General features: G+C 46.9%; 1 protein-coding gene across 1 annotated transcript; it reads left to right on the top strand.

The window, feature by feature from the left end:
• Positions 1-19,863: 19,863 nt before the first annotated feature.
• UCK2 (uridine-cytidine kinase 2) lies at positions 19,864-90,422 on the top strand. Its single transcript, XM_041773909.1, has 7 exons — positions 19,864-20,113; positions 70,657-70,816; positions 72,029-72,125; positions 77,144-77,286; positions 83,244-83,341; positions 85,621-85,669; positions 86,475-90,422. The coding sequence occupies exons 1-7, from the start codon at positions 20,015-20,017 to the stop codon at positions 86,612-86,614; spliced, it is 786 nt and encodes a 261-aa protein (XP_041629843.1). The 5' UTR covers positions 19,864-20,014; the 3' UTR covers positions 86,615-90,422.
• Positions 90,423-143,339: the final 52,917 nt, after the last annotated feature.

The following is a 143,339-nucleotide window of genomic DNA, read 5'->3' on the forward strand; positions in this document are numbered from 1 at the left end:
ATTCTTGTATGCCAGGGATAAATCCTACTTAATCATGGTATATGATCCTTTTAGTGTATTCTTGAATTCAATTTGTTAATATTTTATAGAGGACTTTTGTATCTATGTTAATCAGTGATATTGCCTTGTAATTTTCTTTTCTTGTGGTGTCCTTGTCTGGTTTTGGTATCAGGGTAATGTTGGTCTCATAAAATGAGTTTGGAAGTATTTTCTTCTACTTTTTGGAAGAATTTGAAAAGGATTGGATTTATTTATCTTTAAGTGTTTGGTAGAATTCACCAGTGAATCCATCTGGCCCTGGACTTGTGTTTATTGGGAGGTTTTTGATTATTTTTTTTAAAAGATTTTTATTTATTTGTTTGTTTGTTTGTTTGTTTATTTATTTGTTTGTTTGTTTATGATAGACACAGAGAGAGAGAGGCAGAGAACAGGAGGAGGGAGAAGCAGGCTCCATGCCGGGAGCCTGACGTGGGACTCGATCCTGGGATTCCAGGATCGTGCCCTGGGCCAAAGGCAGGCACTAAACCGCTGAGCCACCCAGGGATCCCAGGTTTTTGATTATTAATTCAACCTCCTTACTCTAGTAATTGGTCTGTTCAGATTTTTCTATTTCATATAGATTCATTATTGGTAGGTTGTATGCTTTAGGGATTTATCCATTTCGTCTAGGTTGTCCACTTTGTTGGTGTGTATGTATAATTGTTATAGTGTCTCATATGATCCTTTGTATCTATATGATATCAGTTATAATGTCTCCTCTTTTTTAAAAATATTTTATTTACTTATTCATGAGAGACACAGGGAGAGAAAGGCAGAGAAAGAAGTAGGCTCCATGCAGGGAGCCAATATGGGACTCGATCCTGGGACCTGGGCTCAACCCCTGAGCCACCCAGGCATCCCTAATGTCTCCTGTTTCATTTCTAATATTACTTATGTGGGTCCTCTCTCATTTCTCTTGGTAAATCTAGCTGAAATTTTATCTATTTTACTTATCTTTTGGAAAAAACAGCTTTTAGTTTCATTGATCTTTTCTATTCTCATTTAGTCTTCATTTCATTTATTTCTGCTCTGATCTGTGGTTTTTCCTTCCATCTAGTAATTTGAGCAGAGCCTGTTCTTCTTTTCCTAGTTCTTTGAGGTGTAAAGTTAGGTTGTTTCCACCAGATCTTTCTTTTTTCTTAATGTAGGTGCTATCACTGTGAACTTAACCTCCTAGAACTGCTTTTCCTGCACACTGTAAGTTTTGTTATATTGTGTTTCCATTTTCATATGTGTCAAGATATTTTTTAATTTTTCTTTTTTTTACTTTGACCATTGGTTGTTCAGTAGCATGTTGTTTAATTGCTGCATATTTCTGAATTTTCCAGTTTCATACCCTGTGGTCAGAAGAGATGCTAGATGAGATATTAATCTTAAATTTATTAAGGCTTGTTTCATGACCTAACATGTGATCTCTCCTAGAGAATATTCCATGTGCACTTAAGAAGAATGTGCATTCTTCTGCTGTTGGATATAATGTTGCGTAAATGTCTATCTGGTAGAACATGTAGTATAAGTGCAATGCATCCTTATGGATTTTCTGTTCCTATTATCTACCCATTGTTGAAAGTAAGTTACTGAAGTCCCCTACTATTACTGGATTGTTCATTCTCCCTCTGTTAATATTTACTGTATATATTTAGATGCATATAAAATATCTATGCACGGGGTGCATAGATATTGCAAATGTTGTACCCTGTTTGGGGTACATTATATAATGACCTTTTTTGTTTCTTATCAAGTTTTTGCCGTAAAGTCTATTTGATTTCCATTTGCATGGAATACCTTTTTCCATCCTTTCAGTCCACAAGTATTCTTAAAGCTCAACTAAGTCTCTTGTACATAGCATATAGTTGGGGCTTCTTTTTAAATCCATTTAGATACTTTATGTCTGTTGCTTGAAGAATTTAGTTCATTTACATTTAAAGTAATTATTGATAGTTATGAACTTACTATTGTCATCTTGTTCATTATTTTCCAGCTATTTCCTAAAACTTTTATTTATTTCTTCTTGTTCTCTTTGTGATTTGATGATTTTCTGTAGTGATATACTTAAGAGTCTTCTGTTATTATCTTTTTTGTATCTGCTTATAGATTTTTGATTACCATGAGACTTATATAAAACAGATATTTTGCTTTTAAATCCTTTTGCATTCAAAGAATTTTCTTGTGAAGTATCTGTTTATACCATTCTCCTTGTTGGTTTTCTCTTTTCTAATGATTAATTCCTGTACTTCCACAACATTCTTATTTTTGTTGGTGGCTTTGCTTATAATTAGAGAGGTTCTCCACAGGACCTCTGGGTGGCTCAGCAGTTGAACATCTGCCTTTGGCAGCTGGGGTCTGGGGATCGAGTCCCTCATTGGGCTCCCTGCAGGGGGCCTGCTTCTCCCTCTGCCTATGTCTCTGCCTCTCTCTCTGTGTCTCTCATGGATAAATAAATAAAATCTTTAAAAAAGAGAGAGAGAGAGAGGTTCTCCAATATTATTTCCCATGACTTTATGGAAGTCCTACATCTTTTACAAGAGATTTGCAATTTCACTTTGCCAACACTTTGGACTGAATTTACAAGTAGACTAATGGAGCAGAAAGATTATGTTAAATGAGGACGAATGTTTGATGACTCGTTTTATAAATGATTAGTTCACTTGGTAAATATATGATAAGTAAACTTTTGCTTCCTAGTGCAAAATCTTAACTGTGGGGATCTATCTTAGTTAATGAAACCTTGACTAATAAGGATCCCCTGCAGGCATTTATTTAGTAGGGTTCCAGTGAGTTTCATATGAGATAATGGATGTGAAGTGCTTAGCATTTGTTCCTGGCGCAGGTAGGGTTGATTACTTAATTCTTTGTGTTGCCAAGGAATACAATAATACCACATGACATAGTATTATGATTGCTTAATTGTTTATATGAGTGTATTTCTTAATAATCTGGGAAGGTAGAAATGGTTTCTAATTCATCTTTATGCCTCTGATACTCAATAAGTGTCTCATACATGATGAACATTCAAAACATGTTGAGTGAGTAAGTAACGAATAAATGGATATCTTCCTTGTCTTTTTCTTGTTATGATAACACATCTCAGATTATCTATTAGTCTTCCACAAAAGTAATTTCTTTTAGGCCATGAAACTGTTGTGTTTTGTGCCTTTAATTAAAAAAAAATTTTTTTTAACAAGGCAAATACATTTGTACTGATATGGAATGTTCTCCAAGATAAAGTGATAAAAAACAAAATGCAGAATGGTTTGTAGCATATACTACTTTTTTAAAAATTGGAGGTAGAATACATACATGTGTGCACACGCTTGTGTGTATGTGTATTTGTTTTATGTATAGATTATCTTTTTTTTTTTAAGATTTTATTTATTTATTTGAGGTAGAGTGGACAAGCAGATGGAGGGGAAAAGGGAGAGAAGTAGGCTTCCCTGAGTAGGGAGCCTGACACGAGTCTCCATCTCAGGACACCAAGATCATGACCGGATCAAAGGCAGGTGATTAACCAACTAAGCCACCCCGGTGCCCCTATGCCTAGACTATCTTAAGGATATGTGAGAAACCAGCAAGAATGACTGCTTTTGGGTAGTAACACTGGGAATACACATGGTAAAGATTTACTTTTTTACCGTATACTCTTTCAAATTGCTTAGTTTTTTTATCTTGTGCCTATATTACCTATTCTACATAGATGTAGCAATATAGATATACATTTTATTTTGTGAAGTTTTTACCATTTCTGAAACCTAAAATAACTGGTGAACAGAAAGACTGGAATGACGTTGGGATATTACGAATTCAGGTTAGAAAAGTATGTGAAAATGAATATGTACAAGTCTGTAAGAGTTTAAAAATATTTTTTCTTTGTCTTCATCTATCGAAGGCTTACATATTGCATATTTCCAGTTAGACTAAAGGTCACGGATTCATAAAAATTGAATGGGATTTAATAATTCTGCTTAGTGTTTTTCTAAGTGATTTCCACACTCCTTGTCATATAATTTGTTTTTTCTGAGAGACCCTTTCATCTCTGGCCATTCTAAGTTTTGTTTCTGTGACTTTTCATTTATCATGGGGTATTTTTGGTATGTGTTTTTGAAGGTTTTATTTTTAAGTAATCTCTACATGCAACATGAGGCTCGAATTCACAGCCCTGAGATCAAGAGTCCCACACTCCACTGACTGAGCCAGCCAGGTGCCTCTCATTCATCATGAGTTTTATGGTTACTCTTGCACATACAACCTAAAATATGACCAAATATCCCAAATTAAATGATCTATATATATAGTTTCTTCCTAAAGCATAATAGACTCTCCCAATGCTCTGCTCACCCTTGGGTCTAACCATTTGTATTTACTCCATCGACTTCCAGCTGCCTGATGTTTTCTGGCATCAGAAGCCTTTGCCATTGGAGCCTTTGTGAGTTTAAACTTTATTTTTTAAAAGATTTTATTTATTTATTCATGAGAGACAGAGAGGGAGAGGCAGCGATATAGGCAGAGGAAGAAGAATGTGCCCTGCAGGGAGCCCCGTGTGGGACCCCATCCCAGAACCCTGGATCGTGACCTGAGCCAAAGGCAGACGCTCAACCACTGAGCCACCCAGGCATCCCGAGTTGTTTTTTTAAGATTTTATTTATTTATTCATGAGAGACAGAGAGAGGCAGAGACACAGGTAGAGGGAGAAGCAGGCTTCATGCAGAGAGCCTGATGTGGGACTCGATCCCAGGTCTCCAGGGTCACGCCCTGGGCCGAAGGCAGGCGCTAAACCACTGAGCCACCCAGGGATCCCGACATCCTGAGTTTAAACTTTAAAAGCAATTTATCATAATGTATCAAAGGCCTTAACGATGTGCATACTGTGTGATCCAACAATAGGAAATAATCAGAGGATGGGCCAAGAAGCATTTTTAAGGATGTTTTCATAGCCTTAAATTTAAAAATTTTTATTTATTTTTTTTTAATTTTTATTTATTTATGTATTATAGTCACAGAGAGAGAGAGAGAGAGAGAGGCAGAGACACAGGCAGAGGGAGAAGCAGGCTCCACGCACCGGGAGCCCGACACGGGACTTGATCCCGGGTCTCCAGGATCGCGCCCTGGGCCAAAGGCAGGCGCTAAACCACTGCGCCACCCAGGGATCCCAAATTTAAAAATTTTTAAAAAGCAACATATCTGGGATCCCTGGATGGCTCAGCGGTTTGGCGCCTGCCTTTGGTCCAGGGCGTGACCCTGGAGTCCCAGGATCGAGTCTCGTATTGGGCTCCTGGCATGGAGCCTGCTTCTCCCTCTGCCTGTGTCTCTGCCTCTCTCTCTCTGTCTCTCTGTCTCTCTCTCTATCATAAATAAATAAATCTTTAAAAAAAAAGCAACATATCTATATGCTAAAAAAGAGGACTGTTTGATACATTGTAACACATGTATGCAATGGAATACTGTTCAGTATTTAAAATTACATAAATGTATATTGATTTCACTGCAAGTTCATACTATATTATGTGACTACAGTGGTTCATTGGTATGTATGTATTAAGGCAAACGTTGCTTTTTTAGTGCAGCCTCTTAAGTATGGAGTCTTGACTAATAAGATCTTAGCTAAGGGGTGCCTGGGTGGCTCAGTTGGTTAAGTGTCTGCCTTTGGCTCAGGTCATTATCCTAGCATCCTGGGGTTGAGCCCAGAGCTCAGGCTCCCTGCCCAGTAAGGAGTCTGCTTCTCCCCTTCTCTCTGTACCCCCTCCACTTATGTGTTCATTCTTTCTCTCATACTCTCTCTCAAATAAATAAAATCTTAAAACAAAATCTTGGGGCACCTGGGTAGCTCAGTGATTGAGCCGTCTGCCTTCGTTTCAGGTTGTGATCCTAGGGTCTTGGGATCAAGTCCCACAATGGGCTCCCTGCAGGGAGCCTACTTCTCTCTCTATGTCTCTGCCTCTTTCTCTGTGTCTCTCATGAATAAATACAATCTTAAAAAAAAAAAAAAAAAAAAAACCTTGGCTAAAAAGGACTTTAAAAAAAAGTTATATAATGCATAGAAAAACACTTAGTCAATATCTACAACTTGTGAATTATAGTCCATATTCTAGATCTTGCATAGAGTGGCAGTTTAATTAGCCTATTAAATAAAAGCGATCAATGATGAGATTGTGTTATAAAATAAGGGTCATGATCATTTCAGATCTGTGCAGTTGAAGTCTGTTAAATAAAAGAAAGAGGTGCCTGGGTGGCTCAGTGGTTGAGCATCTGCCTTTGGCTCAGGGCGTGATCCCAGAGTCCTGGGATTGAATTCCACATCAGGCTCCCTGTCTCTGCCTGTGTCTGTTTCTCCCTGTGTCTTTCATGAATAAATAAATAAAATCTTTTTAAAAAAAAAAGGAAAGGAAAGGGGGGGAACATCCCAGAGGTTATATGCTAGATTGTTAATAGTAGTTATCTCTGACACAAACTTTAAGGGTGGTTGTTTTCTTTTTACTCACTTAAGGATTTATTTTATTTTTTTTTAAGATTTTATTTATTTATTTATGAGAGTCACAGATTGAGAGAGAGAGAGTCAGAGACACAGAGGGAGAAGCAGGCTCCATGCAGAGAGCCTGACATGGGATTCGATCCGAGGTCTCTGGGATCAGACCCTGGGCCAAAGGCAGGCGCTTAACTGCTAAGCCACCCAGGGATCCCCTACTCACTTAAGAATTTCTAATTCATCTATAATTCTATATTACCTGTATAATGGAGATATTAAAGGTTAAAACTATGAAGTTTAAGATTTAAAGGTATTTAACAAAAACAGCAACAGTGAAGCCTTACTCTTTTAAATACACAAAACACTATTGTCTGTATTGGCCAATTATGTTCCTTTGTAGCAAATGCAGTATGCTGGTTTGTGGGGTATTTAGAATACAGCTGAAACATTCCTGTGAATGATGGATACGTTATATTGGATTCGATTCATTTTGCCTATGTCATGCCACTTTTGCCCAACACTGGGAGAAAATGTTTTGTTGCTTACTACTTACCATATGAAAGGAAGGCAGCAGTTCCCAGCTATTAGGAGATATGAAGCCATTTGGAAAATCTCCTGGGTTATAAGGTATTATTGATACAGAGATGCCAGAGCATAGCTACTTTTCTGCAGAAAGGAGGATTTATAAATGTTATTACTTAAATTACTTTATCCTAAAGTAGAACTACAGATGTAACTTACTTAAATTTCCCCAGTTTCTAATAGTGAAGCCAAAGGTTATTTTAACAAATTGAAATTGCCCTGGGAGTGGGCTATAGATGTCTCTCCTATATATTCCTTAGTACTCTCCTTAGTATCCTATCTTTTGTCATGGCTTATTCAAGGACCTGTTTTTCTTTCCCGATTGTACTCAGTAAGAGTAGGAATGATGTCTGTCTTACTGGCACATCATAGGAACTCTGTGCTTCATGAAAGTATGTATAAATGAATGAATAGATACAGTTCCAATTTAGAGCTGGGACATAAAGAGCAGGGGCTTTAAAATGCACAATGGAGACTGTTCCTTACACATTGATAGAGAAGCATACGTTACATTTAAGGTTTGAAGTGCATGTTACATTTAAGGTGCATTTGCACTTAAGGTGAAATATTTATGTTTGTACTTGACACCAAGCAATTCTAGTAAGTGAAGTGCCAAGAGAGGAATATACTACTAAAAGTCCATGTGAGGAGTCAGAATGTAGAGAAAGTGGCAGATGGCTACAATGTCACAATTATATAAATTCCGACCTGAGAGGGAACAGAACGTTCAAAAGTCAATCTCTTCATTTAATAGATGAATAAATTGAAATCCATACAATTTAAATAACTTACAAGGTGGTATATTTCATTATTGATAATTCTAGACTGTGGGCCAGGTCTCCCAATTTGCTGGTCTAGTTTTCTTTCCATTAAATTTAAAGAAGGATTGACTATCACCTAAGTCTAGGAAAGGAAGAACAGAGATATCTTGTTCTTCAAACACACTGGTTCAAGATTCCTTTTTCAGCCACAAAGACCGAGAAAAATTGGGGAGGCATTAGGAATGGCATTGTTAATAAACCAAAACAGGATTTCACGTCTGAAATACTGTCTGTAGTTCTGTGTCCATACCACAGGAAAAATACACTGAAGCCAGAGGAAGGCCACAGGACGAAGTGAAATTGATCTAACAGAAAGATTGAGAACAGGATAAACACCCTATGATGTTTCAGATGGAATTGTTACAAGAAAATGTAACTGTTGGCACTGCACCTGAAACTTTTTTTTTTTAAAGATTTTATTTATTTTTTGACATAATGAGAGTGAGCACAAGCAGGGAGAGGGGCAGGCAAAGGAAGAAGGAGAAACAGATTCCCCGCTTAGCAGGGAACCTGATGCCAGGCTCGATCCCAGGACGCTGCGATCATGATGGGAGCAGAAAACAGATGCTTGACCAGCCAAGCCACCCAGGCCCCCCCGCTCCTGAAACTTTTAAGTTGTCGGCAGAGTGGATAATGAAATCCTTCCACAAAATACCCATGGACGCTAATGTCAGACACTCTGTCATGAATTCAATGATCCATGTGACTGATCCGATATGCTCATTTATATGGTCTTATTTACAAAACTCTTTTTCTTGTCATCGTAAAGCACACTTAATACCTACAAACACCACCAATGGAGGGGGAAATCATGCCTACTCCTTTTCTTCTCTGGTGACCGTGGTGCTTCAGGTAATAGGAAGACACACTTGGAGGCCGCTCCTCTGTTGATCTTCCTTTCATTCCAAGTCATGTGTCATTATGGATGAGAGATACCCCCTTCAGTTATAACTGTAAACTACCCATGTCTTTTATTCATTTTCTCTTGTGGGCCTCTGAATATTTTCCTCTGTAAGTGTGTCTTGATTTATAATAGCCATAGAGGAAACTGGTTTTTATGATACTGTCAGAGCATTGAAAAGGTAAGTATTTTGAGACACCTGAGTGGCTCAGCCGCCTTCAGCTTAGGTCATCATCCCGGGGTTCTGGGATTGAGTCCCCCATCAGGCTCCCTGCTTAGTGGGGAGTCTGCTTCTCCCTCTGCTTGTGCTCTCTCTTGTTCTCTCATTCTCTGACAAGTAAAATATTTTGAAAGTAAATACTTTGAGTATCTTAAAATAAATAAATAAATCCTTTGTTTCACATCTTTATTGTGTCCTGTTTCATGTTGGAAGTTATCAGATGTCACCTTATTTTCTTGAGGGTTTGTTTCTTCTTTAATCTCCCCTTTTGGGATGGCTGGGTGGCCTAAGTGGTTGAGCAGCTGCCTTCAGCTCAAGGCATGATCCCAGGATCCTGGGATTGAGTCCTGCATCAGGCTCCCTGTGGGGAGCCTGCTTCTCCTGCCTATGTCTCTGCCTCTTTCATGAATAAATAAATCTTAAAAAAAAAAAAACTCCCCTTTTTATTTAACTTTTAATATTCTCCTTTCTCACATATTTTTCAAAGCTCTAATATTTTCATATTTATTTGAAAGTTTAAGTGTTTTACAATATTAATATGTGCATTTTTTCAGTAGATAGTGAAAACTGACCAACTCTTCTGGTGAGCAGTTATTCTAAAATACTTTGCAATTATGAATATTCAAAGCCGAATAATAACACTAATACTGATTAGCTCTTAGGCAGGGAATTAAAGAGGATGTTCACATTCTATAAAAGCAATTCTGCATTGTTTTATATTTTTATACTAAATACAACTTTTTAATCCAGAAAACAATTATAACAAATTATTAATAACTGCATATTAAACATGAGATGTCTGGGATGCCTGGGTGGCTCAGTGGTTGTGCACCTGCCTTCGGCTCAAGATGTGATCCTCGAGTTCCACATTGGGCTTCCTACATGGAGCCTGTTTCTCCCTCTGCCTATGTCTCTGCCTCTCTCTGTATCTCTCATGAATAAATAAATAAAATCTTAAAAATAACCATGAGAGTCTATCTAATATAAAGCTAAAGTCATTAAGTATCCTTCTCCATGTAAATAGGTCTCTTAAGACCCCCTCCAAAGTAGCAAAATATTGCTTATTTCCTTGTAAGAGAGAATTTGTTCTTTTGACACTTGATTACTATCGAGACACATTTCTTAGGGTGAGTTCCACAGAACACTGGTTCTGCCCCTTGGCTGTAGGCAAACCAGAAAAAAAAGATTCTCTCTGGTTGGGTAACTTTGGTAAAACACTGGTTTAAACAAATATAGGTAAGTTTCTTAATGGTGGTATTTCCCAGGGTGCTAAATGTGCTGATGGACCTGGTGACTCTTTCCAAGAAGTGGAAACACAGTAGTGTGCAGGTTTTTCCAAATTTATTTGTTCCCAATATAATTTTTCCTCCCAGAGTCACTGTTTCAAGGCATATATTTTGGGAAACAGTGCTCTAGGGTGTTAAAGAAAGAGTTCTTTTTATAGTGAGGGGTAATGAAGGGCCCTACCCTTCTTATTTATTATGGGATTTATCCATATCTAAAGATACAATGATCTGCGAGCCTGGGTCACTCAGTTGGTTGAATGTCTGCCTTCAGGGCAGCCCTGGTGGCTCAGCGGTTTAGCGTTGCCTTTGGCTCAGGGCCTGATTCTGGAGACCCCGGATCGAGTTCCACGTTGGGCTCCCTGCATGGAGCCTGCTTCTCCCTCTGCCTGTGTCTCTGCCTCTCTCTCTCTCTGTATCTCTCATGAATAAATAAATAAAATCTTAAAAAAAAAAATGTCTGCCTTCGCCTCAGGTCGATCTCAGGGTCCTGGGGTCAAGCCCCGAGTCGGGCTCCCTGTTTAGTGGAGAGTCTGCTTCTCCCTCTACCTCTGCTCCTCCCTCCTCCCTCTCTCTCTCAAATGGATAAATAAAATATTTTTTTAAAAGATGCAATGATCATTGTACATTGTTTTTGATCCAGATCTAGATTATTTAAAGTACAGACTTTTGAAATATTTAACCTTATATTTTTAAAAAATAAACGACTAGGTTGTGATCAGATATTAGATTTGGTTTGTTAAAATTGTGTTCAGGATTTTTATATGTTCTCATGAGAGACTCTGGCCTTTAATTTTCCTGTTTTGTGATATGTTCTCAGACGTCGGTGTTAAAGCTATGCTGGTCTCATAAAATGAGTTGTGACGTGTTCCATCGTTTTCTTCTCTGGCGGAAGGCCATGTAATCTTGGTATTAACTCTCCTTAAATGTTTGGTAGAATCCGCTGGTGAAAGTGTCAGAGCCTAGAATCTTATTTTGTTGTGTTTTATTTCACTGGGAAGTTTTCAATTTTGCAAGAGGTGTCAGAGTCACTCGGTGTGGGGGGCAAAGCCCCACAGCCTTGCCAGCAATGCACTGTGGAGTTAGGCACAAATGGGGAAAATCCTTCAAGCAGCTTTGCCAGCCTGCAGGTGAGGTTCTGGTTCAGAACAAGTAGTGAAACAGCCAGCAATTTAGCAGGGGAATCCTGGAAGTAAGATAGGCACAGAATGGCTAAGATAAGCTTCTAGAATAACTACACATGGGTGGAGGGGACCTCAGAGACCTTGGAGAGGCCAGAGTAAAAAGACAGCCTTTCAGCCAGAACCACCATCTTCCAGCAATTCGCCAAAATGACCAATACAAAGGGAAAGGGGAGAGGTGCCTGCTGTATGTTCTCTAGGCCTTTTGGAAAATATGGAGTTGTTCCTTTGACCACACACAAGCGAATCTACAAGAAAGGTGATATTGGCTCCATCAAGGGAATGGGCACTGTTCAGAGAGGAATTCCTCACAAATGTTTCCATGTTACCCAGCGTGCTCTTGGCATGGTTGTTAACAAACAAGTGAAGGGCAAGATCCTGGCCCAGAGAATTAATGTATTGAGCATATTAAGCACCCAAACAGCCAAGATAGCTCCCTGAAGCGGGTAAAGGAAATGATCAGAAAAAGAAGGAACCTTAAAGACCAGCTTGCCCCACCCAGAGAAGTGCACTTTGTGAGAGCCAGTGGAAAGGAATCTGAGCTGTTGGAACCCAGTCCCTGTGAATTCATGGCATGGTAAATGTAAGGAAAAAAAAACCCCAAAAACCAAAATGGGCGCTTGAGTGGCTTGGTTGGGTAAGCATCTGACTCTTGATCTTAGCACAGGTCCTGATCTCAGGGTTGTGAGTTCAAGCCCTGAGTTGGACCCCACTCTAGGCATGGAGCCTACTTTAAAAAAACAAACAAAAAAAGCTAAAGAGAGAGGGGAGCCTTGAGAACTGGCTGAATCTTTGAGTGCATTCCCCAAAAGATAATGAACAATTTGGTTGGATATTTTGGTACTTTGCTGTCAGCATGTGATGGCCAGAAGTGCCTCAAAGACCTCTACCTACAAAGAACATAATGAACCCATTATGCTAATGCGCTCTGAAATACATGCTGCATTTGCTCCCTGGCCATGCTTCCCCTAGGCTCTCACAGCCAGTGCCATTGCGTCATTGGACTACTGAGGCACGTCCATTCCTACAGATGATGGGGTTCTTCTGGTCGCTAACAACCTGGACATAAGGACTCACAGCAGCTTGGCTGAACCTTCTCCGTCTGCATCATTGTCTAGGATGCTTCCGCCCACCCTTCATTGTCTCTGTGCCTCCCCCATAGATGGGGTGAAGTCTGAATTGCAGTCTGAAGGACCTCTCTCCCAGGCTTTTCCAGCTCCTTCCTGTTTCTTCTCACAGCCACTTCCCATTGTCCTTACTCCTATTGGCAGGTGCTTCCTAGGGGGCTCAGATTAGCACCAATGGTATCAAGAGTGGTCCAAGAAAATTGGTGGTCAGATGAGGATTTGGGACTGGCTTATCTGCTGCCCAGCAGGTGAGGAGAATGCTGCCCTGATTGGGAAATGGGACATGGCACAAGGTGGTGGCTCAGTGGGTAAAGATTTCCCTCATGGTGACCTGGGAAAATGTCCTGGTGGAGGAGAAAGGTTGTGGCAGTTGCAGTGTTTCAGGCCTTTCAAAGATATGGAGGACCCAAAGCCTACAGACACTGGAGTTGACTTGTTGCTGCTAAGTGGTAATGATACTCTGCTGTTAACAAGCAGTGGCTGGGTGTGAGAGAGCACCTCTGGTAGCTTCCAAAGAGGCCCCAGTGTCTTGCAGTTAGAAGGACAGGCACATTTGAGCAGCAGGCTGAAAAACAAATTGTTTGAGCCTTAGAGCTCTGCAGTTGTTTTCATTGGTCAGCCACGGCAGGAGGTGTAGGGGACTGTTAGGGCTTCCTATCAAAAACTGAGGATCCTGAAATATGAGTAGGGACATCTGGTTGGATGCCTTTGAGGATATTGCCTGTGCAACCACCATGCTCTGGTACCCTCTGTGCTCACAGAAGGGCCTATATTCCCTAAGAGGAGCTGACAGTTCTGAGATGCTCTGCTCTGAAGCTGCCCTTGCCCCTACTTCTGCATCTCCTGGCTACCAGACTAATAACTGGGGTTATGTAAGGTCTGGGTAAATTACAGTCAAAATTCTACTTGTGTGCATGTGTGGGCACATGTTTTCCTGGGGAAATCTGTTGCCTTTGTTTTTGTTTTTTTTTGTTTTTTTTTTTTTTAGTCTGTGACTAAAAATATTTCTGAAACACTAGTTTTCCTCCCTTTAAGCCTTAGGGCTCCTTCCCACCAGGAATAGTTGTAATTTCATTACAAAGCAGAATTGAAGTAATTTTCCCTCCTAATGACCTAGGGAGAATTCACTCTGGCATATCAAAATAACTATAGAAAAGTCCCACTTGAAAAAAAAAAAGGAAGAAGGAAAGGAAAATACCACTTGAACCCTAAGCAAAGATTAATCTGCTGGATCTGCTCATCTCCTTTGGCCTCCAACACCAATTGGCGCTTCAGCCCATCGTCTCAAGGACAGTCAAATCTGCCATCCTGGGCGCACCAACGTAAACACAAGCCACCAGACTAAATCTAAGTACTCCTCCGAGGCAGTTGTCATCATCTGCACCATCATTTGCCTCACTTCTGGATGGTCACCAGGCCTGGGCTTGGGATGATGCAAGAAGGCCCTTAGAGCCAACACTTAAGGAGAGGCTTGTTTTCAAGGCTCCCCCTACACTCGCACTTGCTCCATCTGAAAGTGAGAACCTTCTTACATTTTGCAGCCTGGGCTCTCCCTCATCAAATCCAAGTCACTGTACATCACCAACTACAGTGTATCACTGACAGTGTGATGGAAAGAGCGTTAGTGTCAGGGTAAGGGATGGGGGAGACGTTGTCATTTACAGGAAAGATGACCCGGAGCTAAATAAGGGAGATGAAGGAAGTCACTGCAGAAAAGTAGGAGAGCAAGGATTTAGTCTAGAGACAGGGAAAGAAGTGAGGGGTCAGAGGCAGGCCTGGGAAAAGCCCTGTGAACAGGATGAAGCTAAATGGCTTAGAACATAGACAGTGAATGAAATGCAGTTGCCAGGAGCTTGCTCTTACTGGGTTCCAGACTGGGTTCCAGTCTGGTATAACCTGGTATGGGGACAGGAGGCAAACTGGGAAAATCTCTACGGAATGGCAATCTGAATGTTAACCTTTTCTAAGTGTGGGAAAGCTGCTTAGGGCATATGGAATTTCTAAAGTTGGGCAAACTAAAACGTAAAGGCCTATGATGTTCCCAGGTGACTGTGTTGGTTAAGTGTCAGACTCTTGATTTTGGCTCAGGTCATGATGTCAGGGTCATGACATTGAGCCCCATGTTGGGCTCTACACTAGGCATGGAGCCTGCTTAAGAATCTCTCTCCCTCTGCCTCTCCCCCTCCCCCAATAAATAAAGGCTCTTGTATGACTATTATCTTTGCAGAGGAAAGCTGTATGTGCAAAAATCAGTATGTTGAATTTAACGAAATTAACCACTCATATATGTAACATTTTATAGGTTACAAAATCTCCTGACATTCTTTTTAATCCAGTCTTCTGTGCCTTTGCTCATTTCTGTTCCCACTTCCTAAAAATCTCTTTACTCTCCTAGCCTGCTGGTTGAAACTTTTTTTAAAACGGCTTTATTGAGATATAATTCACATACCATACAACTCACCAATATAAATTGTACAATCCAGTGGTTCTTAATGACAACCAAAGTTATGTAACCATCAAGACAGTTTTAGACCATTGATCTAAAAAGAGGGGCACCTCGGTAGTTCAGTGGGTTATATGCAGACTCTTGATTTTGGCTCAGGCTATGATCTCGGGGTTGTAAGATGGAGCTTGGGAGCCTGCTTGAGATTCTCCTCCCCTTCTCATCTGCTCTGACCCTCATTCTCTCTCTAAAATAATAATAAATAATAAATAAATAAATAAATAAATAATAAAAAGAAATCCTGGGAGTACCTGGTTGGCTTAGTGGGTAGAGCATTGACTGTTGATCACAGTGTCATGAGTTCAAGCCCTTCATTGGGTGTGGAGTCTCTTTTAAAAATAAGTAAATAGAAAGAAATCTTAACTCATCTAGCAGCCACTCCTTATTTCCTTCCCAACCACCCTTGCTGTTGACAACCACCAATCTACTTTCTATCTCTATAGATTTACCTGTTCTAGATATTACCTTTTAATTTTTACCTTTGAGTGACCTTGGGGATTAGGAATTCTTATCTTTGGAGCTCCTAAACCCTAAATGGTGGGATTTCTGTGATGAATAGAAGGGGAAGGAAGCTGCTACATATCAACATATAGTCTTTATTTTCACAATCATCCTACAAACCACTTATCATTTAACAGTTGACACTGAAGCCCATAGAAATTAAGTAACTTGCCAAAGGGTACAAAGTAGTGAAGCACCAGGTGTAAACCTGGCTTTCCCAACTAGAGCTCGTTGTCCTCTTTCCACGAGATCAGTGATTCTCAAACTTTGGTGGGCACTATAGGTACCTGGAGTATTTACCAAACACATTGCTGGGCTCCACCTACAGGGTTTTGGATTCTTTAGCTGTGGGATGGGGCCCAAGCTTTTGCATTCCCAGATGCTGCTACAGCTGGGGTTTGAGACTATGCTCTATCAGGCTGCCAACAGTATCTGAGAATGTGATTAGGATCACAGAGCCAAATGTAAGGAGCTTTAATGTCATCTGGCCATCTTTTCAGAACAGTAGTACTCATGATCTGTCCAGGCAATTTCTGATTGATGAAAGGCAATACAGAAAATGAAAATGTTTCATTGGCAAGCTAAAGTTTGATGACATTTTTTTTTTCCGGTTTAGAAATGTGATAAGCAATTAGAGAATTAGCCATGGTTTGTGAAGCGTCTAGTGGTAGAACTTTTCTGGTGGAGACAATATGTGTTCCTTGTCTAGTTTGGACCTACGGTTACTTAGAAGGCAGGCAGGCAGACAGAGGACCATGAGAGGCAGTGTCTCTTGCTGTTCTTTGGCTACAGCTGCAGCTGCACACTCATGCTGACTTCACCCCCATGTGTTAACTAGGCCAGAACTTGAACAGGCTGAAATCGGTTTATAAAAGAAAATGATCACAGATACCGAGAAAATGTATTTCCTTGACTCTGTTCTAACTCTGATTTTACTGAACACGTTTGATCTTTTTTGGCTTGGTGGGTGGGGAAGGAGGACAGTTGGAAATCACTTAATTCAGAATCTGCAGTGTAATTGCTACGGGAGACTCAAACGTGATTTGAACATCCCCAGCTATGGGATTTGGTGACCAGGCTCCTGAGAGAGGATGACACAGCACAGGGAATAGCACAGACAGCCTGCCTGGCTTTGTAGAGAGCCGAAATACAAAAGTCCTTGTCGAGGTCACCAGTGCTGAGAATACCCTTAATTTAAATGGACTTGGATAACTTCCTTATGTGTAGGTAAGGCAGCCCTAGGGACAATAGTGAAAACAGGGAGTGCAGAGTGCAGCTGGATGTCCTTGCTAATTAGGCCTTACCTTTATATAGACAGCTTTTGTTTTTTCCAGAGCACTTTTATGTCTATTAACTTATGCACAGAGGCCAAAATTATTAAACAAGGTACAGAAGGGGCACCTGGCTGGCTCAGTATAGTATGTGACTCTTGATCTTGGGATGGTGAGTTTGAGCCTGTTAGGGGGAGAGATTACATTAAAAAAATAAAAGATAAAAAAAAATCTTAGGGACACCTGCGTGGTTCAGCGGTTGAGTGTCTGTCTGCCTTTGGCTTAGGGTGTGATTCTGGGGTCCTGGGATGGAGTCCGGCATCGGGCTCCTTGCAGGGAGCCTGCTTCTCCCTCTATGTCTCTGCCTCTCTCTGTGTGTCTCTCACAAATAAATAATCTTAAAAAAAAAAAAAAACAATAAAAGTCTTTAAACAGGGTACAGATAAGTATAATGGGTTAGCTCAGTTAATGAGTTGGTTCAACTAGTTAATAGATGGACACAGAAGACTAGATATAGACAGTTATTTGGAATGCCAGGAAAAGAAAACATTTGGAAATAGTAGTAGCCATGTAAATACCATGTAGGGAATACCACCTTTCATTCTAAAATGGTGGCGGTGAAGTTTATATGTGGTCCTTTTTGACTTCTTCCATATTTTTCATTTGTTCATTCAATACAATGAACATGTACTGAATGCTTCCTCCTTGCTAATCCTTCTGCTCAGTGGGCCTTGGGAATGTAGAAGCAAGACCTGATGTTTCTTCATTTATTCAACAAATATTTGTTAAGGCCCTACGTGTAGGGCCTTACAAGAAACTAACAGAAACTATTTTAGGTGTTGGGGATATAGTAATAATAATAATAATAAAAAGGCAAGAAATGTATAAACCAGCTTGGAGTAAGCCACTGCAAACTAACAAGGTAAAGGCAGGTAAGTATAATTAAAATGTGCTGGAAAGAGTGATGGGTAGATGACCAGTGTGATAAAGCAAGTATAGCACAATGTTCATGGTAGACTCTAGATGGCAGTTATATCAGTGTTTACTGTAAAATATTTCAGACTCTGTTTGAAAAAAAATTTTTAAGGATTTTGAGAGAGAGAGAGAGAGAGAGAGAGAGAGGGAGAGAAAGAGGGAGGGAGAGGGAGCACAAGGGGCAGAGGGAGAAGCAGATTCCTCAATGAGCAGGGAGCCAGCTCCAAGGAACATAATAAAGCCAGATCCCAGGCCTCTGGGATCTTAACCAACTGAGCCATCCAGGCTCCCCTGAAAATTTTTATGATGAAATATCATGGAAAAAGAGCTATAGAAATAAAGAAGGTGGGGATTTGGAAAAAGTTCATAGAGGATGCGGCCTCCTTTTATCCCGCTCTCTTTTCTCAAGCTACCTGATATCCCCTTAGCTCTGGGTCCATCAAGTTTTCCAAATTCCAACAGGGTTTATCTTGGGCTATAAAGAGCTCTGCAAAAGTCTTTGAAGACTGTTATATCTCTTTAGTGGAGAAAAGATGTTGGCGAGGAGAGGCAGCCTCATGAATCATATAAAACTCACTCACCCCACAGCCATGTGGCAAGGCACCCTCCTTCTAGCTGACCTCTCCTAAATGCCTGCCTCTAGCACCAGGGAGCCACTCTCTCCATCTTTGCCTCCTGTAGAAGCTTCTGTGGAGTTTGGTTTTGGATGGGGACATGAAATATTTCAGAGGTGAAAGGAAGATTGTGCTAATACTCTTTAATTTTTCCTAGCAATTAAAAAAAATAATTCTGAATTTAAGGTAACTTACTAAGTTTGAAAAAAATGCTACTGACCTAAGCTCTCTTTTAGACTGTAGGTGCCCATCAGCTCATCAGTTGCAGGTTCACAGGGGCAGAGGCGGGAAGCTACTAATCTAGTCCTATCTCCACCTAGTGTAGCCCCACAAAAGTTCCCTTTGGGGTTCCAGCTTTGTAGGGGGCCTCTTCCAACTCTTACATAGGGCCTAGACTGTACCAGCAGCTATTCTAAGAACTTTGAATAGGACAATTCATTTAATACAACAATCCTTAGGATGGGGTTGCCATTGTTATTCCCATGTAACAGATGAGAACACTGAGGCACAGGGAGATTATGTAACTCGCTCATGGAGCTTGCTGCATGGGTGTGCATGCAGAAATCTGCCTTCAAAGGTGGGGGCTGCTCTGAGTCACCGGCAGATCCCGCCTTTCTAATCAAGTGACTAATTGCCCATCTCTGAAAAACCAGTTCACTTGAAGGTATTGATGGGTCAAAGTGGCATCAATCACTATTTTAATGTTCGCATAATCCTAACTCCACAGGAACCTCAGCCTTTGTGATCTCGAACTCTGGGTTGAAGGGGCCTTGCCTCGTGGAGGGAGTGCGCCCTTCAGAGAAGCCCCTCCCCCTCCCCCTCCCCCTCCCTGGGGACCAGGACTCCAGGGAGTCGCCCACTGAGGAGGACGGTGCTTCCGAGAGAGGAAATGTGGAAAGCCGGCGTCTGACATGTTCTGGCAAACGGGAGGGGGAAGAATCCTCATCTGGGGAAAACACAAGTTCCTAGCCTGAATAATGGGTCAATGACATGAACTCTCTGCCTCGTCTTGATCTCCCACGCGTGCTCGAATTTCGCTTCCCAAACCCGGGGCGTCGGCCTGCGGCCCCCGTGGCCCCGCATCCCCCGGGAAACGGGGCGGCGCAGCGGCGGAGGTCGCCGGGGAAAGGGTTAAGCCGGCGGGGGGCGGGGGGCGGGGGGGGCCGGGCTCGCACCTCTCCGGAGACCGCGGGCGGCGGCGCGGGGCCGAGAGGGGCGGGGGCTGGGCCCGGACGCCTGCCGCCTGCCGCCGCCGCCGCCGCCTCCGCCTCGGCGAATCGCAGCGCGCTGCCCGCCCGGATTGGAGCAGCAGCATCACGCTGACCTCGCCCGGGCTGGGAGCCGCGCCGGCCGCTGCGGGCAGAGCAGCCTCTCGGCGCCTCCGGGAAGCGCAGCCCCACGGCCGAGCTCCGGGCGGGGCGCGGGGCGCGGGGCGCGGGGAGCGGAGCGGAGCGGGGAGCGGAGCGGGGAGCCCGGCGCGGGCGGGCGGGGAGCGTGCGTCCGGCGGCGGCAGCGGGAGGAGGGGCGGCGCCAGCCATGGCCGGGGACAGCGAGCAGACCCTGCAGAGCCACCAGCAGCCCGGCGGCGGCGAGCCCTTCCTCATCGGCGTCAGCGGGGGCACGGCCAGCGGCAAGGTACGGCGGGCGGCGGCGGGGCTGCGGGCTGCGGGCTGCGGGGCTGCGGGGCTGCGGGCTGCGGCCCGGGCCGGTCGGGGCTGCGGCCGCCGCGTGGCCCCCCCCCCCCCCCGCTCCTGGCGGCGGCCGGCGGGCTCCGGGGGCGACCCGCGGGAAGCGGAGGCTTATTGTTTGGCGGGTCGGTCGGCGGGGTGGGCGCCGGGGGGCCCGATGCGCCGCCGACCCCGGGACCCCGGGACCCCGGGACCCCGGGGCGGGGCGGCGGGGCTGCGGGCGGCGTCCCGGGGACGGAGGGGGAGGGGGAGGGGCGCGGTGGGGAGTCCTGGCCCCGCTCGCTGCGGCGACGTGGGCGAGGGGCGGCCCGGGGGGGCGTCTGCGTTCCGCCTGCGAGGGGCCGCGGCCGGCCTCCAGGAGAAAGTTGCGCGGGCTCGGGCTCCCGCACGCGGGGAGGACGCGCCCCGGGCCCGGGGAGGGGGCGCCGCTGGGTGTCCGGCCGCCGCCCCCGCCGCCCCCGCCGCCCCCGCCGCCCCCGCGCCTCTTTGTTTTATCGGCGAGGCCTGGAGAAGCCGGGGGGGGGGTGCGCTCGTGGCGCGACCCGGCGTCCCTGCGGCCGCGGGTGGCCTGCTGCGGCGGCTCCGTGCGCCCGCGGCTGCCTCGGACGCGGCCCGTGGGGCGGCCTGGGCGGGGGCGGGGGGCGCGGGGCGCGGGGCGGGGGCGCGGCGCCGGGAGGGGATGCGCGGCGCGGGGAGGCGGGCGCCATGAGGAGCGCCACGAGGTCCGCCCGCCCCTCCCCCTCGCGCGGGCTCCCCCCCCGGCCGCCGCCAGCCTCCTGACCCGCGAGCGGCGGGCTCTCCGGGACCGGGGCTCCCGGGGTCGGGTCGGGTCGGGTCGGGTCGGGGTCGCGGCGCAGGAGCCGGTGTGGCGTTCGCCCCGGGCCGACCGCCTCTTTTTTTTTTTTTTTTCCCCTTTACCAAATTGTTAGGTGTTCCTGCTGGTGCCGCCCCTAGTAATTGAAAGCAAACCCACGACGCTTTCCCCGGCCCTTCGGGGTATCCCCGGCCCCCTCTCTCCGCAGCGTACGCCTGCTGCGCGGGACCTTTTTGTCCGCCGCCGTGTTCCCAGCGCTCCCAGCCCGACGCCTGGCACCCGGTCGGCCCCCGGTCGGTCCCCGGTCGGTCCCCGGTCGGTCCCCCGGTCGGTCCCCGGTCGGTCCCCCGGTCGGCCCCCCGGTCGGTCCCCGGTCGGTCCCCCGGTCGGTCCCCCGGTCGGTCCCCCGGTCGGTCCCCGGTCGGCCCCCCGGTACTTGCGAGGTCCAGGCCCCCTGCGGGAGGAGGCTCACAAGGGCAGAGGAGTGTGGCTTTCACGGACAGTGACCTTGGCAGTCGCCTACATGGTGTGGGCACTGCAGGAGTGAGAACTTGAGACCCTGATGGGGGAAGTAAATCTGTTCCCTGGTCATCACCTGGTCCCGGTTCATACTCACTGCAAGTCCCAAGTGTTACTTCTGTGATGTGTCAAGTGGGAGCTAGTCGTGAGCCATGATGGGAGTAGGAACCCTGTCTCTGGGATTCTTTTTTTTTTTTTTTTTTAAGATTTTATTTATTTATGAAAGAGAGAGAGGCAGAGACACAGGCAGAGGGAGAAGCAGGCTCCACGCAGGGAGCCCGACGTGGGACTCGATTCCCCGTCTCCAGGATCAGGCCCTGGGCTGAAGGCGGGTGCTAGACCGCTGAGCCACTGGGGCTGCCCACCTGGGATTCTCATCAAGGAGAAGATTAGAGAAACTCTCAAGAAAGGGTCTGTTTTTTTTTTTAAAAAAACAAACAGATTTTTGTATTTCTTCCAAAAGGACAGGTCTAGAGAGAGCCAGAAGTCACATTGGAAGAGAAAAAAGGAACAGCATTAAGCATGTTGGACACCTTGGGCTCTGAAAAATACTATGTCATTGTTTAAGATTGTTTTAATCATTTTTAAAAACTATTATTTATTTATTTATTCATGAGGGACACACAGAGAGAGAGAGAGAGAGGCAGAGACACCTTCCCTGCAGAGGGAAAATCAGGCTCCATGCAGGGAGCCCAACATGGGACTTGATCCTGGGTCTCAAGGATCAAGCCCTGGACTGAAGGCGGTGCTAAACCACTGAGCCACCCAGGCTGCCCTAATCATTTTTTTGTTTTAAAGTAACATTTATTCCCTTTTTTTAAAAAAAAAATTTACTATTTATTTATTCATGAGAGACACAGAGAGAGAGAGAGGCAGAGACACAGATAGAGGGAGCAGGCTCCATGCAGGGAGCCTGATGTGGGACTCGATCCTGGGTCTCCAGTATCACACCTGGGGCTAAAGGCGTCACGAAACCGCTGAGCCACCCGGGCTGCCCTGCCCTAATCATTTTTGTTGTTGTTGTTATTTAAAAAAGTCCAAAGGAGCATCGGACTTCTGTAATTCCGTATTGTAGTCCATCTGTTGTGATAACATCATGGTTCTTTTATCTAGTCTTAGTGCCTTTCCTGCAAGGAATTCAAAGTTTCAGGGTTTTGTTTTGTTTTGTTTTTTTAAAGAGGGTGATCAGTGTCAACAGGCTGGACCTCCTTTGGAAACCTGAACGTAGTAGTGCAAGAGGATCTAGAAATGAGATTGATCTGTGTTCCCTGGGTATTTATTATGTGCCTGTTAATATAATTTGGAAGAAACAAAAGGATCAAAAAGGACAATTTTAGAGCTCGAAGGAACCTCAGAGTCCCTGGAGTCCAACACTTAGTCTCATCAACTTATAGATGAGAAAAACATCGTCGTCGGGTCATATATTTCCCAGTGAAGCCCCAGGTTCTAGACTGGTGCTGTTCATTCCCTGCTATTCCTTGGTCAAGGAAGAATCGCCTTAGGAAAAGTTAAGACTAAGGTTGGGGGGTGGGGGGGACTGTTTTACAGCCTTTACCTTGGACATAGCTGTGGAATGGTTTCAGAAGTACTTGATCCAAAGGGAAATGGAAATGCAGATTGCCTTGTACCCTGGGCCCAGCCCTGTAGATCTTGATTATTCCCACCCTAACCCCTCCTTTATGAGAAAAAACCACTCCCTGTTCAGCTTCTCTTGAGGGCTCTAATTTGTCTCAATGCTGTAGCTGCCCTAGGTACAAGTATTGTACCTTAGGCTAAATTATTTTGGATGTAGAAGGCAAAAATAGTAATTGTGGCTCCATATATCACATATTTTTAGTCTTCGAAGTAAAGATGAATTAGAACTTTAGAGTCAGCTTTGCTAGTCCGGTATGGCAAGTCATTGTTCCAAAGTCATCTTGAAATTGCAGGGGGTTGAGAAAGTTGTTCTGATCTGTGTTAAAAACCAGGTTCTCAACCTTTCCTCTGAAAGGACAGGTCTAGAAAGCAGGAAGTCAAACTGGAAGAGGAAAAAACTAGTTTAAACTTCTCCACCTGCATGTATGTCCATGACAGTTGGCGCCAATCCCCTTTTCCTTTTTGCTGTGACTTCTTCCTCGTCCAATTAAAATAGCTTCTTAACCCTGTACCTTCGCGGCCATGAGAGTGGACCTCCGTGGCTGTAGCTCTCATTGTCTCACTCTCCATTCTGGAAACCTTGGGCCACTCTCCATTGCCCAGACTGCTGGTCATATACTTCAGCACAGCGCAAATCCCCTTGACCCCCAAATGTGGTCCCAGACTTTATTTTTCCCCTCTTCCTGTCTCTACCCAAATGCACCCAGACACATCTGTGGAACTGCTTTCACTTACACTTTTGCTCTTGGGGTCTTCTCTGGCATGACCTATAATCCTTTTAAGCCTTCAGTTCTGTAAATACTTCCTCCAGGGAACTCTGTTACTCATTTCCTTAGAATTACTTCTTGTCTCTAATGCTTCCATAGTTTTAACTGCATTCACCGCATTTTTGCCTTGTAGTTGACTACTTCCTCCACCGTAATAGAAGTTCTGTAAGAGCATCTCACATATTTGTGTCTTTGTGTCCTTTTTGGCGTCTGATTCAGCGTTAGTGTTTGGTGTTCGTTGAACTGAGTTAGGGCAGACCAAAATTTGTAATTACTCTTTGATTACTTATTTTTTTAAGAGATTTTATTTATTTAGTCATGAGAGACAGAGAGAGAGGCAGAGACACAGAGGGAGAAGCAGGCTCCCTGCAGGGAGCCCCATGTGGGCCTCGATCCTAGGACCCCGGGATCATGTCCTGAGCCACCCAGCTGCCCCTATTCTTTGATTATTTAATTCATAAGACTATTTGAATTAGGATTTGAAGCCACAATTGAAACCATATTTAACTGTTATTCATGTTGCAGTGCCCCAAATATAAAAAGCTCCCCCCACCCTCACCCCTGGGCCCTAATGCATTGGTATTGCTTATCCAAAGACTCACATTTTTGGGCAGCCCGGGTGGCTAGGCGGTTTGGCACTGCCTTGGGCTCGGGGCCTGATCCTGGGTTCCCGGGATCGAGTCCCGTGTCGGGCTCCCTGTGTGGGGCCTGCCTCTCCCTCTGCCTGTGTCTCTGCCTCTCTCTCTGTGTCTCTCATGAATAACTAAATTTTTTAAAAAAACAAAACAAAACAAAAAACCCAACAACCCAGAGCCGTGCATTTTTTTAGTGGGCGTAAAATAGGTACTTTTTCAGTGAATGTCGTTGTGTGAAGTACTGTATTAAGTGCTTTCGAGGAGAAGTCAGGATACGAGGATACTTGAGAGAAAGTCTCTGTTAGTATTTACTGTTAAAACTTTCTTGAACCACTTTCACCATCAAGCCAGTTTGCCATTTTCTTTTTTTTTTTTTTTTTTAAGAATTTTCTTTTCCTTTTGAGATAATCTCTGTACCCAACGTCAGGCTTGAACCTACAACCTGGAGATCAAGAGTCCCGAGCCAGCCAGGTGGCGCCAAGCCAGTTTATCTTTAAAGCGTTTGATTATCTCTTCCCTTTGAAGTCAGATGGCGTTCCCCCATTGATGGCTAACTTTGGAAGATGAGGTTGGGAGGATTTTTGACTTGCCTGACGTCACGTGGCTAGTAAGTGATACAACTTGGATTGAAATCCGGGTTTTTTGGGGTTTTTTTTTCCCTCCTTTCCTCAATCTGTGTCAGTTCTGAGCTGTCTTCACAGGCAGCAGGCGGTCCTCTGAAGTATTTTGGGAGAGGTTGGTCTGACTGTGTATGAGTAATACAGACCAAGAGAGGAAACTGCAGTCCCCTCAGAGGTGTGGGCTGTCACCTCAGCTTAGCTTGGCTGTGACTCAGCATCTGCTTTTGGAGCACTCTGGAATGTGCCGTGGGCCTGCGTCTCCTTGGCACCGTCCCCCTGTTCCTGGGACCTCAGCAGCCATCCCCATCTGGCCAGACTGCTCATTCCACACCTTCCTTCTGTTGGGTGCTCCCAGAACCGTGGGACCGCTTTGGTCCTTGCTGTTTTTCTCAAAGCCGGTGCTGAGTGCTTTCTCCCACCCCAGATGGTGGCCACGGCCATCAAGGCCTGGCATGGTCTGGCCCTGCTGGCCTCTTGCCCTCTACCCCTCGCTCTCTGTGTTGCCGGCACGCCTGGCTTTCCCCCTGCCCAAGGAAGACCGTTGGCTCTGCCGGAAACTCTCTCGTTGGCTGTGCCAGCGCCTAGTGCGGTGCCTGGTAGAAGAAAGAAGCAACAACCCGTCTTGAGCATCCAGTATGTTCCTCTCCTGCTCGTCTTCCTGGCTGTGCCTGTAGTCAGCTGCCTCCTCTTACATTCCTTGTTTCCAAGTCTTTGAAGTGTGGCTTCTGATGCTCACTCTCTGTGGTCACCGGACTCCAGCTCCCTCTGTGGCATTTGCTGAGATCTAATGCTTGGTGTCCTCATTTCTTTGTTGAGTCTTGCTTTAAGGGAGTTCCAGGCTGGGGACACATTGTATTGAGGAGTGTCACTGTTGAGGACCTTTCTGGCTGGTGGGCTCTGAGATAGTGCTATTAGATTATTCAAGATCTCTGAGGTCTTTGGGATGCGTGTCTCAATGTTTTAAACCAGTGAGAAAGCTCGGAGGATGTGCTCCATGTCTGTGTGCACGGGTGCAGTTTCTTGTCCATCAAACCATTTTTATCATTAAGCCAGCTTACTAGCCAGCTTACTAAAGCATTCCGACCATCTCTTTATCGTAATGTATCATGTATACGTACATATGAATTACATAAGTTTAATCTCCATAAAACACAAATAAAAATTATAAAACTGAGTAAAATGGAACACTTAAAATGGTGGTTTCTTTAATGTCATAAAACCTTTTGATTGTTGCTAAAATACTTTTTTTAAGACTTTATTTATTTGAGAGAGAGAGTGAAAGAGCACAAGCAAGGGGAGCACCTGTCAGAGGGAGAGGGAAAAGCAGGCTCCCCACTGAGCAGGGGAGCCCGATGCGATGTGGGGCTCAATCCCAAGATCCCGAGATCGTGACCTGAACTGAAGGGAGATGCCTAACCGACTGAGCCACTCAGGCGCCCAAGAGTGTTTTACTTTTAAAAATCTTGTTTCACACGTGGTGATTCATGGATCTCAGATGATCTTGGTGATGATAGTCTTGGTGACTATGAGGCTCAAGGTATGGTTCTAAGTTTAGTCTTTTGAATCCTGATTTAAAAACCATCATACTTGAAAAAGTCATCTCCTTAAGAGATCCAAGAGCAAGAAATTCTCCATTTGCAATGTTTACCCAAATCACAATAGTCCCATCCCCCCAAACCAGCTAGAAAATTTTCACCCTCTGTCATCCATCAGCTGTTTTTGCAAATCAGGGTGCTCCATTTAAAGATTTGTTAATTAGCGGATTCAAACTCTACTGAAAGTCATTATTTGGAATATTTTGCAAATTTTTACATGTTTCTGTCTACAGGTTTTATAGGTGCACACATAGGTTTTGGCAACAGAGTTGCTTAACCATGGAAACATTTTTAGATCTCTAACAGAAAATTTGATCATCTTCCTTTAATAAATGTAATTGTTTTCTTTCACTCTTCCATAAAACAGCAAGTCATAACTTTATTTACTTATTTTCTTTAAAGATTTTATTTATTTGAGAGAGAGAGAGCAGAAGCAGGTAGAGGGGCAGAGGGCGGGGGGAGAAGCAGACTCTGCTGAGCAGGGCTCTCAGTCCAGGACCCTGGGATGATGACCTGAGCTGAAGGCAGACACTTAATCCATTGAGCCACCCACCCCTCTATTTTTGATATAAGTGTTTTTCATCATGGCTAAAGAGTAGCAAAGGATATATGCTGATATATTGTACATACTGACATTCTGAAACAATAATTGTTTCATTCTTTTAAGTGTATCTAGTGGGTTCTAAATACTGTAATAATTTGGCGTATTGTCATCCATTAAAAAAATAAATGAATAAGCTCGTAATTTGAGCCAGAAAGCTTCATTTTTTTTCCTCCTTGAAATCACATTTCAATTCCACTTTCCCCACAACATAGTAACTTAAGCTCATCTATTTTTATGCTTGAAAATCTTTTATTGGGGATCCCTGGGTGGGTGGCTTAGCGGTTTAGCGCCTGCCTTCAGCCTAGGGCGTGATCCTGGAGTCCCGGGATCTAGTCCCATGTCGGGCTCCCTGCATGGAGTCTGCTTCTCCCTCTGCCTGTGTCTCTGCCTCTCTCTCTCTGTGTCTCTCTCATGAATGAATAAATAAAATCTTAAAAAAAAAAAAAAGAAAACCTTTTATTGATCATTCTATCATTCTTATGCAACAAAAACGTACCTGTACATAGGAATGATTTTATTTCCTATTGTCTCTTTGGTGTTAATTTTTTTTGGATTCTATTACTGTGGCTGTTGTCACAGGGTAATCAAAACAAGTAGATAAACATTTTGATAGATACTTAAACATAAAAAGTAGACTTTGGTTGGAAGGCAACTTGATGGGATAGATGGAGCTTCCCCCCTCACAAGTATGTCTTGAATTGGTGGATTATTACTACTTACTGCTAGAATAAGATTTTTCTCTTGTGTAGTTAGAAACTTTGAGAAGCCCTGTTGGCGTAAGCAGAAGGGCTTTTGTTATATCAAGGTCACTCAGTTTTTACTTTTCAAAATATGTGTCAGAACCCAGAATATTTTTATGAATCAACCAGCTTGCTGCTCACCTCCTGTAATTTTGTCAAAAGCAGAAAGCTGGAGACCTTCAGATTTGTAAGAGGATTTTGTGACGTCATTAGCCATTCACTTTTTCGTATCAGTGCTAGTATTTCACCTTGCCCCTTCATGTGGCCATTAATTTAGGGGACGTGGCTTCCAGCCTAGCTTTGCCAGTACTTACTAGCTATCTGTATGTGCATCCACAGGAGAGGCTCCTTTCATGCTTTAACATTTCTCAATTCTGTGGCTAGCCGCAAGTGTTCTAGAATTGTTTTCTCACCATGGCTCACACACACCATGTACTTCTCCCATCCGCACCTGCAGTTGGCATTTGTGATCTTTTGGTGGGGTCCTAAAAGGCTGTTAACCCTGTCCCATGCCAACGTTCACTTCAACTGGGTTTTTTTTTTTTTAATTTTTTTTATTTATTTATATTTATGATAGTCACAGACAGAGAGAGAGAGGCAGAGGCAGAGGGAACCAGGAACCATGCACCAGGAACCCGATGTGGGATTCGATCCCGGGTCTCCAGGATCGCGCCCTGGGCCAAAGGCAGGCGCCAAACCGTTGCGCCACCCAGGGATCCCTTCAACTGGGTATTAACCGGGTTTCTCATAGATCCTGGGACCCCGTATCTTACTCTCATAGATGTTGCTGCTTTTCCTAGAGTCCACCTACCTTCCTTTTCCTTACCTGGGTAACGCCTGCCCATCTTTCTGTGCGTGTTCTATCATGGCCTCTCTTGGGAGGTCCTTCAGGCATGCTTGGGTGTCCCTCTTCTATGTTGCTAAAGCATCCCAACAGACCGCAGTCATAGGACTTCCCCCACCCTGTGATGCCCTTGCTCCTTGAGTCTGCCCTCCTCTCCTGACTGAGTCACAGCAGGGGAGACATGGGAGGCTTTGTTTTTCCTCACTCTTTCTCAAGGCTAACATGTGAGCTGAAAAGTCTAGGTAGGTCCTCAACAAATATTTGTAAAATAGCCCAATATTAAGGACCTCTTTCTCAAAAACCCTTGCCATTTTCTCTTGAGATCTCAGCAGGAATCTCAGGATGACCAGTATTTAACTCCTGATCTTACCCTCATGTGTGTTCACCCTGCACCCTTTCCCATCTCGGCTGCTGATGACTCCATCCTTCTGGGTGCTCAGACCTCAACTTGGAGTCATTCTTGACTACTCTCTTCCATTTGTATCCAGTCCACAAAGAGGTCTTGTTGGTTCTGTCAACACTTTGGTATCATGGCACGTCCTCCATCGGCCCCTACTTACCTCCACTGCTTCAAGCCCCCATCCAAGCCACCAGCCTCTCAGAGTTGGGTCCTTGCTTTAGTATCCAGGCTCCTCTCCCTCTCCCGCCTCTGTCCTTGGTCATTCTACTCTCCTCACAGTGGCCAGAGGGATCCTGTTCAAGTGAAGGTTGGATAATAATTTCCCTGTTCTTCTTAAAACCTTGCAGTGACTTCCCTCCCATTTTACTCCCAGTAGAGAACCCAAAGTCCCTGCAAAGATCCGCAGGTTCCCCAAGATGGCTTTGCACTGGCTGTTTCTTCTGCTAGGATAGCACTTCCCTCAGATAGGTATCAGTATGGTTGGCTCTCTCACCTCCTTATGGTCACATTGTTTAAAATCGCAGGGGCACCTGGGTGGCTCAGGTGGTTGAGTGTCCAATTCTTGGTTTCGGCTCGGGTCCTGATCTCACGGTCATGGGTTCAAGCCCCATGTTGGGCTCTGTTCGGTGTGGAATCTGCATCAGATTCTCTCTCCCTTCTTCCCACCTGTGCTCTCTCTCGCACTCTCTCAAATAAGTAAATATATAAAATCTTTTAAAAAATAAAGATTGCACACTATAGGCCTTCAATTATTTGCTGGATAAGTGGTTGAAGAATGCGTTACTTCTTTGCTCAGTTTTCTCTTCTAATAACTAGTTTTCAGCATTTAAACCTGGTTCAGTTATTTGTTGAATAAGTGGTTGAAGAATGCGTTACTTCTTTGCTCAGTTTTCTCTTCTAATAATACTAGTTTTCAGCATTTAAACCTGGTTGCTTTGGCGGGTTGTGGGGAGTTGTGGACCGCAGTCCCATGGCTGTTTATATTTGTACTTTTTGGGGTCCCTTTACCTGGGTAGGATTACTGGCACAAGGTCAATCCCAGAGCTCAGTGTAGGCGTACATGCTAGGTGGCTTAGGTGGTGCCTGTTTAATGGTGCATTTTTAAAAATATGAAATCATCTGGAGGGTAACCATTATTATGTCTTATCAAATTCTTATTACAGATGTTGCCTATTTCATTTGATTAGGTGCTTGTTAATATGAATTGGGTCTTTACTTTAACTCAAGAAATGCTAGACGAGTAGATCTTTTAAGCCAACATGATTATCTTCCCTATCTTAGGGGAAGATCGATCTATCATCTTTGGAGAAAAGCTGTCTCTACTTGGGGGCAGCTTGCATTCGTCTGAATAGACTTTCTGTAGCTTGGATTGGAGCCGGGAAAGCACTGAGCAGAGCTACGGTCCGGGATGTTGTAGCTTTTTAGGTTCTTCTGAGTTTAGTGCATCTTGTGTGGAAGAGAGTATATCCTTGTTGAGTTGTAGAGATTTGACATGACAAAGACATTTTCCAAAGCTATTGGTCCATTAGGATTATTAATGTTCTTCCTTTCATTCACACAGATGATATATAATTACATGTACTATAACTTTAGTTTCTTTTGTAACACTGCAGTGTTAAGATGTGAGGTGCTGCTGTTGAAAATATTTTCCTTTTTTGACAAAAGAAATGCAAACACTGTAAACTGGAGTTGTTACGGTCTTTACTGTTGAAATGAACTCATGATAGGATTGGTAATAAGAAGTAGTTCTGAACAGGAATAGAACTCAGAGCCCAGGGCTATACCCAGGGGGCCAGGGATGGCCTGCCCCATCTGTGTGGCTCATGGGTTGGCATCTGTGCCGACAGGTGCCCTGGAATCAGTAGACATTTATTGAAGCAGGTGTGGCAGGACTGCCTTTTGTCTCTGTGGGGGCTTCTGAGGGTGTGTTTCTCTTGTGTGGCATATTTTGACTAGTCAGTGGTTTTATTTTTCACCACTTCCTTGGTAGAGAGTAAATATTTGAAAACAGAATAGAATAGTATTTGACACATAGTATTGAACTCAAGAGTATTTGAACGAGAGAGGCAGTGAATACTCACTCTCCTGGAGGGAAATGCAAGCAGTGGGGCTCTCCGTGGCTCACCATGAAGGACACAAGCCCGTGTGCACGCTGGATGGGCCCCTTGGCTTCTGGAAGCCATCATCAGGAGAGGTCATGCTTGATGTAGGAAAGCTTGTGTTGTGAATGTGTCCTCTAAGAAGAGCTAAATCCCAGGCCTGCCACGAGGCTGCTTCTGTGAGTCTTGGTGGGGTTTAACGTCTTCATGGTATGATAGAATCGAGGCTTTATGAGGTCTCTGCTTCAAGCAAGGATTGGAGTACAACTCCCTGGTTTCTTCTGGAAAGTGCTTTCTCGCTCTAAGTCCAGACAGCTTGATGGGGTGGAACAAACATGGGCTTTGGAGTCAGCCACACTTGTGTTCACATCCCACCTTGACCATTTTTTTTCCCTAAAGATTTTAATTATTTGACAGAGCACACAAACAGGGGGAGCAGCAGGCAGAGGGAGGGGGAGAAGCAGGCTCCTCACTGAGCAGGGAGGGAGTCCAGTGCAGGGCTCAATCCCAGGACCCCAGGATCATGACCTGAGCCGAAGGCAGGTGCTCAACCAACTGAGCCACCCAGGCATTCCCCACCCACCCCCTGACCCATCTCGACCACATTTATTTATTTATTTATTTTATTTATTTATTTATTTATGATAGTCACACAGAGAGAGAGAGAGAGGCAGAGACACAGGCAGAGGGAGAAGCAGGCTCCATGCACCGGGAGCCCGATGTGGGATTCGATCCCGGGTCTCCAGGATCGCGCCCTGGGCCAAAGGCGGGCGCTAAACCACTGCACCACCCAGGGATCCCCTCGACCACTTTTAATGGTTCTTCTGAACCCTTTCTACATCTGTGAAGAGCTGATAATGTCCAGTGTGGAGAGTTGCTGGTAGGACACAGTCACAAAAGGCACGCAGAAGTTTCTCCACCGTGACACTTCTGCTGTGGGCGGGACCAGGGTTTGTGCTCTGGGCAGGTGTGCCAGCCACCTGGCTGGCTGGTCCCCAGCAGCCCAGCCTCCGGGCCCTGTGCTGGCCAGGTGTGGTGCCACTGAGAGCGAGGACAACCTGTTAGGACAGTTTGATTCCCACTTACTCACGTGATGTTACTTGCTCAAGGCAGTGGCCCTTCTCTGCTGAGAAGGCCGCAGCTAGTCAGCCACTGCCCACTCCCTGCTGTGGGCTGCCCTTCCCGCGTCTCTTCTCTTATTGGTCCTTCTCTGAAGTTGTCAAGTTGGACCTTTTTCTTGAAAAGAGTGAAGTAGACTTGTTTTCTAATGGGTGGTGAGGGGAGAAAGGGCAGCTTACTAACATTCCTTTTTAAAAACCCTCCTGGGCACCTGGGTGCCTCAGTCGGGTAAGTGTCTACCCCTCAGGTCATGATCTCAGGGTCCTGGGATGGAGCCTCTGGCTCCCTGCTCAGTGGGGAATCTGCTCCCCCTCTGCTCTTCCCCCGATGCTTGTGAACTCTCTCTCAAATAAAATAGTTTTTTAGAAAGAAAGAAAAAAAAAAAACCCTCCTAATTAAAAATAGAACCTGTGGGAAAATGCACAGATTTTATGTGTAGGGTTCAGTGAACGATCCCAAAGCGAACACCTGTGGAAGTGCTCACCGAGGAGTAGAGTGTGTGACCAGCACCACAGGGAGCCAGCCCATTGTCATTACTGCCCTCACTGCCCCTTCTGTCAGCGATTTGTTGACTTAGTAGAGACAAGGTAGGTTTTATGGCTGTAGGGTTGCCAAGACTTGTGTGGCTCTAGGAACTTGGTCTTGTACGGAAGATACATCATAAAAACTTCAATCATCATTTGCCTAGAGATGGCTTCTCAAATCCAGATCCCAGTGTCTCCTAAAGCTTTTACCCTCGGGGGGTGCCTGGGTGGCTCAGTCGGTTGAGCATCTGGCTCTTGGTTTCAGCTCAGGTCGTGACCTCATGGTCCTGGGATTGAGTCCCACGTCAGGTTCTACGCTCAGCAGGGATTCTGCTTGAGGATTCTCTCCTTCTGGCCCTTCCCGTTTGCTTTCTCTCTCACACACACTCTCTTTAAAATAAATAAATAAAGCTTAAAAAAAATCCAATAAAGCTTTTTTACCCTTGCTTGTCCCTGAAAGAACAGGTCATGTCTTCCATTCACGTGTTCATCCGGTAAATGCTCACTTGGTTTCTTACCAAGTGCCAAGCACCCCGCTAGGTGCTGGGAGAACAGGAGTGTGCAGCAGATGAAGCTCTTGACCTCACGGAGCTTACACGTCCAGGTCTGACTCATCTCTGCCAACCCAGGGCCTAGCTTAGTGCCCGAGCACGTGGTGGGTGTTTAATAAGTATCTGCCAAACCCAGCTAAATAGCCTCCCCTTACTTTCTGGAAGCATCCATCCTCCTACATTGTGGTCGGCTGCAGATCTGTGACTTCTGGGTTCCCGGGTCCTGGATCGCAGGCTGTCTACCTCTGGACCCTTAGCCTTGTGCACAGAAGGGACTTTTTCTGATTCTCAATGCACGACAAGGGCCACATGAGTAGTGTAGTCAGTAAGAGGAGTGGGGAACCTATGAATGGCTGTGGTAAGGCCTTTCTTGCCACCGTCACCAGTAGTTCTCTGGTCCCCAGGTCCTGTTAAAGTTGTTGATAAGTATCTTACTTTGCAGTAACATTTGACAATGACCACTGCCTCCAGGGAACTTTCTTTACCTCCCCGCTCTTGGCTGGCCTTCTGTCTCTCTCCCTGTTCTTTCCCAGCCCTCTTGCTGTGTTTTTGTCTACCTGTGAATGTGTTGTGCCTCCGGACCCCCTGCTTGGGTTGGTGGTTTTCTCTGGCTTCGTCTCTGGATCCTCCATCTCTTGATGATTCCCCACGTTCCTTCTTGTCCTGAATCCTTTCCTCCTTGTCCATTCATCTGGTGGTCCTATTAACTCCCCTGGTCTGTCCACAGACCTGTGCCGTCTGTGTTTTCTCTCCACCCAAAGGCATGGCACCGAAACTTGGCATCCAGCCAGCGCTCTTCCATCCTCCCTCATCCATCCAGGCGCCCCTGGGGTCTGGTCAAGTCCGCTTTCTCCTGAAATGAACCTCTCTTCCCAGCATCCATCATTTCTTGCCTGGATAACTCTCCACTGACTGATTTCCCAGCTGCCAGTCTGGATCTTTTTTCTTTTTTTTTTTTAATATTTAATTTATTTATCCATGAGTGACGCAGAGAAAGAGGCAGAGACACAGGTAGAGGGAGAAGCATGCTCCCTACCGGGAGCCAGATGTGGGACTTGATCCTGGGACCCCGGGATCATGCCCTGAGCCGAAAGCAGACCCTCAGCCACTGAGCCACCCAGGTGCCCCAGTCTGGCCCTTTTTCAAAACATTCCCCATATTGCTGTTAGAGCAGAACAATCTTTTGAAAAAAAAAAATGCAAGTGTGATCAAGCCTGTCAATCCCCTAAAATTCTTGGTGATTCTCCTTCACCTGCGGTCTTGGGTCTTGTTGTTGGCACTGCCGCCCTCCCCGGCCTCACCCCCCAGCCTTCCAGCATATTCTCTCCAGCCTTTCCTCCTGCCACCCTCCCTATGCCATCCTGTCCTCTCCCAGACTCATTGTCAGTTCCTTCCTGTACCCAGGTCTCCGAGCACTCACCTCCACACCTCTGGACATGTTGCTGCTCCTTCTCCACATGCTATCCCCTCCTCTTCCGTTTGGTCACTTCAAAGTCCAAGGAAGTGTCTGGCAGCCCCTGCAATCTGAACTGAGGTTCCTATTCTGTGTTTTCCTCCCTGCGGCACCGAATGTTGCTGTACACTGTTTGTCTTTCCAGTAGACTGAGGGTTTTTTTTTTTCTTTCCCAAGATTTTATTTATTCATGAGAGACACACGGAGGGAGGCAGAGACACAGGCAGAGGGAAGCAGGCTCCCTCCGGGGAGCCTGTTGTGGGACTCCATCCCAGGACTCCGGGATCACAACCTGAGCCAAAGGCAGATGCTCAACCACTGAGCCACCCAGGTGCCCCTAGACCATGAGTTTTAAGAGCAACGTCTTTCATCTACCCACAGTATCATAGGTGCTCAAAAATACTTGAGGGGGTTGGAAGGAGGTGGTAGTGTTTTGCCATGAGCATGGGATTGGTTTACGTACAGGCTTCCTCTGGCTTATTTTGTTTGCTTTTGTTGTTGTAATTGTTGTTTGCTTTTGTTTTGAATTTGAGATCTGAAAAGTTAATCTCACATCTATAGTTGTTGGTTGATAATGCTCCTGATCTTCGTGGTGGTTGCTGTCTGCAGCACTGACCATTAGGGTAGGGTGGGTAAGAGGTGTTCTTGCAGGAGGCACGCTTGTTTATGTTGAGAATGGTTTGCCCTCTGCCTTGCCTGCCTTGTGAGCTGGGCCCTGTGAGCGTGTAGGTGTGTGGAGGGTGAGGGGGATAGGCGTAGGCGTAGGGATGGCAGACGGACTGTCACCACTGCTTTGGAACACAGGGCTGCTGCAGAAGACTTTGACTTTGTGAGATTAAAAAACTATTAGTTTGTGTGAAGAGTCCTTGTATGTAAGTGTGGAAAAGTCAGCTTTAAATGAACCGTGCGGGGGATCCCTGGGTGGCGCAGCGGTTTAGCGCCTGCCTTTGGCCCAGGGCGCGATCCTGGAGACCCGGGATCGAATCCCACATCGGGCTCCCGGTGCATGGAGCCTGCTTCTCCCTCTGCCTGTGTCTCTGCCTCTCTCTCTCTCTCTCTCTCTCTCTGTGACTATCATAAATAATAATAATAAAAAAAATTTTAAATGAACCGTGCGGGCAGCCCGGGTGGCTCAGCGGTTTGGCGCCTGCCTTTGGCCCAGGGCGTGATCCTGGAGACCCGGGATTGGGTCCCACATTGGGCTCCCTGCATGGGGCCTGCTCCTCCCTCTGCCTGTGTCTCTGCTTCTTTCTCTCTCTCTCTGTTTCTCTCATGAATAAATAAATAAAATATTTTAAAAAATGAACCATGCATTTATAGCAAAAGCTATGGCTATTGGGCTTTTAGGCAGATGTTTGAGTTTCACGTTTGAATTGAGGTATTTTGGGGGGTGGCGCAGATTTTTAATTATTTTGATTAAGTAACTCCTAATCATGTTTTTGCCAGTTTTCTTTCTCAATCAAAAGTGAGACATGCTCTTGCAAAACACTGATATACTACCAGTGGAGCACCTCTACATTCCACTGCTTCATTTTATTTTTATTTTCCTTATTTAATGCCATCTGAAATTATTTATATGTGTATTTACTATCTATTTCCTTTCAAAATCCGCCTGCTCCCAATAGCTCACTTCCTTAGCATCATAGTTAGGTGCTCCACTCAGGTCGTTCTAAGTGTTTAACACGCACCATCTCCTTTAATTCCTCAAGAGCCCCAAGGGGTAAATTACTATGATTATCCCCAATTTCCAGATGAGGAGATTGCAGCCCCGAGAAGTGAAGTAACTATCTCATGCAGACAGCATGTGATAGTTTAGACCTTTGCTGCCTCTCTGGAGCCCACTCTGCTCCACTGAGTCTGCGCAGAACTTTGCATCACTGGTCCTCCATACAATCTGGTTGTTTCCCCAACGAAAAGCTCTTTCTTTTTCAATTACAAACATACACTTATACACAGACATAGTCCTTTTTACATAAATGTTGCCCCTCTTGGGAAACATATTTTTTTTTCCATGACTCCCTGGGGACCACGTCCCTTGAGGTGTGACATTATCTTAACTCTGCGACAATTAACAGAATCTGAGGTCAATTTATGTTACCCAAATGTCAGTCTCCTTGAGATTTGGCAAACGTTTTAGCCTCATCTGCAGTATCCTGGGGAGAGGGATGCTCTTGCAGATGGCTGCTGCTGTGTCTTTGCTGGTGAGTTTTACTGGTAGATGTCATCCCTGTAAAGAAAATTAATGTCGCCGAATTCTAAGCACGTACCTTATTTGGAGTTTTGAGCATCCGGGATACCAACTGTGGTATTTTCCTGGTTCCTGTAATTGGACTGACTGATGAGAAAAAAGACCCCATAAAATTTTTTTTTTTTTTTTGGCAATCTTTTATAGTAATATTTGGGAGGTGGCTAAGTCTTGTCTTTTTCTTCCCCCTCCAGTGGGAGCACAGGATTGTCCTGTAGGGCAGGGGTTCTTGTCCTGTAGGGCAGGGGTTCTAAGATTGGCCCGGGGTCCGTGGATGGACTTCAGAAGGGCCTTCAATCTCATGAAACTTGCACACAGAATTTTGTCATGTGTGTACAATTTGCTGGGATGGGATTCCATCCCAGAAGTGAGTGTGAGGACGGCCGAGAGCCCTCTTTGATATGAGCAGTGACACGCTCTCAGTCTCAGGCTGTAAGAATCCTGGAAGCTGGCTTGGTTTAAAGATTAGAAATCTTTTCTTTCTAGTCCCAGAGAATGAAGTAAGTTTAAGTCAGCCTCTGGAGAGGGCAGTTTGGACTTCTCTTTGCTAGGTCACAGGAGTTCTCTCGCATTGGGTGGATATATGGGCTCAGGCCGCTGTAGGGGGAGGCAGAGGCACCTATTTAAGTAATTGCATTTTGGTGTGATAGCACTGTGATGCTCGCTTTGTCCCCCTCTGAGCCCTCCATCACGGAGACTGGAAATAGCTCACACCCTCACATCTCACTGGCTATTCTTATTTCCAAATGCTGCTGCTTGTGTGCAAGGCTACGATTAAAAATTTAACGTGGGGGCGCCTGGGTGGCTTAGCCGGTTAGGCATCCAACTCTTGAATTTGGCTCAGATCATGCTCTCAGGGGAGTGAGATGGAGCCCCTCGCAGGCTCTGTGCCGAGCACGGGGCCTGCTTGAGATTCTCTCGCTCCCTCTCCCTCTGCCCTTCCCTCTGTCCCCCCAAAAAAGGATTTAACCTGTATTATTATTATTATTACTTGGTAGACGTTTAAAAAAGTATGTGGCATAAAAAGATAGTATTGCCTCAGCTGTGCCACTCCCTAGTATGTGACGTTGGGCAAGTTACTTGCTGTGTGCCTCATTCTTCTCATCTGTAAGATGGGTACAAAATAGTGCCCACCTCTTAAAGGGTGCGTTTAAAATAATACAGAGAAAGCAATAGAAATGCCATTTGGCAAATGGGAGATCACCAGTTAGTGTTATTGGTTCTTTGGACGGTGATGACGACACTGAAGACTGCTACCCCCCTCTGTGAGACCCTCCTCCTTCACCCCACCCCATTTTCCAGAGACTGCCACTTTCAGCTCTTTTGTTCTCTCCTTCTGATTTGTCTCCATATCACACTCACAAGGTGTTATTCCGATTTCCCTCTCTCAGTATCAGGCATTCATTATTGACACCCCATTGTAGATGGTGAGGTTTTATTTATTTTTTTTTAAGATTTTATTTATTTATTCATGAGAAACACAGAGAGGCAGAGACACAGGCAGAGGGAGAAGCAGGCTCCTTGCAGGAAGCCCAGCGTGGGACTCGATCCCAGGACCCTGGGATCATGACCTGAGCCAAAGGCAGACAGTGAACCATGGAGCCACCCAGGTGCTGACAACTTTCCCTTTCCCCACAACTTGTCTCTTGTAATGTAATCATATCCTGTTATGTTGGAGCGACATGTGGTGTTCTACATGCTGATCACATAAACATTGTTTGCATCCGAATCATGGGATCACGTGGGAGGGTGCTGACCATTCTCGAACATTTGAACTGCATTGCTCTGAGTTGAAGAAAACCAGGATGGGGAATTGTTGACTTGCCTTCAGCGACGTGTGAAGACAAAGTTGGCCACATGGTTGCTGTCGATTTTGGCTTCTTTTGCGACACACTCATTTTCCTCCTCTTTGGCCTCATCTGTTGGAAGAACCATTTAGAATCTCAGGAAGAATGGGTAGAAGGTAAGCTTCCAGAAGGAATGTGGCGGTTACAACAGACTGGGAGTTTGGAGTCGAAAGGGATAATCCTTAGGTCTGTGTCAGCCTTCATGTTTTCTGACCAACTTAGGCTGACGTCATCTGTGGATAGAAAGCCTAGCCTTGGCTTCGTGGTGGGTCACAGGAAGGCACAGACATAGGACTGCCTCGGACGATGTAGAACAAAAGAAGCCCCATGTGGGAAAAGGCAGCTTAATGTGTCTGTGAAGAGTAAGTGTGATAATAGGGAAGAGCAGAGTCTTAAAAGTGCCTCCATGGAAGGACCAGGCAGGTTCTTGTGGTTGGCATGTCAATATTGACTGACTTTTCCTCGGTGCAGGTTACTAGGGTGGGGAGAGAGGCAGAGGATATGGAAAAGGTGGGGGGGTTGTGGTTTTGTGGTTCTCCTGTGTTTACCAGTGAGCCCGATGGAGGAGGTCAGGTGTCCGGCTCTGAGAATCCCCAGCTGGAGGCAAAGCCTTGCGTTTGTGCAGTACCTGGCAAATCTGTGGGTTCTGGATCCGGGGAGGAGTGTGTGTCGGGTTGGGGGGGTGGGGAACCCAGAACAAAGCAGAATTTCCCTCTGGAGCCACGTTAATGACACTAATGTGATACTATGTCCTGGAGTGAACTTGGTCTGGGACTTTCTGGCCTCTGGGGTTTGGAGGCCAGGGGGCAGGGCAGGGCGGTGGGGTGGGGTAGGTGGTGCAGGAGTGAGATGAGAAAGCCAGTGCTTGGGTACCGATGATAGTTTTAAACAAAATTGATAAGAGACAACATTGAAGGAGGAAAATGAGATTAACGTCTGGTCTGCGTCAAACGGTTCTTTCCCCATCTCTGGCTCTAAACTTTTTTGTGTCGGGAGTTAGTGGCCACTTTCAAAGGGAATCTGGACTATCTGTAAAAACGAGAAAAGCTGGTTTTAGACAGGAAAGCATGTCCCTTGGAATGAGTAGCAGAGAGTTTTCTTGTCCCAGGTCGCTCTCCTTCCCTTCCTCGCCTCGGTGCGGTGCCTCAGCTCCACACTTTGCATCCAGCCTCTGCCAAGATTTGCCCAATAGCTGCTAGCAGGTCATAAGCTTCTGCAACTTGGTCATCTTCTGTATAAAGTAAGGGTGATTAATAACACCATGACTCAGACTGACTGGCTTACCAGGTAAGAGATCTGACGAGGGTGACCCAGAAATGGTGGGAATGGCAGAGAACCTGAGATCTCTCCACGTCCCAGAACCGTCCCCCAGTGTTTACCAGGTTTAGGTACCAGAGATGTCATGGGACCGCCTCATTTTCCTCTCCACACCCTGTATCTCTCTTCTGGGGTATTTCACAACTCGGGACAAATGAGTTCGCTTCTTGGGAGCCCTTCACTTGCCCACAGGCCCAAGGCTCTGGAAACACGGGGCTTTTGGAATGCCTGTTTTGTGAGAGCAGTTGTAGTTAGTGAACTTGAGTATAAAGCTTTTCATCTTTTAAATTTTCTTCCTTAGCGGTTTTAGCGTCTGGGGTCCTGAGCTTCCTCCAGCCTGCTCAGCTGGAGCTGCGCATGCAATCAGGATTCTGTGCTCTCTGGGAAGTGTGCAAGTTAAGGCCCCTTACACAACTGCCTTACCTTCAGCCCTGAGGGGAGGAGTGGGAAGCAGTGAAACAGAGGGTTCTGGACTGGTTTTGCCCTGGAACCTTGGAGCGTGGTGACAGGCTTCAGAGACCCTGTGCCATCCCATCTCATGCAAAAAGACTGGGATTGGCCTTGGAGCCAGCCTTGTAATAGGGAATGGGGAAAAAGTGCTGTCTGGTCCTGGGATATTCATTAACTTCATTCAGGGGATTCCATGCATGCCATGGGAGGGTAAACTGTGGCTTCTCTCTAGGACCTGATCACTTGAATACTGCAGAGAACTGAACCGACAGGTAGTATAAGTCCCCGTTACTAACCTGACCAGTGCAGCTGTGTGCCCGTGGGCAGGTGTACCTGCGTACCACCATGGCAGCATGCCTGTGGCCTTTTCCCTGAACTATATCCCCACCCCCAGGCCCTAACTCCCTCTTATAGACTGTTCATTACTAACTCGATCTCTATTTTATCTTCATTTTATTTTTTTGAGAGAGAGAGCAAGCGTGCGCGAATGGGGTGGAGGGAGATGGAGAGAGAGGGAGAGAGAGGGAGCAAACTCCCTGCTAGTGCAGAGCTCAACATGGGACTGGATCTCATGACCCTGGGATCATGACCTGAGCTGAAATCAAGAGTCGGATGCTCAAATGACTGAGCCACCCGGGTGCCCCTTGGGCTTTTTCTTTTTTAAGGATTTTATTTTTATGGATTTTTTGAATCTCTTTACATTAAAAAAAATCTGTCTTTTCCTATGTTTGTGTTGATTTTTGTTCTGCCTTTCGCTCTGAAGCAGCTCCCTGCTTAGCTCTTCCTACACCACATCTTTTCTAGTCCATAGGTACTACCTTTCTCTACTCTAGTTTTCAGACTCTTTCCTTTGTGCTTCTGTTTTTCCTATAGATCCCCGGCAATTACTGCACCCAACTTTGGGAGCACATAATTCAGAAGATTTTAAGTGGGTTTGAAAAGTTAAATAAGGACAGCCCCGGTGGCTCAGCGGTTTAGTGCCTCCTTCAGCCTGGGGTGTGATCCTGGAGACCCGGGATCGAGTCCCACATCAGGCTCCCTGCATGGAACCTGCTTCTACCTCTACCTTTGTCTCTGCCTCTCTCTGTGTCTCTCATGAATAAATAAATAAAAATTAAAAAAAAAAAAAGAAAAGTTAAATAAGTTCTCCTCTGAAGGTATGTTAAAGGACAAGGATTCAGTCAAGCAAATTTTAAGATCTCATTGGCTTTAGTATGGGATTCATGAATTGGGCAGCATCCCTTCTCAGGAGTTGAGGGGAGTTTGGAGGAGTTGTGAAAAATGGAAGTTTTTATAGGAAGGAGGGAGGGCAAGGAAGTTATTAGTAAGAGAAGAGAAAAGATTATTCCAGGCAAGGACACCTTCCCTTAGGGTAAGGCCTGGGGGTCTTATCAGGTGGATGGTTGAGCTTTCTTTGGGGAATGGAGATGGCCCATGAGACATAGACACCCTCTGGGGAGGGTGGAGACTGCAATTAGGTTAGGCCTTGCCCAAGTGACTCCATATTGGGCCCATGGTTTCCTTTCTAACAGGCGTTTCTAACAGTTTGCTAAATATCTTGAACACATGGACCCTGAAAAGAGAAGGCACAGAACTGTAGAGTATCCCTACTGGAGGAAATGGGGATTGCCATTTCTTTCAGCCTGGGACAGTAAGTCTTGCAGAATGTTTGGCAGCCTATGGGTTTTTTTTCCCCTCTGTTTTGAACTCATCTACCTTGGTTGGATGGACACTTGTCAGATAAATACACGAGAAGGACAGTCTTCATCTCTGGAATGACACAGATTGTCATTGGCAGGGTCCAGCTCATTCTCTTTAGGACTTCTTTCTAGAAGTAGTAGGACCTTGGCATGTGAAGATTGGTCGCAACAAGTCAGGCTTCCTGAATTCATCCTCATTGAATGCCTATTTCTAGTCCCTGTCTAAAACTCCCATTTATTTTGCAGCAAAGATGTCCCAAAATAAGGTGTTTATATATAGCAACAGATCCTACATCCTTGCCATCTTGTTTCAGAACAGCGCACCGTTAACACATTTTAACAGGCACAGAATCCACCATGGGAGGAAGTAAAACTGTCTTCACATAGATAGCAGACCCTTCCCAGTTCCTGCATTTTCCATTGCCAGCTTCTTCTGTCCTAACTGGAACCCACATAACCTCTGTCAGGGGAACTTTCTGTTGCCCTCGAACATACTGTAGGGCTGTAAAATACGTGCTGTTTGAACTTCGGGTGACGTGCCAGGAGTCACCATGTGTGACAGTGTGGTGTGCAGAAGCAGGGGCCCCCCTGTGATGGAGAGCAGGAAGGTTCCAGGACAGCTGGTGGGTGCAGAGGTGAGGCTGGAGAGCCTGTGCCGCATCCCAGAGCTACCCGGGTCCTGGGAGACCTGGAGCTCTGTTTCCCTGCCCTGGCCGCTGTTATCACGGGCAAGAGTTCAGAATGCTGTGATCTGCTCCTGCTCAGCCCCCAGGTGTGCCCTGGGGCCAGCCAGCCAACCTCCATAATTTTCGACCCTCTCTGTAAATGGAAGGTGTCTATGGCACCAAGGTGTTGAGAGAATAGAATGTGAAAATAGGTATGAAAATGTTTTTGACGTGTAAAGAGCTCTCTCCTTGATAGATGGGTGTGTGTCTTCCAGTGCAGGGGGTTTTGTGTGTTATATGCTATAAACAGTATGTTACACATTATATTAATTGTGTAACCATCCCCACTTACAATAAGTGGTAAACTAAGGCTTTGGAGGTAAGAGACTTGGGGCGCCTAGGTGGCTGTCTTTTGGCAAACGTCTGCCTTCAGCTCAGGTCCTGGGATGGAGCCCCACGTCAGGCTCCCTGTTCAGCAACGACCCTGCTTCTCCCTCGCCCTCTGCTGCTCCCCCTGCTTGAGCTCTTGCTCTCGGACAAATAAATAAATTCTTAAAAAAGATAAAGAAGTAAGGGTCTTAACCCATGCTCACACAGCTAATACATGGCATAGCCAATCCTTCATCTTCTCTTTGAAATCTGGTTTCTACTAAACTGATTAGGGTCCACGGAAGTGGTAGGCAACTTCTAATTAATGCGTTAATTTATTCAGCACACATTAGGTGCCTATTGCATCCCTAATACCTGACATTGAGGTATTGATTGAGTTTTGTTTGTTGGTGTTTTTTTTTTTTTTTTAAGAATTTCTTCCCTTAAGTAACTTGCAGTGAGCTTTAAAGGCTTTAAAAAAGCTTTCCTCTTTTTAACCACTCCACCCATGTTTCATAGTCTAAATTTCTTAGTTGATGTTCCCATGTAGATTTATTTGTCTTGCAGCTGGCCAGAGGGGTGTCTCTTAGGAAAGGAGACTTGGAATGACTTCAGTGAGCAGGCAAGGAGTTGTGACATGTGTCAGCTTGCTTGTGTTCAGTCAGCCAGGTGGTGATTTAACTGTTAGCCTTCCCAGTTCCAGCTTTGGCCTCATGTAATGGGAGCTGGAAGGCTTTAGTAGATGAATCAATTGGAAAACACTTCGAGAGTCAAATGTCACCCCTTTAGCAGCTACAGCTGTCAGCAGGGACCAGTACTAGGGCCTGAGAATTAAGGACAGATATTAAGTACAGCCCTCCGAGGTTCTGGGGCTTTCTTTTTGACGTGTGGTCCTGTGTTCACATGGACGGGACTCAGAAGCCAGTCATGCCTGTGCTGTGGCTTCCTTCTCTGCAGACAGAACAGAGCGCTGGCCGTCACCTGACTTCGCTCACGCCTGCTTTCTCTTAGCGATCCTGCGGTCAACCACAGCTGTGTGGGGTAGATGGCCTTGTTCGTCTTCCTTCCTTTGACGTGGTGAAATTAAGGCACGCAAAGGAAAGTGTCTTCCTGGGCACACATCGCCAGCACGTGGTACTTGACCCCTGTCCTCCCTGGGGATCCCCCTGAGTCCCTAGTTGAATCGGTGGACCCGCAGTCCCTGCAGCGTCCCCAGCACCTGGCATCCAGCACCCTGGGAGGCAAGAGGAGAGGACAGGTCACGGACAGAAGCAGAGGCCGAGCTGCCCGGTGCTGGGTGCGACATGCTCTGTGTGGAGCTGCGGGGGCAGGTGACACAGGTGACGCCCCAGCTGGAGGAGGAGGGACGAGAAGGAGTTAGCCAGGGTGGAGAGGCGGTGGGGACACACGCAGGGGGCGTCGCAGACGGAACCGGAGGGGTGGGAAGAGCAGTGTGTGGCCCGCTCCACAGCCCTGTGTGCCACGCCCAGGTGTTTGGATGGTGCCTTGTTGCTCCACGTGTCCCTCCCCTGCTGCTCTAGCTATCATCTGACGGTCCTTCTGCTTATCCACCCTTCTACCCTGCAGCTTTGTCCTTATCCCTCACCTTCTGCCTTAGTACAGGGGGCACCTGCGTGCCTTGATTGGTTAAATGTCCAACTCTTGATTTTGGTTCAGGTCATGATCTCAGGGACCTGGGATCGAGCCCTGCATGGGGCTCTCTGCTCAGTAGGGAGTCTGTGTCTCCCTCTCCCTCTCCCTCTGCTTACCACTCCCCCTTCTTATTCTCTCTCTCTCTAATAAATAAAATCTTATAAAACAAAAAGCCATAAAGGGTTACTCTTAAAGGGTTAGATGCCATCACCAGGCCAGCCCTGTCGTTGGGGAGCAGTTTCCTTCTGTTTCTGCTGGAGGGACCGAGAGAATGGTACAGAGGGGTTCTATGGAACATGGCCTCTAGAATTAACACTCTGAGGAAGTGAGGCAGGTGAGCATGGTAGGAGGAGTGGAGAAGAGTGGTTGCTTCATCCAGAGCATCACAAAAAACATCTTGAGTTAGGCTATGTCCAGGTTTGTGCGTGAGGTAGGCGTGGAAGGCACCCCCAGCATTTCCTGAGCGTTGAGCCACTTGGCAAGATGCACATACAGATTAAAAGGTGCCCGTTTACTACTGTCCTGAGGTGTGAGGCATTGGTCTTCTGTGTCAGGGGAGAGAGTAGAGGCTCAGAGAGGTTAAGTAATCTGCTCAAGGTTGCTCAGCCAGTGAGGGGCGGAGCCCAGGTTCACATGTGGGTCTGTCCAATTCTTCCTGCGAGCCTCCTGCCCCTCCTGCGTGTGTCACTGGTCTGTTGGCACTGGCCTGGGTGTCATGCAGTGAGTGACTGTGGTTCCTTGTCTGCCTGCTTGGCAGCCTTGCCCACGAGGCTCGGTTTTGCAGACAGATGAACAAATGAGCAGCTGACTGCTCTGATAGGCCCTGGAATTGTCCCTGGGGAGACGGGCCAGTCCCAAGAAGGTTATATCAGGCTTTGCAGCAGAAATGTCTGGGCATGCCGCAATGTCTGCTGACTCAGCAATACCTAGTTCATCTCCCATTCTGCAAGCGAACAGGTGTTTCCTGTGCTGACTCCCTGCCTGGGAGGGAGTCCTCCCTTAGCCCAGGAGAGCACCACCCTCGGGAGGGAGAGTTTCAGCAACTTTGTACCTGTGCCCGACGAATGTTCCCTTCCTTTCTTTATCTCTGAGAAGGTGTTCACAGAGGCCGAGCTGCGCAAGAACAGATGAGTGGCCGTTGAGGTGACCTAGGCATTCCAGCTGTGTTCAGAGCAACAAAGATTATGGTGGGAACCGCTGCTGATTCAATACTCCTCTGAGTCCTCCAGGGACTGTTAGGTTAGCAAAGTGAGTGTTGAAAGGGGTTGAGTAAACCATGAATCAAATTTTTTGGATTGGCATCTGCTGGGTAAGGTCTGCTGGCATGGCTTTTTGTTGCTACAACATGTCTACTAACCATACGTTTTGAAGGATGAACAAGATAAAGGCAGTTCACCGAGTTCTGACACAGGGAGCGAAGGACTATAATGAGGTCTATATGAAGAAGCTTTGTTCTTTGTTCTTTCTCTCTCTCTCTCTCTCTCTTTTTTTTTTAAGTAGGCTCCATGCTCAGCACGGAGCTCCACGTGGGGCTTGAACTCAAGTCCTTGAGATCGAGACCTGAACTGAGATCAAGAGTTGGCTCTATGGGTGGAGCCACCCAGGTGCCCCATGGCCTTATTCTTCGCATGCATTTTGAACATCCTGGGACAGATGTGCGAGTGGGTGCCATCCTCCCCTGCCAAGGAATGTGATGGCAATTGGAGAGTGGAGCTTGACGCCCGTGGCTACCCCTGAATTTGTGCGATGCCTAAGGACAGGCTTGTGGCTATCACCTTCCTCCTGTGTTGGAGACCCTCGCCTCCATCCTTAGCTGCTGTCCGAAGTGGATAACCTCAGCTGCCCTCTGCTGCCACCTCTTATCTGTTCTCCTTGTTACATGTGCCTGAGCTCTCAGGCAAGTGTCACCTGTCCTCTGGGTCCCATCTCTGGACCTTCCCCAGTGTTTCAGACCTCAGTAGCACCTGGTAACAGTCACCTGGATTGAAAGTGAAAGACCCTTCTGAAAAACAGCTTGTGTCAACAGCAAGCAATAAAGCAGATTAGCTATGGTTTATTGACCACATCGTACGTGCCTGTGAGCTAGGTGTCCCCGTCCTGGCCATCTTTTTCTTTCTTTTTTTTTTTTTTTTTTTTTAAAGATTTTATTTACTGGGAATCCCTGGGTGGCTCAGTGGTTTAGCGCCTGCCTTCGGCCCAAGGCATCATCCTGGAGTCACAGGATTGAGTCCCACATCAGGCTCCTGCTCTCACTATCTCTCTGAATCTCATGAATAAATAAATAAAATCTTTATTTTTTTTTTAAGATTTTATTTATTTATTCACGAGATACACGGGGTGGGGTGGGGGGAGAAAGAGAGAGAGAGAGGCAGAAACACAGGCAGAGGGAGAAGCAGGCTCCATGCAGGGAGCCTGATGTGGGACTCGATCCCGGGACTCCAGGATCACGCCCTGAACCAAAGGTAGATACCCAACCGCTGAGCCACCCAGGTTGTCCCCCAGCCTGGCCATCTGAGGAGAGACTTGGGCCACAGGAGGTTAACCACCTTGCTCCAGGTCACCCAGCCACCACTGGATGCAAGCACAGATCTGTGTAGTTCAAGCCTGGTTTCTCTTCATCACGCTTCCCCTCCTCCAGGGAAATAATACCAACTTCCTGTGTAATATCTGTAAATTATGTCCCATTTTTGGTAAACTGAAAATTGTTGGGTGGCCCATGGGGAATAGAGGGGGTTGGGCTGGGGGTTCCCCATCATTTTTATTCCATAATGGCCCCCACTTGAAGGTCGTTGCTCGTTGATAGGAAAGTCCTCAGTCCTCCCATCAGCCTTGGCAGAGACCCTAACCAGATACTTGAAGGAAACATGCGAGTTCCCTGCTCTGTGCTCTGGGTAGCCTCTCTGTTCACGTGGAGTCCCTTAGAGTTCATCTTCGCTTCCTGCCAAGCAGTCTCAGAAAATTGCAGGAAGCTAAGCTGTGCTGCACCTGTGCCCTGGAGTGTGTCTTCCTGCTGCCTCAGGACACTCTGGAAGAGTGAAGTTGCATGTGCTGACTTGCTAAGGCATCCCTAACTTGCTAAGGCATCCCGGGGGCCAGGAGGGAAGACACCCCCAGGCTGTCTTCTGGCCACACCTCCACTGCTCCAAGGTGAGGTCCTCTGGAGTGAAACCCACCCCCCAGCACCCTGGAACCTCCAGGCCAGCATGTTTCACATAAGCCTTCTTCAAGTGTCAGGACACCTTCGAAGACTGAGTTTTAGAGAGAGATGCTTGGAAAGGATTCCAAGCACCACCTTTGTTTCTGTAAGGGCCAGTGAGTGAATGGAACAGCTACAGCCTGAGCCTGAGGTCAGCTTTTTTTTCTTTTCTGTCTTAATAGTACAATCAGGTGGCTGCTGGCTGCTGGCAGCGACTCTGCCTCCACTGACTTCAGCACCAGCCAGGTGGGGTCTAGTTTCAGCTCACAGACCTTAATGTCATTGCTGAGTGGCCTTGACAAGACACTTAAACCTTCAGTGAGAATAGAATAGTGTCATACAGAGAACACTCAACAATGGTTGCCTTCCCTTTCACTTAGAATCTGGAAGAGCAGCTTGTTAGATTTGTGTGTTAAAAAAAAAGGCACATAAATAATCTCTAATTGAGGATCTCCCTGGGTAGAAAAAAAGCCAAAGCTTTATTTAAATTAGGGACCTTGATAGGCATTCTGCTACTTAGAGAGGATTTTTTTTTATTATTATCTGGATCTCAACTACTCCAGCCAGTCCTGGAACATAGAAAACATGGAATAACATGCCGGCCTCTGGGCTTAATGCACAGCTACAAGAATGTCTGTTCGGAGGGTGCTTCCCTATTTTGGGCCTGGCACCAGGCATGCTAGAGGTCTGCACATTGACCCTAAAAGGTGTGATGCACCTGAGGGCTTACCTCTGGGGAGGCACAGAAACATGGTGGGGCAGAGAGGCACGGAGTAGAGAAGTCCAGAAGGAGGTGGGCCAGTTGTGTGTTGAACAAGCCTCGTTGAAGAAAAAGCTTCAGAAACACAGGTCTTTCTGTATTGTCAGTACCAGCATTTACTCACTTGTACTGATTTTCTTTGTCAAGTACCAGCATTTACTCACTTGTACTGATTTTCTTTGTCAAGTACCAGCATTTACTCACTTGTACTGATTTTCTTTTTTACTCAAAGTTGACAAATGCAGTGGCATTGTTTTTTTCCCAATTTTGTAGACAGACTGTCTTGTGAGCAGTACAGGTCAAGTTACATCAGAAGCTGTGCTGGGGACCGAATCCTTACTCATTTGCCTGTAAAAATGTGATGCTGCTTTTGCACAGCCAGTGAACTTTCAGATGACAGTGTGTTTGTAAGTTGGGAACTACTTGTAGGGTATTTTGTAGAGGAGGAGACCTTCTTTTGAAGCCAGAGCCAGAGCCTTCCATGGGTTATAGGGGAATTGTCACTGGAACCAGATTCTTAAAAAAGCATTCTTGAAATTAGGTTTTAACTAGGCATCATGCTCAGCGTATAGCCTAATGTGGGGCTTGAACTGATAACCCTGAGATGGAGACCTGGGCTGAAATCAAGACCGAGCCACCCAAGCGCCCTTAAATTAGTTTTGGAATTGATAGGGCTGATCCTGAATAACCTCCAAACAGGTTGTTCTAGAAATGCAGAATATTAACTGTGGAGGCAGAGAGATCATGTAGTCTTCCTAACTGCTGGATTGCACACTGGTTTGGCTGTTGATGGTTAGGTTCTTCAAAACGTCTACAGAAACCATATATAAGGGACGCCTGGGTGGCTCAGGTGATTAAGCATCTGCCTTCCTCTCAGGTCATGATCTCGGGGTCCTGGGATTGAGCCCTAGGTCAGGCTCCCCACTAAGTAGAGAGTCTGCTTGTCCCTCTGCCCCTTCCCCTGCTTGTGCTCATGTGCTCGTTTTCTCTCTCTCTCAAATAAACAAAATCTTAAAAAAAGAAATAAAGTATACATGGTATGTCAGTTACGTTATGCATTTGCTAAGTGTGGTGGCCCCCTTGCAGGTGCTCTAAAAAGTCATGTCCTTTATCTTTTTAATAGTTCCTGCCTTGATTTTTCCAGTTACCAGGTAAATGGCCACACGTATCATGGTTCTGGATCTGCCACCTGTTTTTGTGCATTCTTTGGCTTTTGTAGTGGTCAGACTCAGGGTGCCAAATGAGAGTAGGAAACCACAAAAATTTTCCCATCTCCACCCAAGCACTGTGTATCCTAACGATAATGGATGGGAAACCTCATCAGAGAGCACTGCTTTTCCTCTTAGCAAGTCATTTTTAAGCATTGTAAACAGACTAATTTTTAAAAATAACATTCCAGACCCAAATGTCATTTTATTATTTGTATGAGCATCAGCATCTCGTGTATACGGTTTTGGGTTGGACCTCTTTCTGCTTGAGCCATGTCGTTTGGTGTATAAAAAATAATTAGGATACTGTAAAGAAGAAAAACGTGATTTCTACTTCCATCACCCAGACCTTATCTTTGTGGTTTTTTTTCATCTTTGTTGAAACTGTTATATTTCTTTCTGAACTTTAATACACATATATACGTCCATGAAAGTTATTTTTTTTTGATGAGACTAGGAAAAAATAGTTTTGTATCATAATTTTCTAAACTTAACATCTCCTGAGCATTTTCCCATATTATCAAATATTCTTTTTTAAAAAAAGATTTTATTTCAGAGGGAGAGAGAGAGCGCCAACGGTGCAGGGGATGGGGGAGAGGGAGAGAGAGAATCCCAAGCCGACTCCCCAAGAGCATGGAGCCTGATGCAGGGCTCCATCCCAGGACTCCAGGGGATCATGACCCAAGGTGAAGTGAAGACGCTTAGCTGACTGAGCTGCCCAGGCGCCCCCCAGATTACCAAATATTCTATGCAAACGTGACTTGGTTGTGTTTTGTGTGTGCCTAGACTTAACAAATCCCACCTCCCTCATTATTGGCTCTGTAGGTTGTCATCAAGTGTTTTGCAGTGATGGATATTTTATTCCTCTCTATTCCTTAAGATAGGTTTTTAAAAGTCGAATTCTTGGTTAGAAGGATGAACATTTTTCCTACTCTTGCCTGGTGGGCAAAATTCTTGCTGTTGGCAGTACTTGGAGTGGTTTCCCAGGATAGCTGGTCCCAGAAGCCATGTGTTGCCAGGATGGCAAGGCTGTAAGACTTCCCCCAGCAGGCTTGGTGAGTGTGGCGGCGAGAGCCACTGGAGAAAACACCCGGGGAACTGTCATTCCTAACATTTTCTGCTCTTGCTTTTCTTTTCTTTCTTTTTTTTTTTGCAGAGAAGCGGGGAGCTTGGTGTTTTCTCACTTGGCCCCATTTATATTTTTCTTACTTTTTTTTTTTTTTTTTTAATTTATGATAGTCACACAGAGAGAGAGAGAGAGAGGCAGAGACACAGGCAGAGGGAGAAGCAGGCCCCATGCACCGGGAGCCCGACATGGGATTCGATCCCGGGTCTCCAGGATTGCGCCCTGGGCCAAACGCAGGCGCCAAACTGCTGCGCCACCCAGGGATCCCTATATTTTTCTTACTTTTTTTTTTAAAAGATTTTATTTACTTATTCATGAGAGACACACACACACAGAGAGAGAGAGAGGCAGAGACACAGGCAGAGGGAGAAGCAGGCTCTATGCAGGGAGCCCGACGTGAGACTTGATCCCAGAACCCTAGGATCACACCCTGGGCTGAAGGCGGCACTAAACCACTAAGCCACCAGGACTGCCCTTTTTCTTACATTTTTCATGTAAAAAGATCGGCTTGCATCACATTGTCTTTTTAAACCTGTGCCCCATTAAAAAGTAAGCCACTGGCTATCCAGTCCATTTCAGCAGGAAGTTCCTCAAAGTGCTTACCATGAGAACATCGTAAGGGTGATCTTTGCCCGGGACCCCATGAGAACCCTTGGAGGAGGAAGGGGCATGGTTAATTAGAATAACCACGAAAGAACTAATTACAGACTACCCGTAATCAGACTTGGCTCCCATCAGGAGCGACAGAAGTCATGCCAGCATTCTTGGTTCTATAAAGGTGGCAAAAAGCTCAAATTCTCTTTCACTAACCTGTTTCTTTGACACCTATTTGGTGTGGGGCTGGAAAACTAGTGGTTGGCCAGGACGGGGAACATGGAGAGGAAGTAAAGGAGAAATAGGAGCAAAGGTGCTTGCAAGGAACAATCTCTTAAATCTTCCTGGAAGAGGAAGTTAACTCTGGGAGCTTAAAGTGCCAGCTTGCGTTTTTCACATACCAGGAAGTAGGTACCCTTTCAGAGCATGGCTTGAGGTTGGTAACTAGAAATAGAGAAAAAAAATTGTTTTCCATTTAGTGTTCCTTGATGAAAAAATTGATTTTTTTTTAAAGATTTATTTGTTTATTCATTCATGAGAGACACAGAGGATAGAGGAGAAGCAGGCTCCCTGTAGGGAGCCCGATGCAGGACTCGATCCCAGGACCCCGGGATTGTGACCTGAGCCAAACGCAGAGGCTCAACCACTGAGCCACCCAGGCATCCTGAGAATTGATCTCTGTAACTGAGAAAAAGGTTATATGATAAGGTGTCCCCCTGCCCCACCCAACCCCCCCCCCCCCGCCCCCGTCATGGTATTAGATCAGAGGACTCTGACCTGGACGGCGTCTTGGTTTTAGAGATTCTGAACAATGTGACTTTTGTTGAATGGTTGGCACTGGGATGGTTGTATAAAGATTGATGAGGTGAGACCCTTGCTTTAGTCCCTTGATTTAGTGGTAGAGAAGAGAGTAGGAATATATGTGATATATTTTTTTTATTGTGAGAAATATAGATAACATAAAATTTGCCATTGGAACCACTTTTAGGTATAAAGTTGTGTGGCATTAAGTGCGCTCACGTTCTTGTATAACCATCACCACCACCATCCATCTCCATCACCGTGATCTTCTCCATTTTTAAACTCTGTATTTGTTAATAACTCCTTATTTCCCCCTGTCTCTAGCCCCTGGAAACCACCATTCTACTTTCTGTCTCTGAATTTGACTACTCTCAGTACCTCATAAAAGTGGAAACCAAATAGTATTTGTCCTTCTGTGATTGGCTTGTTTCATTTGGCTTAATTCTTCTGGGAATTGTCTCAAGTTTCATCCACGGTATAGCATGGATCAGAATTTTCTTCTTCTTTAAGTCTGAATAGCCATTTCTTTGTATAGAGAGACCACATTTTGTTTATTTATTCATCTGTCAATAGACACTTGGATTGCTCCCACCTTTTGGCTATTGTGAATAATGCTGCTGTGAACTTTTGGGTATATACCCACAGGTGGAATTGCTGGCTCTATGGTAATGTTTTGAAGAGTTACTGTACTGTTTTCCAGTAGCAGTGTAAAGTTTCCAGTTTTTCTAAATCCTCACTAACCTTTATTATTTTCCGTGTTTTATTTTGTTTTTTGTTTGTTTGTTTGTTTCTGATAATAGCCATCCTAAGTGGATATGAAGAGGTATCTCCTTGTCCCCCCCCCCCTTTTTTGGTAAGATTTTATTTATTTATTTATTCACAAGAGACAGAGAGAAGCAGAGACATAGGCAGAGGGAGGAGAAGCAGGCTTCATGCAGGGAGCCCCATGTGGGACCTGATTCTAGGACTCCAGGATCATGCCCTGAGCCAAAGGCAGGTCCTCAACCACTGAGCCACCCAGGCATCCCTCATTGTGGTTTTGATTTGCATTTCCCCAATGATTAGTGATATTGAACATCTTTTCACATACTTAATTGGCTGGCTGTATATATTCTTGGGTGAAATATGTGTTCAAGACTTGTGTCAGCTTTTTAAATCAGTTTGTTGTTGTTGACTCTTAGGAGTTCTTTATATATTCTGGATACTAATATCTTATAAGATATGAGCTTTGCAAATATTTTCTCCAGTTCCTTATGTTGTTTTTTTACTCTGTTCATGATGTCTTTTGATGCATAAGAGTTAATTTTTTTTGAAAGATTTTATTTATTCATTCATGAGAGACACGCAGAGAGACAGGCAGAAACACAGGCAGAAGGAGAAGCAGGCTCCATGCAGGGAGCTTGGCGTGGAACTCGATCCTGAGACCCCAGGATCACACCCCGAGCTGAAGGCAGTGCTAAACCACTGAGCTACCCGGGTTGCCCAAGAGTTTTTAATTTTGATGAAGTCTGTCTTGTTTTTTTTTTTCTTTTGTTGCCTGTGTTCTTGAGATTTTAATATTTATTTATTTGAAAGAGAGAGAGAGAACACAGAGGGAGAGTGAGTGAGAGGGAGAAGCAGACTCCTCACTGAGCAGAGAGCCCGCCGTAGGGGCTCGATCCCAGGACCCTGAGATCATGACCTGAGCTGAAGGCAGGTGCTTAACCGACTGAACCACCCAGATACCACAGTGTAGCCTGTGTTTTTGGGATCATATCCAAAAAATCGTCAAATCCAATGCCATGATGCATTTTCTCCTGTGCTTGCTTCTAGAAGTTTTATAGTTTCAGCTCTTACATTTAGGCCTTTGATACATTTTGAGTTAAGTTTTGTATATTGTGAACTGTGGGGTTCCAGCCTCATTTTTTTTTTAATGTGGATATCCAGTTTTCCTAATACGATTTTATTTATTTTTTTCCTAATTTGATTTTAAAGATAATCCTAACATGAAAGAAGATGCTTCACTGCTTCTCACTGGGGTTATTGAGCCAGTCCCTGGCAGGAGGGTCCTGTCTGAATGATGTGGGAAAGAAGAGATGTAAGCCTCTCACTCCATTCTGGAGACACAGCACCCTACAGGACGCTTCCCCAGGAGAACTGTCAGAGTACTGTCTTCTAGAAATAGGCAGGAGCATTTTCAAGTGAGCTGGGGAGGGGAAAGAAGGAGATTATCATGGTGGGATATTATAAACACTGGTATGTGATGTGCTTCTAATTTTCTGTCTTCAGTTACATATGTATCGGTTATAGGAGGCTTGTTTGAACTGAAACTCCCCATGAGTCTTTAGTTTGTTGGTGTTTTATTGGTGGGGGGTACGTGCTTCTTTTAGCTGTTGGCCATGGTAGGGAGAAAACAGGATTTCATACTCTCAACAGAGTATCCTGCAGGGGGTGGGGAAAACATATACCTTGTATTTTAAAGAAAACTTTCCACATGGCCTTGGTCTGTGTCGTCCTCCAAACCTGCTACAGATTTCCTGCTGCTCTTAAACTGGTGCCACCGGCCTGATCCCTTATCCTGTGTGCAGCTGTGGGCCTGAGGGTTGAGAGCAGAGCCTGGGTCTCTTTCCGGAGGAATTCCAGAGGGACACAACTGCAGGGTTCTCTGTAACTGCTTGTATGTGCACAGGAAGTTCCCCACAACCCACAGTGCTACATCTCACTTCCGTTCAGTTGCTTGCCATCCGTGACCCTGGCTGGCTGGCTGGAAGTTGTTGGTGCAGAGAGCTGCTGGCCTGGTGCCCTTGTGGCCTCTCCTGGTCCTCCCTTGATCCAAGCGGGATCTCGGGAGTGGAGGGCAAAGAAAGGGTGTGAGGGTCATAGAGGAGAAGAAATCGTAGGGGGATCTATTACAGATTTCTGTGCAAAGAAGTCCTTTCTAACTGTAACATAAAGAAACACTGGGCAATGTATCAGTTTACGTAAGTAAAAATTATCTCCCAGAAAACACCACTTTAAAGCAAAAAGACAGGGACCCCTGGGTGGCTCAGTGGTTGAGGGCCCTTCTTCGGCTCAGGTCGTGGTTCCATGGTCCTGGGATCAAGTCCCACATCGGCTCCCTGCATGGATCCTGCTTCTCCCTCTGCCTGTGTCTCTTTCTCACTCTGTGTCTCTCATGAGTAAATAAACAAAATCTTAAAAAAAAAATAGTAAAAAGACAGTAGGCTGAAAAACTATTTGTGATACAATGAGAAACAGCCAGTTTTCTTAGTATGTAAAGAGCTTTTGTGAATCAATAAGAAGAGACCCATAATGGAGCAGAGAAATGAGGATAGGCTATCAACAGAAAGGTTTCAGAAGAAGAAAAACAGAAGGCTTTTAGGCATATTGAAGATGTTTATCCTCACTTTAAAGCAGAGCAGTAAGTTAGAGAGATCGCATTAAGTTAGACATTCTTAAAAGAGGATGTAGAGTGTATATAAATCATTGATGGCAGGGGCTCTCTGGGCTTATGTATGACAATTTTTAAAAATGCAGATTCTTTACATTAGCAGATCCACCACTAGAAGCTTATCCTACTGATATGTACCTATGTCCCTACATAAAGCTTTTTAACTTTTTTAATTTTTATTTTTCTTAAGATTTTATTTATTTGAGAGAGAGACAGTGCACACCAGAGAGCAAGCCTGAGCAGAGGGGGAAGGGGCAGAGGGAGACAGAGAAGCAGTCTCCCCCCTTAGCAGGGCGCCCGATTTAGGACTTAATCCCAGGACCCTGAGATTATGACCTGAGCCAAAGGTAGCCCTCAACCACTGAGCCGTCCAGGCGTCCCTCCACTCAGATTTTAGAGCACCAAGATGGAACAGTGAAGCTGAGAAAAATTACAGAGATCTGAGCTAGAGAATGTTATTTCATAGCCTTATAGATAAAAAGAAAATCGAACATCGGGGCCTGAATCCCAGTGTCTTCAGTGAATCACAAAATCAAAGCTTCTCAGTAGACTGTTTCCAAGAGAGGTTTATAATGGTGAAAGTTTGGACACCTATGCTGTGCTGGCCACGGTCTCCTGTGCATCAGCCTGTTAACCTTAGCACCCGTTCATGGGGGGGGGGGGTATCAGCGCTCACAGTTGGTAATAGTTGTAACCATCAGAGAGGTTTTGTTGCCTCCCCTGGTTATCCTAGTATCAGAAGGCAAGCCAGGTCCTGTGTGCCCAGCCTGATACCAGAGGACCCACTTTCCGCCTTTTAGAACTTTGTGCTAAGTGGGTAGTTTTTGTCTTTTTTTTTTTTTTTAATCTATCTTGCTCAGAAGTTTATTGGGCATTTCTGTCAAAACACAAAAGTTCTCTTGAATGGCACTTTTACACATCTGCAGCCTAGTAATTGCTTCTCCTTTCAAAGGTCCCGAAGCCCATTGCCGGACCTAGAAGCAACTCCTTGGCCACCAGGCAACCCGTAGAGTAGGTTCAGTGCTGTGCAGTTTTACTTCTAAGTGTCATCGAAGTTTTCAAAAATGGGTTGAATCTCTTTAGGGTACGTGATAATGGTTAACCAGGATGTTTGAAGACGTAGACACTCGATAATGCCAGCTAGCAATAGTTTACTCTTAGAACAAAGAGAAACACCAGGAAATAAATTCTGCAGGAAAAGATTATAAAGTGAAACAGTACATCCTTATGGTATATATCCTCTGGAAGAAGAAGGAAAAAATGTGTCCAGGAGTATATAAAAATAGAAGTTGAAGAAAGTGTTCACATCTTCTGTGATTAAAAAAAGAGAAGTCAAGCCCACTAGAGATGACAGGTGCACTCACTTCCTAGGGCTGCGGTAACAAATTGCCACAAATGTGGTGGCTTAAAAAAACAAAAAATGTTTACTCTCTTAACAGTCCTGGAGGCCAGAACCCCAAAATCTAGGGGTTTGGCAGTGTTGGGTTTCTTTCAGAGGCTCTGTTTTATTTTTTTTTTTTATTTTTTTTTTATTTATGATAGTCACACACACACAGAGAGAGAGAGAGGCAGAGATACAGGCAGAGGGAGAAGCAGGCTCCATGCACCGGGAGCCCGATGTGGGATTCGATCCCGGGTCTCCAGGATCGCGCCCTGGGCCAAAGGCAGGCGCCAAACCGCTGCGCCACCCAGGGATCCCTCTTTCAGAGGCTCTGAAGGCAAATCTGGTCTGTGCTTCTCTCCTGGCTGCTGGTGGAACTCCCTGGCTTAGAGATTCTGGTCCCTTCCCGTCTTCACATGGTATTCCCTATGCGTCTCTGTGTCTTGTTCTTTTCTGTTTCTTATAAAGACACTTGTCATCGGGTTTAGTACCCATCCAGATCCAGGATGATCTTATCTCGAGATCCTTTACCTTAGTTACATCTGCAAAGACCTTTTTTCCAAACAAGGTTACATTCTGAGGCCCTGAAATCTGGGACTTAGTCCTATCTTTTGGGGGGCCACAATTAAACCCACAGCAGTCTGTTGTTTTGCGGCCCTCCTGCGGTTCATTCATGTCTGTCCCACGTACAGAATACATTCCCTCCATATCCATTGATTACTTGGGGTTTGTGAGGATAAAATTGTGAAGGATGAGAGCTTAAATTTCTAATTAAGGACAAATTTGGGCAGCCTGGGTGGCTCAGCAGTTCAGCGCTGCCTTCGGCCCAGGGCATGATCCTAGAGACCTGGGATCGAGTCCCACGTTGGGCTCCTTGCATGGAGCCTGCTTCTCCCTCTGCCTCTCTCTCCCTCTCTCTGTCTCTCGTGAATAAATAAATAAAATAAAAAATAAAGACAAATTGCAGAAGACAGATGGGCATTAATTTGGTGTTTTTTTTTTTTGAGATCATTGTCCATTCACTTAGGGTTGTAGGAAGTAATACAGAGGGATCCAGGTAGCTTTTCCTTAGTTTCCCCAATGGTAATGGCTTACAAAATGGTATTGATCCTGATACAGTGAAGAAACAGAACATTCTCCCCACGGCAGGGTTGCTCCCTCAGGCTGTGCTTTGTTTGCCACCCCTGCCTTCTCTGTGCTACCATCCCCCTTGTCCCTAATCCCTGCCAACCACCAACCTGCTCCTCATTTCCGTAATTGTTTTATCTAGAATGTTCTATAAATGGAATCCTACCTTTTGGGATTGCCCATATTGTTTAGCAAAATTACCTGGAAATTTATACAGGTGGTAATTTATTCCTTTTCATTGCTTAGTAGAGTTCCGTGGCATGGATGCACCACAATTTGTTTAACCATCTACCCCTGTAGAACACCTGAGTGGTCTCCAATTTTGGCTGTTATGAATAAAGCTTCTGGGAACATTTGTGTAATGTTCCAGGGTGAGCATGTTTTCATTTCTTTGGGATAAATGCTCAGGAGTACAAATGGTGGGATCCTATGGTAGTTGCACGTTTAGTGTTTTAAGAATGTGCCAGATTGTTGGGGGCGCCTGCCTGGCTCTGTTGGTAGAGCATACAACTCTTGATCTCGGGGTTGTGAGTTTGAGCCTCGCACTGGGTGTAGAGATTACTTTAAAAAGTGCCAAATTGTTCTTCTGAGTAGTTGAACTGTTTTCCATTTCTAACAGCAGTGTATGACCAATCTTTTTTCTCTATTGTCATCAGCATTTGGTGTTGTCACTTTTGGGGGGGGGGGTGCTATTCTGATGGGTGTGTAGGAACATGTTGTCCTGATTTTTTTTTTTAAATTTTTATTTATGTATGATCGTCACAGAGAGAGAGAGAGAGAGAGAGAGAGAGAGAGAGAGAGAGGCAGAGACACAGGCAGAGGGAGAAGCAGGCTCCATGCACCGGGAGCCTGATGTGGGATTCGATCCTGGGTCTCCAGGACCGCGCCCTGGGCCAAAGGCAGGCGCCAAACCGCTGTGCCACCCAGGGATCCCTGTTGTCCTGATTTTAATTTAATTTACATTTCCCTAATGGCTAATAATGTTGAACATCTCTCCAGGTGCTTATTTGAGAGCTGTGTATCATCTTGGATGAAATGCTTCTTCATGTCTTTTGCCCATATTCTAAGTGGAATTGATTTTTTTTTTAATGTTGAGTTTTCAGAAATCTTTATGTATTCTGGATACTAATCCTTTGTTGGACATGTGTGTTACAAGTATATTTTCCCCGTCTGTAGCTCGTTTGTTTGTTCTAAGAGAGGCTGTTTGACAGAGCACATTTTATTTTTGTTGAAATTCAGCTTATCAACTTCCCCTTTTATGTATCATGCTTTTATGTATCAAGCTTAAGAAAACTTTGCCAAGCACTAGATCCTGAAGACTTTCTCTTATGTGTTTTTCTTAATAAATTTGATAGATTGTCTTTAAAGATTTTATTTTTTTGAGAGAGAAAGTGTTAGCGCATGAGTGGGAAGAGGGGCAGAGAGATAAGTAGACTCCCCGCTGAATCGGGAGCCCACCAAGGGGCTCAACCCCAGGACCTTGAGATCAGGACATGGGCTGAAGTCACTTAACCTAGTGAGCCCCCCAGATGTCCCAAATTTGATAGATTTTTGCTTTACATAAGCCTGTGGTCCATTCGTTTTTAAGGATTTGTTTATTTGAGAGAGAAAGAGAGTGTGAGTGTGGGAGGGGAAAGGAGGGAGTGGGGAAAATCCTCAAGCAGACTCTACACTGAGCACAGAGCCTGAGACCTCAACCTAAGCTGAAATCAAGAGTTGGCCACTTAACTGACTGAGCTACCCAGGTGCCCCAGCCTGTGGTTCATTTTGAGTTAATTTTTCTATAAGGAATGAAGTTCAGGTCACAGTTCATATTTTTGCCCATGGATGTCCAGTTGCTCCAGTACTATTCCTTGAAAAGGCTACCCTTCCTCCGTGGAATTGCATTTGTGCCTCTGTCAAATCACTGGGACATATTTGTGTGGTTGTAAAACAGAAATTTGGCCTGTATTTACTGATAGCTTCAGATCCACAAATGAATAAGAGAAAATCATTCTCTTCAAGGGATACTTGCTTTAACTCCTCATATTTGCCAGCAGATTAGCCCTAATAATTTTTGATGACTTTCAGTGTGGTCAGTTTGCCATCCTTCATAGGGCAACATGGTCTGTGTTGCTATGGGAGTTCTTTTATCTATTTTTTGATTCCAGAGGAGTTTTGGGGGCCTAGGAGGTGGTTGATAAATGATGAATCCATCAGAATCTAGTAGGAGCGCCTGGAAAGAATGGAGTCTGCTCATAGGAGGATTTAAACCCCTTTCTTTAATGCTATGAAGAGTAAATATTAAGTTGAATTTTCAAAGACACTAAAAGAGACTTTCAAAAAGGAAGGAAGGTGGGTGCTTGACACATATTTTCAGTTTCCTTTCCCTGCTGCTTTGGATTAGGCATGGATGCTGGAAGAGACCTAAAGAGGAAATTTAAAAAAATAAATCTTTTGATAACCAGATAGTTTGACTTCTAGTTTTCCAGTGTGGATAAGCATTGCTGGAAAGGAAGAGTCAACCCAAATACAGCTTGTACGACAAAGCACCATTGTGCTGTGATGTCCTCGTCTTATGCTTACCCACATGTGGCCTTCTGTTTGGGAAGATTCAACAGAGAGGATCCAGCTGGCACACTGTGCTCCCCTTTATCCCATTTTTTTTTAAAACCAGGGGAAAGTCAACTCTCTTTTTTGTGTCTCTCCGCTCAGTAAGCCAGACTGCAAGGGGTGTGTGTCGGGAGGTGGGGCAGGGGTTGGGTATGTCTTGTCCAAAGACATCCTTGGCTTTTCCTAGTACAAGAGGCTTGGTTTGCTGGACCCTACCGTCTCAACCTGCCTCCAAACCCTGAAGTTAAAAAAAAGGGGCGGAGGGGAGGGAATAGCTCCCACCTCACTTGCACCCACAAGACAGTAAGAATTGACTCTCCAGTAGGCTTCCTCTTTGCTCCCACCTTTCCAAGAGGGCTTCATAAGCAGCAGAATCAGCAAAGCTAGTCATGATCCTAGATGCTTTCGTGGGGGGGGGGGGGGGGGGGGGGGGGGGGGGGGCCTTTTGTGCTTATCCTGTGGAGGATACAAAGACATATCCACAAAATCCGTATTCAGGCCCAGATTCGGCAAGAGGAAACAAATCAGTCACTGTTTTGTACTGAATCATTTTAATCCAGTTGTGAGGCTGAGTTGCTGCTTGGGTACAAGCACAGTCCTGTCTTGCCTGATGTTTAGCCCTTGTTTGGTGGCAGCTGTTTACCAGGCTGTGGATGAAACCAGCACTTGGCTTTACATGAAGAGTTCGGGCACCGCCCCCCCCCCCCCCCCCCCGCACCTTCTTTTTCTTTAAGATGATGTCGAAGAACTACAGCAGTTTTCAGTTTTGACCGATTTGCCTTCTAGATTTCCCCCGTCACATTCAGCTGTATCTGTTATGTGGTTCTAGTCCTGGCGTGCACACCAGTCTGCACTGTTCTCTGCTTACATATTTACATATCATATTCTTGTAGGCTTCGCTGATCCCACTGTAAGTTTGATACCTGGTCAGAGGGTAGGACTGTTAATGATCCTTTCTCTGCTGCTTTCTGGAAGGTTTTCGCCAGTTCATAACACACCACTGCGTGTGCATCTGTTTTTATTGTGGTGAGGTTTTAAAGAGTTTGCTCAGTTCTGCTTGAACACACCTGCATGGGCTCACCTGCTTCCCAGAGCCTCCTTTAACTTGGACTTAAATACCGTTTTCTCCCAAAGAATGAATTGTAGGGGATCAGAAGTGATTTGTCTTACTCTCTTCCTGGTAAAATATTTATCAGAAAAATTAACTTCGAAGGAAGCCTGTGCTTTGCGAAGCTGGCAGAGAATGAATTGCGGAGCCGTGCTGAGAATGTTCTGCTCCTGGCAGCTCCTGTGTATTCATTGCTGGCACTATACCCGTGTGTGTACGGTTGTTGGTGGCCCTCAGGACGAGAAGAGCCCTCCACTTCTGGTGTGGCAGGGCAAGGTGGTATGTGTATTGGTTAAGAGCGTGCATCCTGGGGGCCTGGGGGGCTGTCAGTTAAGTGTCTGCCTTCAGCTCAGGTTATGATCTCAGGGTCCTGGGATCGAGCCCTGCATCCCCACATTGGGCCCTGCATCAGGCTTTCTGCTCAGCTGGGAGTCTGCTTCTCCCTCTCCCTCTGCTCCTCCCCCAGCTCGTGCACTCTCTCTCTCAAATTAAAAAAAGTTTAAAGAGCGGTTCAGTTGCTTCCTAGCTGTATGATCTTGGGTTAGTTTTGTCATCTGCCTCCCTGTACCCATCTCCCGCTGTGTAAGTGGGGATGATGAAAACACCCACCTTCTAAGGACAGGTTTGAGGATTACGGAGTATCTGTAAAGTCCTGAGAACAGTTGCTGGCATTTGGCATGTTCTGTGTAGTTCTTAAATGTTGACTATTGTTCATTATACCCCAGTTGATGCTAAAGCAGTTTAAATTGATGAGGAAGTGCTCCTTGACAGGGTTTTTCAGTAAGCACTCATGACTTAAAGAGAGAAGGGCCAAACATGTAATTTTACGAACCCAGAAGTGAGTTCTTAAAATGTCTTTCCTGGGAATGGAGCTGAAGGAGCCAGACAATTCACCAATAAGTCCTGGGATCATGTTTATGTTGGGGACTGTTGATTCAACCAGGATTTTTCTGCTGCGGGCTCATACTTGGGTTTTTCTAGGCTAACCTACCTTTGCAGCCCCACCGTATGGATCGGGAATTAAAACTGAGAGCTTCTGTTGTGGGGAATTCCTTATCCGGTACTGTTTATAATCTGGGTTTCCCCCTCCTAGGTACTGCTTCCTCAGTGGAGCTTCGCCTGTAGCACAAGCAAGTACTGGAAGGTGGGGAGGATGTTGAATTCAGCTCTGATACTTCCAGGTAGATACATGCTGGTAGGTGGCAGAGAGGTGCCTAGTGGTCGGGGGACCTTGGTCAGGCAAATGGTCCTCAGGCAAGCGGTCCTCCTCACCCTGCCTTTTAAAACTCACATGCAAATGATTTGGTTGCTGAGATATCTGTGGCTTCTCTGCTGAATAAGGTAGCCTCATGGCCCAGGACATGACGATTACCCCAGCTTTCTAGAGGACAGTTACATGGTATACTGGGTATGTGAAAGTTGACCACAGTATTAGGGTCATTTTGGTTGGAGAGGACAGAAAGCCTCAAATAACAGTGTTTAAAGATGATTTATCTCGCTGTCCTTCCTCTCTCAGCTCTGATCATTGCAGTCTGGGACTCCTTTACTTAGCTGCTCCCCTACCTTTAGTCACATGGTATCAGGGCTGCAAAGTGGCCACTTGTGCTTCAGCCGTCCAGCCTGCATTCCAGCCAACAGGAGGGAGAGTCGACAGGGATAATGATGCTTTAAGGAGATTCCAGGAAGCTGCCACTTCACACTCCTGCTTATTAGCAAATTGATTAGAACTTAGCATGGTCACCAGAAAGGGCAAGGGAGGCTGGGAAGCGGGGCCAAGGCCCAGCTAAAACTCAGGGCTGAGATATGGGTGTGCACAGCTAGCTGTCCCTGCCTGAGTTACATTATGTCCTTTAGGATGGAATGAAGGCTGATGCTAAAAATGAGCAGGGCAAGCTATGCTTTTACAAATCGGGTCTAAAGGACAAGGAGGTCTGCTGGATGAATTCAGACCTTTTTGGTGGTAATCATGACACACATTTGAGCGAACCCTAGGGTACCAAGTCCTGCCAGGCTCCAGGAGCAGATGTTGAGACACAGTTGGTCTTTCTGCTCCAGGGCTCGTAGGTTATTGGATTGACCCGTGTCTGGTTTTTTTGGTGCCTGAGACACTTTTATTAACATAGCAACGTAGTGAATTTCTGACTTAGGTATTTATGTGTGTATGTGGGGAGAGGTCATGGTGATTGCTCTAGCCAGGAGAACCTACCTGCAATGCATAGGTTCTGGGGCATGCAGGTCCCCAAGACAGGTGGCCTCATGGATATGACCAGAGCGCATCGGATAACACCTCCCTGTTGCTACCATGCGGTCAGTTTGATCAGGGAATCCAAGCAGCAGTTTTACCTTATCCAGGGCAGATTACTGGTGCTTTAGTTTTTTCATGCCTGTAAATTAGAGCTTCAGAGCTGGGTGGGGAGCAACCCCTGCCCCCAAAGGAGTGATGTAATGTCTGGGGGGCCGTGCTGGACACCGTGTAAGTTAGTGGCATTTAAAAAAAAAAAGATTGGGGATCCCTGGGTGGCGCAGCGGTTTGGCGCCTGCCTTTGGCTCAGGGCGTGATCCTGGAGACCCGGGATCGAATCCCACATCGGGCCCCCGGTGCATGGAGCCTGCGTCTCCCTCTGCCTATGTCTCTGCTTCTCTCTCTCTCTCTCTGACTATCATAAATAAATAAATAAATAAAAATTTTTTAATTAAAAAAATAAAAAAAATAAAAAATAAAGATTTTATTTATTTATTCCTGAGAGACACAGAGAAAGTCAGAGACACAGGCAGAGGGAGAAGCAGGCTTCATGCAGGGAGCCCTATGTGGGACTTGATCCCAGGACCCCGGGCATCATGACCTGTGCCAAAGGCAGATGCTCACTGAGCCACCCAGGCACCCCAAGGTGGAGGGTTCTTAACAAAGAAGCTACCCAGAGCTCAAGTGCTCTGTTAGTTTTACTCTGTCAGCAATATTAGGACTGGACAGAGGACCTGAAGGATTAGGGGTGTGTGTGTGTGTGTGTGTGTGTGTGTACATACACACACACACACACACACACACGAAACGGCAGGGTTAGATGGCATCTGGACCCTCCGGGCCACATCCTATGTAAGGATCGTTTTAGAGCAATACTACTTGCTATGGCAGCGCAGGACCCCGTGGCCGCTCAGCTGCTCTGTTGGAAGCGGCTAGCTGGGAGGGCCTGCAACTGCTCGCTCCTGGGGCTTCCCGAATAGGAAGTGTGTCTCTGAGAAAGGAGGCTGGCACGTGGGTCAGCACATCTGGTGGCCTGGCCCGATCGTCAGGTCAAAGGCTGGCATGTTCCCAGAACGACAGAGCCTTGGGCTCCCAGTTCCTGGCTTCTAACAGTTAGACTCCAAATTTAGGTACCAGATACCTTGAACGTGTGTATGTGTGTGTGTGTGTGTGTGTGTGTGTGTGTGTGTACTTTCAGCTTCTTCTCGATAACGGATATCACTTGCCTGCCTTTACTTATCTGAAATTCAGTGACATTTACCGTTACGTTGAGTCTCGTGATGCGGTGGGACAAAACCATAGCATATTCCTAACCAATACCTTCCCCGTCTCCGTTCCCCCATCACTGACCTCTGGAAGTAGAGTACATTTATGGAGAATATCGGGGCTTCAGTGCTGGCATTGTGAACAGGATTGGGCATTTGGAGTTAGAAGACCTGCAGGTTGAGATTCAGGCCTGTGACCTTGAGCAAGGCTTTTAAGCTTTGGTTCCTCATTAGATAAAAAAGAGATAAAGTAAAAAAAAAAAAAAAAGAGATAAAGTAGTTACATCTTATTATAATGGAGTTAAAAGGAGATGGTGTCTTCAAAATGCCATACAAGGGAAGAAAGTGTATATCCCCTTCACTGATTGTTCCATATGTGTGTGTATAAAAATGCATATATATAATTTTTTTTCCTCCCCCTTCTTCTAAAGTTAACCTCCTGTTGACCTGGCCTTTCATTCCATATATTCAGACAGCAACCCACAGTCCTATCTGGCTTATTTTTCACCTCCCCACCTTTAAAATAATGTGCCAGAAGTGGCAGGAAGGAATATATTCTGGATACATTGCACTGAATATGGAGATATCCTGTAAAACGAAGCCCACCTCCAGCTGTAACATTCACCACCATAGCCATATGTAGGCGTGCATTTCTGTAGTATTAAGTATAGCCACATCGTTGGGTAACCAGTCTCCAGAACTTTCTCATCATGTAAAAGTAAAACTATACTCCTTGAACAACTCCCCACTTCCCCCCGCCCTCAGCCCCTGGCAACCTCTCCTACTTTCTGTGAATTTGACTATTCTAGATACCTCCTTTAAATGGAGTCCTACAGTGTTTGTCTTCCTATGACATAATTATTTTATTTTATTTATTTTATTTTATTTATTTATTTTTATTTTTATTTATTTTTTTGACATAATTATTTTAAGTCTTAGCCCACCATGGCGATTGCAGCCTTGCCCACTTTTAGTGTTCTGTAAGCTCACGACTGCCTGCCTTCTCCAGCCCTAAGTCATTAATGCATTATTTCCTTTCTTGAGAGAACGAGACACCTTGGAGTTCCATTTCATCCCGTTGAAGAGGGCAGGATTAGGGAAAAGGTAAATTAAAATGAAAGGCAAAAGAAGAGGAGGTTAAAGAAGGCAAAGACCATTCAGTCATCCCAAGGAGGCGTCTCCGTAGGGCTCCTTCCTCCCTGTTGTGTAAAAATTCAAACCTATCCTCAAGGAGAGGAATAGCATAATGAGCTCCCATGTACCTGTTGCCCCTGATTCAACAGCTGTCTAGATTTTTTAGGGGCCATTTTTGACAACTTCCAGGAGAAAGAAAATACTAGAAAAATCTAGACTGACTTGGAGACAAGTGTTTCTTTGCTTGTTCATGCAGTGGTATTTATCTCCATGATAAAGGACTTCTGCCTTGGGACTTCTGACTACATTTTAGGTTGAGGGAAAAAAAAGGAAGCAGGCTTGTGGGCAAGTCATTTCACCTGGTTTCCGCATCTGGGGAAGGATAGCGCTTGTGACTATAAGGGGTGGTTGTAGTGGAGCACTTGGCCTAGGGCCTGACTTAATAAATCAGTTATAAGTGATGGTGGTGTGTTTGTAGAAAGAAGGGTCACCAAACAGGCCCATGGAAAACATGTAGCCGAGACATATAGCTGTGGACCTACAAAACAGCAAGACTTAAGCCTTGATAAGAAATTGTGATGGGGTGCTTGGGTGACTCAGTCGGTTAAGCGTCTGCCTTAGGCTCATGTCACGATCCAAGGATCTTGGGATCAGGTCCTGCATCTGGCTCCTTGCTCAGTGGAGAAAGAGCCTGCTTCTCCTTCTCCGTCTGCTCCCCCCCCCCCCCATTCATGCTCTCTCTCTCACACTCTCTCTCTCTGTCAAATAAATACAATCTTAAAAAAGAAATTGTGATGAACACTGGCTTTCTATATGTGCTCATTAACCCGATTTTGTTGGCCATTGTACCCATTTGTCCTCGGTTGTTCCTGGGTTAAGGGAAATGATTGTTTACCTCCAAAATTAGGTAATGTAACCTCGTTATATACACTTTTTTTGGTAGTAGAGAGATTGCTATTCATACTTAAAAATATTTAACGGGTCTTAACTCTAAGTAAAAAATACCACCCTGTGAATAATCAGGTAGATTATTAAATATCTGGCCCTATGCAGCCTTCTTTTCATTTTTGTTCTTTGGTCTTCTAGAATTCTGCTAATAAAAGCTATATCTATAGACTTTACCCTGCGTAGCCTTAGGATGTAAGAACCAGATGGGAGTTAGGAAAAGGAAATGATGGGCTGGCACCTGTTTAAAAATGTATAGTTTATAATTGTATAGAGCCTTTGATTCTGTTGTGGTATTTTCATTTTTGAATCTAACTTAAGTCATGTGCAAGTTTTATCTTTCTATAATTTTTTTTTCCTGGCATAGCTGCTGTTCCCAGAATCCTGTTTTAAATGCTGTTCTGATAATACGGGTAAATGTCAAAAAAGTAAAATAATCTTCAAATAATTAACAATTGAGTCAAAATAGCATTCCTCCAAAGATCCTTACTTTGTTGTGTCTGACATTTTGTACAACAGGAAATATTGTGCAAAATAGTCTCATGTGGATTGACTAGGGCAACAGGAATGGCCAGTTTTCCTTACACTTGGAGAAATCAAATACAGAATTTATGGGAAATGTAACTTTATAAAAGTGTCCTGGTTTTTCCTTGTTAAAACCAGTTGGTAAAGTAAGTTCCATAGTGAAGCAAGACTGAGCCACAGAAATCTCTAACTATGCCACATTTTTCATCTTTTATAATTAGGTCAGCCAGCTCCATAAGGAGGCTTGGCTACGGCTTGTGGGTGTTTGTAATGTAGACATCCTTATTTTTAGATTAATATGTATGAAATGGAAAAAAGAAACAAGCTATTTGATAAATACTGTCCTTTACTATCTCATTTTTTTTAATGTGCTTGTTTTTATGCTTTTCTTTTTATGGGGACTCTATTATGGGAGAGAAAAAGAGGTAGATTTTAGGTTCTGTACCCTGTTCCAGTTCCAGCAGGTGTGTGTGTGTGTGTGTGTGTGTGTGTGTGTGTGTGTTGGACGGGGGGGGGGGGGGGGGGCTTCCCCATATCAACAAGCAATTCTCGGACACTCTCCCCACATTTCCACGTGTTCACCAACCAGGAAGCTCACCAGACCCCATCCTCTTGGGTTTGTATGGACGCTTCATGACATCAGCAGGACCGGTTATATCCTTGGTGTTGGCCACTGATTTCAGCCTCCAGCTCCTCCCCTCCTCCGAGGTCAGGGAGATAGGAGGGAAAGTTCTAACTGCTAATCACAGGGTTGGTTCCTCTGGCAACTGGCCCCATCCTTAGGTGCTTTCCAGAAGCCTCCTTGTTAACATAACAAAGACTGGAGTGCCTCTCCCCTCACTTAGGAAATTGAAGTTGAGAACTGTGTGCCAGAAATGCAAGGACTAAATACGCATTTCTCATTTTCGCAATATCACAGGTAGCTGTGTGTACTGCCCCACACCACGACACAAAGCGTGTAGGCTTTCGGTCACCTGGAACCCGCTGCCCCATTCGGAGCAGGGATACCCCATGTTGTTTTAGGCGTTGGTCGTGTTTGGAGTCCCATGTCCTTCTAGTCCATAAGAGGTGGCACATGTCTGTGAAGTGGCCACTAGGCTCACTGTGAGTATGAGCAAGTCCATGGCTATGCACTAGAGCAAAAAGGAACCCATGGACATAGGATGAAAGCCATGACGTTGGCCTGGCGGCTAACTGGCCGGATTCCCTGGCCTTGGGTTTTGATTCCACATGCGCGCGCTGTCACTGCATGACCCAGGGGCCCTCTGAGCCCTCAGCACGTTGTCAGAGTACCCTCTGTCCACTTTCTGCTGTTTCATGTGTGTCTGTACTGGGGCATGAGCAGGGATAAATAAGTTTGTGTTCCTGTTTATTTTAAAATATTTTTTTAATTTATCTAATCTATTTATTTATTTGTGAGAAAAGACAGCATGAGCAAGGGAGTAGGAGGGAGAGGGAGAAGCAGACGCCCCACTGATCGGGGAGGCTGGTGACACGGGACCCCATCCTGGGACCCCGGGATCATGACCTGAGCCTGAGGCAGGTGCTTAACCCCCTGAGCCACCCAGGTGCCCCTCGTGTTCCTTGTTATTAGGGACTTTAGAAAAGATTTTGTGGAAGAAGAGGCAGAAATTACTGTCCTCCCTGCTGCAACCCCCTGCAGATAGATACCTGCGAGTAGTAAATTGTATTTTGGAAGGGGTGGAAGAGTCCCTGAGACCCCCCACCCCCCACTTGCCTCTCAGCAGTCTGTCTTTCTCCTTTAGCCTTCTGATCCCTCAGACAAGATGGTAGCCTTTGGAGTCTTCCTTCCCGAAGCTCCTTGCATAGGGCGTGTGCATCAGTTGGTGACTCTCCCTCTAATCCTTGGCCTTCTCTTCTTTTCCACAGTCTTCTGTTTGCGCTAAGATTGTGCAGCTCCTGGGACAGAATGAGGTGGACTGTCGCCAGAAGCAGGTGGTCATCCTGAGCCAGGATAGCTTCTATCGTGTCCTCACTTCGGAGCAGAAGGCCAAAGCCCTGAAGGGCCAGTTCAATTTTGATCACCCGGGTGAGTCAGGACTTGAGGGTGTGTATGTGTGCGTGTGTGTGCTGGTTGATCGAGGGAGCTCTTTGACTCCTTGGAATCTCTTTTCTATCAATAAAAATGGAAGATTAATAAATACCTTCAGGGTTATGGTCGGGCCTAAAGAAGGAATTTTGGAACACATCACGCAATGTGTGGCTTATTGAATACGGATTGTGTCTGCCTCTGAACGGGGGTGACTCCGCGTGAGCCTTTTCCTTGAGATTGGCCAGACAGACACGGGCTAGCACAAACACGGCTGGTTCTTCTGCTTCCTGTGATCTGAAGCAGCCCCTGCTCCCCTCCCCCCGCCCCTCCCATCCCACATATGTCTGCACGTAGACATACGTGCATTTTTTTTTTCTGTACATGAATTAAATATATTATCTGTCTTTGTGCTGAGTCACGGGATATTCACAGTACAGTGGGGGAAGAGGGGAGGGACTTGGGGGAGACCAAGAGTCCCCAGGGCTGCTCCTGGGGCTGAGGGGTTGGGCTGGGCAGGGGGCTTGTGTAGAAAAGCCAGGCCTGGCCTCCCCTTGGCCTTGTCATTCGAGATTCAGCCAAGTGTTGAGGAGACCTTGGGAATATAACAGGCGTGCTCGGCAGGGGTGGTGAGGGGTGCCTTCTTTGGGGCTGCGGCCCTCATATTCCCAACCCCCGAGGGCGGGGTTCTCGGGATCAAAGCCTGTGCCTCCTATCCCACCTTCCTCTACCTGAGTGGGTGTGAAACTCAGCCCACTGGCAGAAAGGACCATGGACGGTCCAGGATATCTGCCTGAGTGACTTGCTCTGACAGTCCCAGATCCGCACATCACCCTTAGCTGGTCTTGGTTCTTGCAACTGTTGGAATTCAAACTTGGTGCCTGGAATGAAAACTTGTGTGCGCACATCCCATAGTCGTGCGAATGATTTCCAGGTTATCGTAGGCCAGTTCCCAAGACAGCAGCTATACGTGGAGGAGAGATAGATGTCTGAGGCCAAGGGTGAGATAGGTAGAAAAAAAATGAGTTTCTCAGACCTCATTCGATTACGATTCTATTTTGAGATCCAGGAAGTTTGCCTTCTGCTTAGGGTAGAGATCTGGCTTTTTATTGGTGGGGGTGTATGTGCTCTTCTGGGTGAAATAGATGTGTATGATTACAGGAGAAAGCATTTTAAAATCAAGAGCCATTTTAACAGTTTGATTTCCTTCAGATGCCTTTGACAATGAACTCATCTTCAAAACCCTCAAAGAAATCACCGAAGGGAAAACAGTGCAGATTCCTGTGTATGACTTTGTCTCCCATTCCCGGTAAGTGAGCTGTTCGGGGCTGGGCCGCCGCTGGTTGCCGCTCCCAGATTGTTCCCATTTTGAGGGCCTCAGGGCTGTGTCCTCCCCTGTCCCGTGCCCACAGCGGCCTGTCTGTTGGCAGTAGGGGTGACCGTGTGCGGCCGTGGGTGTTGTGCACCAGTTGGGGAGTTTATCCGGCACCTCCTGGAACGGTCTGCTCATCACGTTTTGCTGACTCTGGAAGGACAGGTTCATGAATTTGGGCTCAGGTGAGGGACTATACATTTGTCCTGATTCACATCCCTGAGCTCTTGCTCCTGGAATAAGATGTGAGGGAGCCGGGCAGAGGACACAGGAAACAGAACAAAGGAAACTGTTCTTTCTTCTCCCATGGTTGGACCTCGCAGAGAGGTGTCAAGGTTTGAGGGCCCTGAGGCCGCCTGAGACCAGATGCTAAACTCTCAGGAGAGTTTCTCCGTCATGTCCTTTCTGCCAATCTGTGTTCCTGCTCCTGATGAGGCCTAGAGGGCCGGGGGGGCTCATCTTCCTTCCCTCTGAGTGCTTACATGAGGCTCCTACAGGACTTCACTCCAGCCGGCCAGGCCCCCAGGCTCCCTCGAGTCTCCCAGGACCCCTTGCTCACTCTGTCTCCTTTGAGGACTTCCCAGGTCGTCTCTAAACTTCTGACAGGGCAGAGAAAGCATGTGTAGTTCCTCCTCGTTCTGGGCTCGGAGTGGCTCAGTCAGTGTTGCTTTCAGCTCTGTGCTGTTTTAAAAGTTTCTCCCACCTGCTTTCATTCTTCCTTTTCGTGATTCCTTTCAATCTCATGAGTGGATTTCTCTTTTTTTATTTTTAATTAATTAAAAATTTTTTAAAGATTTTATTTATTTATTCATGAGACACACACACACACACACACACAGAGAGAGAGAGAGAGAGAGAGAGAGAGAGAGAGGCAGAGACACAGGCAGAGGAAGAAGCAGGCTCCGCGCAGGGAACCTGATGTGGGACTCGATCCCAGGACTCCAGGATCATGCCCTGGGCTGAAGGCAGGTGCCACACCACTGAGCCACCCAGGAATCCCGATTTCTCTTTTTTAAAATGAAATAGATTTCATGCATCTTTAACTACCAAATGTTTCCCATCATTAAAAGCCTGTCTTTATCGCCGCATGTGTTCTTTGAGTACATATCTCAGCTGGCCTTTGACATGGGTTTCCTCACACGTTCTGTGCCTTTCCAAGGACTGGAGGGTGTGGCAAAGATTGGTTGGAGGAGGAAGAGAGTGAACACATTGTCCTGGAAAGCCAGGCTGCTTTGCTTCTCACCCCCACCCTTCACTAGCATCTTCCGAAGCATGTCCTACCCTGGACCAGATGCCACTGTGCCTAAAACTCAAAAGAACAAGATGCACCTCCAGTATCAAAGCACCACAGACCGTGCAGGAATAAAGGGGTTTAGTACAGGAATTGGAGCTAATAAGAGTGTTGAGGTTGGGATTGCTAAGACCTGGGAGGCTGCAGCCTGGGGCACTGGAGATGAAATCAGGGTCCGAGGCAAGTCCAAGAAGCTGCCAACTGTGGGCCCCAGCCTGCAAGGTAGGGGGACTTGTGCAGTGTCTGCAAAGTGGCCTTGTGTGGCTAGTAAGACCTAAACATTATCTGGGTTTTGTATCATCTTTGACGTTTCCCATTGGCAAAGCACCACAGAGGGAAAAGGATTCTGGGATTTGTAGTTTCTAGCCTCAGCAGGGCGTGGTGGTGATGTCCAGTCCACAAGAGACCAGGGACCTCTCAGGTCCAGGGTGGGGCACTGCTACAGAGTTGAAATGCAGCCTGACAACTAAGATCAGAGCCCTTGGAGGAGTGTAAAGGAGAGAGGACAGGCTTGGAGTATTTAGAGCGGGATGTAGAGAGGCAATATTTAAGGTAATATTTATCACCTCTCTAATATGTAGAGAGATGATATTTAAGCTATATATTGGAAAGCATAATAATTTGTTGGGGAAGGGGATTTGCAAGGTAATGGGTTGGGCAGGATTTCGGGGATGAGCTCAGTGGGGAACTAGAGGTGGTGAGGAGTGCAGGATGGGGGTCAGGGTGCGGGAAGAGTGGCTAGGAGGCAGGCAGGCAGGCTTCAGATGGGAAAGACTGGGAACGCCGGGGCCGGAGCATGAACGTGCTGGCAATAGGGAGTCACAGATGGCTGTTCCATGGGAGCAGATCTTTTGGTGGCAGGAAGAGAGGATCCACGATGCTATTTATAAAGCCCTTGGAGTGGTAACCCAAGTGAGAGACTCACAAGGGCCTGAGGTCAGGCGGCGGAAGTAGGGGTGGTTGGCAGGAGGCAGGACCTGACCAGATGCAGGAGGCGCAGAGGGGCAGCTAGTGCAGCCTGACCTCTGTCAGATTCAGGTCTTAAAAGAAACTCCAGCAGAATTCCCCATCCAGACGTGATTCACTTCTCTTTTTCCTCCCGATCCCTTTCAAATCGTATATTGTATAACCCTGTTGTTTGGTGGCCCACGGCCTGTGTCTTTGTGAGACATTTTCCCGACCACCTTAGACCACAGCAGTCCCCCCAGCTCTCGAGGCCACTTGTTCTGCACTCAGCTGTTCGGAGTTCTCTGCTCCCAACCCAGGCACGGGCCTTTCGTGGTGATCCACAAACTGATGCTGGATGGAGAAAGAGAAGACACTCGTTTGCTGTAAATACCCTTCTCTGGCTTCACTCTTGCTCAAAAGCCAAATGAGAAGCTGGGATTAGGTTACCCTGTGGACTTCCCAGCCAGACTCTGAACTTGTAAATGGAACATTGCACCAAGTGTGGCTCCTTGCACATTCTGGGCTGGTAGTTGCCCAATAGATTTTTTTTTTTTTTAAGCTCTGGGCTGTTTTGAAGGGTTCTCGTCTCTAAATGTACATGTGCACTTGGGTAGGGATTGATTCCCACCTCTTGGAGCTGCAAAACAGCACAGTTACGTTCCCCTGGCTTTCCTAGGACCAAGGCATGTTTGTTGAATTGGAAAACCATCTGTTCCTTGTTCGTGTTTATTTGTTGGGTGTCCTGATCCGCGCTTGATCTGGCATGGGCGTACGTACCCCTAGCACAGTCACGGTGCTCCCTGTTAGTAGTGTGTTTTCCAGACGGAGCCCCGGGAGCCTGCCCTCTCCCACCCCAACATACACACATTTGCTTTTTCCCAGCAGAGACTCTTCAGCCCCCTCCTTGGTGCAGGGCAGTTGCCCACAGTGGCTCATAATTTTACTCACTCACGGAGCCTCTTTTCTAGCCCATTTCCCTTCTGAACTCTGCCCAGTTAGGTTCTTCATCCTGAGCCACGGTGGGCACCCTGTTTTCTGGTAGGCAACGTTCCTCCATACGGGCTCTCCTCAACCCTGGTTTGTACATTAGACACATCTGGGGCGGTTTTATAAAAAAGACCAGTGCTCTGGCTCTGCCTTAGACTCATAAAATCAGAGCCCCGTGGGAACAGGGCCCAGGCATACATTTTTTTTTTTTTTTTTGTAATTTAAGATTTTATTTATTTATTTGAGAGAGAGGGAGTGCATACATGCATGAGGGCAGAGGGAGAGGGAGAGAGAATCTTAAGCAGATGCCCCCCTGAGTGCAGAGGCTCAGGCACATCACCTTGAGAGCACGACCTGAGCTGAAACCCAGAGTGGTCTCTTAACCGACTGTGCCCCCCAGGTGCCCCCAGGCATAGGTGTTTTTTATTTTTATATTTTTTAAGATTTTATTTATTTATTCATGAGAGACCGAGAGAGAGAGGCAGGCAGAGACACAGGCAGCAGGAGAAGCAGGCTCCATGCAGGGAGCCTGACGTGGGACTCGATCCCGGGACTTTAGGATCATGCCCTGAGCCGAAGGCAGGCGCCAAGCCGCTGAGCCACCCAGGCATCCCGATAGGTGTTTTTTAAAAGCTCCCTAGATGATTCTGTGTGCATCCAGAGAACATCACTGTTCCACAGTGTCTCCTACTCTTATTCACCTGGTCCTCTTCTGTTGTCTTTTCTGCCCCACATTCTGCCACTTTGGTAGTCGCTCCAGCAGCGCCTGCCTTAGAATTTAGACAGGAACCCAAGGCTCTGAGCTAATAAAGAATCAAAGAGTGTTTATGGGAGGGAAGTTCAGTGCATCCTCTTGACTTGGCAGCCGCCGACTTCCCTGTGTTTCCACTGATAAACCCATTGTCTTAAGGAACCTTAAAAAAAAAATTTGTTTTCTTGGGTTTTATTCATAAATGTCCACGTGAGTAGTAAGCCTTGCAGCGGTTACTATTACTTCCCTTTCAGTGACTTTTGAGCAAGAAGCAGTAGGTGATGCTTAGGACAGAATCAGATCGCGACCCTGTGGGGTAGATGGAGAGGTAATGGGTACCCCTGTCTCATCGAGGAGGGTGGGAGGGAGAGGAGCAGGGGGAGGAGCACCCCACAGCCCTGACCCACGGCCACAATGCTGCTTGTGGTGGAGCCAGACCCGACGGAGCTCTGGAGGCTTTCCTTCCCTGTAGATGCTTCCTCTCCTCTCCCCTCTTTCCCGCAGCTTCCTTTTTCTGCCTCCTCCTCTCCCATCCCTTCCTGCCTCCTACCAGTTGCCTCCGCACAGGGGGAGGGGTGGGGTTGTTGGGAGAAAACTGTGAGTTTCTGTTTTGTGAAAGTTCAGCGTTAGCTTCCTTAAATGCCGGGCATGAGAGCATTCCTGGAGACGCCTCCAGGGAAAAGAAGAAATCACATCTGCTTCTGTCTGTTGCTATTGTGCGTTCAACAGCATGTTATCTGTCCCCAGGAGACAGTTCAGAAGAACTGGTCAGAGGGGACCTTTGCCCCAGTGGTGATGGCCCTTTGGCAGGTCTTCGTCGGTGGTCCGAGGGCTCAGCAGGGCTGGGGGGTGAGCTCCCCCTTTTGGTCCTGCTGTACATGTATGGGGAAGGACCCCAGACTCAGAGACAGATGCTGTGTCCTCCTCCATGTGCTCGCCCTGCCTGGTTCAGCCCATCATCTGCTCTGTGCTTTGCAGGAAGGAGGAGACAGTCACTGTCTACCCCGCGGATGTGGTGCTCTTTGAAGGGATCCTGGCTTTCTACTCCCAGGAGGTGCGAGACCTGTTCCAGATGAAGCTTTTCGTGGACACAGATGCGGACACCCGGCTCTCCCGCAGAGGTGCGCCCTATGAGCCTCTGGTGGCCCCGGTGGGTGGCCCAGTCCAACTGAGTCAGTTCAGCCCAGGATGTCCTGCTGCTCAAACATTGGGTGACATCTGAGGAGGGATTAGTTTCTGTGGGTTTTTTTTTTTTTTTTGGATGATGAAAGGTTTGTGAGGTCACAGAGATGAAATAAGAAGTTTACGTTTTGGTTTTGCTGGGAAAAAGTGTGATTAAATGCCCAGTTCCTTATGGTTTTCCCAAAGGCATCGTAATCAAGACAGGAGCTAACTGTAGGCCATCCAGGGGCAGGAGTGAATACCTAGTACCTGCAGCACGGGGCAGCCTGTCCCAGCAGCTCACTTCTCTAGCCCTTTCTTTTCCAGAAAGCTCAGTGGAAGTTTTGTCATGCTGTCCGGCCATCTGCGGAGCAGGGTCGGTTGGTCGCTTCCTATGCAGCCCTTACTGAGGGTGTGCCTGAGTGAGTCTCTGCCTGGTGTCCTGAGGACACAGAACTGCCCTTTGCTGGGGAGCAGAGCTCATGAATTCAGCTCCGCAGGACATTGAGCAGAGCCCTTGCTCCCACTAGAGGGGATCAGGAGGCTTCATGGGGGTGTGCAAGGGTGATGACGTGGACAACCCAAGAAATCACGGTGCAAATGCAGACCCACAGGGCTTGTTCTGGGAAGCAGGTGGCTGGAGTTCCTAGAAGGCTGACCAAAGAGATGCTAGACATTGCTTGGGGCAGATCATAGGGGCTGTGGCTTCCTATTTGGTCCCTGGTAGACAGGGAGAGAGCTACCGAGGGGTTTTGAGCAGGGCAAGTGAAAGGGCCTTGGGTCTCTTTTGGGGAGATGACTCTGATGGAGCAGATGGGAGTGAAGACTGCAGGTAGGGCTGCTGCAGCAAGTGGGGCAGGGCAGGGTGGGGAGGGCTGGGGAGGGACATGATGGTACAAGCAGAGTCAGAACATGACAGCCCCCACCTCCCACTCCCCCGTGGGGGCCACGGCAGGGTATGGGCGAGGAAGAGAGAAAAGGAAGTGGAGGCAAGTGAGCAAGGCTTCGAGTCCCCGTCGCGCATCCCCGTCGCGCAGAAGAGGAACGAGACCCAGGAAGTGACAAGGGTGGCTCCTAGTCACAGAGCAAATCATGGGCAGGATTTTTTTTTAAGTTCCAGCCCTTCTGACCTCAAAGCCCGTGATGATTTCTCTTCTCGGCTCATGAAACAAATTTGTGGTTTATCCACTTAAGCCCTCTCTTTGCAAGAACTCACAAACAGAACCAGCAGAATATAGAGGAATGAGTCCCTGAGTTTTGTCCTTCCCAGGAGTAGCGTCGGCACTTGATGAGAAGTGAGTTGTGGTGACAACTTCTGCTCCCAGGTGGGGTCGGGGAGGGATAGAACTCCGCAATGGACGACAGGAGAGTGGCAGGCCCATATTCTAGTCCACGGCCTCCAGCTAGCTTTGGGACTTTGGTGGTGGCTCTTGGGACTCCTGTGACGTCCCAGGCTCGGGTTTCTTAATGGGTAATATGAAGGGGACAGGCCTGTTTTTAGGGTCGTGACTTTGGCCAGGAAAGAGCTGCATGGTCTTTTTTAATAGTCAAGGCCTGAGCCTGCCCGTCCCTCACGCATCTGTGCCAGGGCCTGGTTTATCACCTTAGTTCCCAAACCCAGGTTCCGCCTTGGTTGATCTGCTCAGTGTCCCCATTACTTTGCCAAATCAGGGAGGCAGCACGATACACCCGGGTGAAAAGACTGGAGTCCCATGTACTGGACTTAAATCCTGATTTCACCATCTAGTAGAGATATGGTGACCTCGGGCAGGTTATGTTGTAACCTCTTTGTACCTGACAAATAGGGTTAATCCCACGGGTTGATTCGGTACCGACCTGTATCCCTGGGTCGTGAGGATGAGGGGCAAACGCAGGAAAAATGCCTGACGTTGGTTGGTAACAGTCTGCGTGTCGGATCAGAAGCCTGCTTTGCCTGAGATAGTGGACCTTCTGTTTTCCTGAGTTTCCCTCCAGGACTGGTCAGAAGCTTTGGGGGGTCACCACGTCCTCAGGAGCTGGGACGCGGGGCTGATGGCATCGTCGCGGTATAGTCATGTTTGAGGGAGGAGGGCACGTGAGCCAAGGTGCAGGAGGTGAGAACCAGGCTCGAGAACTATAGGATTCAGGGTCCTTGGAAATCAGACTCTCTTGGCCTGTGATTCAAACAGATCATCGTGGCGCCAATGACACAGAAGATCCCCCTCTTGCTCCCTTGTCCCGGGATCCTTGTGCAAAACCCGGGGGTGGGGGGGGGGGGAGACATGAGGTGACGGCGGCTCCCTGTGGGGTTTCTCTGGGTCGGTCCTATCACCCCCGCATCCCCGCTGCTCCCGGGGAGGCTGCCGCTTTTCCTCGCAGACCTTCTGTCTTCTCGTGTCACCTGCTGGCGAGTCCCTTTCGTGGTGGACTTGGCAGGGCCTCTCCACATGCTGTTTCTACAAATTCATTCTCTGCCCACGTAGGACAAAAACCATGCCTGGCATGTGCTTTGTGGGAAGGGAGGGTGGGTTCGTCAGGAGCAGCCGCTGGGCAGAAGAAGTTCCTGCAGACTTGGTTGGGGTCCCGCTTTTACCCCCACCGCATGTCCTGCTTCCTGGGCCTGCGACCCCCGGGGCCAGGATTCCAGGACTCCTCCGTGTGGGGCCATGCAGCCTTGGAAAGACTGACCTCCATCCCCTGGGAACCCCTCGTACTGCGGGGGTATTGGCTTCTTCCAGCTTTCACCGTCCCTCCGTGTGTGTTATGTACTCTAACCCGCCCTCAAATTCAGGGGCTGGGAAGAATTGAGGGGGCCACGGAGGGCTGACACCTGCCCTCTCCCCTGCTCTAGTTCTGTGTCGCGTTCCCACAGCGTCAGGGCTGCAGTGGACCTTGGGACAGCCAGTCTGTTGTGTTCACTACGGCAACACATTTCCTTGACTAGTTTTCAAAGTGAATCAATTGACTGAGCCATGGAGGAATTGTAATTTAGTCCGGGTCCTTCTAGATCTCGTCCTTGGCTTTGGCTGACCAGAGGAGCCCTGGTGGCTTTGGAAGGGCGGCCGTGGAAGCCAAGCTGGGAAGGTGGGCAGACAGGTTGTTTCCTGCCCTTTACCCCCTCTTCGGAACGGGCCTTTCCTTTCCGAGCAAATGTGCCGAGTCAGAGTGATGACCAGGGATTCGAGTCCCTGGAGTTCCCGGGTTGTGCCAAGACCCTGTTGAGTCAGTCCTTGGCTTGGCTCTGTTTCCTGACTCGGCCTGAGGAGCGGGGCACTGGGGAGACTGGGGAGCAGTGACCTGGCTGGCCTTGTGCTGTCCCGACCCAGCTCAGGAGGGGGTCTCTGGGTGCTGAACGTGATGACTTGGTGGAAGCCTCTTAGGGAGCAGAGGTGGGTGATGCCTTTTGCTTTTGCACATTCCAAGCATCTAGGCAGCATTCTCACCCATTTCCTGTTTCCTTTTCTGGGGTAGAAACTGTGGGAGGCTCCTCTCTGTCCCCTGTTTCTCCCTCTCCCCTGTGTCTTCCCACATGTTGGAGCGCCACAGGACCTCCCCCCTCCCCCAGCTCTCAGCTGGGTCTGACCTGCCCCCCCGAGCCCACCTGAGCTCACCTGAGCCGACCTGAGCTCACCTGAGCCGACCTGAGCACACCGATGCTGCCCTCCCAGGGGTCTGCTCTGTCAGGGAGCCATCGCTCCCTAGAAGCTTCCCAGATTCTGTTACACCGTAACCTGTGGTAGGAGCTCAGGTTGATGAATGCGCACGATGCACCAGCCACAGTACTGAGGTTTTCTGTACGTCTCCCTGTTTTCCTGACCTTATGAGGAAGTCTCTGTATCGTGTCTCTGTTTTACAGTTAAGGAAAATGAGATTCGCAGAGGTCGAATAACCTGTCTAAGGTCACAGAGGTAAGAGGGAGGGGTCAGGATTCAAATCCAGCTCCGTTCTGCCTGCCGTGCTCTCCGTGGTGGCCCCAGGGGTCGCCGTGGGCCCCCAGAGCCGACTCTGTGTGACTCTCCCCTCCGCGGTGGCGTGGCAGGTGAAGCTCTCAGGTCTGCGGGTCACCAGGGAGCCGCGGGCCTGGGCTCAGGGCAGTAGCAGAGCTACGTGAGAGGCCATTGTGCCCGTGTGTGCGTGCTGGACAAAGGTTCCCTCCCATGCTGCCAGAGCCATCAGCACTTGTGTGAAAACGTGTCCTGTGAAACAAGCACATCAGGCCTCTGCAGGACTTCTAAGGAAAGGCTGCCTAAGTGCGGGCGGGCGTGTGTTTGTTTTTTTCCCTGGCCCTGATACCCTTTGCCCTGGCTTCCTTTTTTTTTGCTTTGTACTTTATCTGGAGACGCGAAGAATTGGAGGCCACACTGGCTGTGTGTTTTGGCCAAGGGGAGCTCGGTGGCCGGCGTGCCAAGGGCCCTGGAGGCCTGTGGGGCTGAGCCACGTGGCGGCTCTTCGGCCTCCTTGGCTACGTCTCCCTGGCCCAGCCGCCGGGCCCCGCCTCAGAATGCCCGAGAACACCATCTCCTGGCTCAGGGAGGCACCGCCGCTAGCCTGGGCCGCGAGGCAAGTCCTGACCCTTGATCAGCGACCAGCCAACCCTCTAATGACCCGGGCTCATCAGAGCAGAGAAATCTCCCTGTAGATTGAGGAGCTGCTAGAGGAGTCACTGCTGTGGCACTGTCACCCGACCCTCTGGAATGTGGTCTTCCTGACAGTCTTCTAGACGTCTGAGCTCCCAGGTCCCTGCCAGCCCGAGTCCTAATCACAGGCACCTCCCTCCTTCCTGCCCCTGCCTGCACAGGTGCACGCGCACGTGAAGCACAGAATCACCTAGAGACACGGCTTTCCAGAAATTCACCCACAGGCATTCCTCGGTTTGTTTGCAGTGAGTTTCCTCCCACGCTGATGCCGGAACCTATGGTCTCGAGGAGCCCAGGGGCCTTCCCGAGTGGTTGTTGATGGACAGGGTTCCCCCTTGGGGTGGGAGGTGGAAGATTGAGCAGCTGTGGTACTAAGGTTCACAAAACATCTGTAGGGAGGGGTGTTTTGACTGAGAGAATCTCCTCCCAAACTCTCACTACCGAGTTTGGGGGAGAAACTGAGGCTCAGGGCAGTTAGTGTAGAGTGGCTGAGCCAGGACTCCAGTCCCTTCGGTGGTGGTCAGACCCTTTTCTGTTTTTGTGTTTTGTTTTGTTTGACAAGAGGCTCTATTAAAATAATCAAGGTGTTTGATGCAAGCCCCTGAACCACTGCCCCAGAGGAAGAAGGTGGAAGATAGTGAGCGTGGACCCGTCCAGGTGGCCCTACACCTCCAGCTCACCGTTTCCAACACCGTGGTGTGGTCATCTTTCACCTAAGTGGTGTTCTGCTCGCAATCCTCTGTGCTTGGGGTTAGCAGGAATGGCTGACCATAGCTGGACCCTCTGCCTGCCCTCCAACCCCGTAGGGGCTGAAATGTGGGGGGGAGCCAGGCGCAATCAGGTGGCACGTCGGCAGTAGGTCAGTGGACTGCACACAGGTAAGTAAGTGCAAGGGGCGGCACCCAGGTGAGCAGGGGGCCCTTTGCCAGGGAGCCCCACTGCCTCTCTGGGCCCCGTCTATTTCCCGTTCCAAGCTCTGCAGGAATGTCCTGCTTTTTACGTTGTGTCACACTGACATTTTATTTGGGTCAAATGCTGCTGGAAGCCAGGAGACTCTTGGCTTAGGCCAGACAGAGATCGTTTGGTCAGAGCCAAATTTGACTATAGCCATAAAAATGTAACATGTTTTTCTTGAAGCTGCTGCTGACCTGCTCTTGGTCAAGTCTCTCAGGAATCCGGCTTGTGAATCATCCATCCAGAGTAATTGTGGCGTCCATGTGAGCCGGGTCTGCCTCATGGAAGGCGGACACGTGTTGGCTCATGCACCATTTTCTTGATTCTTGTTTTTCCTTTTCTTATAGTATTAAGGGACATCAGCGAAAGAGGGAGGGACCTTGAGCAGATTTTATCCCAGTACATTACGTTCGTCAAGCCTGCCTTTGAGGAATTCTGCTTGCCAGTGAGTTGTGTCCTTGGTTTTGTTTTTTGTTGAATTTAGAATTTAAAACTTAACCCATACAAATAAAGGTATATAAGTTGATGGAGCCCCCCCAGCCTGGATTTCATTCCTCTCCGAGGGATCCTCTGACCTCTAGTCCCAAGGAAGGGCGGACTTTGGGGCTTTGTGTGCTGCCCAGGTTTTCTCTAGGAGCTGTAGGCCATCATCTCTGGCAGAGTGGTCCCTCGGGGGGCCTGCTGTCTGACTCCAGCGAGCTCTGCGCCCCTTGCTTGGTGGGCTCAAGCTGTGACCATTGCCATCTCTAAGCAGAGGCTCGGCCATCGGGGTCTTCCAAAGGTCTGTGATGGTTGCAGTATTGGTGCGTGCAGAGGGCTTCTGAACCTCTTCCGCCACCGCGTGGAGCCCCCCTTTGAGCTTGTCTTTGGGCCCCGTGTAAGTTCCCATATGGGAAGCGTCCTGCCATGCTGGAATAAGCTTCCATACCTCTGCCCTGGCACAGACTCCTTCTTCCTCCAGTGGCAGCTAGGAACTCTCTGGGGAGGTGGCTTTCGGGGAAGGAAGGTTGGGGATATGGGGAATTTTTAGCTTTCAGCGAATCATCCCTCAGCACAGGAAAAACTCTGAGCTTCGTGGGGACAGGCAGGTGAATGTTGAGGGAGGGCCACCAGGGTGTGGAGTGGGGGACGGGGGACTGGTAGAGGAAGAAGTAGGAGATGATGTCGTCTGAGAAGAAGTGTTTAACTCAGGAGACGCCTGCACCCGTGTCGTGTGTGTGTCTTCACCAGGTCGACTCCCTAACGATTTATAATTCAGCTCTGAGAGAAAGCAGGGAGACATGGGGACTTAGCCCGAGCTTGGGCGATCTCTTCTGGGGAACTGGAATCCTAGGGTGAGGCGTGGGGATTTCTCGGGTTCTCATTGTAATTAACGTCTTGCTTTCTCCTGGAAAAGTTTGATCTCAAACTGTGCGTTCCTTCAAGTCTGTGAGTAGGTTTTGCGTCAAACCAGACCAGACTTTTGTTTCCGATCGGGGACAGGTGGACTTTCTGAGTCAGCCTGAATCACGCCGATGCCCTGCTCATTCCCCTGGAGAGCTCTGGGTCACAGGATTAGGTTTCTGGGCAGAGGGCAGAGGATAGCTGAGGAGCCAGGAAATTCTATCCTTCCATCTATCTATCTTCTCCTGCTCTTTTGAACTTAGGTAAACTTATGATTGGGCATAAATGAGCGTTAACTGCCAATTCTCTGCTGTTTAACTTAATTATCACGGAGCTTAGAATTCTGCATATTTTCTGGGTGCTTTCTCCTTGTCCCCACAGTCCAGCCCCTCTGTGCTCGGGGAAGATCAGGTCACCCCTGCATAAGCCAGGAGTTTGGATCTGATCAACAGTCTGCCTGGTTCAGGTTGGATTTGGGCCTGACACAGCTACATTTGAATGGTTTTGGTATAGAAGATGCCCACGTTTTTATTTGGTCTCCTTCTAAATGTGGGTCATACACCAGAACACAGTTATTTGTAAACTCGTCCACAAAAATCTCAGTAAAATAAGAAAACACAAAAGGGAATGTATCTAATTGTGGCTTTTGTTTTTGTTTTAAAGTGGGATCCCAGAGCTGATGAAAATGATCATCAGTGGGGGTCGTCTTTCCTGGGTTTGTTTACCATTTATTTATTTACTTGCTTGCTTATTTTTAAAAGATTTTATTTATTCATGAGAAAGAGAGAGAGAGAGAGAGAGAGAGAGAGAGAGAGAGAGGGGCAGAGACACAGGCAGAGGGAGAAGCAGGCTCCATGCAGGGAGCCCGACTGTGGGACTCGATCCCAGGACTCCAGGATCATGCTCTGCACCGAAGGCAGGCGCTAAACCGCTGAGCCACCCAGGGATCCCCTTTACCCTTGCTTTAGGATCGGTGGTGTCACCTTTCAGACTGTGTGTAGAAGTCCAAGGTGAACCACATCCCTTTTAAATTTGGGTTTTTCTAATTCACATTTTTCTTAGTAGGGAGGGCGCAGTTATGAGTTGGGTTTGAAAGACCACGTTCTCTGTGCAGGCCAGAGCTTGAACAGTATTAAAACATTAATAATGAAAAATCAAGAGACTGATTTATTGTAATTTAGATAAAGGGGGTAAAAAATACTATGCTCGCAGCCTCAAGCTGCCGCTCTCTGGGGTCAGTGGTAGGAAGGCTGACCCCTCTCCCCATAACCCTTCAACAGGGGCTTGGGCTGCTTTCTCTGGAACTCCTCTTTAATGCCTTGTGACTATCTTTCTCCACAGACCAAGAAATACGCTGATGTGATCATTCCGAGAGGTGTAGATAACCTCGGTGAGTCCTGGTGGGGGGTCATCCCATGGGGCATGACTTCTACCCTTTGTCAGTCATACTTGGGGCAGGATGTGGTGACCAAACTAGGCTCCATGGACAGTGGCTAAACCACTGTTGATCTGCTCTTGGGGGCCAGAAAGGAATTTCTGCCTACATGTTTGGCCTTGGGGAGAGGCCCCCATGTATACATGCATAGTGACAAACAGGAACTCGTGCTTCTCCAGCAGAAAGCAGAGGGCTGGAGATTGTCCTTGGCTGTCACTCCCAGCAGTGACCCTCAGAGGCCTTACATCCAAGGCCACCCTTTAGCAAAAGTACATTTTCATCTTGATTTAGAATGACCTGCCATCAAGGTAGCCCTTCTGAAAGGGAGCTGGTTGCGTTTATTTATCTATTTATAGGTTTTGGCTGGTCTGAGAAGTAGGGGTACTTCTGGATTTCTCATTCTCCTTTTAATAAATTTCAACATTCCTCCGCTTAAACAGTTATTTTTTTTGGCTGAACCATTTGGTGTCCATCGTAGCGATGAATATATTTCACGGTGTCTTCTTTTTTTAATTTTTTAAAAAAGATTTCATTAATCTATTAATTTTAGAGCTAGAGAGAATCTCAAGCAGACCGTATACTTTATATTTCTAATGCTGAGAACAGAGAGCCCCATATCACATTTTCCTTGGAGGAAAGAGCCTTCTTCTGCAGGGGTCAGTCTACTTGGGACTTGGGGGGGCAGTGCTGATGGGTCCCCTGGTGGAAGGCTGGTCCCCTCTCTGCACCATCCCTAACGCGGCCACTATCTGCCCCACAGTGGCCATCAACCTCATTGTGCAGCACATTCAGGACATCCTGAACGGAGGGCTCTCCAAACGGCAGACCAATGGCTATCTCAACGGCTACATCCCTTCACGCAAGAGGCAGTCGTCGGAGTCCAGCAGCCGGCCACATTGACCCCTGTCTCCTTCAGACCCGGCCCCTACCTTCAAGAGACAGGAGGAGGGATCAAGAGGCTCTGTTCATCCGTACATGTGGTTTCCTATGACATTTGCTGTATTTAAGAAAACACCATGGAGATGACATGCCTTTGTTTTTCCTTTTTTTTTTTTTTTTGCTTTGGAGCGGCGAAACGAAATCGAATTTGACCCTGAGCTTAAATGACAAACTGTGCCAACTACTACTGGTGATGCCTAATTATGAATCCAACGTGTAACCAGTTATAAATACATACATATATATATATAAAAGGATCTATTTTTGTGTAAATGTACAAATACTGTAAAGCTGTTTGCTGTAAGTATTGTGCAGGAGGGCCTGTATTTGAGTGTGTGGGACTCAAGCTGGAGTCTCACCGAGAGGCCGTTGCTGCCGTGTTCCGGGAGTGGAGTGGGATGGGGCTCAGGCTCAGGCAGGGGTGTAGGGGGAGGCGGGCAGTGGAGGAAGGAGGCGCATCTCACGGCTGTAGTCTCTGCAGCTGGAGGATGGTGGAGTTGGGAGCCTTGGGTTGCCCCTCCCCTGCCAGATGCCACCTTATTGGAGCTGGAACTTAATGGTGTGTTGACAAGAGATACTCTTTCCTTTTTCCTTTTCTTTTCTCTGCTTTTCTTCTTCTTCTCCTTTTTTAATTGTTTTAATTTTTTTGAGTTGAAATTAGGCAAGACCTCAGCTCAAAAATCAAACTCAGGGAAGAGGCCCACTGAGGAGAACAAGTCTTCTGTGTTTTCTCCTTGCCCGCTGCCCCACCTCTGGCTGCCCGGGTCGCTCCCGCCCCTCCCTCCCTCCGTCCACTTCTCAGCGTCTCCAGAAGCCAGAGCTGCCTCTCCCTCCTTCCCCGACAGGGATCTATCTGATGGGCTCGTTTCCCAGTAAGATGGGGAAGGAGAGAGTAGAATGGGACCTGCCATGGTGTCCGAGGAAACGCTGGCTCCCCCTGCCTCCCAGGGAAGTCCTCCAGCAGAGTCCTTGGGCCTTGCTCTGCAGGTGGCCTCCGGAGTCTGGGCTTCTGGGCTTTGGCTGGGGACTTCTGCTGGCAGAAGGACGGCTGGCGACCACCCTTCACAGGGTGGCGAGGGCCCTGCCCGTGGGGGGAGTGAGTGCGAGTTTCTGTTCGCCCAGACGCAGGGACTGGCGGCTGGATGGTCCCTAGCAGCGGCCCGGCAGGCTGCCATAGACCATAGTTACGGGGTTAGAGACACCCACCTGTCCTGAGGGCTCCCTCTCCGGGAGAGGTACAGATGCCTGCAGATCCTTGGGGGAGGAGGTGGGACCAGGCGAGCCCTTGCAGGTATGACGCTAGGGTCCTCAAGCCTCCGCTTTTAACTGCAGACGAGCCAGAGGCTTTCATTTCTTGGTTGACCATGTCTGTGCCCTCCAGGCCAGGCTGGCAGCTGCCCCACGGCGGCTGCCGGCACCCGAAACGTTTTGGGGAATCTTCTCCCTCCATTGCTTTCCTAGCCCACTGGAGCCTTTCAGGAAAACCTGACACTGCTACTCTCGAGTCACACTGAACTGTCCCTCTGACCTAGTGACCTCCACCTTTGGTCCCCCTTTTCTGGACTCCATTCGGCTCTCACTCTGTTTAACTGTTTCAAAAAGTCAAACCTCCTCCCCCGCAGAGCCTCCCCCACCCGAGACTTTCAGGAGACGGCTGCGGGCTCTGCAGGGAGCTCCCTGTAGCAGCCGCTGCCCGCTCGGAGCACGGGGAGGCTCCCGAGGTGCCTCCATCTAAGGCCGGTCAGCTCACCGGGTTGAATACGTTCTGGAATGTTTCAGAACCAGTATTCTCTTTGTCGTCGTGCCCTGTATGGTTCTAAGATGAAGGGCGGGTGGCAGGCTTGGGTTAAGATCCTGAGGACCCAAGGCCTGTGGCCTTGCTGGGGCCTCCCTATGCTCAGGGGCAGCCCACCCCCGTCTGGGGGAGCCTTGGCCTTTCGGTGGGTAGCTCATTCGACTGTACTTGAAGCTCCCAGGTGCCAAACCATTTAGTGCCTTGGCTGTCTGTCCCACTGCCTTGGAAGATGGAGTCTTCTCATCTCTGAGCCTTGACGTCCTTAGCTGCTTCCTCATCTACCTGTGGTGTTGGGACCAAGCCTCCAGTGTCTCTGAGTAGCCCAGTCCTCGCTGGGAAATGGCTCAAGGGCTGCCTGGCCTCCAGGGAAAACCATCACCCATGATTCTTGGTGGCTTGGCTTGGGGCACCGGGCTGTGCCTACTGGGCAGCGCCGGCAACTCCCTCGGTTCTGTGATACACTGTGTCTGGAGCAAGGAAGGGATGAGCAGCTCTGCCCCCATGTGGCCACCCCAGCATTCAGCTAACGCTCTGAACTTGAGCTTTCTATATGACAAATCCTAGTCTTGGTATTTTGAGAGTCACTAGATCTCTGGTTCCACTTGAGAGTCAGGGGTAGGCTCCTTAGACCAGACACCATAACCCTAGGCCAGAAACCATGACCTGAGTGCTCTGGGTCCCCTCTGTGGTCCAGGGGGGAGGTACCGACAAGCTGGATGGGGTAATGTTGGCCACGTGTGCATGGGAGTCCTGTGGCTTCAAAGCTGCCCAATGGTGCTTGCTTCTCCCCCACACCCCACCCCCCGGCCCAGGCATGACCCACAGACCAAGTGTTTTGGGGAACAAGCATCCAAGCTTTGTGTCCTGGGAAGGCCTGACCTCATAACTCTTTCATGCTAATGGAACTTGTGCTGACCCGGGTTTCTTTTTCTTGGGCAGCCTGAGGCCAGTAGGGGCAGAGAGACTGTTGGAGTCTGTATGAGGAGCCCGCAAGTGTTTGGACCCGAGGAGGTGAATTTGGTTTGCAGTCAATAGGATGGACCCTCGAGGCGGTTAGACAAGGGGATCCCTGAAGAACAGGCCAGAGGAGGTCGCCAGGGAAGGTCTCCAGTTCATCCTCCAGAGCCAACGATTCCGGCGACAACTTGCTCTGGTCTTGGCTGCCCAGTGGTCATGTGGATGCTGCTGCCCTCCCTCTCTTGGGCTCGGCAGCGAACACTTGTCTCTGTGCCCAGGGCAGATTGCCAGTCTCTCGTTAGGCCACTAGGTCAGGCTGGAGGCTCCTCAGAGCGGTTGGGAAGCAAGAGGGACGGGAGCCCAGTCAGTTTGTGTATCACATTTGCTGTCCTTGTTCAGCACCCTTGATCTGTGCTAACACCTAAAGGCTGGCAGAGGGAAGGGCAGCGTTTTCTTCTGCTCTGGAGTCTCACCCCTGCTTGTCAGTGAGTCCAGCACCAGGGACCCATGCTGGGTTAGGCAGGCTAGGTAGGGCAGGTTCTGGATTGCAGGGCTGTGCTTCTGGGAAGGACTGCCTGGATTTCCCTAACTGCCTTTCAACCTACCTCAGGGTGGGGTGGGGTGGGGGGAACAGGCCTGGTGTGCAGTACAAGGCAGAGGACAGGCTGGGGAGAGCACTGGGGTCGGTGTGGAGTTCAGAGTCCCCTTTGATCTTTTGTCTTGGGGCCCCGTGCTGCCCTCCTTACTAGGCCAGGTGGCTGGTGTTCCAGTTCAGCTTCCTTGCTGCTCTAAGAGGCGGTGAGGGCCTAGCTGGCCCTGCCTCAGGAACAGGGTGAGTAGCTAAATAGAGACGTAGGCTTTCTTTCTTTCTTTCTTTCTTTCTTTCTTTCTTTTTCTTTCTTTCAGATGCTTGCTCTTCTCCTTTTCTTTCTACCACCCTGCCTTTATTGTTAGTAGCTACAAAAATGACCACATACTATGTACTTTGCTGTAAATAAAGACTGAACAACAACAAAAGAGCCAATTCTTGTCTCCTTTGTGGTGTTTGGGCAGGAGGAGCAGTGACTGAGGCCAGTGGGCGTGAGGGCTCAGCGGCTCAGTGGATGTGACCAGGGGGCTGCATGCACGCAGCCTGCTGTCCCTAAGCCTTGCAGTCCTGGGCTGGACCCCAGACCTCAGCCTGGAATGCTGGTGTGACGTGCCCCTGTGCATTTCTCTTCTCTCCCTGTCCCCGAAAGCCAGGGCCAAGGTTTCTGGGAAGTTTTGGGTCTCTGGAATGTTCCAGCTCCGCATCATGCAGTTATTGCCAGCTCCTCCGTCACTGCCTGCCCTGAGCCATTCACCACTCCTTCCCTCACCTCCCACACTGAAACCCCAAGCAACCTTCTAAATGAAGAAAACTTGATGGGAGTGGGTGGAGGAAGTTTACATTACGACTTCAGGAGAACTCACATGTGCATGTGTGTGATTGCCCTGAATATATAGCAATCGATGCAGATATTCATCTCCCTGTTTTAAATATTTTATTTATTTGAGAGAGAGAATGTGCCAGCGTGAGCCAGGGGATGGGCGGGGGTTGGGGGGTGGGTGGGAGAGAATCTCCAGCAGCCCCCCATGCTGAGCACAGAACCTACCTGAGTCCAGGCTGGATCCCAAGACCTCAGATCATGATCTGGGGGGAACCAAGTGTCAGGCTCTACCGACTGAGCCACTTAGGCCTCTCCTACATCTTGTTTTTTAAAAGACCTAGGTCACCCACCACCAGAGACAGTCAAATAATTGGCTTTTGTGCCCTTCCTAGCCACCAGTCTCCCACGGCCTCTCGGCTTCCATCCCTTTACCACTGCCGCCCAGACAGCAAATCACTCTCATTTACGTGCCGTGAAAATTAATAAAGGGAAACCACGCTAGAATCAGGAGTCAGGAGGTCCCGCGGGGTGCTCTCGCCCTCCCCACGAACCCCTCCTCGTCAATGGCAAATCCCACAGCAGAGGACCTGGTGCAGGGATGCTACTTGACCATCCGGATTGGAGGAAGAAAGGCTTACTTTCTCTCCTGCCAGCAACAGCCCAGCCAATGAGAGGCCGGCACAGCTCAGCCAATGAGAAGCCACTATACTTCCCACCCCCAGTTTGCTCCAATGGGCTTGCTCGTAACAGCCGTCCACATCCCCTTCCCCCTATAAAAGCCCGTACCTCTCCTTTGCTCCGCAGTGGTGCCTCCGGTTTTGCCATGGTTGGGTCCTCGCGCTTTGCAAGTCTTTGCTCTTCCCAAATAAACCCATCTTTTGCCAGTGAAATAACTGGCGGTTCTGTTTTGAAGGTCGACAGCGCAGAGCCACTCTGCTGTTTCCAGACACTTGTTTGAGTGATACGTGCAAAGCCATCGAGGAATGCAGCGGATCCGAGGGGGCTGTCATTTAAGAGGATCCACGCTCAGAAGGCTGCTGTGTTTTTAAATAACGGGTGCTTCTGCAAGAGCTGGTATTATCGTCCAGCATGACCGTCATCTTCAGGCCCGGGAAGACGCGAGCCGTCACGGACCAGGTGCCAGGCCTGCTGTCGCACAGGTAGTGGTTGTGCAAAACCGGCTTAGCCCTGTTTCCCTTTGCGTCGCTCTCCACCGCCTCGGACCTCGGTGGACCACCTCTCGAGCTTCGCTTGGGGCCCAGCTCATTTCTCCCAGTCCAGTCCTGCTCCCTTATAGGCGGAGGGACAGTGGGGACAGGCCAGGGAGGCCCTTGGCAAGTTCTCTTTGTCTCCCCGCCCTCTGTCATAACATCCTTCCATCTAACCTCCTGCCCCACAGCTTGCAGACTCCCGTTTGACTAGTGCTCTTGAATCAAACCCCTTCCTCCGTTCAGATGAAAATAACCCGGTTAGAACCTGCTTAAAGACTCTACGGAAGAGAGAGGGGTGGAGACGGGGACCTGGGACGTGGGAAGGTCGCTTTGAGAGGCATTCCTATCATCATCTGCTGATGGAACATGTTTAGATTTTTTTTAAAAGATTTTATTATTTTTTAAAATATTTTTAAAAATATTTTATTTATTTATTTATTCATGAGAGAGAGAGAGAGAGAGAGACAGAGAGAGAGAGACAGAGACACAGGCTCTATGCAGGGAGCCTGATGTGGGACTCCATCACAGGACTCCAGAATCATGCCCTGAGCCGGAGGCAGACGCTCAATTGCTGAGCCACCCAGGCATCCCAGAATTTTTTTTTTTTTAAATTATTTGAGAGACCAAGAGCACGGATGCAGGTGTGGTGGGAGGGGCAGGAAGGAGGGAGAGAATCTCAAGCAGTGTTCGCTGGAGTGTGGAGCTCAACAGAGGGCTCCATCTCACCACCCTGAGATGACCTGAGCCAAAATCAACAGTCGGAGGGTCACTTAAGCCACTGAGCCAACCAGGTGCCCCGTTTTGTTGTTGGTGGTGTTGTTTAAGGTTTCTATTTTTGAAGCTGAGTTTAAACAGATGGCTTGCTAGGATGAACTTAACCTAGAATGAAGTTAACTCACTGGCTAAATCTTGGGCTATGCCTGTATCTATACTTTAAAAAAAAAAAGAATTTATTTATTTATTCATGAGAGACACAGAGAGAGAGGCAGAGACAGGAAGAGGGAGAAGCAGGCTCCACGCAGGGAGCCCGATGTGGGACTCGATCCCAGGACTCCAGGATCACGCCCTGAGCCAAAGACAGATGCTCAACTGCTGAGCCACCCAGGCATCCCTGTATATACACTTAAAGAAAAAAAAATATATATATATATATATCCCCCCTCCTCCCCCAATCAACTGTGAACCTGAAATAATAGAGCCAAATGAATCAGCTTGAGTTAGGATTAAACCCAGACATAGATTCTCAATTAAACCAGTGAAGATGAGGGGCCGGAGAACATGAAGCTGCCTGGCACGAACACTGTCCTACAGTCCAGCCCCTGCTCAGCGTTCCGCTCTGATACTGAGGGTCTGTTTGGGCTATATCATTGCCTCCTCTGATGTGTTTCAGGATGACAAGGGCATGGAGTTCAATGCAGTATTTGTTGAGCGCTGGCTGCCCGCAGCCAAGGAAAGCCAGTGTGGCCTCTGCCTTCATTTTTTTTTTAAGATTTTATTTATTTATGATAGACATAGAGAAAGAGGGGCAGAGACACAGGCAGAGGGAGAGGCAGGCTCCATGCAGGGAGCCCGACGTGGGACTCGCTCGATCCCGGGGCTCGATCCCAGGGCTCCAGGATCGCACCCTGGGCCAAAGGCAGGCGCTAAGCCACTGAGCCACCCAGGGATCCCCTGGCCTCTGCCTTCAAATCTCACGTGTCTCTGGGGGTTTTCTGCTGAAACCCCAGGATTCTCTCATGTGAGGTAATAGCAGCTGTGGAGGTTTCAAGATTCCTCTTTATTGTTCTTTCTTTTTAGTTTGCGAAATTTCCAACGTTCATGGCAATACTTCCTTCAGACCTTTCCAGCCTTCTTCTGTACACCTTCACTTCGCTTCCACCCTCCTGCAAGGCATGCAAGGCATGCGATCCTGCTCTGGCTTCACCGCGGAGGGAAGGGGTTTAACCCAAAGCTGCTGGGAAGGAGGCACCCTGCCAGGTGAGGCTGTCTGGTGCATGTCTGCCATCTAGCGGGGGGATCCGGATCGCGACAGGAGGGTGGCCTTGCTGTGGCTGGGCTGCTGTCCTTCGCTTGGCTTCTGTGGTTCTAAGAGAGTTGTCAGAGTGCCCCAGACATCTGACTGCTGATGTGATTTCTCTTTTGTTCCTTCCTGGAAGGTCTTTATGAGAGCCTTCATTAGGGCCCCTCAGAAATGACCCTCTTGGTTTCCCTATTGCCAAGAAGAACCTAAGTGGTTCTCCAAGCTGGTCATCACAGTCCGTGGGGGCTTGTTGAAATGATCGCTGTGATCCATTCCTGGGAGTTCTGATTCTGTAGGTCTAGGGAGAAGACCTTCTATAACAAACTGTGCAGGTGAATCAGATGCATAGGCAGGGCTGGAACCCGGGGTCCTTGTGTATCGCATCATACAGAACATTTGGATCTGGCGGGGGCGGGGGGGAGGGCTTTCTCCTGGAAAGGTCACCTGTGCTGTAAGACTCTTCTCTGCCTGTGTGGGGACTGGAAAGAAGGTTTGAGTCTGCTCTTAAGCCCATTCAAGCCCAGCACTGCCCTCTCAGGTTGCAAGTCCCACCCCTACCCTAGCATAGATGCTAAACTATGGCTGCCCCCAGATGAGTTCCTTAGGATGTCCTCAGGGGTGGGCAAGGAGTCATCTTCAAGCAGGTTTTAGTTATGGTACCCTTCATGACATCTTTTCTGAATCTTTTTTTTTATTTTTTTTTAATTTTTATTTATTTGTGATAGTCACAGAGAGAGAGAGAGAGGCAGAGACACAGGCAGAGGGAGAAGCAGGCTCCATGCACCGGGAGCCCGACGTGGGATTCGATCCCGGGTCTCCAGGATCGCGCCCTGGGCCAAAGGCAGGCGCCAAACCGCTGCGCCACCCAGGGATCCCTCTTTTCTGAATCTTAATAGAGAAAACAGAAATGTGGTTAAAGTTGGCAAGAGGGCATCTCCCTTGAGAATTCTGAGTTTTATTGTTAACAGGAATCTAAGCCTTTCATTTTTACAGCTGAGGAAAACAGGGTCCAGAGGCAAAGTGAATGGGTCAGGATCCTACTACCTGGGCACTAGGTCTGCCGTGGACTCAATTAGGGCTTTATTTATTTAAAAAGATTGTATTTACCTATTTGATAAGTAGATATTTATCTATTTGATAATTTGAGAGAGAATGAGTGTGCACAAGCAGCGGGGAGGGGCAGAGGGTGAGGGAGAAGCAGGCTCCCCACTGAGCTGGGAGCTTGATGGGGGGACTCGTCCCAGGATCCCAGGATCATGACCTGAGCTGAAGGCAGATGCTAACAGATTGAGCCTTCCAGGTGCCCTTGATTAGGGCTTTTACGAAAGAGAATTCCTTTCTCCTGGGTTTCATCATGGAGTTTCTCCAGGGGCAGGCATTGTTGGCAAAAGTTGGGGTGGATCTCGGCTTTGGATTGGTTCTTTTTGGCAGGGAGAAGGACCTAAGTCATGGCCACTTGGTTGGCAGAAGGAAGTAGAATGAGGAGAGAGAATCAAATGCCTTTAAAAAAAAATTTAGTTAGTTGGAGTCAACTGAGTTTCATGGAAGGTGGTTCCACCTGTGCTTGGTGACTTCTGTGTCCTCTAGCTTCTGCTCAAAGGAGAGACAGTCTGTTGGGGTCAGCAACTCTGGAGCCCTCAGGGCCAGCGTAAGGTGTTGGCTCCTTCACATAATAGCTGGGTGGTCTCGGGCAGGCTGTGACTGAGGGGCAAAGCCCCCTGCTTGGCCCAGAGCACTGAGCAAGAGTACAGAGACGCAGGACCGGGAGTGCTATCAGATGCTCAGGGAGTGGTGGCTGTTTTGTGCTCTGGGGAACTGGGCTACATGGATGGGACTTGAGTTTTGGGAAGGCCATTTCTCCTCTGGAACTCAGGGAACCTGGGAGGTGCTGGCTGGCTTGGGGAGAATCCCTAAACTAGAATTCTCTGCAGCGTTGCCAAAGCCCTGCTCCCAGGGTAGCCTCGTCTATTGACAGAGGAAGGTTTAGCAAAACCAAAATAGGCCATTCTGATGTGGAGACATGCCCAAAGGGGGTCAGGGCTTTAGCCACCCCAGAGCTATGAGCTTCCCAAGCTGGGACTCCCCCCTTCCTGGGCCTCTCATCAACTTTGATGCCTCCCCTGATGTAAGGCCCGTGATGAGAGGGGATGGGGGAAGAGAAGATATATGCATAGGTATTATCTAGTAATTTCAAATTGATCTGAAAAATTCATGTTGTGCTTTTTAAGACCTCAAAACAGTGAGTATTGGATAGTCCTGGCATCAAAATGAAGGAGTCAGATATCGTGGCCTCTGATTCTGTAGCTGAGGAGTCTGAGGGGGCACTGGGCACCTTCAGTGGGTTAGCCTGTGTTGTGCTTGCTTCCCTTCAGGATGGTGTCCTTCAGGATGGTGTCCCCTCCCTCAGGATGTTCCCCGGGCCTATGAAATCACCTCTCTTTTCTTGATTAAGGTTTTCAATTTCTTTTTGTCCCTAGGCCCCTCTAGCAATGTGCCTTCTAAGGACCCCCTCTCCGGATAATGTTTTTACCTGCATGAAATAACACCCCAAAACATAGAAGGAAAAAGAATATATATATATATATATATGATATATGTTAGATATTATGTATCTATATATATTAGATAATATATTAGATATTATATATCTATATTATATATTATATTTACATAGAAGGAAAAAGAATTTATATATATAAATATATACATAAAATATATATTACATACAAATAATATAAATTGTGTGTATATATATATATAGTTTTATTTCTCTTTTTTTAAAAAAATATTTATTTATTTGACAGAGGGAGAGAGAGAGCCAGAGAGGACAAGCAAGGGGAACAGTAGATGGAGAGGGAGAAGTAGGCTCCTTGCTGGGTGGGAGCCTGATGTGGGGCTTGATCCTAGGACCCCAGGATTATAACTTGAGCTGAAGGCAGATGCTTAACTGACTAAGCCACCCAGATGCCCAAATATATAGATATAGATATATTTTAAAATTTTTAAATTTTTCTTATGTATTCGAGGAGGGACAGAGGGAGAAGGAGAGAGAGGATTTGAAGCAGACCCTTTGCTGAGCATGGAGCTGGTCGTGGGGCCCCATCCCAGGACCTGGGATCATGACCCAAGCAGAAAGCAAGAGTCAGGTCTTCAAGACTGAGCCAGGCAGAGGCCCCAGGAAGTGAATTTTATTGCAACACAATTACCAAAATATAGAAACAAATGTGTGATGTGGTGGTACACGTGCTTCTTTATTAAGCCATCAAGTAACAAGATCCTGTGTCAGGTCTAAGAACTACCAGGATTATGTGGAATTAATGAACCTAAATGACACTTTGGAATTCTGTAACAAGTATAACGTGTTAAGGAAAATGACTGCTTTCTACTGCTTCTTAAGAAGTCGGAGCAGCTCATATTCCTGTGGTTCGTTGCCTACATTCATAACGTAAGGAAATGCAAATATTTCAGAGGCTGATGACAATAAAGATGTAAGTCTTAAATTCATAGAGTGCCTGAATTTTGCCCTTCTGTCGTTCTGTCCTTAATTCTCAGCCTGAGAACCCCTGGATGAGACCCAAACCTTCCAAGTCACCTGGTGACTCAGGTAGACAGACGTGTTTCCCATCACTTGGGGTCGTAAGTGAGCCCAGGCCTGGCACAGGCAGGCAGCGCTGGCCGGGCACGAGGCAGGCAGCCTCGCTCTGCTCTGAACCTCCCCGCCTGCCTGTCATGTTGGCAAGTCCCCTCACTTGTCCTGCCAGGCTCTCCATCTGGGAAATGAGAGGGTAATGTCTGCCCTCCTCAACTTTATGGTTTAGTACATGATGGGAGAGAAGAGATACACCCTGAATTAGAAACAGTAAAAACTATAATATAAGCAGAAAGCATGTTATTTATTTTCAGTGTAAGTGGGACAAAATGGTATTTAGAAATGATCAACTTTGACTCAGGCCATGTGTTAGTGAGGAAAATGCGGTGTCTGTACCCCGCCAGGAAGGAGGCTAGGGCAGATGAAAACAGCAAGGCAGTCGGTGGAGTCAAAGCCTGTGCCGGCCACGCAGAGGCCCTGGCTTTGGGGCAGGGCCTGTGAACCAGCTGGAAGCCTACTGTGTTCACTTCTTTACCTCTGGTCGGAGCAGCCTGTGTTCCATTTCCAGTTGATTTTTGTTGATGCTGTGAGCTCTAGATGGAAGTTCATGATTTTGCATGCGCTATCCACTTGTTCCAGCACCCCTGTTGGAAAGACTCTTATCCCTGAATTGCTTTTGTGCCTTTTGTCAAAAATCAGCTATTTATGTTTATGGGTCTGTTTCTGGACTCTGTTCTGCTGATCTTATTGTCGATTTTGGTATCAATACCACAGTGTCTTAATTACTGCAACTTAAAATTAAAAAAAATTGTTTATTTATTCATGAGAGACACAGAGAGAGGGGCAGAGATACATGCAGAGGGAGAAGCAGGCTCCCTGTGGGGAGCCTAATCCGGGACTCGATCCCAGGACCCTGAGCTGAAGGCAGACACTCAACCACTGAGCCACCCAGGCGTCCCATTACTGCAGCTTTATAATAAGTCTTAAAATCAGGTAGTGTTGGCCCTCTAACTTTGTTCTTCTTTTTCAGTATAGTTTTGGCTATTATAGGTTCTTTGCATTTTTATATAAATTTTAGAATCTGTCCATTTCTACCAAAGGTCTTGGCTGAGTCTGGAATTGGTATGGTGTTGAATCCATAGATTAATTTGGGGACAATTGACATCTTAACGATGTTGTGTCTTTTGCCCTATGAACAAAATCTCTCTCTCCATATTTTTGGTGGTCTTTGATTTCTCTCAGCAGTGTTTTGTAGTTTTCCGTTTACAGGTCTTATACATCTTTTATCAGATTTTTAAAACGCATGTCATATTTTTTGGTGCTATTGTAAATAGTGTTTTTTAAAATTCCAAGTTCCAATGCTAGCATTTAGAAATACACATGATTTTTTTGTATAGTGGTCATTTATCTTGCAACCTTGCTGAACTCACTTATTTGTGTCAATATTATCTTTTTTCCATGAGGAAGCAGAGAGAGAGAACAGTGGTTTAATCTATTGTGTGTTTTTTTTTGAAGATTTATTTATTTATTTATGATAGACATAGAGAGAGAGAGAGAGAGGCAGAGACACAGGAGGAGAGAGAAGTAGGCTCCACGCCAGGAGCCCGACGTGGGACTCGATCCCGGGACTCCAGAATTGCACCCTGGGCCAAAGGCAGGCGCCAAACCGCTGAGCCACCCAGGGATCCCCTAATCTATTGTGTTTAACCCGAAGTTCTTGAGATTTCTATATTCACTTTTATCATCTCTACAGGTTTGGAAATTACGTATTCTATTTTTCCTTTTAATTATCTTTTAAAATTAATGTGTGGGCATTAGCATACTTGACTTGACAAAATCCCTAGCCTCCTCCCAAACAATGTAAGAGCTTTGGGAAGCTGTAACTCTGATCACACTGTCCATCTGACATGTTCATGTTGCCAAGCATTTTAGTTCCACTTTCCTCTTTTATATCCCTTCAGCTAATTATTATTTTTCAAAAATTATTATTTCTGTATGCTGTCAATGCTTGTTTAGATTTATCCAGAGTTTTGCTGACATCTTTACTTCCTATGTGGTTTTGCATTGTTCTTTGTTCTGGGTTCTATTTTCTTCCTAAAATACATCCTTTAAGCAATCCCCTCACAGAGGGGATCAGTGGTACACACTTTGTTGGAAAATGTCTTTATTTTACCTTCACTTAAAAAGAATTTTTTTTTAAGGTTTCATTTTTAGGGGCACCTGGGTGGCTCAGTGGTTGAGCATCTCCCTTCAGCTCAGGTTGTGATCCTGGGGTGGGGTCCTGGGATCGAGTCTTGCATCAGGCTCCCCATACTCCCTCTGCCTATGTCTCTACCTCTCTCTGTGTCTCTCATGAATAAATAAGTTAAAATCCTTGAAAAAAAAAAAGATTTTATTTTTAGAACATCTAAACACCCAATGTGGGGCTTGAACTTACAACCTCAAGATCAAGAATTGTGTGCTCTACTGACTGAACCAGCCAGGTGCCCCTTACTGTCACTTTTGATCAAGAATTTAGCTGTGTATTTTCTTTCTTTTTTTAAAAAAATATTTTATTTATTTATTTGACAGCACAAGCAGGGGAACAGCAGAGGGAGAAGGAGAAGCTGACTTCCCACTGAGCAGGGAGCCTGATGCTGGGCTCGATCCCAGGACCCCAGGACCATGACCTCAGCTGAAGGTGCTTAATTGACTGCACCACCCAAGTGCCCCAAGCCATGTATTTTCTCTTAATATTTTGAACATATTTGTCTACTTTCTCCCGTCTTTCTTTCTTTTTTTTTCCCCAAAGACTTCTCTTTGTCTTGGATGTTCTGCAATTTGTCATGAAGTGTTGAGGTGTGGATTTTTTTTTAAATTGTCTTACTTGTGCTTTCTAGTTAGCAAGATCTGTTTCCTCTGTTCTAGAAAATCATAGCTGTTCCCTTTCCTCCTGTTGTCTACTCACCTTCCTCTGTTCTCTCCCTCTAGGTCTGTAGGTGCATGTATGTAGGACCCTTTAGTCTCTCCCCAGTCTCTTACTCTTTTTAATTTTTCATGTTTTCAGCTTCTCAAGGCTACATTTTTGCAAAGTTTCTCAGATCTAGCTCCAGTTCCCTTATTATCTCTTCAGCCATGTTTAGTCTGTCATCTACAACTTAACCATCGAGTTTTTAATTTCATTGACTTTATTTTTAGCTTTCAGGAAAACTACTTCATCATATTACAAGTCTGCTTGTTGATTTTCTACAGTGTGTTATCCTTATGTTTCCATTCCTATTCTTGGCTCCTGTAACATGTCTTAATTTTCTTGTTTGCTCCCCTTGGCATTAGGCAGGGCTTTTTAATATTTTATCTAGAATTCCTAGGTATTTGGTAGCAATAGGGCTTTCTGGTTATCTGGACCATCAGGTGGAAAAATATATATATATAAAAGTATGCCAATCGTTTTTCTCAAATTTTTTTGCCCCAGAAAGTTTTTGCATTGTCTGGTAGGTCAAATGTTACCTGGAATTCTCAAACTTGTGCTGCTCTAAGTATGTGAAGTGTATGGGGATGTCTGGCTGTGGGATGTTATGACTCCAAATTAAACTGCAGGTTCTTTGAGGTGAGGTGGTGTGCTTTTCCTATATTTTGATGTAGTCTTGCATATACTTGTTCACCTAATGAATGCCTACCTGTTGGCTGATTTCCTTATTTGACTTTTCTTTTGGAGCCAGACACTATTGATAGCATGAGATACATGTATATTTTTAAAGAATGTTGTAGAAATCTGTGTGTGACTTATTCTTGGCCAGAAGGGTGGACCGCATCCCTGGTGGGCCTGCTGGCAGATTGGCTGGGGAAACAGCTCCATCTGTGATCTGGTTCTTAGAAATGGCCACTAGGACCGCCTGGGTCCTTAGTGGTTGAGTGTCTCCCTTCGGTTCAGGGCATGATCCTGGGTCCCAGGATAGAGTCCCACGTCGGGCTCCCTGCATGGAGCCTGCTTCTCCCTCTGCCTGTGTCTCTGCCTCTCTCTGTCTCTCATGAAAAAATAAATAAAATCTTAAAACAACTAACAACAAAAACCAAAATTGGCCACTAGATGGCAGCAGGGAGCCACAGCACCGTCAAGCCCTGCTCTATCTAACCTTCAAAACAGCTGGAGGACAGTCAGTTCAAAAATACTGACCATTTACTCTGTGCCGGCTACTGCGCCAAGCCCTGCCTGCCCTCAGGGACCTCATACGTGGCCAGTGGTCACTCATGTATAGACACAGCCCTCGTATGAAGCAGGATGGAGCACCCACAAAGAGGGATGATTCTGGTTCCTGGATGTAGGGGGTCACAAGAAACCATGGACACCTTCCCACCAGAACCCACATTGGTTAGTAAGAAGGAAACCTCCAGCACCTGTGTCCCCCAGTGTGTCTCATGCAACCCCCTTGTGGGGTTGTTTCATGTGAACATGTCTGGGCATTCCCGTTAGCTTTTCCCGCTGGAGACCTCCTAAGCCTGGCTTTGCAAATGACCAGTTGCCTGTCCCTGGATTTACTACTTCCTGACCCCCAGTTTCTTTACTTTTGGACGCCAGTATTGGTCCTTACTGCTTCACAGGGTTGTGTCATGTTTAAGTAACAAAGGTTAATGCTTTTAAAATTCATTAATGCCCTACATTTATGAGGGATTAAAATAATTGTTCATATAAATTTCCCTAAAATTTCTTCAGGGCACATTGGGTCCATTGTGAGCATTTATCGAGTTGATTAGAATGTAAACTCTTCCAAAAGAGGAGGCCTAGAACCGACTGATGCATGCCAGGTGGGTTCCGACCAACCTCAGAGCTGAGAGAAGAGTGTGTCACTGATGTGTTGGGATTAGCATCATCCACCCATGCTCCCTGGGAAGGATGAAGCTGGCATTTGGGAGGTGGTGTGTCTCCCATAGCAGGAGCTCCTGTGTCAGGCCTCGGGAGGGTCCTGCTTTTCCTTCCCCAGGTCAGGCCCTTGAGGAAGAGGAGATGCGGTACAGTCAGGCTGTGTGGGTGGAGGGTCCTGGCCAATGGGGACTTCTCCATCCCTGCTCACTCTTGAGAGGGGAGACCCCTTCTCCAGCTGCTAGGAGGTTTCAGACCCCTGCACAAGGCCCCTGGGAGGAAGCGGAGAGGAGGACAGCCTGGAGAGAGGTCACCATGCTTCCCCTCCTGCCACAGCAGAGAAGCTCCAGGGAGACTGCTAGTCCTTCTGCCACTAGAGTCTCCTTTAAAAACAATCTCTCAATTCGATCCCAACCAGTGTTTTTAAAACTTCAAGTGAGATTTTCATGCAGACATGGTGTGAGTGCATGCACGTGAGTGTGGGGGGTTGCTGGAGTGGGAGTGGGCCCCAGAGGAAAGGCTGGGATGGGTGAGCATTTCCTCTGAGATGGTTCTGATGAGCTTTATGTCAGAGATTTATTTGTTCTTGCAAGGCTCACTCACTCAGCAACAACATCCTCCAATTTACTAACAGTCTGTAACATGGCTCCTGGACACACGCAGATCTGCAGACTTTTCTCTTGGCTGCATTTTGTGTGTGTGAGCACAGGCAGAAAGGGTTAATGCACGGTTGCCTCTCTTGGCTGCTGTAGCATCCAGGAGGATCTGACAGAGGGGTAGCTTCTGCTCGTGTGAGAGTATGAGTATGTAGGTATGAATGTGTACATGTGTGAGTGTACATGTGTGACTATGAGTGTGAAGGTATATGTGTAATTGTGTATGTATGTGTGTGTGAGTGTATGAGAGTGTATGTACATGAGGGTGTGCATGTGTGAGTATGCATGTGAATGTGTGTGTGATTTGTAAGCATGTGTGTATGACTGTGAGAGGGTGTATGTGTAAGTTTGATGGTATGAGTGTGTCTGTGCATGTGAGCGTGAGAGTGTATGTAGGAGGGTGTGTGTGTGAGTGTATGAGAGTATTGCATGAGGGTGTGTGAGTGAAAGTGCGAGTGTGCACGAGGGTGTATATGTGAATTGCATGTGAGTGTGCAATTGTGTATGACTGTGTAGAGTGAGTGTGACTATGAGAGTGAGCGTACGTATAAGTTTGTAGGTATGAGGGTATGTGTGTATGGTGTGTGCATGAGGGTGTGAGTGTATGAAAGTGTATGTGCATGAGTGCATGTATGAGTTTATGTGCACAAAGGTGTATGTGAGTGTATATGATAGTGCATGTGCACGAGGATGTATCTGTGAGTGTGCATTATGTATGCGAGTGTGTGAGTGCATGTGTACAAGGGTGCATGTGCATGTATGATGTGTGTGAGTGCATGTGCACGAGGGTGTTGGAGTGTGCATGTATGATGCATGTGACTGTGTGAGTGTGCATGAGGGTATGTGAGTGTGTATGTGCATGAGGCTGTGAGTGTGCATGTATGATCTGAGTGTGCACGAGGGTGCGTGTACATGTATGTTGTATGTGTGTGAGTATATTTGCACGAGTGTGTGGGTGCTGGCCACAACACGGCCTGTAAGTCACACCACCTCCCACGTGCCCCTTTCGCTGACCAGGGTGCTGGGCTGCAGGACTCCGCCAGGCAGCGTCACCCAGCGGTCTCCTGGCCCTTTGGGCCACCAGCCTTTCAGCCAACCTCGACTGTGTGTCACGAAATCCGCTCACTTGGAATCGCACTTGACTTGTGTGAAGTGGCTTGTGGTCCGTTATTTCCTGGCAAAGGGCCTGAGGCTGGGCAAGGTGAAGTGCGGAGGTGGAGCAGATGCAATCTGACCTCTGCTATTGTGGCTGCGAGCCTTGCGCCCCAGCCCCCCACCCGCCGCCTCCCCTGTGTCCTGCTCTCCCACAGTCCGAGCTCCGGCTCCCCACCCTCCCCCACCCGGGGCCTTCGGGGGACCCCCGCAGGCTAGTCCCCTCCGTGCCCCTGCTCACCTCCCAGCGGGGACGGGTCCCTCGGGCTGCTGGCCTGGCCTCGGGTCCCCGCGGAGCATCCCCGCCTGGGGCCGTCGCATCATAGCTGCCCCAGTCCTGAAAGCCCTGCTCTGACTTCTCCGACTCTCTCCGAGTTTCTTTCTTTTTTTTTTTTTTAATTAATTTTTATTGGTGTTCAATTTACCAACATACAGAAAAACACCCAGTGCTCATCCCATCAAGTGTCCACCTCAGTGCCCGTCACCCATTCCCCTCCAACACCCGCCCTCCTCCCCTTCCACCACCCCTAGTTCGTTTCCCCGAGTTAGGAGTCTTTATGTTCTGTCTCCCTTCCTGATATTTCCCAACATTTCTTTTCCCTTCCTTTATATTCCCTTTCACTATTATTCATATTCCCCAAATGAATGAGAACATACACTGTTTGTCCTTCTCCGATTGACTTATTTCACTCAGCATAATACCCTCCAGTTCCATTCACGTTGTTCTTTTGATTGACTCCCGGCATGTGTCGGGCAGGAGGTGTCACCCCTTAGACCGTTTCCAACACCCAGGACTGAAGGGGGGTGGGGAGCGGGCCCTTGAGAGGCGCTGCCTGGGAAGGTCAGGGGTTGATCCTGGCCCAGGTGACAGGACCCAGGAAAAATAAGATTCGCCGGGAGCAGGGTTTTGGCAGAGGCCCAGACTAATCATGTTTTTAGCAAAATTCATGTTGTTTTGTTGTCGTCGCCGTTGTTTCGGTTTGTACCAGAACACAGCCTGGGGGTGATGCGGTGGGGGAGTAGGGCGAGTTGTCTTATCCAGCTGGGAATCTGGAATCCTTGTATTTTGTTTTGCAGTGACTACAGAGTTTTCTTTACGTTTCAGAAAACCCTTAGCTTTGAGAATATGGTTAAGTCTACTCAAGGACACTGCTCAGGGCCAGCTATTGATTTACTCTCTCCAAAAGGACACACTTGTCATTAGATCACGTTTTCCTGAAGAGGGGAAGTGGGAAACCTCCTGGACCTGCAGTCTGGTGCACATCCATGTAACGGAGCACAGGAAGGGACTATTCGAGACAGGACAGCTTGCAGGTGCTTTCCAGAGCTCCTTTAGAGGGGTCACCTGGCTGCCACTGACTACCAAGAGGGGTGCAGGGAGCAACGCACGGATGGAGATGTGGTTGGGAAAACAACGCTCTGCAGACCCCACCAGACTGGGAAGTCTGCCCACCTATTACTGTGCCTACTAAAATCCCGATCTCAGGGTTCCCAGGGACCTGGGTGCAGATCTCAACTCCAGAAACAAATGTATGGAGTCAGAAGTCAGGATAGACTGAAGCGCTTGCCTCTGGGGAGGAGGGAAGGGCTGCGGGGAGGGCGGGAGGGGACTACAGGGAGGTAAGATGCTGTTCCATGACCCGAGCTGTGGTGTCTACGCATGTCCTCTGTGAGGGTGCGCCCAGCTGTACACCTACCGTCTGCAATCTTTTCTGCGTGTGTGGTGCTTCAATAAGATCATTACTTAGGGACACCTGGGTGGCTCCGTCGGTGAGCAGCTGCCTTCGGCTCAGGTCGTGGTCCCTGCTTCTCCCTCTCCCTCTGCTGCTCCCCCACCCCACCCCATTCCTCCTCCTCCTCTCTCTCTCTCTCTGTCTACCTCCAATAAATAGAATCTTAAAAAAATTTTTTTTATTTGAAAAAATCAACATTTCTCCTCTTACTGTGTGGTCTTGGTTGAGTCACTTAAACTCATCCCGCCTCCCGGTGTGTGAGGACCTGGTGAGAAAATGCCTTCAGGTTTGCTCAGGACCTGCCTGGCACATCACTGCGCAAATATTAGTTGTTTCTCTTGTGGCTGCTGTGGCCCAGGCCCCACCAGAGCCCCAGAGGCGGGGCTCCACCGCGCTATGTGTGGGTGTCTCGCACCTCTGTTCACGCAGCATCCTGCCCGGTGGTCCCCTCCCTACCCTCCATCACCAAATCTTGTTCAGGGCACACATGGAAGACCTTCTGCTGGCCTCCATCCCTCAATCCTAGGGCCATCCTTGCTCCTTCTCCGGGGGCCCTGCACCCCATCTCCCGCCACCAGATGAAGAACCCAGCACCCTGTGAGGTACTACTTGGCACCCCAGCAAGCCCCAGGCAAGCAGGGGCTCAAGAATGTGTATTGAAATGAAGCGTCATTGGCCTCTCCGTGGGACATAAGGCATGGCTCCCTGGATGGGAGGGATTGGAAGTGCCTCCCCTGGAGTGGTGCCTTTGTTCTACCATCTTGCACTGAAGTGGCATGCTGTGTTTTCACTACTGGGGAAATGTCATCCGAAAAATACACAGCAAGTGTTAGATGGTGCATCTGGCCTGCCATCTTGACAGGGAGGGCTGAGGAGCCAAGGGCGGCTCAGTGGCTGCTGCCGGGCCTCCAGCTGGACAATCTGTGTGATTCCAGTGTCTCCAAAGCAGGGGTCCTCAGCCAGGGCTGGGGGAGCTGCTTCCAGAGCAGGCTCAGCTCTCATCCCCCACATCAGTCGCTCATCCTCCCCTTCCTGCACTGGGGCTCTGGGTTTCCTCTTGGGTTCCTAGGGATGAAACCCACCCCTCCTGTCTTCACAGGCAGGTTGTTAGGATTACAATCCTGTTAACGGTCCCAAACCAGCCATTTCTTAACATGCCCCCTGCCTTACCCTCTGGTACGAGCCACCCTTGTCCGGCAGATGCAGCCCTCCAGTGGCTTTGTAACTGGACTGGGCTCCCTGTTCCCATTCTTACCCTTAACAGCCTGCCCCTGCATAATAGCCAGCACCATACTTTAAGAATAAAAGTCAAGGGGCACCTGGGTGGCTCAGTCGGTTAAGCATCTACCTTGGGCTCGGGTTATGATCCTGGGGTCCTGGGATCGAGCCAAATGTGAGCCCCATGTGACTCCTCACATGAGAGTCTGCTTCTCCTTCTGCCCCTCCCTCCCTCTCTCCCTCCATCTCTCTCTCTTGTTCACTCAAATAAACAAGCCAAATCTTAAAAAAGAGTATAAGTCAAATCAAGCCTCTTGTTCCATCTATAATCCTCCAGGTTTTGACACACTTAAGAGTAAAACCCCAAATGTGTCCTGTGATAAATAAGGCTGAGCATCCCATGGCTCACCTCCCTCTTCCAGCCGACCCCCAGCTCTAAGAGCTCTTCTCCTGCCACCCTCCTCCTCGCCGGTTCTCAGCCATAATGTCTCACTTGCTAGTACTAGATCCCTGCATTGCCACCTTCTTAGGGACTTTGCATTGGCTGATCCCTCTGCCTGGAATGTTACTCCCTGGACGTCACATTTTCTGACTCCATTTGGGTCTCCCCTGGATGTGACGCTCAGAGCAGCCCTCCTTGACTGCTCAGCCTGTCTTCAGCCCTGATGTCACGTTTAAGCTGAGATTGTCTCCATGTGCAGGTCCTGCTCCATCTGCCTACTTTTCCTTCTATGTGGATCATTCTCGGGATCTGTCTCTTCACTCACACGTAGGTTTTGTGGGCAGGGAGCTTGCCTGGTTCCCCGCTGCAGCCTCTGAGTCAGGAAGATTGTCCGGCGCACGGCCCTGCTCAGTACGTATTTACTGAGTGGGTGAATGAATGAATGGAAGGAGGCGACGCATGTGAGATCAGCCTGAGAAGGGGAAGCGTTCCCCCTCGGTTGAGCTGGTTGTCCCCAGCCTCTGCCTCCAGGGGCAGGAGAGTCTCTTGCTAGCTGGGCCCTGGTTTCTCTCAAGCTGGCAGTGAAACGCGGGCTGTGGATCCCAGCTCTGTGGCTTGCTCATTGCATGAGCTTAGTTGAGCTACCAAATCCTCGGAGGCCCCCGTCCCGTCACAGTAACTGATGCCAGTCACGCCTGCCTCGGGGCTGGTCAGTGGTGCTGGAGATAGCGGGGCAGGTCCCCAGGCCCAGAGTGCCACTCACAGACTCCTTCCTCTTCCACATCCTCATTCAGGGGGGACCTATGAGGGATCAAGTAGGGCCCCCACCCTTGGCCATAAATTCAGTCCAAATTCTCCACCTCAGCTCTTCCAATAAATCTGATTTTAAAAAAACAAAACGATTCATCTTTGTCTTCTTTTCTCAGTAGTTCTCAACTCCAGAGGGGCATTATTTACTTGCCCCCTAATGCATGATCTTATTTGACCTTCACAGTAACTCTGTGAGATAGGGAGGCATTAGTTTCCTCTCCCTTTCTCAGGTCAGTAAACTGAGGCTTAGGGATGGCGTGTCCTGAGTAAGGCCACACAGTTAACAAAAGGCAGAGCTGGGGGTCACACCAGAACCAGCTGACTCTGAGCCTCAGGCCCTTTCCATTTTGCTACCTACACGTGTGGGCACCGTGTGGTTATCCCATGTGTCCAGGGAGGGGAGGGTGGAGGACAGCATTGGCAGGTCTGCTCTGGTGCTGGCGGGGGCGCAGTAGTCAAAGGCACTGGGTCTGAGACACAGAAATCCAGTTTGGAGGAGGAATGAGGTGGCGCTGGGCTGGAGGAGGGTGGCCAGAGTTGGGAGGAGGTACCAAAAAGGGTACTAGGGACCCCTCCCCGACTGTCAGCTGAGGCTGGGGCTGGGAAGAGCCAGGGGAGCCCATTAGCCAGAGCCCCAGCTGAGGCTAAGCTGCCTTGCTGAAAAGAGACAGGCAGGGGGCCCTGAAGCCAGCCAGCCCTTCCCACCACCAGCAGCCAAGAAATGAGAGGCAGCCTTAGTGGGAAGTCTTGCATAAGAAACAGAAAAAAAGCACTGGGGGAGTCAAAAACTTCTCTGGGTGTAGGAGAGGCCCCGCTTCTCTCTCCACCACGTCCCTATTTCCCCAGTGTGGCAACGTGAGGATGGCTGTTAAGACTCCACCGGGACCCAGGAGGGCTGACATTTCCAGCTGCTGCCAGCTGTGAGGCTGACACCTGCTGCAGCTGGCCAGTGAGGCTTCAGGAGGCCCCGGGGGACTTGTGGGGAGGGGGTTGGAATGGGGGCAGGGGTGGTGGGGGGAGGGCCAGCTGCTCTCAGATAGGGTTGCTCCCTGGATGCGGGCTGTGCTTGAGAACAGAGAACACCAGCCTCCCTGCTTCAGCTCCACCCCCCACAGAATACAGCTTTGGGGTCCAGGAGCCAAAGTGAGTTCAGGGGTGGAGTTGGGCAAGCCTAGCATCTCCAGGCCTTCCCCCCACCCCATATCCTGCCTTCATTCCCCTACATTTCTTACACGGTGCTGCAAATGTTCACGTTTGTTATTCCCTTGGGTTCAGAAATCGTCTGCAGAAGATCTGTAGGCGAGTTCTGTGTATGTTTGCTGAGTCAGTGGTCTGGGGGGAGCTACATGCATCCACTGACCCCACCCTGGGGATAGCTGATCACAGCTAGTTAGCTATTGACAGCAAGAAAGGGACAGAGAGAAAGACACCAGTTGGGGAGGCATCGAAAGATGTGGCTAGAAAGGCCCAGATCATGGGAGAAGTCTTACCTTGGGAGAAAGAGGTAACGGAGAAGCGGTGCGGTGGGCCCGGGTAAGGCTCTGCAAGAGGAATGGTGGTGGAGGACAAGAGGGAGGCAAGGGCCAGGGTTGGCTTAGGGCTGCTGGCCCCATGAACTGAACCCATGATGTTGGGCCCTGACCAGTCTGCTATGTTGACTGGCCAGAAGCTCACAACCATTTTTTAGAAGACTTCATCCAGAAAGAACCCTGGTGCTCGATGGTTCTGGGGCAGCTCTGGGAGTCTGCTGCAGAGCCAATCACTCAACATTCATTCCCAGAGTGCCCCCCCCCCCCCCCCCCCCCCCCCCCCCCCCCCCCGCCGTGTCCCCAGGACCCAGCCTTGCCTGGCGCAAAGTGAGGGCCTGCTCCACATGATGGCACTGATGAGCAAGACATGGCGCTGCCCTCCAGGAGCTCTCAACCGGCCCCAGCAGGACTAGGCTTCAGACACCAGCCAGCCTCACCTCCTGCCTTGGTCACACTGAGCCACCTTGTCTCTTAACAGCATACTGCTTGGGTTAATGAAATAGTCATAATGCAACCCTGAATATTTAAAGCTCAGAGAGCCACAGCCCTGTACCATATTGAGCTAAAAATACCTCATCCTGGAGAAGGCATAGTGCACTGGGCTCCATTTTCTCTGATTTAGCTGCCTTGCCTGTTGGAGCTTTACTTTGTGAGTGGCCTGGGGGCCGTGTTTGATAGATCTCTTAATGCCCTCATCCATTTCCCTTGGGTAAATTCAACAAAACAATTTTGAGGGCCTACATTGGGCCGGCCCAGCAGGAATTTTTCTCTGTTGTTGATGGTTGTAGCACCAATGCTTAGAATGGTGCTGGCACATAGTAGGGAGATCCATAACCTGTCACCTCAGATGCTACTCCCCACCATCGCCCTACAAAGTAGTTCTTTCATTCTCATTCACAGTTTGTAAACCCTGGGTCACAGTGTGCCACCTCATGGGCCCACCAAGATCTTGTCCTAAATGGACAGCCAACTGCCCAAGAGCTGAATCCCTGTACACATCTCTGACATTTGATGGTCCACTCCTGGCAGACAAGAATGGAGGGAGCCAGTAGAGCTGCAGGGAGACTGCACTCCCAATACTGTTTTCAGCCTTTGGAGAAGGATCGTCCTTAGTTTCTTTCAAAAGTGGATCTACCTAAACATGAGGCCAGATGTATCAGGATGATTCTTCAAGATGGACTTGACCCGCTTCCACCCTCTTAATTCTGCTTTCTTTTTAGCTCTAACGCTGTCTCGGGGCACCATGCCCATTCCTACCTGGGAATCAACAAGTTCTGATGGTGTTGGGGTGTTGTGGGTAAGGACCTATTGCCTCCTGTGTGAGGCAGGGGAGGAGCAAGGCATGTCATCGCTGTAGGGAGCTTGGGTCAGCGGTTCTCAAAGTGTTTCCTGAGACCAGCAGCATCAACACCACCTGGGAACTTGTTCAGGAGGCAGATTCTCAGGCCGCACCCTGGCTTGCTGAACCAGGAACTCTGGGGAGGGCCCAGCTCTCCATTTTGACAAGTCCTCCATGTGGTTCTCATGCACACGAAGCCGGATCTGGACCATGCTGATCTAGACCAAGGTCTCTCCACATCAGCACTACTGACGTTTTGGTCTTGTTATGGGGCTGTTCTGTGCCTTGTAGAATGTTTAGCAGCATCTGGTCTCTACCCCCTAGATGCCAGTAGCACCCACCTTCCAGTTGTGACAAGCAAACATGTCTTCAGACATTGCCAATTGTCTCCTATGAGGCAGAATTGGCCCTTTGAGAACTGCGGACCCAGACCCCTGGCTTCTCAAAATGTGGCCAGTGGCCCAGTAGCATTGGCCTCATCTGGAAACTTGGTAGAAATGAAGATATAGGCCCCACCCCAAATGTCCCGAATCAGAATCTGCTTTGTACAAGGTCCTCAGGTGACTCGTCTGCAGTTAGAGATTGACCACCACTGACCTAACTGACTGCCTCATTTTACAGAGGAGGAGATGGCACTGGAAAGGGATGACCTCCTCAAGGTCATGCCTTCAAGGTAATGTCTAGGCTCTCATTTTCTTTGGTTATTTCTGAAGTTAGGAGAATTGCCCACCTGGATCCTGAGGCCACAGTGTTTGGATCTCCTGGGCACAGGGGGACCTCTGGGCATGAGCCACAGTTTTCACGTGCTGTGCGGATGGCAGTGTCTATAGTGGCCATACATACAGCAATTCTGAGATTTGGTTAGATATTTTGTAGATTATCTTTCAATTGGGATTGGTCTGATGTTTTTCCTCATAATTCAACTGGGATATGGGTTTTGGGGGTGGAGAACCACATAGGTAAAAAGTCACTTACCTCTCATCATGTCATAGGGTAGATTTTACTTCTTTTTCCCCATAACTCTTTATATTTTCCAAGAAAACAAACTGTACCGCCACCACCACAGCTACCCACCAATGGAACAACTTGACTTTGCCTTGTTGGATGCAAAGCAAATCTTGCATAATAAAGTGCTTTTGGCCAGCGAAAGCAGCTAAGCACCGTTAGAGCTGAGATTTGACACAAAGTCCCACCTTCCGTTCATTAATGGGGAGTGATAGGCACAGCCCTTCTCTAATGAGCAGCTAGCCGCTCAGCAATTTTCCTCTTATGGTTCCCGTTTCTGATCACTGCACCATCCTAATTAGGCAGGTTGGCAGCAGGCTCCCCGAGAACAAAGACTGCAGCCATGGGTTCCCTGTAGAAAGGTGGCAAGAGGACAAGAGAGCCCCAAGAGCCCCGTGAGGGGTGGGGTCTCTGCGGGGTACATTCTGGCCTGGTCTCCTTAGGCACTGGGGTCTGAGGTGTGGTGTTAGCATCCTGGATGTGGTGTTAGCCGTCCCTAGAATTCTCTCCGGCAGAACAGACTGTTGCCTTTTCAGTGAATATCCAAATATTCCAACAGCCCCTCCTTACAACACTCTTCGCTCACACCCCATGAGACAGACACCAGACTCACACATCTCCCCCACTGGCCTGACAGATTTGACAAAGATTTCCTCTGTTTGAAGAAATGCCCCTGAGTTAAGATAGTAAAGATTTCTGTTCAAGTGTGAATGTTGTGTAAACTCGGTGTATTAGTTTTCTGTTGCTGCTGTAACAAATTCATGCAAACCTGGTAGCTTAAAATTATGCAGATTTATCATCATTACAGTCTGGAGGTCGGAAGTCTGAAATGGGTCTGATGAGCTCAAATCAAGATGTTGGTGGGGCTTCAATCCTTCTTAGTGGTTTGAAGAGAATCAAATCCCTTGCCTCTTTGGCTTCTAGGGCTGCCTGCGTCCCCTGGCTTACAGCCCCTTCCTCCACCTATGAGATACACTATTCCAGTCCCTCTCTCTTCCATCACATCTCCTCCCTGACTTGGATGTTTCTACCTTGTTCTTGTAAGTAACCTTGTGATTATCCTGGGCCCACTCAACAAATCCAGGATAATCACCCCATCCCGAGATACCTAATCATATCTGCAAAGTCCTTTCTGCCAGGCAAGGTAGCATATTTATATGTTCTGGGGATTGGGATGTGGACCTCTTTGATGGGGGAAGAATCTGGGGTACCACACCCGATTTATTTTTCTGTTTAACAACAATAATAATAGAATCCATTATAAGTACTAAACTGTGAGTTCTCTCTCTCTCTCTCTCTCTCTCTCTCTCTCTCTCTCTTTCTTTTGAGAGGGAGGCAGGAGTAGCAGAGGGAGGGAGAGAATCACAAGCAGCCTCCACACCCAGCATGGAGCCTGACACGGGGCTCAGTCTCATGACCCTGAGATTGTAACCTGAGCTGAAATCAAGAGTTGGACACTTAGCTGAATGAACCATCCAGGCACCCCTTAAATTGTGAGTTCTAAATTAGATCCTATATGTCCTTTGTTTGGCACAGGCCCTGGCACATAGGAAGCCCTCAGTAACTGTTAACTGTTTATTAATGGAATATTGGTTACTCTTTATCATCGACACATAGGTATTAATTCATCAGCCAGCCATTTGGAAAGGCCAAGTGGTGATCAGAAATTGAGTGGGTCTGGTCTATGTGGGAGATGGGGAGAAGGCTGAGAAGGTTGGGACTATCAGGTGTTGTCTAAGGCAGGATAGGTCCAAGTGGGGCGTTGTTGAGAGCAGATACCAGGTGACATGGGGTGGTGGTGGGGAGCCGGTGTTCAGGGCTGTGTAAGCAGCACCATGAGGAGGGGAGAGATGAGACAACTGGAAGAGAAGGACTCTAACATTTTTCTCAAGTCTCCCTGACTGCTTGTTGGTGATGGCTTATCTCAGATGCCCACTGCCCCAGCTCCTTGCTCCCACAGCACTGCTGAGACCAGATCTCTCTTCAAGGTCTATCTAGCTCAAGCATTGCCACCTCCTCCAAGAAGCCTTTGCTAATCATTCAGTAAGCACACTTGTTTCTTCTCCAAATGCCAGGAATGCTTTGCTCTGAGCCACTGGCATGACGTACTCTAGTCTAGCTTTTAACAATTAGATTATAAAACATTCTGCTGCCCTTTTGTGTTCCCTGCAGTGTCCAGATCGGGGCCTGGTTGGCAGCTGTCAATGTGTCCAAAACTGAGCTCCTCTCTGCTCCCCTCTGCAACTCAGCATCAGCCTATGGTTTCCTGTTCTGTGTTTAAAGCCCTCTTCTTTTCCAGCTTCCTAAGCATGAAACCTCAGTCACTTTTCAGCCTGCATTCTTTATCATCCATAATAACTCAGCGGTAACAAAGTTTTGATGATTCTTTCTTAACAAAAATGCTGGGTGATTTATGTGCCACACGGATTTGGGAGAACACTGGCCTAGTGATTAGCATGAATAGTCCTGGGAATCAGGACTCTGGGGTGCTGGTCCCATTTCTACCCTTATGGAGCCACATGACCTTGGACAAGTGCCCCTCCACCCCGAGCCTCCCCTTTTATTTTTCTGGTGCCTAAAAGGGGAGCCTTGGGCTGGGCAGTCTCAGAGCTCCCTGTGGGCTCCTGCAGCTTTCCTTTCTGTGTGCCCAGCCCACTGAGTGCTGAGACCCCATTCTCAGAGCTGCTGACTGCCCTCTCATCCCTGGTAGAGATGGGAGATGACATCTCAAGCCAGACCTAGGCTCTTGTTCTGCAGAGGATGAAGTTACTGATTAAGGAGCAATTTGTTCAGGAGACACTGAAGATAATTAGCAAGAGAAGAGGCAGTGCATCTGGAAAGGAGTTTTTCTAATCCCTTAGGCATTGATCCATCAATTCCATGAGCACTACACTGGCTGGTCAGAACTTGGATGGGGAATTAAAGTCAGTAGCTTCACAGGCACTAAACTGATGACCGCAAGGAGGCAGATATTGGTGTGGTTTTACTTGGGGGGCTGCTCGATGCCCAGGAGAGATGACAGGCATGCCGTTTCATTTTCCTTTCACTTAATATTTATTCATTTGCAAGAGCAGTTTTGAGTGCCTAGTACAGACAAGTCAGTGACAAAAGCAGCTCTACTCCCTTCCCTAACTGGCAGAAACTTTTAACACAGTACAAGATCCAGACAGACTGCTCAGTAACTGTGCCGTGAAGTGAGATGTGAGAGTCAGTAAGCAAGCCTCCCCCTACCCCTCGGTTGCCTGATTTCCCCCAACCCCTGAAGCGCTGTGGAGGTCAGGTGGAGGTGAGCTCTTGGTTGGTTGGAGTTAGTGACACCTCCGGTAGGATGGCTAGATGCTCAGGAGGCCCAGTGAGGACTTGAGGGGACTTGAAGTGGAAGGGCTGGCATGAACAGAATTGCTCAGGAGCAATAATGAGGGGCAAGTTCAGAAAGCAAACGATGTTTGATTTTGTCTGGACCACAACACCCTACACAACGTGAAATGGAATTAGAAAAATAGGTCAGGTACAGCTGCCCTGAGACCTGAAAAGATGTTGGATTTAATTTGCTGGCAATGGGGCAGCACTGAAGTTTCTCTTGGGCACAGAGTTGCATGATATATAGAGTTATACATTAATTAACAAGTGAGAAGGAAAGTACTCCCATCTTGTCCTGAGATGAAACCAAGAAGCTGTACAAAAGGAGAAGGATGACAGTGCTTCACATTCCTCATAGTTCTGTGAAGTCAGAAGTGGCCCAGCCAAGCTCCATGCCACCATTTCCCAAATCCCTCCTGATTCCCTGGGCTGTGGAGTGCAGAGAGCTGTGACAAGGAGCCGTCTCTCCCAGTTGACTCAGCTGCCAGGTGCTGCATGCATCTGGCTTAGGAAAAACAAGCACATGGAGACCTGTGTGTTCTTGAGTTCTCTCTAGGTGGCCAGAAACAGTTCCTATAATGGTTTAAATGAAAAAGAAAAAAAATAAAAAGAGAAAGCATTCAAAAGTACTCCGCTGCTTAGCACTGTTTGTGACTATTAGGAAAGATTACTTCGGAGTGTGTTCAAGAGGAGAAAGGCCTAATCTCTTTGGTGCCTATCTGCCAAGGGGCTGGTGGGGATTCTGGGAAGTGGGAGTGAGGAACATCCACATCCATTAAAACCAAAACAAAATGGTGTAGCAACGAATTGTCCTTGAGACTGCAGATGTGCTTATCAGAGGACAATTTCCTCATTTTCCTCTTGTATGCTGCTTCTCACAAGAGAAGACAGACAGAAGAAGGGCAGAGGATTGCTGAATCCAGGGTGCTCGGCATTGGGAGGAAGGAAAATTGGCTCCAGCTGGGTAGTCCTGGTCTGTGCACTCTGTGTAATGCCTGGTTTCTTCTGATTCTCTGGAGCTGTAGATGAAGCCACAGCTGGATGACTTAGGGTGTCCTGGTCCACCCAGAGGATAACAGGAGATGTCTGGAGACTTGGGGGGCAAAGGGGACACTGATGAGTGGTGGTTCTAGGGTTGATTAGCCCCAAACAACCACAGTGGGCCAGTGAATTAAAGTTGCTCAAACCAAAAAGAAGAAAGCCAGGATTCATTTAAACTAGTGAGTTTTGAAAGCTTGGATGAGGGGAAGTGGTTATGATTCATCAGTTACCTGAAGGTTTTACAAAAAGCTTTTTATTATAGAAAAATTGAAACACATACAGAATAAACAGGAGTGACGTCATCAAAAATGATGGAATGGAGAACCCAGACAGTGTTTCTTGACTACAGCAATGATCAAGAAGGCAAATAATGTCAGAATCTACCTTTTCAGAACTCTGGAACCCTAATAAAAAACTTACCATGACTAAGGGAGTGCTAAATGAAGAAAGAGACTGCTGAATTTCAGGAAGACCAGTGTTGTGTTAAGTTAGACACTTTCCAATCCCTCACTCCTCATCTGGGCTGCTGGGGTTAGGTGGAGCAATGCAGACTTTCTTTTCTTTCTTCTTTTCCTTTTTTTAAAAAATTTATTTATGAGAGAGAGGGAGAGAGAGAGAGAGAGAGCAAGAGAGCACAAGCATGAGCAGGAGGGGCAGAGGGATAGGGAGAGAGATTCCCAAGCAGACTTCCTGCTGAATGCAGAGCCTGACATGGGGCTCAGTCTCACCACCCTGAGATCAAGACCTGAGCTGAAACCAAGAGTCAGATACTCAACCAACTGTGCCACCCAGGCACTCCCATGAACCTTATTTTCAGAGGGTTGTGGTCGATGTTCTGACCTGTCTGTGGCTTCCTGAAGATAGGATGAATGCCTTGCTTTTGTTTCTCTTGCTTTTGAGCTCTCTTAGGGCTGAAGCAGCTTCCCTAGGTGGTGTTTGTTGAAAGCTTTAAAAGGCAAATATAGTAGCTGTAGTCACCTGCTGCAAGAGATGACAGTCAGGGCAGGCTGAGACAGACAGGAAATCCCAGAAAGAAAAGGGCTGAGGGAGGAGAGACAGAATAAAGGCTTTAAAAGGCTCCTGTCTACTAAGGCACCTGGAAGGCCACACACATGCACAGGGCCGAACCCATGCTCAGGAAAGACCTGAGAAGACTCTAAGCTTTCACCTCTGAGTAACCTTTAGGTTCCATCCTATAGGAAGAGAAGGCTAAGGCAGAGTCGTAAATGCCTGGTTTAGTACAGAAGGAGCAACACACAGCCAATATGCAAGAATCACAATACTTTTTTAAAAAAATAATTTTATTTATTTATTCATGAGAGACACAGAGAGAGAGGCAGAGACACAGGCAGAGGGAGAAGCAGGCTCCCTGTGGAGAGCCCAGTGCAGGATTTGATCTCAGGACTCCAGGATCATGCCCTGAGTCAAAGGCAGATGCTCAAACCCCGAGCCACCAGGTGTCCCAAATCAGGATACTTTAAGAAAATATATTCTAATTAGGAACACCTGGGTGGCTCAGATGGTTAAGCATCTACTTTCAGCTCAGGTCATGATCTCAGAGTCCTGGAATCAAGTCTCACATTGGGCTCCCTGCTCAGTCTGCTTCTCCCTCTGCCCCAATCCCTCTCTCAAATAAATAAATAAAATCTTTTAAACAATATTTAACTTATTTATTTGAGAGAAAGAGAACATGCATGTGCATGAGTGTAGTGGGGAGGGGCAGAGAAAATCTCAACCAGACTTCATGCTGAGTGTGGATCTCACAACTCTGAGATCATGACCTGAACCAAAAATCAAGATGTGGAAGCTGAAATGGCTGAACCACCCAAGTGCCCCACAGACAATTTTTTCTTACTTTACTTTTTTTTTCTGCCTCCAGGTGTTTAAGGACATCTATGTCAAATCACTAGCTAAGCACCAAGCCAACAGACCAGTCGGTGGCCGCACATGCCAGAGAATATAGTCTTGACATAGACGCAGTAAACAGTGTACATGCCCATCCTCCAGTGTCAACAGTTATCAACACTTTGCCACCCTTGTTTCATCCATCCCTCTACCTACTCAAGTTACACTCCATTTTATTATCCTTATACAGTTATAACATTTATATACACTGAAATGGATAAATTTTACCAGTTCAATTTTGACAGATCAATATGCCCCTGCATCCCACATCCTTATCATGAAATAGAACGTTTCTATTTTCTGAGCAAGTGCCTCATGGCTTTACTAGTAAATGCCCTCAGATTTACTCTAATATCTCACCTTGTCACTTTTCCCCCCAAGACTGACAGTCAACTGCTTGGCAAAGCCATCATTGCAGATGGGAATGTGGAGACCACTTATGGATCTGTCTGACCTATCACTGTGCCATGTACAGTGACTCTATCAAGTAACTCTGTAACTTGTAACTCAATCAAGTAGAGTTAAATACTCATGAAGGCTTTGGGAGAACTGGCCAGAGGTAAGCGGTATCCCTCATAGATTTGGAGATGAGGCCCTTGTAAGATGTGACTGATGGTAGGGTAGTCACAGCACTGACAGCTGCAGGAAGGGGTTTCCCAGTGGGGAAGGTTGGGAGCAATGTTTGCTAGGAGACTCTGGAATGGTTTAATTTTTCCAAGCATTTTCTTTTTATTTTTTAAAAAGATTTTATTTGTTTGTTTATTTATTTATTTAAGAGAGAAAGAGAGAGAGAGAGAAAGCAGGGGAAGCAGCAGGCAGGGGGAAGAGGGAGAAGCAGGCCCTCCAGTGAGCAGGGAGCCTGACATGGGGCTTAATCATGGGACCTTGAGATCATGACCTGAGCCAAAGGCAGACGCTCAACAACTGAGCCCCCCCAGGTACCCCTTTCCAAACGTTTTCACATACCATTCCTTTTCCCTGTGTCACCTCTTGTCAGACTGCCTCTTATATATCCCTCAATACTTAGCCTAGCATTCCTGATTCGACTAGATATCCTCCTTTTTGCTCCTAATATGCATTTCCATTATGATAGCATATCATACTAAAACTGAATATGTTGGTGCTTTAGAACAGACTTAACTTTGTGAAGTCAGGATCTCAGTCTTGTTCATCATGGTACTTTTTAGCCTCTATATAAGCACAGAATACATGTTTTAAAAATAAATTCATATTGCAAATGTGGCCTTTACCTTACCTCAGTCAATGGGCCATTTTGTGGACTCTTTATCTTATATCATAAACAGTTGTATTGCAAGAGCATGACATTTATCACAAGAGGGGCTTGATGAGACTTTGGGTCTGAATAAGTTTTTTTTTTTAAGATTTTATTTATTTGATAGAGAGCAAGAGCAGAGCACACAAGCAAGAGGAACACCAGAGGGAGAAGGAGAAGCAGACTCCCCACTGAATGGGGAGCCCAATATGGGGCTGGATCCCAGCTCCTCAGGATCATGACCTGAGCTGAAGGCAGACACTTAACTGATTGAGCCACCCACATGCCCCTGAATCAGTTTTGATAAGGTTTTGGGGGTACATGCAAAGGATAGCTAATTTTTGAATTTTTGAATTTGAAGCTTGATGCACTCTACTGAAATCTAAGCTTCTAAAAGTCAAGAATAATCTTATGTTGTATCTTCAGTAAAGTGCCAAGCATGTTGTAAGGACCCACTAGTGCTAGCACTGCTCCATCAGAGGCCAGCTGGGAAGTGGCTTCTCATGGTGTCCTAAATGGAAGGAAACCTTATGGTTTCCCTGCCTTATCCCCCGCCCCCCACACCATCCTCCTCCCTGAGAACTTAAGATAGCACTCTGTAAGTCATAAGCTAGATTTCTTGGTTTGGGGCATGAGGGGCCCGACCTACCAGGTTGATAAAGGCTCTTACTCTATTTATCAAAGACAAAACTTTCTTCACCTTCCATTGTGACACCATTTGAAGAATTCCTGGTTTCCTCTCTGCCCTATAGCAGCAAGGAGCTGGCTCTGAGGCAACGTCTGAAGCAGGCTTTGTGGAGACAGGCTGAGCAGGGCAGTTAGGAGGTTGTCAGGAAGTTATTTTTGGTCAGTTATGATTGAGAAGGATCTTGGCCTGAGTTCCCTAGGAAACAGAGCCCGAGGCAAAACTTATGATCTGATGCTCACAGGGGTGCAGAATGCAACGGTGGGGAAGTTAGAGTGAGGGTAAAGCGAAATGATACAAGGAGGAAGGGAGAGCAAATATGAGGAGTGTTACCAAACTAGCTACAGTTTAACCAAGAAGATTACTATTGATCCATCAAATGGGAAGCCTCCAGAGGGGTCGTACAGAAATCCTGAGTCTGGGACGCCTGGGTGGTGCAGTCGGTTGAGTGTCTGACTCTTGATTTTGGCTCAGGTCATGATCTCAGGGTCCTGGGATTGAGCCCTGTGTTAGGCTCTGTGCTCAGTGAGGAGTATGCTCACTGCCCTGCTGCCCCTTCCCCTACCTCTAATGAATGAATGAATGAATGAATGAATGAATGAATGAATAAATAAATAAATAAGTAAAATCTTTAATGTAACAATAATAAAGAAATAGTCTGGCTGTAGTCTTTTGGGAGGAGGAAAAGAGAAGAATTGATCCATTGTCTCCTTCCTATCTTCCTGCTCTGATCAGCCATGATTACCCCATGAGGCCTTAATTCCTTTATATTCCCAGGTTGTGTTTCCTGCCCCTGTGGGCAGCTGCAGGGGCAGCCAGAGCCTGTGGTTGTGATGTGAGGCAGCAGCACACCTTCCCTCCCTGCCTGCCTGCAGCAGAAGCCTGTGCGCCAGCCAGTGTGTATGCATAGCGGCTCGATGGGACTCAGCGGGTCCTGCAGCGTGGGGGCTGGGGTGCATGACATGTGAGATGTGGGGTACACTCCCATGCTGAGCCTGGAGCAACAAGGGAGACCAGAAGCAGCTGCCAGCAGTGAGCCCAGCTGCCTGTGCTGATGAAGGGGGCATGGTGACTGATCGGACACAGAAAGAAGCAGGGACTGGCTCCCTCTGAGAGCAAGGGATGCAACCGTGGTATTGGCTCTCTGCCTCTTGCTTATGGTTTATTAGCTCCTGGGAGGCTGCGGCCATTTTCAGGTCCTGGCCCTGAGTGCAGCATCTGACACAGAGTAGGGGCTCGGCAAACATAGTGAGGAGGGGACACAGTGAATCCACCTAGGGAAACACCATTCACATGGTACCACACAGCACCTGAGCAGGGTACATGACTCAGTGCAGATGGGGGTCTGCCGTGGTTTCCAGAGGCGGGGAGAGAGGGGTCGTCCCAGGGCTGCTGGCTGCCTGCCTGCACAGAGTTGTGATTTACAGGATTTTATAGCCCTGTTTTCAGATGTTCACTCACCGTTTACTGCTCTGCTACTAATAAATATCTTGTCATAAATAATAAACGGGGCAGCTCGAGAAGGACGTGGGAGCCATGTTTAAAGAGACTTGTTCTGCAGACTGCTTGTGGACTAGGTGGCCCCAAATTTATTTTTAAAAGTCTGTCTGTGGGCAGCCTGGGTGGCTTGGTGGTTTAGTGCTGCCTTCAGCCCAGGGTGTGATCCTGGAGTCCCAGGATTGAGTCCACGTCAGGCTTCCTGCATGGAGCCTGCTTCTCCCTCTGCCTGTGTCTCTGCCTCTCTCTCTTTCTTTCCCTCTCTCTCTCTCTCTCTCTCAGGCTCTGTATCTCATGAATAATAATTTAAAAATCTGTCTTTGTTGTTTAGGTGGCTGGACCCCAAGAGAAGTCTTGTTGCCCAGCCTTGTTGTCAATCTGAAAGGGATGGGCTGGCCAGGCGGCGGGGAGCTGTCCACGGTCCTGGATGGAGGAACGGGGCTGCTTAGGCACTGCTGGCCCACCATCCAGGGGGCCTGGCAAGATTTGTTCAGGAGGAAATGGGAGCCCTCCTGGAGGGCAGATTTCCTAAGTGCCACATTCCTCAGTGCTCAGCTGCTGGGCTGGAGCATGAATCAAGACAACTAGCAACAGCTTGGCCCTCATGGTGCAGCAACAGGTGCTTCAGGCTGTGACAGGGACACTTCTAGACCTGTGCTTCTAAGACACAGCTGGTGCCATGTGCCACCACCCTGTGGATTCAGAGTCTTCTGTTGGTGCCCTCTTGGACCTTCTCCAGATACTCCTCCTCTCCCTTTCTCCTCTTTTTCCCTCCCTCTCCCCATGCCCTATCTGTCCCTCCCATTTCCTCTTTACCATATCCAAGCTTCACACCTGCTACATGCTGGAATGGGAGAAGGGCCAAGCAGCTGCCTGCAGGTGGGTATTGTGCTGTTCAGGGTGGGAGGAAAAGAAAACATCCAAAAGGAATAGAAAAGCTTCAAAGTGACTGGCAACCAGGAAGAGGCCAGTTTGAGCCTGCCAACTTTGGATTCAGGCAGATATGAGGCAGCTAGTGGAATGCCTGTTACCCCTGACACTGGAATTTCAAGAGAAATGAGGAAAATGTAGAGAGGTCAGTTGATGCAATAGGCCTCACTTCCTTAAATTGAGGTTTTCATTTGAAAATGGGAATAGATATACTTTACTCTGATGTTGTCATCAGAAATGGAAAGAGAAAGTTCTGCAGTCCTGGCAGGAACTTGGAGCTTTGGGCAGCAGACTTCCTTGGTTTAAGACAACTCTCAGCATCCCTGGGTGTTGGGTTGAGCCTCCATGGAGTCTGAAGAGACCAGTCAGGTTGTGCAGTCGTATCTCAAGGGCCTGGGCTCTTTCTTCAAGTCACATTATGCAGTAACGTGTGACTTCTGGGCAGGGTTGGTGCACTTCCAGAGATGGGGGCCAAGGTTATACCTTCTACTAGTGTAGGGGGAAGTGACTTTGGCAGCTACATGGAGGAGGCAAGAGAAACTACAAAGACCCACTCTTCCCTCCCCTCCATTAAAGTATTGTTCACACAACTCACCCAATTATAGATTCATCTGGGTAAAAAAAAATGTTCTTCCTTTAAAATTTAAATATTCCCTGGAAGGGCCAAGACTCACACTTAAATGAAGTTCCTCGGCATTATTTATACTGAGCAGCTGAAGTTCCGGGGCCTCTTCCCAGTTGGAACAGCCCATGGGATGCAGGGAACGAGACAGCTGCCAGCTGTACCGCCTTCCTCTGACACTAAGACTTCTGAGATGCTGGGGAGCTCTAGCTCCTACCTTGATCCTGCAGGTGAGCTGAAATTCTCACAGCTCTGGGACCACAAGAAAGAAGGAATGCTGGCAGCTTCTGGCTTTATCTTTTGATATTTTGGGAACATGGTGTAAGAACACAGGCCTTGTAATTACAAATTTATGTTCAAATCTCAGCTTCCCTGCTTAACAGTGAGGAAGATGACCTATCTTTACCTATCAAATGAGAAGAAAGATGTCACCTCTTACATGTTGCGGGATTCAGAGAGGTCACATATCAGAAGCACCTGGAACACAGTAGGCTTGTGCCAACGGTTAGATTCTCAGCAGAAAAATGAATCTTACTTTTAATCTTTTATCAATCTTTATCAATAATGATGAATTTATTCTTTTCAAATTGATGCCTTTTATTTCTGTTTCATGTCTTATTGAATTGTCTAGAACTTTGCGAACAAAATAATAGACTGCAATAAAAATGGGCATCTTTGTTTAGGGCTTCTAGCATTTTATACATAATTATGTCAGTTGGAAATAGAATCTTTTTATCCTATTGAGAAATAACATATCTAGTCTCACATCTTAAAAATGTTTATTTAGAATGCATTCAATTTTTTTTCAAATGCCCTTTTTATACTTTTGTGATATGATACACTCATAGATTTCTTAATATTGGACTACCTTATATTTATGGGATAAACCGCTTTATTATTGAGGATTATTTTTTGATGTACTAAATCCCCTTTGTAATATTTTAATTTGTCTTGCCTCTACCCTTGAGGTCCAAACTGCACAAAACAGCCAGGATTATCTTTCTATAGCATAAATCAGAGCATGTCACTCTCTTGCTTAAATACCTCCAGTATTCCATTGTAATGGGAATAAGATAAAATTCTTTGACCTCTATGACCTTTTATTGTTTAACTCCCACCTAGCTCTCCCTCCACATTGCCCCTTGTTTCCTAGATTTAGCAGGGTTGGTTTTTTTGTTTTTTAATTTATGAGAGAAAGAGAGAGAGAGAGAGAGAGAGAGAGAGAGAGAGAGAGAGAGAATGAACGTGCATGTACACTCTCGCAGGAGCAGGAGGAGAGGCAAAGGGAGAGGGGGAAGCAGACTCTCTGCTGAGCAGGGAACCCAATGTGGGGCTCGATCTAAGAATGCTGAGATCATGACCTGAGCCAAAGGCAAATGTTTAACCAACTGAACCACCCAGCCGTGTTGGTTTTAAACATACTAACCTTTCTCTGTCATGCAACATGTTCTTCCTGCAGATCTTTTCTGAGCTATCTCTTTCTCATTGGCCATAACCCAACTCAAATGTCATCTTCTTAGAGAATGGACTCCTGAGCTTCCTGGTTAGGCAGCTTCTCAATGCCTCTCTATCATTCTATTTTATTTTCTTCTTGGGATTTAGTGGTGCCTGAAATTACCTTATTACATTTGTTTGTTGTTTGTTTGTTTGTTTATGTGCTGGTTGTCTATCTCCTTCCACTAAAATGTGTGTGCCTTGACAGTGAATTTTTCTGGTCTGTGCTGGTCACTGCTTCTAAGAACTTCTGGCTGGTAAATGATGAGTGCTCAGTAAATAGATTCACAGGTACAATTGGCCTATTATATTCTTGACCTTTTCTTTTTTGGTCCTTTGTCATCTTCCAATAACTGCAAAACCTTGATTGGGTTTCCTGTCATCTTTTCCTTTGCCTGGGATCACCTTACATGGCACAGGACCCTCAGAGTAGAGCAGGACTTTATAGATTATTTAATCCTTGGACTTGTTCAGTGCAGGAAGCTTCTTCTTTCTAGGAGCTGACAGGAGTATGAAATTGCTCTACTTCTTTTCTTACTTTTTAGGGGGAAAGATTATTGCAATGGGGAGATCTGAGGACTTTTTGAGACTAATAGTAGGAAGAGATGAGTTAAGCTGTAGGGTCTCTTGTCAAATAGGGAGACGGATATCTGACCTGAGTTATATTTTATATGCCATAAATGTTTTAGAGCTGTGGGAGGAAGCCCTGGTTATTGTAGTTAATTCTCCCAAGACCTGAGTGGTTGTGACTAGTGCGCTCTTGTATCCTCTAAGCTTCATTTGGGGATTCCTATGCTTACACATAGATATATAATTCCCTTTTCTCTTTTTTTCTTTCCTGTGTTTATTATGTCTTTCTTTTATTATTTATCCATCGCCCTTATGACACTTTAGGATTCTGAGGACACTGGAAAAGAAGCAAACTAAAAAATGTCATCCAGGTGACTACCCACCTCTGTGAAGGACTCTCCCACTTGATGGTACAATTACTCTTGATGTCTTTGTTTTTATTTTTCCTCTAGACTGTGAGCTGCTGGGAGAGAGATGCTGTCTTATTTGTCTTTCGATGCTGAGGGCCATTTTAGTGTCTGTCACAGAACAGAGACTAGATTTATATTGGTTAAAGAGACTCCCATTTTGGGACCACCATCGCAACATGGTATGTGTGTGGCACCCCAGAAAACATATGGGTTCCCCCTTTGGTCAGACTAAGGTTTGAACCTTGAAGCTACTACCTACTGCTTCTGTGATATTGGGCACGTTGTTTTAGTATTTTCTGAGCTTTCTTTTTTTTTCCCCCATGTATGATAGGGATCACAAAACCTACACCATAGGGGCATAGAGAGGATTAACAAAAAAAAAAAAGGTTTACGAAGTGCCTGCACGTAGTAGGTGCTTCATGACCAGCAGCTACTACTATTAATATTTTATGCTCTCCCAGACTTCTAAGCAGGGCACAGTTTATTTATCCTGACTAATTATCCTCAGCAAGGAGGCTTCCCAACACCCTCATCAGTTGTAATTACCCCGGTGAAGTCACCCGCAGGGTACAGAGCTACCATCTGCTTGCAGGCCTCCTGGGCTGGGCTCCTCTCCCCCTTCTGGAGCCTGGGAGCAGATGTGGGAGGCTGAGCAGACAAGACTTCCGCTGCTGCTGTTAGCAGCTGAATTTCTGGAATTCCTGCTAATAGCTCAAATCAGAAGGCAAGAGCCACTGTATATTTGCTTGAGGCCTGCCAGAGCTTCGTACATGTGGGAAGCCCCTTGTTCATTCTTCCCTACTCCCTACCAACTTTCTTTTCTTTTTGAATTACTGGAATTTCCTGTCAATGGTGATAATATAGGAAAGGACATTGCTGTGGGTGTGTGAACTTTTGTGGGATAAAGATAGCCAGATCAGAGGGAGAAAGAGATAGGGATGGTAGTGCAGGGTGGCCCCAGCAAAATGGCCTTTGAAGCCTTCCATCTCCAGTCTCCAGGAGATGCATGGTGCATGAAGAGCAGTAAGTGGGGTCAGGAGGTCTAGGACAGGGAACCCAGCATCCTTGATAATGGATCTGGGACTATGGACAGGTTACTTCACCTCCCTGGGACTCAGAGTCCTCATATACATAATGAGAAGTTGACCTAAGTGACGTCTAAGGTCTTCCGTCCTCTTTGAGGTCTAAAGGCTAATGATTCTCTTTCCATATTTCTGGTTCTCTCTCTCCATTATCTGAACAATGGGTTAGTAGACCTAATCCTATGCCACATTTCCCAGGTTTGCTTCTGGTTACAAATCTATTAGACATTAGACGATGAAGTTTTATCTTGTCACATAAACTTATTTTCATTTCCTTGGGGCCTTTCTGGGACAGATATATTTCCAAACATAAATGATAGAATTTCTAGTGTTGGAATTTCAGACACTCTACAGGGAGTGGGGGCGACTAGCATGTGAGTGTGTGTGTGTGTGTGTGTGTGTGTGTGAGAGAGAGAGAGAGAGAGAGAGAGAGAGAGAGAGAGAGAGAGAGAGAGAGAGAGAGAGAGAGAGAGAGAATGCGCATGCAAGCACATGCATGCAAGTACCAGGGCTGGAGGGGCATGTGAGAGAGCAGGAGCCTTACTGGTCATCCCTTAGATCTCATCATGGCCACCTGTGTGTCCATGTCTGACCTGACTGAGGCTACCTTGTAACAATGGCTGCCACTTGTCACTTTGGTGCCTGTTGTGTACCAAGCATTGCCCGACTAATCTCCAGTTCCTACAAGAACCCTGCAAGGTGGAAATTACAGCATTTATCACTTATAGTTCCAACAATTCTTGAGCATTCTGGGGATCCATGGGGTGCAGCAATCTGTGGTATTGCCAAAGCAGAATCTGAGAGACTGGGGTCAGAGAGAGTTACTGAGCTGGCGAGGGAGGCTTTCTCACTGCTCTGTGCTTGCACCTCAACCCATCAAGAAATCATAACTCATTAAATGATAACAGCTTAGTGAGTGTCTTGATGAAAAATGGCCTCTTTGAAAGAAAGCAAGTGTTGATGATGGAGGGAAAAGTGAAGGTTAAGACAGTGGGACAGAAAATAGAAATTTAAGATAAAGCCTGGAAGGCTGAATTTAGTAGTGGCTTAGATTTATAATGTGACTAAGAGAATTCACCATATTTTCTATCTAGATGCATGAATACTGTTTTAGGGAGTGTTCCAGCCTGTGCAAATGATGTGTAAGGCACTCAAAGTGTGGGTTGCATGGAGCGTGGGTCACAAAGATCAATGGAACCCAAAGCCTTGTTTTCAAAGACTTCATAGTCTAGCAGGAACACAGTCAGAAATGACCAATTTATCTAGAAAACTCCATAAATGGGACACTGAAGGCGTTATTGGAATCCATCAGATTTTTAACTCAGGTCATCCAGGAGGGCCTCTTTTTTTTCATTTGTTTTTATTAAAGTTCCATTTGCCACATATAATGTAACACCCAGTACTCATCCCATCAAATGCTCTCCTCAGTGCCTGTCACCCAGTTACCCCAATCCCCCACCCACCTCCTCTTCCACAACCTTTTTTTATTTCCCAGAGTTAGGAGTCTCTCATGGATTGTGTCCCTCTCTAATTTTTCCCACTCAGTTCCCCTTCCTTTCCCTTATAATCCCTTTCACTATTTCTTATATTCCCCAGATGAGTGAAACCATATGATGATTGTCTTTCTCCGATTGACTTACTTCACTCAGCATAATACCCTCCGGTTCCATCCATGTCAAAGCAAATGGTGGGTATTCATCCTTTCTTTTTATTTATTTATTTATTTATTTATTTATTTATTTATTTATTTATATGATAAATTTATTTTTTTAATAAATTAATTTTTATTGGTGTTCAATTTACCAACATACAGAAAAACACCCAGTGCTCATCCCGTCAAGTGTCCCCCTCAGTGCCCGTCACCCATTCCCCCCCACCCCCCGCCCTCCTCCCCTTCCACCACCCCTAGTTCGTTTCCCAGAGTTAGGAGTCTTTATGTTCTGTCTCCCTTCCTGATATTTCCCACACATTTCTTCCCCCTTCCCTTATATTCCCTTTCACTATTATTTATATTCCCCAAATGAATGAGAACATACACTGTTTGTCCTTCTCCGATTGACTTACTGCACTCAGCATAATACCCTCCAGTTCCATCCACGTCGAAGCAAATGGTGGGTATTTGTCGTTTCTAATGGCTGAGTAATATTCCATTGTATACATAAACCACATCTTCTTTATCCATTCATCTTTCGATGGACACTGAGGCTCCTTCCACAGTTTGGCTATTGTGGACATTGCTGCTATAAACATCGGGGTGCAGGTGTCCCGGCATTTCATTGCATCTGGTATTCATCCTTTCTAATGGCTGAGTAATATCCCACTGTATACATAGACCACATCTTCTTTATCCATTCATCTTTCGATGGACACCAAGGCTCCTTCCACAGTTTGGTTATTGTGGACATTGCTGCTATAAACATCAGGGTGCAGGTGTGCCAGTGTTTCACTGCATCTGTATCTTTGGGGTAAATCCCCAGCAGTGCAATTGCTGGGTCCAAGGGCAGATCTATTTTTAACTCTTTGAGGAACCTCTACACAGTTTTCCAGAGTGGCTGCACCAGTTTGCATTCCCACCAACAGTGCAAGAGGGTTCCCTTTTCTCCGCATCCTCTCCAACATTTGTGGTTTCCTGTCTTGTTAATTTTCCCCATTCTCACTGGTGTGAGGTGGTATCTTATTGTGGTTTTGATTTGTATTTCCCTGATGGCCAGTGATGTGGAGCATTTTCTCATGTGCTTGTTGGCCATGTCTATGTCTTCCTCTGTGAGATTTCTGTCCATGTCTTTTGCCCATTTCATGATTGGATTGTTTGTTTCTTTGCTGTTGAGTTGAATAAGTTCTTTATAGATCTTGGAAACTAGCCCTTTATCTGATACGTCATTTTCAAATATCCTCTCCCATTCTGTAGGTTGTCTTTTAGTTTTGTTGACTGTTTCTTTTGCTGTGCAGAAGCTTTTTATCTTGATTAAGTCCCAATAGTTCTTTTTTGCTTTTATTCCTTTGCCTTCATAAATGTATCTTGCAAGAAATTACTGTGGCCAAGTTCAAAAAGGTTGTTTCTTGTGCTCTCCTCTAGGATTTTGATGGATTCTTGTCTCACATTTAGATCTTTCAACCATTTTGAGTTTATCTTTGGTATGGTGTAAGAGAATGGTCTAATTTCATTCTTCTGCATGTGGCTGTCCAATTTTCCCAACACCACTCATTGAAGAGACTGTCCTTTTTCCAGTGGATATTCTTTCCTCTTTTGTCAACAGGAGGGTCTCTTGAAGAGATTGTTGCTATGTGGATTTTGTAAGCTGGTAGGATTGAGGTGGGAAGATGGCATTTCAGGCAAAGGGATGAACATGAGAAAGGGCCTGCTTGTTGGATGCTGCTGGATATGGTTGGAGCATGGTAAATAGACCAATTTGGCTGGAGTGTAGGATTCATGTAAGTATTTTGAAGAAAAGTCTGTAAGGGTAGGTGCTCTGATACATGAGGAGGCCTTCAATGCCAACCTGAAGAGTTTGGCTGGACTGTAGTCTGCTGTAGGACCAGACTAAAATCACAGAGACTTGAATCAACAATGCTTAATGTTAACTCATGCTACAAATCCCCCTCCAGTCAACAGGGAACCTGCTCCCTGTCCTCCTCACTCTGGCTAGTGATGGTGGAGCTCCCACCATTTAAAATCTTGTAATTTGCTATGGTAGGAGGGACAGGACATGGAAATTTGCACATCAGTGCTTAAAGGCTTCCACTCAAAAGTAACATGTCACTTCCACTTACAACGTATTGATGAAAGGAAGTCATATGGTTGTGAGGAAGGCAGGGAAAGGACAGTGCCACTGTGGACATGGAGAGAACAAGGATGTTGGTGAAGAGAATCTTGATTGCTACAGTTAGGGAGGACATGGGATGTGCTTGGAAGCTTTTGCACAGGAAAGTGGCATGACACTCTGAACTTCCTGGGTGCCCAAGGTTCACATGCCCATTGTTGCCAATATTATATCAAATTGTCAGCTTCATGTTGGTTTCCAGGGCTTATTCATCTTGTCCCTCAATGGTTCACAGATTGGATGCTCAAATGGGATTTGTTAGACAAGTTAATTTATTTTTTGAAGGGTGGATTGGAGACAGGGTAAATTGGAGCCTGGGGAGGTGAGTTACTGTACTTGTCCTGCTTAACTTTAAAGAAAGGAAGACACTCTCCTTAAAGTTGTTTCTGCCTTTTTATTGAGAAAAATTTTGTCATTTCTAGTGTACGTGGCCATCAGTGTTAATAATTAGAAATAAGGCAAAATACTTATTTCCTGGAGGCAGAAGAGAGCTGCTTGCTCCTCTTGTCATGTGCTTCCCTAAGGGGCCTGTGCCCAATTTCATCATCTGGGGACTGTTCCCATCTGGTCTGGTGTGTCTGGAATGTTAGCCTCTCTGCCAGTTCCTGGTCTAATGGGTACATGAGTCTGGTAGCTTCTGGCTCCAGAGAGATTGATGTGGGCAGCTCTGGCAGGGACAGCTCAGGAGATCAAAGTGTCTTTTGAAAGCTGCATTGTTGCTGACAGCCCCAAGCCTGATTAGATTGTGACTGGATTAAAGGGCCCTGATGCAATTAGTGGCTTCTCGTCCTTCCCCACCCAGGGCGGGCAGAGGCTGCTGTGGTGGGCCAGGTGGAGACAGGGGTATAAATCCCCTCTCTGGCTCCCAGGGAGGGTAATTTGGTTTCAGTCAAGGCAGTTGTCCTGCTTGGGCTGCCCGTGTCACTGTCAGCAGGATTCCAGCTGTTCCTCCTGGTCACAGAGCAGCTCTGGTTAGGGACTCAGCAGAACAACAGCTCCCATGTAGCAGTGTTTTGTTCTCCAGCAGCCACTGAGCATGGATACACAAATATGTTTATTCATTCAGCTCTCAGCTAATATTTCCCCAGGATGTTCTGTGGCTGGGCACTCTGCTAGACATTGGATCTGAGTGGACAAGGCAGGCCGGTTCCTGGCCTTCTGGGAGCTTCCATTTTAGTAGAGGAGGTGGATAACAAATGCATAAATGGCAAAATAAACACAATTCTGGAGATCGTTATAACTACCACAAAGAAGATAAGTGGAGTGCTGTGATATAGAGGGAAGCGGGTATCTTTCGAAACTTTCTCCCTCAAGGACTTGAGCTTCTTTCTCCTCGCCCCCAGGTGATCACGGAGCCTCATGCCATATTGAGAACACAGGTTGCTGACAGATAGGAACTCCTTCATCTTCCTACCGCTAAATCTCAAAAACTCAAACACAGTTTCTTCCCCCGTATTAGCAACAGAGCATGCATCTATTTCCCATTAAAAACCAATCTTTCCGCTGTTCTCTGGATCTCTTCTCATTCCTCAAGGATCACACCTGTCTGATGATTTGTTTTTCTCTAGCATTGCACCATCAAATGCTGTCTCTCTGTTGAATCATCCTTAGACTCTACAGGGACACTCTGACAACTCCCAATCTAACAAACCCTCCACAGACCTCACTGTTGTCCAGGTACTATTACATCTCTCTGCTTCATTTCATACCCGTCCCTTATGAACAGGTCTCAGCTACTTCCCCACTTCCTTCCACCTCCTTCAATTCTATCCCTCACCATTTCTCTAAATTAACTCTTGTCAAGGTTATACTTGGTTCTGTCCCCATCGTTCTTGACCTCCCAGCACAGTGAAATCATTCTCGAAACACTCTTCCCTTTTGGATCTGGTGACACCTCTCTCCTCTTCTTCCCTTGCTTTTCCCCCACCTGCCTATTGACTAATTCTTTCTGCTCAACCTGACCTCTAGAGGCCAGTGAACCTCAGTACTTGCCTTGGGTCATTTTCCAATGTTTCTCTAAATTCTTTCCTTGAAGAATTGTATCCAGTTCCATTAATTTAAAAATATATCTTGGGGCGCCTGAGTGGCTCACCTGGTTGAGTGTCCAACTCTTGATTTCAGCTCAGGTTATGATATCATGGTTGTGAGATCGAACCCTGCATCAGATTCCATGGAGTCTGCTTAAGATTCTCTCTCTCCCTCTGCCCCTCCTTTCCCACATACTCTCTCTCACTCAAAAAAACAAAACAAAACAAAACAAAAACCAACAACAACCAAACAAAAAACTATCAATTAGTCAATAAATAAGACATCTCTATGCTGATTATGGCCAAATTGACCTTCCAGCTCAGAATTCTACTTAAAACTACAGAATTGACCATTACCTAGTTTCCTGATCATCTCACAGTCTTCTTTAATCATGTCCAAGGGGAATACTTGACTTCCTGTCCCTCACTTACCCAACTGACCCCGGCTTCTCCATTTCACTCAGCACCACCATATACCCAGTGACTCAATGCAAAATGTACAAGTTATCCTTGAGTCCTCCAATCCCTTCTCCCTTGAAAATAAATCTTGAAACTGTTTCCTTTCATCCTCAATGTCACATCTTAGACCAGGAAACCCTTATTTCCCTTCTGGACTTCTACAATCAGCTCTTCCCATGTCTCTTCTCATCAGTCTTGCCACTCTTACATCAGTAAAACAAATTAAACAGTATCTTGACCCCAGTTTCCAAATACTTTAAGGATTTCATATCCCTATATTTCCATCCTTTGCCCATCAACTTATATATTATGCTTCTTCATTTTTTTAGTTCTAGCCTTTTTAATCCCACAAATTAGACATGATTATTATTTTACTTAATATTTGTTTTTCTTAGGTCTCCCTTCCTTCCTTCATTTTTTTCTTTTTCTTTTTTGAAGTATGCCCTTTAGAGAAGTTTTTTACTAGTAGACTCTCCCAGTTTTTGCTTCTCTGTAAATGTTATTCTTCTACTCTCTTTCTTGAAAGATAGTTTTGTGGGGTACGTACTTTTTCTTTTTTCTTTTTTAAGACAGCGAGGAGGGCAGTGCTAGGGCAGAAATGGAGGGAGAGAGATAATCTTAAGCTGGCTCCACACTCAGTAGAGAGCCTGATACAGAGCTTGATATCTTGACCCTGAGATCATGACCTGAACCGAAATCAATAGTTGGTCACTTAACCAACTGAGCCACCCAGGTGCCCCTGGGTTCATACTTTTAATTGTTATCTATTTCCTTTCAACCTTTTTAAGTGGTAACTCCACTGTTTCTAATTTCTGTTGTTGCCATGGAAAAGTTAGCTGTCTTTCCAATGACCACTTACTTGTAAGTAATCTGTTGTCAGGCTGCTTTCAAGATCTTGTCTTTTGTCTTTTGTGTTATACAGTTTTACTACTATGCTAGGTATGGATTTCCTTTTTTTTTAAAAAAAATCATATCTGGAATGATTTACTTTCTCAATTTTGGAATCATTACTTGTCGTTAGATCTATCAAATTTATGGAGCCATTGTCGTCTTAAATATTGCCTCTCCTTCATTCTCTCCTCCTGGGTTTCCGGTTGCACACAAGTTAGACTTTCTCATTCTGTTCTTACTGCCTCTGAGCCCCTCTTCTATATTTTCTTCTTCTTCATTTATCTTTATATTTTCTTCATTATCTTCATTTATCTTTCATTTATCATATTCTGACTTCTCTCTGGACATCTTCCACTTCATTAATTCTCTCCTAAATTGCATCTAAACTGCTGTTTTTGCCAGTCTTTTGAGATTTGTTTTGGTTTTGGTTTTTTAGCATTGGTTTTGACACAATTGGGGTCTTTAGTGATTTTGATTAGCACAGTTTTGGTGTGATGTTGGGGATTAGCTCAAACACAATGGATTGAAAAGAAGAGGATGAGAGGAAGTGGAGACCATGAGTACAGAAAGCTCTTCTAAGTTTTGCTTTGTGATGACAATATAGCTAGAAGGAGAAGTGGGGTCAAGGGAGGATTTTCTTTTTTAAATACTGGAGATATTACAGTGCTTTTTAAAAATTTATTTATTTATTTATTTGAGAGAGACGGTCAGAGAGCATGCGTGAGTGAGGGGGAGGAGCAAAGATAGATGGATATGGACAAGCAGACTCCACGCTGACCAAGGAGCTGGACTCGGGGCTTAATTTCACAACCCTGAGATCATGACCTGAACTGAAATCAAGAGTCAGATGCTTAATCCACTGAGCCACTCAGGCACCCCATACAGTGCTTTTGTATAATGATGAAAATGCTCCAGTAAATAGAAAAACATAATAACACAGGAGAGAATAAGAAAAATTGCTAGAGTGATGTCCTTCCATAAGTGACAAGGAATAGGATCCACTGCATAAATTGAGGGTTGGCCTTAAATTAGGAACACAGACAGAGTTATTATTGGCAACCATTGGCTCATGCTCAGACTAGCATCAAGGAGGAGCTGTGGGTTGCATTCTTCTTAGGACCATCCAACAACTTCTGACCCACAAAAAGAATATTCATGTTCTGCACGACACCTATCATTGTCTTTTAACTCTCTGACTTCCCCTAAGATTAGAAAGAGCTTAGGCTGGTTACTACTTTTTGTTTTTTTTTGTTTTTTTTTAAAATTTTTATTTATTTATGATAGTCACACACACACACAGAGAGGAGAGAGAGAGGCAGAGACCTAGGCAGAGGGATAAGCAGGCTCTATGCACCGGGAGCCCGACGTGGGATTTGATCCCGGATCTCCAGGATCGTGCCCTGGGCCAAAGGCAGGCGCCAAACCGCTGTGCCACTCAGGGATCCCTACTTTTTGTTTTTTTAACAACCCAAAGAGGAGTTTATCCACATGGATTGAGGTGAAGCTACTGGTCAGATGTTGGGCCATGGCTTTAACTTCTGATAGCTGGACACCTGGAGAGTGTTGTATACTTACTTAAAGAGAAAAGCTGGAGAGAGTGCCTTGCACTGGTGGCCAGCAGGACCCTTATTGAGTTTTTGCAGTGGAATGAGAAGTTTAAATTTAATTCTTAAGCATGGCTCTTGGGAATTTTGCTTCAGGATGTGATATCCTTTATCAAAAACTAATTGGGCACTAACTCTATGCCAGGACTGGGGATAAATCATGAGTGAGCATTGCCCTTGCCCCTTGAGAATTCAGATGGGGTGGGGAGACAGATACCTTGTCTGTTAGGCAGACTGAGAGAAGCTTCCAGTATAGACATGAGCAAAGAGCTACGGGAGCCCTGAGGAAGTGGCCTTAGGACTGGGAGCTAACAGTAGAGGGGTAACACTTTCTGCTGACTAATGGGGAGGGGGATGAAACAGGCATGGCCTGCACTGGTTTGGCAGGGAGAATGCCCAGGCCAGCAGCTTCAAGACTAATTAAGTGAAAAATGATGCGATTGATTTGTTTGCTTCTAGCTGAATAGAACTTGATCAGCATAGAAAACCAGTGAGTTTAAAATTTCTCCACTCTGAGCCCGCAAGATGACTTCAGCATCTTCCCTCAACCCTGCATCCCAATGTTGAAAAGTGATGTAATTTACGTATTTGAAAATGCATCAGTGCAGCTGCATGAGTGGGCTGCACATACCCACAGCACAGTGTGATGGTTACCCTTGGGTATGTAGAAGTAGAAGGGGAAGTAAGGATGTTGAAGGGATGGTAAGAAATGACATGGTTGGAACTATTTATGCAAATCATTCTGGTGGTGCTGAGAGTGATGAGCTGGAATGGGTAAGACAAGAGGCCAGAGGCCCAGGAGGGGCACATTGGAGGAGCAGTGCATTAGGCAAGAGCTGAGGAAGGTGGTGGCAAAAAAGAGGAGCGAATATTTCCCGGGAGGAGTTCATAGGACACAGGATCCTATTTCATCCTGGCAAATTCACAGCAGAAAAATTGGATGTCCGCTGTTTCATTATGAGGGTCAGATCTTGAACTCATACAGGATAATACAGGAGAAACATGACTGTGCCCTGTCACCATGCTGTGGGAACAGAGAGGAGAGCCCTGGTCTACTTCTCCAGGGTAGTCAGGGAAGGACTTCATAATCTTTTATTTCTTTTAAAGATTTTATTTATTTATTTGAGAGAGAGAGAGAGTGAGAGAGAATGAGCAGGGGGAGTGGCAGGCAGAGGAAGAGGGAGAAGCAGACTCCTCACTGAGCAGGGAGCCTGATGGCTCCATCCCAGGACCCTGGGATCATGACCTGAGCCAAAGGCTGAGCCCTCGGTTAACTGACTGAGCCTCCTGGGCACCCCAGGACTTCATAATCTTAAAGGATGAGGCTTAGCTTGCTAAATGGGCAACAGGAGCTGAAAGAGGAGTTTAGACAGAGGGGACAACATGGACAAAGACACAGAAGTGTGGCAGCAACTAACAGGTTCAGAGACATTGGTGTGATGGCTCAGGGTGCAGAATCTCAAGTTAGACAGCTCAAGACACTTCACTTTCTGTGCCTCAGTTTCCTCATGTCAAATGTAGTTATTAATAATACATATCTCATAGGGTTGTTATAAAGATGAATGCTACTTGTGAGTTTCTTATAACAGTGGCTGGCACATGGTAAATCCTTAACAAATGCTAGTGGTTATCATTTGACCAAAGATTTAGAAATTAAAGAAAGAGGGATGAGAGAGCATGAAAGGTGCAGCTATTCTTGCTTTTCCTAGACAGTATTCATGGGTGTCAGATAATATAGGGGAAAGGGTCCTAGGACCAGGTGAAGATTTAGTAAAAAATAGATGTTAAATTATTGCTATGGACTAAATTGTGTCCCCCACCTCTAAATTCATATGTGGAAGCCCTAATCCCCAGTGTGATGGTATTGGGAGGTGGGGCCTGTGGGAAGTAATTAGGATAAAACCAGATCATAAGGATGGGGCCCTCATGATAGGATTAATAGCTTATAAGAAGAGGAAGAGAGAGGAGAAATCACTCCACCATGTGAGGACACAGCAAGAAGGTGGCCATCTATAAGCCAGGAAGAGGGCTCTCACCAGGAACAGGAATAGCTAGTGTCTTGTTCTTGGACCTGCAGCATCCAGAACTCTGTGGTATAGCAGTCCCAGCTGACTAGTACAGATTTTGGTACCAAAAAGAGAGATGCTGTTGTAACAAACACCTAAACATGTGGAATTAGCTTTTGAACCAGATAGCAGGCAGAAGCTGGAAGAGTTTTGAGGCATGCTATAGAAATGCTGTTGTTGATGTTGTTTAAGGATTTTATTTATTTGAGAGAGAGAGAGTGCACAAGCAAGGGGAAGGGACAGAGGGAGAGGCAGAAGCAGACTCCCACTGAGCCTGAGATCAGAACCTGAGCCACCCAGGCGCCCCAGAGGGGTGCTGTAGAAATGTTAAAGGTGATACTGGTGAGCTTTCAGAGAGAGAAGAGGAACGTGTTGGAAATGGAAGGAAAAGCAATCCTTGTTCTAAAGTGGCAAAGAACCTGGCTGAAGGATGTTCTAGTGTTTTGTGGAATGTAGAACTAGGGAGCAATGGAATTGGATATGTAGTTGAGGGGATTCCTATGCAGAGTATGAAGAAGTGGCTTTGTTCCTCCTGAATGCTTAGAGTAAAAGGGGACAAGAAAGAGGTGAGTTGAGGAAGGAACTTATCAGCAAAAGGGAAGCAGCGCTTGGAGACTTGGAAAATTCTCAGCCTATCCATATTGCAGAAAGTGAGAAAGTTTGTGAAGAGAACAGTGTGGCTGAATAACCATTTGATAAACAAACCATGGGTGTGACTCATGGACTTAATCAGCCTTTTCAACAGAAGCCAGGAATAGAGCTGGGATTGTGCCAGCAAAGACACTGCCAGTTTGAACTAAAGGGAGAGAAGAAATGAGACAACATGAAGACAGACTGTCAGACTTCTTAGATCACAGGATATAGGACTGTAGAGCCAGTATTGGTTAACATGGGCTACTCTTCAGGAAAAGGGAGGGATTTTGAAGGTCAGGACCAGGTATGATCAGGACACTGCATATGACAAACACCGAGTTTGTGATGTTTCTTGGTATTTTGTTTCAGCAGCTCGAATAGTCTAATACAATCATCTATGACTCAGAAAAGGGAAGGTGAATTCCATACAGCTGGTGGAGCCTGGGCTTCCATCCTGGGCATTTTCAGTGTATCCCCTAGAGCAAATCAACTAATTATTCACAATTTGCCATGTTTCAACAGCTGGATTCAAGCATCATATTCCTCTGTGGGGCCATTCCTCACTCTTACTGATTTTAAGGCCAAGGCTTATCTCATAACCTAGAGGAAAATAACAAAATGTGGGCACCGGCTGTGGTCTGTGCGTGAGAAGAGGACAGCATATGGGGTTTCATGACTTTTCAGTTGATGCGAACTAATTGCACTCTTTTATCCCCACGTTATGTCTAATGACCATGATGCTGGGAAGGCTGGCCCCACTGAGACCCTGAGGTCTCCAGTAATGGAAAAGATGGACATGCTGAGATTATTCACCATTTCACTTGTGTAATAGTCTGTCTGTTGGACCTCCTGTTAGTCAACTTGCTGAACTGATCATTTCTGCTTTTGAGGGGGATAAGAGGATAACCATTTTAGAATTTCTCTGTGTCTGTGCTGGGACTAAGAGGTGTCTATGACTAGTGAGAACTTCACTCTTTTCTTTCCACTAGCCCTACCTTCCCATTCTGGACCCATCAACATTGGCTGAATCTCACTGGAATAACATTGTTGGTGAGGGGCATTCACCACACTCTCTACTGGGTCTAGAGCCTGAAGCACAGCAATGGACCAATGAGGCAGAGTTACACACCTCCCAGTAAGGCACCGTGAGGAATAATAGCTATCAATTTATTGAGTGTTTGTATGTATATGTGTATTGCATTCCAGGCTCTAAGCACTTAAACTAATTACTAATGGGTATTCTCATTTAATTTTCACAACTCTGTGGAATGAGAATGTTATGCCCAATTTACTGATGAGGAAGCTGAGGCACAGAAATTTAAAATAATGTATTTGAGATCATTCAGCTAGGAAGAGGCAGTATTTGGACTTGAATGCAAGTCTTTTTGACTCCAGAGACCTCTCCGTTAACCACTTTAATGTCCTGCCTCCCTGATGCTAAAGTAATACAAGGTTCAGTCCTTGCCCATAAAGAGAGACGCTGTGCTAGTCTTTTGAACTGTTATAGGGTAAACACTTGGAGGTTATTATAAAGGGAAGTGGTTTAACTGGATATTGAGAAGAGTTAGGAACTAAAGAAATGCTTCCACGAGCCTATGGGGACCTGACAGTGGGAGTGGTGTCATACTGTACCACATGGCCCCAGGCCTACTTCTCAGAGAGGGGTTGTGACCTGGGCAGGTGCCCCACATAGTGGCTACTGAAGAGACAATCAAAGTACCTAGGTGCTCAGGTGGCAGTTGTACTTCCTCTGGATGAAGCCGCTGGTTTAGAAAAGAGGAGTTATGGAGTCTTAGAAGGTTCTTAAAGATCACCTGGTAGGATACTTCTCATTTTACGAATGACAGAATGCTGGCTCAGAGGAGGTGACCTCTGAAAAGTCACATAGCATGTGTTTGGGAAGCAGCCAAACACAGTAAGAAGCCTGAGAAGGGGCTACACTGAGGCAGGACATTATCCCCAGGACCCTTCTCAGATGAGCAGCAGGAAGTTTCCAGAACCAGTCTCCTGAAAGATGACCCTTTGGTTAGGCATCTCCACCAAACTCTCCTCTCCCTCTAGAGACAAAAGTTGGTGGGGGGCGGGCAGTTATTTCTTCTCCCATGAAAGAGTGTCTAGTGTATTTGAGCTACTCCCTGGTCAACTGCAAGCAGTCTCAAACAACACTTTGAAATGGAGGGCTGATGGTGATGGTGATGGTGATGGTGTATGTGTGTGTGTGTGTGTGTGTGTGTGTGTGTGTAGGGGGTAAGGATTCAGGCTGAGGAGGAGGCAGCATAGCATAGAGAAGTGGCTAATGGAATCAGTTCTGGAAATGGAGAGGTCCATCCTCAAACGTGTGTCTTGGGACACCTGGTGGTTCAGTGGTTGAGAGTCTGCCTTTGGCTCAGGGCATGATCCTGGGGTCCTGGGATCCAGTCCCGCATCACGCTCCCAGAGGGTGGCCTGATTCTCCCTCTGCTTGTGTTTCTGTCTCTCTGTGTGTGTGTCTCTCATGAATAAATAAATAAAATCTTAAAAAACAAAAACAAAACAAACCTGTATCTTGTCACACGCTGTTAACTTATCCTCATCAAGTCTAGGCTTCTTCATCTGTAAACCCGGAGTGCCAGTACTGACTTCTCAGAGTTGTCGTGAAGCCTGACTGAAATAATACATAAGGCCCTTAGCACAGTACCTAAGTGTTCTGTGAATGGGTTTGCTGCAATATTAGCTGAGTTATCAAAGGAGAGTTTATGAGCTGGCATCCTAATCCCAGCCACCACTGCATTGGGTTGGGAGGGACCTCCCTGCCAAGGGTCACAGCCAGGCATAGCAGAACATTGATCTACACATGTTTGCCCTTAAACATAGTTAGAATTTAAGTAGTACAACAACATGCAGAGTGGAAGGTATGTGTCTCTCTTACACTGTAACTGTTAGCAAACTCTGATTGTCCTAGACATCTATGCAGGTGACATGTTTGCCTTTGGAATCTTCCTATATATCATTATAGTATTTTTTTAGGGTATGAATGGAGACTATTCCCTGAGACCTTTGGCACCAGTTCAGATATTCCCTCTCTGAAAAACCCATGTCTCCCTAGAAGGTGTTCAAAGGACAGGAAAGACCAGCTTTCCCTTTTCTCCAATGAGGAGGGTCACTGGGACTTTCTTCAAGAGCAATAGACATCAGACTTTGGAACTCAGAAAAAATCTGGGCCTTGGGGTAGTCCCTTATTCCTGTATGTCTCTTTCTCTTTCAGTGTAATAAGAGCAAAAGTCTAGAAGCCCAGGTCTGTATGAGATTCAAGCTGTGTAGATGTGTCAGAAAAAAGAGTGTGGTTTAGAAATCCATGAAGTAGGATGAAGCAAGAACTGACAGGCCTGCTGCTTAGGGTGGATGGCAGAGAAAGACAGATGGACTCGTGGGAGCGTTTGTATAGATGGCTATAGATTTCTCCTGATTTAATTGTCACAAAACGACAAGAGGTAGGAAGTAGGTAGTTTTGCATGTTACAGACAATGAACCTGATGTCTTTGGAGGGGTGAAGGGATTTTGCAAGGGTTGTCCACATGGACACCTGACCCACTGTGCATGCCCTGAGCATCCCACCTGCTCACCACTTACTCAGCAGCTGAAGACACTTGGAGGGTGAGGAAGAACGTGTTTTGCAAGAGAATTGTTCACCTGACTGAAGTGGCTTTATATTGGAATTTGGGGATGAGGAGCAAAATAGCAGACTATTAATTATTAACAGTAGAGAACAAGGGTCCTGACCCTGAAGGAAGAATAGTGAAAGTGTACAGCTATTCTGAGGAGGGAGAAATAGAGAGGTATGACACGTACGATAGTTAAGATCTTATGCACAGATCTAGTGATGTGCAGGATATAGAGAATAAATAAGGAAATGCCAGTATTTTAACAAAGAAAGATCTCAGAGTATCTCAGATATAGAAACTTGATGAGGGAGCAAGATGTGAGTATAGCCAGGGAGAGACTCGGGGGCAGAGTGACCCCACAGAGGGGTCCTGCATGAGCTCAGATATATAAAAGCCTTATGTAAAAGAACAAATGCTAAATAAGAAAGCACAAGAAAAATATGAATGTATAAAAATCATATCAGGATAGGGAAAACCCAGGATGAGATGCAGCTTGCAGCAGTTGTTCCTGACCAAAAACCAAAACCAAAAAACAACAACAACAAAACCGAAGCTACCTCTGAAGCAAGAAGCTGCAACAAAGGCTGAAATGCTAGGCCAAGGCTTGGAGCAGATAGGATAATGTTAACAGATGACAGAGAAAAGAATTGGTTTTGCTTCTGTCTTCTCTGTCAAGCAGAATGGCTTTAAAACTACAAAGGGTAGAACAAACATGATTAAGAGGGAATTGAAATTTAGGATAGGTCAAGTGATAGTGCAGGGCAGCTCTAAGTGAGTTCAAACCCACATGAATCACTTCCAAGGGAGCTGGAAGAAATTGCAGATATGACCATAGGAATGCTGCCCACATGAATTACTTCCAAGGGAGCTGGAAGAGATTGCAGATATGACCATAGAAATGCTGCCCTGAACTCTAAAGAACTGTGGAGAATGAGGGGCCACACAGCCATGGGCTTCCCTCTTTCCTAAATGG

The sequence above is a fragment of the Vulpes lagopus genome, chromosome 11, assembly GCF_018345385.1.
Source record: "Vulpes lagopus strain Blue_001 chromosome 11, ASM1834538v1, whole genome shotgun sequence".
Lineage (NCBI taxonomy): Eukaryota > Metazoa > Chordata > Mammalia > Carnivora > Canidae > Vulpes > Vulpes lagopus.

What these genes read in the sequence shown, in the direction of transcription:
- UCK2 (XM_041773909.1), top strand. Translation starts at nt 20,015, where the DNA reads ATGGCCGGGGACAGCGAGCAGACCCTGCAGAGCCACCAGCAGCCCGGC. An exon ending in GGGGCACGGCCAGCGGCAAG is followed by an intron (nt 20,114 to 70,656) that starts GTACGGCGGGCG and finishes TCTTTTCCACAG; the next exon opens with TCTTCTGTTTGCGCTAAGAT. An exon ending in CACCCGGCTCTCCCGCAGAG is followed by an intron (nt 77,287 to 83,243) that starts GTGCGCCCTATG and finishes CTTTTCTTATAG; the next exon opens with TATTAAGGGACATCAGCGAA.